We start from the raw sequence: 116,686 nt of genomic DNA, 5'->3' as shown, positions 1-116,686 counted from the left end.
ATCATTCCCAGGTTCGTATTCCGATTTCCGAGGTAAAACGAACGCAACACACGAATAACGACCCTATATCCCAGTAACGATAAACGCGTTATTGATTTTGGCATAATAACTAGTTATCGTGCTCGTTACCACAATAATAACGTAGTTACTGTAGTTACTTAATAACGCGTCTCTACACTGCTGGAGACAAACCTGACAAGCAGAGACGCACAAACAAGCAGCAACCGAAGGTGGCTGCAGTAAAGGCCTGGGAAGGACGGGGAAACAGCTTTCGGTGAGGGTTTTTTTTTTTTATTATTATTATTATTATTATCATTTAAATCATCTCTGTTGTGTACATGCTTAAAGTTGATCACAGAATAAAAATCTTTTTAAAAAGACAAGCAAAAAAAAACCCTACTGGACTGGAGATTGTGACCCTTGGAGTGGTTGTAAAATTGATTCAGTGGGAGTTTTTAAACAGAGCTGATTTTTAGTTCTCTGGGAATGTAGAAGTAATGAGAGTTCAAAAATGCAGAAAAAAACCAAGGCGATTTATAAAGTATTACATTCCATCCATCTATCATATACTTCAAGGGCCTGTAACTTGGAATAGTGTGATAGGACTTCATGAGATATGCCAAAATTATGCAAATAAACCAGATTTTAAGGAGGTTGGGTAGGAAGCACTGTTGAGTCCCCATGGAAAGACCAAGGCAGATAACTTTAACTCTGGTCTGAGCACAAATAAGAATGATGATTTTTCTATTATTTGCTTATTAGTTGATCTGTTTGTTATTGATAAAAAGAAGATGCCACACAACAATATCATTAAGTGCTGACAGTGTAATTTTTTTTATTTCAGGAAGTGAAAAAAGAGGGTAATGCAGAGACAGAGCAGTGTCCAGCATACAGTGCACAAGATGTTTACAAGCATGCCAGGCAGCGCCACACTCGTCTCTCACAGTAACAGGCCCTGTCACAGCATGGAGACACCGAGACTGGATCACCGACTGAATTTCAATCTCTAAATCTTAACTTCCGGTTGGTGTACACGAGAAACAAGCCACAGGACATCTCCCAACAGGATACAGAAATGTGCAAACTAGCAGAGAGATCCCCAGACACTTAACAGATAAAGAGCGGTCTGAGCCAATTAGCTGAACTTCTCAAAAGATTTTAGCTCCGGTATCCATGAAGGAAACCTATGTCAGAGCTACTCGAGCTAAAGGTTGATAGGCCTAAGCTGACACAAGTCTCTACATGGTACATTATCAGAGTAAATCTTAAAAAAAAAAAACAAAAAAAAAAAACCTAAACAAACTCCAGAAGCAAGTCTACCGCATGCATCGGTTTCCATTTAGGCATGGAAAAGCATACATGCATTCACCAACCTCAATGATGATCATCCATCACATGCTTAAAACACTAGAGGAAGCCCACATGGAGCGAACAAACACCCTGTTTGTAAAATGTCACCTATAGACTTTTCATTAACCTAACCCCGACTCATAAGTGCTGCAATTCCCTACTTTATAGTAGCTGGACCGCAGTGAAGCGGTGCCACCTTTTTGTTGTGATAAATAAGTGTGTGATTTTAAAGAAAAAGGGCAAGTAAAAGCATACATTCAAACACCCACCGGCCTTAGTGCTGGAATTGAAGTACAATACACACTGAGAAAAAGATGTAACACAAATAAATAGTTTGATCTTTTGAATATTTTTTTATCTGTAGCTCTTTCGATTGTTTTTCAGCTGCATTTCATGAATATGTTGCACAATTTCAGATCTGTAAAGTAAAACTGATACTCGCTTGATGCGATTCAGCCTTCCAGAAGTGATACAAGATACGATGATTCCTCACTCACTGCTCAGGACACAGTTTAAAGGACCAGACAACCAGATTTAACCCTACATTACCATCTCTCTCACACACACACACACTCACACACAAGACAAAGTTTTTCCATACAGACAACTATTAAACAGTGTAAAGTGAAAAAATGTTTAAAATACAATTTTAACACTGACTTAAGGAAAATACTTTTACCACCCCCTTTTTTATTTTCTTGCTTACCTCTAACATTTCTTCACTACTTCAGAACTGAAAGAAATAGGCCAAACTGTGAAAACATTTGTATTTTCCATTGCAACTAGGATTTCCTCTTAATAGAGAAGCAGATGGCTGTATTTGGTGGGAAAACAAAGTGATCTAAAGCAACAACCACTTAGTGGCAGCTTTTCCCACTAGAAGATACAAGAACAGGCTGTGGGATCTGCAGTCAGACCAAGGCTTCCTCCTCTGTCCTCGCAAAGGCTTTCCTGCAACTCGGAGGTGAAGCAAAAGCTAGTCCCGCTGTAAATGGATGAGGAAGGCTGAAAGAAGGCCTGGCGACTCCTCGGCTATGAGGAAACAGTCACCGGATTGAGCGAACCATTCCGGCTGTAAAACTTAGAGAAGGCCTCTTCGAGAACAGATGCGAGTCGAGGCTGATCGCCCTGAAATGAAAAGGCAGTGAGCTCAAAGTAATCTTTCTAATTGTTCTCTGATAGCAGTATGTGGTAACTTCACGGATAAAACCTCACCTCACTGATAAACCCCAGCTGAACGAGCTCCACAGCTAGCTCCTGCACGTTCTCATCTGAACAAAAACACAATATTTAAATAGTGATAGGGTTACAAAGCATTTAGATGCCTACTTTGTCCTGTCCTATCGTTTGTAACAGTTGCATCACCTGAGAAATGATCAGTGCCAAAGTCACAGGTTACAGCACTCAAATTAGATATTTAGTTACTTTTTCAAATAAGCATTTCATCGCTTAAGAGGTACCTATGTGCAGCTTAAAATAGTCCACCTGCACTACCTACAAAGCCCACAAGGGGGCCACGGCCCACACTAAGAAGTGAATGCAGAGCAGGCCGAACAGACTGGACAACATAACCAACTTGCGCAAGCTAACTGAAAAGGGGTGTTTATTTTTAGTGGGCAACACTGTAACATATCGGATGACTTTTAATAGTGTGACGTATAAAGTTACTTTTAAAAGCAACATTACCCAGCACTGCTTATGAGTGCAATGTAAGGGTAGCAATGCAACAAATATCAGCAGCAGATCGTAGCAATATTCTTTGAGATAGTGTGTATTTAAGTATTTTTTGGGGGGGAGGGGGTTTCTAAATCGTAGTATCATTAGTATATCTTTAAGTTCTCTGCTTTGAGTTAAACCTCTACAGCAAACCTGTGCTCCCTTGAAAAAGCATTTAAAACCATTTTCTCACTTGTGAAAGGCATGCAAAAATGAAAGCATGGTGAAATATTATTCTCAAAACAAGACACTCACTTGGTAACAAATCACAGCTCAAGTGCCTGTTCAGTTTGTCCTCAAGTTTCAACAGCAAGGTCAGCTGAAAGTAGAATGAAAGCAGTCCATTCAGAGTTCTAACAAAGCACGTTCACATGTAGTACAGATGTCGTTACTTCATCACTCAGCAGGTTGGCAGAGCTGTGACTTACGTGATGTTTCGTGCCCTCGTCAACAGGCTCAATATTACACTGCATCTGAAGGACCTTCAAGGACCAAAAGGAAAACTGTTTAATGCATTGACAGGTTGGGATTAAAACGATTTCAAGTTTTTATTATTATTATTTATAAAGGAAAATGCTGATAAAGACAACAGCCGTGCATTATCATTTTATTTTTATGGTATTAAAATCTATGTAGAGTAGTGCTTTCTGCTCTTACCTTCCTTGTCTCAAGCTCTGCGGGTTCAGGGGTCGGGGTTTTGACCGATGGGGGAACTATGGGTGACTTCACAGCCTCCTGCTGGGGTTGCTGAGGACAGGGGACCCCAAATGCAGTCAGAGGGTAGATTCCATTCCTGTTAAATCAACGTCAAATGTAAGCCACCACAGCTTTAGTTAAAATGTGGCAGTTGCACATTGCTCAATGCATCCAAAAAAGATTTTACTGAACACACAACAAACACAACCACAGCTTCCTGTTTTTGATTTCAGTGCAGCGGAAACAACTCTCATTTCACTTTCCTTAGCCGATTTTGCCAACTGATCCAAGCTTTAAAGTGAGAAAATTTATAACCAACTGCAAATGTGTTAAAAACTGCATTTGCATTTCCAGCTGTTCTCTTACCTTACATCTTCCAGAAATTTGTCCAGCTCAAGAGCAGGAAACTGGGAAAGCCTGGAGCAAAAGAAAGACTATTATTTCCACTCCAGTAATTAAACAGTCAGAAAACTTTAGACATAGTAGGACTTAATGAAAGGCAATGATGATAAACTAAAGATGATCAAATCACAGAAATCATCAAATCTCCACAATTTACATTTCCTACATTTACACTCAGACTTACTTCATCTGAATCCCCTCTTTGCCCTCAACGATAACCAGGTTAGGGTCCATGTTCTTTGTCATCTCTTCTAAAGCATTTTCAGGAATCATGTCTGAGGTAAACAGAGAAGATCACTATTAAAGAAAAACACCGATCAATGATAGTTAGTTTTCCAAAATAAGAACAACATTACAGGCAATTTGTGTGACTGTGCTTAAGTCTTCAAGTCTTTGTGCCTGCAGATTGCATAACAAAGTATTTTGGCATACGATGGAAGAGTCATAATGACTGTAACTGCTAACCTGTTCCATCTCACTTATTTATGGTTTTAAAAAATATTGACTATTTGTCCTTTAAAAGCTGCGGACATTATTTCAAACTGCTTATGTTACTGCAATAAAGTCTAAGTATAGATATTTGGTAGGTGTGTTAGTGTTTTATTGGGGCTCTGCTGAGCAGAATGCCCAGTCGATGCTGCCAAAACAGCAAGCTTGAAGAACAGGGAATCAAGTGCATTATTAAAGTGAAAGTATGTGTTTATAAAGGATCAGATTTTCCGTCCGTCCGTCCGTCCGTGTGTGTGTGTGTGTGTGTGCGTGCGTGCGTGCGTGCGTGCGTGTGTGTGCGCGCGCGCGCTTTGACTCACGCTGATGGCTGACAATGCAGTGTGCAGCCAGCAGCTTCAGTAAGGGCACCTCAAACAAGGCCTGGTGAAACAGCAGCTCCTTGGCTGTGGGTCGCTTACTGGGGTCGACCTCCAGACACTTCTGGATAAACTCCTGAAACACACGCAGGTTATAAATCTCTCTTCCAAACAGCCACGAGAACTTTAGATGCTTGCTTGCTCCTCGCTCACCCGTTGCAGCGGGTCCTCTAAGGACTGAATGGCACTGTTTATGGCTTCTTGGGACACATAGGACGAATCTCCGTTACTTTGGATTTCCAACACAGCCATCTGAGCAAGTGAATGGACAAAGGAGAGATTCATGAAATAAACAGGAGCCTTCAGTCAACAACAGTCGCTGTTATGGTACAAAAGAAGGATTTTTAAGACAGAAATAACAGGTTGAGCATTCACTGCTTTTGGTCTTCAGGCAAACTGCGCTCATATTACCACAGTAACAACAGAGCAGGTGACTAACAGCTAGGAGCAGAAAAAGGCATCGCCTCACCTCTAAGGCGCACATTCCAAAGGAATAGATATCCACAGCTGTGGTAACATTGGCAACAGCTGAAAGCAGACGGAAGCCTAATCAGTATCACAGAAACACAACTGCACACCTCAGCAGCATAAAACGATACACCCAGAGGACCTCACCTCCATATTCTGGAGCAAAAAAGTGAAGGCTCTTCTGCTCTTCTCGGCAGGTTTTCACATGGTTATTGATAGTGTCAGGAGCAACTGAAGAAAAAAAGAAAATAACAGTGAACATCTTCAACACAGAAACCAAACCAAACTGCTTTAAACGATCCGTGGAACCCACCTGAGCCAATTTTGATGAGGCCATTGTGCTGGATGAAGATGGTGTCACAGGTGAGGTTGCCATGAATGATGGGAGGTTCACATGAGTGCAGGTAACTGGAGAATAGCAAACAGTGGTCAAAAATAAAAACCAGGACCTTTGTACCATAGCTAACCTAATAAAGCTGTAATAAATGTATCTCATATTAGTGTAGCAGTGAATCATGTCAGTGCCACACCACACAAATACTGTGACAGAGAACACCAACCTGAGAGCAGAGAGGATCTGTGTGCACCAGCGCTTCCAGGCCTGTCAGATAAGAACAACAAACAGAGAAGTTAATATCTTTAAACATGATTTTTAATTAACTGTGTTTGATCTCTCAAATGTATCAACATTTCAAAATCCACCCACCTTTTCATTCATTGTCTTGTGGTTCTTTTTTGTCTTCTTCAAAAACTGTTTGAGGCTTCCTGAGGACATGTATTCAGTGATGAAAATAACCTGCAGACAAAAGACAATGTTGAATTCAAATAAGAATCCAGGCCATTGTGCCTGTGTTTATATCATTTGATGAAATGATCAAAGAATAAAACGATGAAACAAACTCCTACCCTCGCTCTGTTTTCTTTGACATCTGCCCAGTACTTATGGAACTTCACAATGTTCAAATGCTCCAGCTGGATCAAATTGTCAAACACGGCTTTGACTTTTTCCTTTGGTAAAAACAAGAAAAAAAATGAAACACTTTACTCATAAATGAAAAATCCCATATGTTCTTGTTTTACTGCAGACAAGTTAAAGAGTCAAACAGAGTCTAAACAATATTAAGATCCAGATCTTCTTAGCATGTTTGGACAGTATGCCTATTAACCAAAAGGTTAATATGCAAATTCCACAGTGTTAATTATCTTGGACTAAATCCACCCCTGGAGACAAAATTAGAATGAGAGAATCTAAAAATCTTGTTCCTCAAGGTATTTTAAAAAAACATAAACAAACGCTTTGAATCAGATGGATCATTGCGACAAATATTGCAGAGGCGAGATTGTCTGCTAAAATGTGATTTCAAATATGTTGAACTGCATTTTATGAAGGAGTTAGATATAAAATAAAGAAATGACATGTTTGGTGAGTATCCTAACGTGCTGTACCTACATTATAATCAATCTACTCCTTTTTTGGCCCTTAAAATATCTTTATAGAACTTTGATGTTATATTTGTTACAATTTCCACTGCCCTCTCGGCCAAATGTCTCTTGAAAAAGACATTTATATAACAGTCACTTTGCCAAAAAAAACCAAAAACAATTGCAGCATCTACCTTGTAATAGCAATGCTCTTTGTGGCTCAAAATGACTTAATATCACTCATGAGAGGTATGTTTGAGATAGTTTTGCCACAATCCTTTTTTGGGAATTACCATAAATCACTTTTTGGCACAACAGGAAGGAGAATCCAAAGTAGGCTGGAAGAAGACGGCCTGCACTTCTTCACTTTTCCAGAAAGGTAACCAAATCAATCAATCATAGCTCCTCATATCACGATGGACAAAGTCCGAATTCTTTCTGACTTTTTTAGTTAAACAAGAATTTGATTTGCTGCCCATAATTTTGTGACCTGTAGCATAAAACTGTCATTGCTGTTTCCACCACTGACTCCAGGTGTCGCCAAATCAACCAGCACTGAAATCTTTTTAGACAGCAAGTTTGAATCAGATTGTGCTGTTCTGTTCTTGTAGTCCACACACTCCCTCCCTTCCAAATTTCTGATTTGTTTCTGCAACTACACGGGTACAGCGTGAACTCTGCTATGGGTTCTGGTCACAATGAGTCCAACAACTTGCCTAAGGAGCTTAAAACCAAAGAGGAAAAAAAGCAGCAGTATTACAGAAAAGAGAGCAACAAATCCCATTTAAAAAAAGCCTTAAAACCATTGTTAGGCTGTTTTGTTGCTTCCAAGTATGCTGTTAGTTCCAACAATCATATAACTGACCATAACTGTGGTTTTTCCTGCATATACAAAAGAGGTTTTGGCCATCAATCAAGTTTAAATATCAGTTTTGTTTATGAGATTGCCAAAAAGCAGTACAGAAAGCAGAAAAATGCACAGGCTTCTGTCGAGTAAGGTGACAGAGACCTGCACCATCACTACATATAGGTCAATCGTGGTTACATGCACAGTCACCCTGTGCTTTAGCTGTATTTTACCACACCGGCCTCGCTCTGCACCCACCTCTTGCAGTTTGAAATTCTTTCTTTCCGAGAACATGACCTCATTCCACACCACCTCGACTCCTTCTTCTGTGTCCATGGCCAAGTAAGCATTATCAATCCCAGGCACATTGCGCTGATTCACCTTTAGGGGAGTAAAAATAAATACATAAATAATGCACCAGGTGTTTATCCAAGTTAAGTTTGTGGAGAAAAAAAAAACTGCCCCCCCTCCCTACCTCTTCTCTGCGTTTCTGCCAGCGTCCACAGGGGCTCTCCTCCAAAATCTCTGACTCATCCTCACTCTCCTCTTCCTCATCCTCCGTGGCAGCAGTAGCAGGAGGCTGGGTCACCATGGACACCGGCGGAGACACGGATGACACACCTTGACCTGTGGGTGCAGCGGCCGCGGACTCCGGCTTCACTTCCTGGACAGTGTCCGGGGCCTGCTTGCTCTCCCCCTCAGACATCTTCCCGGTTGTGAGGCCCAGCAGCCCGCTGCAGGACACACAAAATGACCCACCGGAATATAAACGCCACACTACATGTCATTTCTCATCTGCTGGGGCTGTACGACTGTTATTAGAAAGCTAGCAAGGCAACAACATGTAACTACGTGGTGGCTGTAGCCGGCTAATCTAGCTGCAGGTGAAGAGTCACCGTGGAGACTTTGCAAAAGGAAGTTAGCTCCAACGGGAAAGGCCACAATAAGTCACAATTATGAGCACAAACACATGGACATACATGTTATAGATGGGAGATGAGACGATGCCAGCTCCAGTTTAACAGACTCCCGTCGCCGAAGAGCAATCCGGGCCGGAGGTTTAGCTCTGTCAGCTGCGAATCTTCAATGTTTCTCGGCGGAGTTGCAGCTAGCTTTGCGGAGCTACGTTGCGAACTTCAACGACAGCAGACACAGCTAACGAAGAGTCTACGAGACACCCAGAACCTTTACTTTACTAACTCTGACATTAAACGTCTGTCGCTGTTTGTACTTGCTAGACCTCGTCAGTCGGAGCAGTCCTCCGCCCCTTACCTCTTCTCAAGACTCTTGCTAATGTGAGCTCTGACAACAGCCGCTGGTAGTGCGAGTAAACGTCACAGCACCACAGTCCTAAGTGTTGATTAAAGCATCACGACCATCACAGGAGCTCAGCACAGGAAGCACGGGCAGGCTAACCGTACCATTATCGTTATATCCTCGAACACAGTGGCTAACTGACTTGAGAGCTAGGTTAACATTTAGCCAGATATGATGGCGACAACTTCCAGATGCACACTGCACTACGAGCTCGGGCACGTCAAAGCCGTTGTGGGTTGCCAGATACAATGCTTTGAATCCCCCTTCTCGGGAGTTCAGATCGTTCCCACGTAACTTACACGGTGTTGCCTTCTTCTTGTACATTTATCCCACTTCACTGTTAAAAAAATCAAGCTGATTTTAATAGCAGACAAAATTACACAAAAAAGGGGAAAACATAGTCTTTTAAGTGATGATTTACTAAAGGAAAAACAAAAACGGGACGTGTGAAAAATGAATTTCCCCCTAAACATAATTTTTTTGTGTCACACTTGGTACAGTACAGCTTTTGGGCTGATTAGCAATAAGTCTTTATCATTATCATCAAGTTAAAATTGAGCATCAGAATGGGGAGAAGGGGATTTAAGAGACTGTTTAAGTGAGTGTTTTCAGGATCTGCTGGGATTTTCCAAATCAGCTACCTCTGGGGTTTACAGAGAATGGTCAGAAAATATCCAGCAAGAAGTTAAGTATTTGTATCCAAAAGTCAAAATGATAAATAAGTCAAATTTGCAATATTTGATTTGGTAGGCCATCATTTTACCTGATAATTTTAAGACAGTTAAACATAATCAGTTTGATTTATTCATGTAAAGGGAGCCACAAATGAAGAAGAAGATTTAGAAGGCATGAATGTCATAATGCTTCGTTATCTTGTGCAATACTTTTTGTAAATAGTACCTTGTGCAATACTTTTTGTAAATAGTCAACAGTGCAATAGACTCAATACTTGAAATGTGCAATTCACTTGTATTTTTATTTTTTATTCCTATTTATTCTATTTATCCCCTTTGTATATTTTATTTATATTTGTCTCTGTATTTATATATGTGTGTGTGTGTGTGTGTGTGTGTGCGTGTGTGTGTGTGTGTGTGTGTGTGTGTGTGTGTGTATATATAACAGTTCTGTAACTGTAACTTTGGTCGTTGCTGTGCTTTTTTTGGAAGTCGAATTTCCCAGAGGAACCCACCCGAGGGATTAATAAAGTTCTATCTTATCTCTTATCTTATCTTATTAAAGGACTGGGGGGGAACGCGTGTTTCTCTCAGACCTGGCAACCAGTGTTTAACGGCCTTCCTTTTTGTATTTGTTATGGGCATTGACTGACAGACATGTAGGCCAACTGAATAGTGAATGCCGGTGAATGGTTGTCTTTGTGAAGTCAGTGTTATTGCGTTTGTTTTACCGCTAGGTGTCTTTTCAGTCTACACGACTAATGTTGAATTAAACTGGGTTTAAATTGAGTCCAAATTCAAGCAGAACACACCACTTAATTTGTTTTTTAATTGAAAATGTTTACCTCCTGACTTTTGACTTTGTGTTGTACATAATTAGGTTTGTGTAAAGGTATTAAATCCAAAATATTGTAGAGTCTGCATTAAATATTTATTTATAGATAGTATAACAGCCTTTTCTGTCGATATGTAGATATTTGTGTAGTATTATGCTGCATTTTTAATATTTTGTGGTTTCAAGGTAAGATAAAGTTACAAAAAATGTGAACTCTAAATTCACAGAAATATTCCAGAATAATTCTTCCTCACTGCCCATTGGCTGGATGTATGTAAATTTAATTACACTCACTGGCCACTTTGTTAGGTACACCTGTGTAACTAACTGATTTACCATGCTGACAATGACCTGCTGAAGTTCAAACTCAGCATCAGAATGGGAAATGATTTAAGTGACTCTGATTGTGGCCTGGTTGTTGGTGTAATCGCTGTCGTTTACAAAGAATGGTCTGGAAAAGAGAAAATATCCAGTGAGCAACGTTTTTTGGGTAAAAATGCCTCATTGATGTCAGAGGTCAGAAAGAGTATTCCCAGAGCGCTTTGAGGTGTCAGATAACCACAAATAACCAGTCACTGCATCCAAGATATAGAGAAGAACATCATTGAAGAACACAAAACATACAACGTTGAAGCAGATCAGATTTGTTCACGTTCACCAAAATTGGACAATAGAAGACTGGAAAAACAATGTAGCACCCACTGAGCATCATTTCAACACCACAGCCTACCTTAGTATTGTTACTGACCACGTCCCCCCCCTTTATGATGACAGTGTTCCCATCTACCTGGCTACTTCCGGGAGGATAACTCATCATGTCACAAAGCTCAAATGATCTCAAACTGTTTTCTTGAACATGACAATAAGTTCACTGCACTATAATAGCCTCCACAGTCACCAGATCTCAATGCAATATAGCACCTTTGGGATGTGGTGGAAGAGGAGATTCACATCTCTCCTCACATTGCAACTGTGTGATGTTATCATGTAAATATGGACTAAAGTCTCTGAGGAATGTTTCCAGCACCATGTCTCATCTATGCCATGAAGAATTAATGCAGCTCTGATGGCAAAAGAGGGTCCAACCAGGTACTTGCAAGGCGTACCTAACAAATTGGCCAGTGAGTGTATCTTTGACTGTTGTATGAAAGTAGTAATTATCAAGCTGTACATTATAAAAAGGACTAACCAACAATTCAATTAATATTTTTTAGGAAGTGGCATGAGGACTATAGTAGCAGCTTATTTTCTAGTCTCATCTTGACCCACATTGCAGATTTTCTTGTCAAAAGTTTAAAAAAAAATTGATTAAGCTCTTTTAGAATATGGACCACCCTTTTTAACCTCTCACTGTGACTTGGAAATGTTAGGACAGGGTCAGAGTTTCCCTCTGAGAAGCCCCCGCCCCTCTTTTAAAAGGTCTATAATTAGGTTCAATGAGCTCCAGGGACACAACAGTGAGTGCTGGTGTGAGAGCAAGACTGGTGGCTGCCCATGACCCATGACAGCACTTTTTATTAAATAAAGGAACTAAAAGTGAGCACTGGAATCAGGGAGGTTACAAGAACATTTTTGGGGCTATTTCGAAGCTTCTTGTGCAACAGAGTTCCCGTTTTGCACTTGAGAGAGCCGAGGAAAGGCCAAGGAGTTCACTAACAAGATGGGAGATGAGAAACAAGACGGCAAAGTGCTTCTCGTTGAAGAAACAAAGGTGAAAGTGCTTTATGAAACTGAGACATCTCTCCAGCTGGATACCAAAGCTGAGTACCCAAATGCAGGGTCAAACTCCATCTACTCAGCAATTCTCAGCAGGAATGAAGCTGTCAAAGATGCCAAGCGTCTTAAGACCTTTCTGGAGCTGCGAGACAAATATGTGGAGAAGAATGTTATGTTTGAAGACCCTCTGTTCCCTGCAGATGACTCCTCACTTTTCTACAGTAGGAAACCTTCAATGAAGATTGAATGGAAACGTCCGTCGGTGAGTGCCAGTCTTCAGGGATCATGTCGTTTGGGCCAAGTTGCACATAATGCGAATGAGTCTCTTACATGTTTACATAGGTGCTTCTCTTAAATCTGTGTACCTTATCACTTCCTCCACACCACATGGCTGGAGTGTCAGGTTCAGACGGTTGCATGGTGGCTCACGCATTGCGCTCGGTTATCACCTTCTACAATCACAGACAGCTGTGACTCTCACGCAGAGGGTCGCACTCAGCTGGTGCTGGGATTCAAACTAGCAACTGAGCATTGACCTCGGGGGTTCATATTTTTATGATGCATACTCCCAAAAGGGTTTGATACTTTTCCAGGGCGTTTGCCTTTGGCGATAAATGAGTCAGATTGGCAGTCGTTAAAGTGGCATTTGGCAAAAGGTATTCAGACATGTTCGCGTTACATGCAAACACACTGAGAAAGACATTAACACCAAGAGGCAGAAGCAGCGATGAGAAAAGTCCTGCCTGTTACACAAAACTTATGAATCAATGCCAGAATGTAAAATGCTCTTTTTGAATTATTCCAAATATTAGCTCACAAATGTAAGCTGACCACCTGGATCTTTACATAGTAAATAAATCAGTGGATTCAACTGGACGCCTTGCTAATCAGCTGTTTTTGCTTTAGCATATTTAATGTTTCCGTCATAATATAAATGCTTTATGAGCTACAGTGTCCATATTTCTTACCCTGCATAGCATGTACAGGCTGGAAATATGCACAAAAAACCACATTGTGGTATGTGTCATGGATTTAAGAGCTTTAAACTGTTACACTTCGTGACACACCTAGTTCTTGTCAATTGTGGGCGGACAGATTTGTGGACAGTTGATGCCTCGCCATGACATCAGCTCATCGATCCTTTGGCTGGATGAGCGAACAAAAAGAAGAAAAAAATTGAAATCTGTAGTGTAATATAGGATATCAGATAAAGGAAGTGGAGTTAAAACCACAACAAAGTGGAAGTATTACATTTTTTTTCCTATTCAACGCTTTTTAGTGTTGTACAAAGGCATTCGATTCCATTACACAAAATTGACAGAAGTATGATAAAAATGAAAAGAAAATCAAAAGTTAGGATAAAAAGTTGTTTAAAAACCCGGGTGCAAGATTATAAAAGGTGTTAAATAGAAATAAATAAATACATATATGTATTGCATCATCACTGACCTGTATGAACAGCATACATATGGCTCTGTCTATTCCTTTCAGCATGATGGTATGATATATTTTTTACATTTTCATTAAATCATAAGAAAATAATTTTCAACCCAACATTATTCGCTAATCTCATTCTTAAATGCCTGCTTTGTAAATTCAGTATAACACTAACACGAAGGCTGATTGCTGCTTCAAGTTTCACCGATGAAGCGTGAGACACTCAGCTGAGATCAGTGATACTTGAATGCCACACAGGGGTCAGCTGTGGAGGGTGCTTTAAATCAGGAACATGAAACTGCATTTTTATATTTTATGATGTAAAATGGGGAAAAATAGTTTGTTTTTCTTCAAAATTACTATGAAATTGCACACTACTAAAAATTGCTTACATTATATTCTGTGTACCAAATCTAAATATTTTGTAATTTCAAATAAAATACATTTTCCATTTTAATTCAGGGGAATTACGGCCTTAGTCACAGGCTGTATTATACAATGGAGATGTATGACCCACAGCATAATTCATACTTAAGTCAAATGCTGAAATCATGTATGTATATGTGTGTGAATATTCATTATAGTAGACAGTCTGGACAACAACGCCTTGTTTTACAAATACATTTGTAATCAGGAGTTATGAGGTGAGGTCTTTTATACCAGAGGGCCTCTAACAGGAGCTTCCATGTAAATATGAAGTGAATGCAGAGGGCGTCTCATGGTTCCAAAACCTGACCTGGCAGAAGGCATTACATCACTTGCTTTCAGTTGTAAATCCAGATTTTAGTTTTCCATCAACAGAAATATAAGCTTTTATATTTTATATATTTTATATTGCAAATAAATTGAGTGTTGGGGAAGCGGTAATCTGAAATCTAACCATGAGAAGTTTGGTAAAAACAGAAAGCAAACCAGGGCAGCATGTCAGGATGGACAAATCCCCTTTATCATTTCACAAGCTTCAAATCTTTGAAACTCCTCAACTAAAGACCTTAATCCGTCCCAAAAGAGGTGAGGAAATGACACGAGGAGAGAAGAGTTGAGGAGACGGATATTTACAAACCCAATTCTGAAAAGGTTCAGCACAGGGACTTTTCTTTTACGAAGCTGTGCTTTTTAATAGACACAATATGTGGTTTACCATTGTGTTTCTGGAATAAGTAAGGCTCTCTCTGAATAGACGTTAGGAGCACATGTCACTCTAAAACCTGTATATACCTTTCAGCACTGATAGTGCCTTTTCAGATGCACAGGCTGAGTTCAGAGACGATCGTAGATTCAGAGATGAACAGTTTTTCAGTTTGTTTCAGTCGTTTTTAAATGAGATTTCTAGATGTGATCATGTTCATACATGGCTTCTTCTTTGCATCACAAAGCATTTGCGGATTGCAGAATGAACTGTGTCCACATTCAAAGATTTTTGGAAGTGATTCCCATGCCAGAATCGTGCAGTGCTGCCTCAGTTCCCAAAGATTATGACCATCCAATACTGATTTTCAGCCTTTCTGATACACAGAGTTCTCCAGAGTTTCTGAACCTTGTGATGATATTATTCACTTTAAATGATGAAATATTCCAAGTTGTCACAATTTTACATTTTGGAGTATTATTCTAAAATTGTGCCACAATTCGTGAATTCAGTTTTCTTTGCAGATTGGTGAAGCTTTGCCCTTTACTCTGGAGAAACTTTGCCTCTAAGAAGTTATTTTTAAACCAGTCATATTACTAACCTGTTGCCAAATAAACTATTTAATTGCAAAATGTTTCCCCAGCTGTTTCTTTTTAGTACCACTTGTTTTTCCAAGCTTTTGCCACCCTCTCCCTAAGCTTTTAAATAACAGGTTTGAAAATCATTACAGATTTATACATGTATAAAATATATCGTATATTTAAACATACATAACAAAACTCTGGGATCAAAATAATTTGATGTCAAAAAATAATTTTGTGATACAAATTACTGAATAAACATAAATCTGATGTTTGAAAGCAGATATTAAAGTTGTATGAACACAAACAGCCGTACAGAACCTTTGTCTGGTATCCGTTACATTATAATCAGGAGCTTAATCTGTACAAATAACTTGGAACCAAAGTTTCTGGTTTTATATACAAAGCCAACTTTTTCCATGCAGTTTGATACCAAAGGAAAAGTGGCGCAAAGAAAGAAAGTCCTGGGTTTTCTCTTGGTGCTCAGGTTTCTCACGGGGTAACTGTCTGTCAGGACGCAGGAAGTGTTGCAAAAGAGATTTTTAATCTCAAGAGTTTCACTTCCTGGATGAAGAAAATATAACAATTGAGATTCTATACCGATTCTCCACGGAAAGAACAATTATTCTGCCTTTTAGTCATTTTCGTCATCTGCTGACACATAACAAATGCATTATGTCATGGAGAACATCCTTTGGTTAAATGAAAAAGTACATCATTACTTTCATAATGTGAAACGACTGAGATTTCATAACATATTTTTTTTAAAAATTCCCTTCCTGACGTTTTTTGTCTTCCAGGAAATTTGTGAAAACCCCCAGTTCATCATAGATGGAGCCAACAGAACAGACATCTGTCAGGGAGAATTAGGTAACATCTGAACTGTCTGCGCTTTCAAAAAAGTGATTTTACCCACATTTCACTCTTTTGAAAAGACATTACAGTGGTTTTTTTAAGCCTGTATGTTAAGTTAGCACTGTCGCCTCATAGCAAGAAGCTCCAGCTGGGGCCTTTCTGTGTGGAGTTTGCATGTTTTCCTCATGTTTGTGCGGATTCTTTCCGGGTACTCAGTCCAAAAACATGCATGGTTTTAATTAATAGGTTAATTAGTGATTCTAAATTGGCAGTGCAAATAGTTTACTATCAAAAGCCCTGCCTCTAACTAATTTTTATAAAAGGGATGACATCAAACAAAACAGCTACCAGAGCCTGAAAGCATTAAGTCGAGCAGTGTAAGTGTCAGTTTCATCTGCATCTGATTTTATATTGGTTATGGGGCAAGTGAGCATGCTGAACAATTACTGACCTCGAGCCTGAGTTCGAGTTCGAATTCTGACACTTGCAGCAATTTGGTGTGTGACAACTCTGTTACCCTGTGAAGTAATTTGTTTGGATGAAATCACAGCTCATCAATCTGTTGTCGACAGGTGACTGCTGGCTGCTGGCTGCCATCGCCTGTCTCACGCTGAACGAGAAGCTGCTGTACAGAGTTATTCCCCCGGACCAGAGCTTCACCGAAAACTACGCCGGCATCTTCCACTTCCAGGTTGAAATGTGACATTTTGGGCATCGTGCTGTTAACAGAAAACCATTTTATGTGTGTCAAATTTATAGTAAAAGGAAAACCAAGTAAAACATATGTCAAAGAGTATTTCAGATTTCGATATATTAGTTTTTTACTATGATCGTTTGGTCAGTGGGAGAGTAGGTTTTTATAAATACATTTTTATGTTCTTGGATAAAGTGTAAAAATGCGCCTTGGTTTGGTTTTGTTGAGTGTATTTAGTGTTAATAACCTGATTGTGAATATGTTCACTCATAGCTCAGTCTTTAAAATGAATACAATGGGGTAAAACGTTTAATGTTTGCCTCAAAAACATATTTGAATAAACACAGTGTTATAAAGTGTTATAAAATTTTAAAGACGTAACTCAAAATCACATTTGAGTAGATGACAATAAAACCTTTTTTAAAAAGTCCAAATATCTCAACATGGAATTATACTATAGTATCTATTAATGTGAAACATGATATGATGAAGGATATACAGATATTTCTGTCAAATGAAAAATGTTGATGCCTTTTTTCAGACAGAATTTTTGCTTCATGTTTATTCAGTTCAATTCAATTTTATCACAACAACAGTCGCCTCAAGGCGCTTTATATCGTAAGGTAGACCCTATAATAACACATACAGAGAAAAACCCAACAATCATATGACCCCCTATGAGCAAGCACTTTGGCGACAGTGGGAAGGAAAAACTCCCTTTTAACAGGAAGAAACCTCGGTCAGAAACAGGCTCAGGGAGGGGCGGGGCCATCTACCGTGACCAGTTGGGGTGAGAGAAGGAAAACAGGATAAAAGACAAGCTGTGGAAGAGAGACAGAGATTAATCACAAGTATGATTTAATGCAGAGAGGTCTGTTAACACATAGTGAGTGAGAAAGGTGACTGAAAAGAAAAAACTTAATGCATCATGGGAATCCCCCAGCAGCCTACACCAATTGCAGCATAACTAAGAGAGGATTCAGGGTCACCTGATCCAGCCCTAACTATATGCAATTGTTGGAAAGTCTTAAGCTTAATCTTAAAATAGAGATAGTGTCTGTCTCCCGAATACAAACTGGAAGCTGACTCCATAGAAGAGGGGCCTGAAAACTCTATGAACAACAAGTGCAAAGTGCTCTAATGGGGTGATATGGTGCTAAAAGGTCATTAAGATAAGCTGGGGCCTGTTAATTTAAGACCTTGTATGTGAGGAGCAGGATTTTGAATTCAATTCTGGATTTAAAAGGGAGCCAATGAAGGGAAGCCAATACAGGAGAAATATGCTCTCTTTATAGTCCCTATATGTCAGTTATATGTCAGTACTCAGTCTGGAGCATTTTGGATTAACTGAAAGCTTTTCAGGGAGATTTTTGGACCTCCTGAAAACAATGAATTGCAGTAGTCCAGGGCATAGAGCACATTTTGAGCTGATGATAAAAGTTTAAAAGATGTTTTTCACATGTCACATGAAAAGTTATCAGTTGTTTCGCCTTACTTAAAATTGATAAATAAATCAATCATGTTGTGGATGGCGAGCTATTTTCCTTGTATGGTAAAAATACTTTGCCATGTCATCAATGATTTTCTCTGTCGTTTCCACACTCAGTTCTGGCGTTATGGCGAGTGGATTGATGTCGTCGTGGACGACCGCATTCCCACCTGCAACAACCAGCTGGTTTTCACAAAGTCTTTCAGAAAGAACGAGTTCTGGAGCGCTCTTTTGGAAAAAGCTTATGCCAAGTAAGCAGAGCCTATTAATGTCCCATGCAGTCAAGCAGTCATGCACACCGTCATCTGACATGCGTTGCTGTTCAGCGTGGTTCAGATTTCCAGTCCATACACCGAACGACAGTTCTTGTTTCTTCTTATTGAAAAAAAGTCTGCCATTGAACTGTTTCAGGTGTTTTTAACGCAAATTGAGGTTTTTCAATAAAAGTTTTAGTCTGAACAACAAATCTCAGTCTTAAACTGCGATTTAGCAACCAATTATGAACTGTGTTACTGAGCCGTATGTACTTTTGCAGTGTACTCTCACACTGATTTGTGACACACCTCGAGCGTCCTCATATTTCCCGAATTGACAGCCAGCTGTGTGAAAAGTATCAGCCCCGGAGAACACACATGTCAGCACACTGACCAGAATGATCGACCTCTCTCTCAGGTTGCACGGGTCTTATGAGGCACTGAAAGGAGGGAACACTTTGGAAGCCATGGAGGATTTCACAGGTGGAGTTACCGAGTACTTTGAATTGTCTGATGATCCCACAGAGCTCTACAAGATCATGAAGAATGCACTGGAGAGAGGCTCACTGATGGGCTGCTCCATAGATGTATGTGTTTGAGGTTAAAGCATCACTCTTTGTCGTGTTTCTTTCATTTCATTTTAAGTGTTAGCAAGTAGAATGCACAGATTTCACACAAAGTTTTCTACATTTTTTTCCCTCCCCTCAGCTCTGTCAAAGAGAGCAGATATCTGTCATATGTAACTCTCAGGCACGCAGCCCCACCCACCTGCTGTTTTGCTGTTATTGGCTTAAAATGGCTTAGAGTTAAAATGACTTATTTCGGACAGGGAATAAACTGAGTGTCCACAACAATACCAAGTATAGGATAACCAAGGATTATTTTGAACTGTGAATCAGTCAAAGCTACTATGGAGTCTAATAATAAAACATATGATGTATGCTTTGTCTGTCAGGTTTCTTCAGAGAGTGAATTGGAGAGTCGGACTGAGCAGGGGCTGGTCAGGGGTCATGCCTATTCCATCATAAGCCTGGAGGAGGTAGAGTGAGACATCCATGTAAATGCACATCGTCTGGTGGACAAGGCATTTTTTTGGTTATTTTTTTTTCCTGCTTCTTTGCAAGTGTGATGAGGTTTCAAAGGACACAAGAATTCGCCTGATTCGTTTGCGCAATCCCTGGGGTTTTGTGCTCTGGAAAGGACCCTGGAGTGCAAAGTTTGTATATTTTTACTCTTAAATAACGCAGCATATCACCCTTAAGTAAGACATGGTGGTAGTGGAGGTCTCACCACTTGCCAGCATAATTAAAAAAATAGTGTCTCCTATTTGCTTAGTTTGTATTTAGGAAATTTGATCTTTCCACAGTTCAAAGGAGTGGTCGACAATTTCCGCTGCAGACAGAGAAAACCTGAAAAAACAGACCATAGAGGCAAGTGAGTTCTGGTGAGTGAAACACCTTCCCACACACCTTTTTGTCTATAATGACTTAACTTTTTTTTTTTTTGAAATCTTTCATCCACAGTTTTGTGAGAAGTTCCTACTACAGTATAATATAGCTACCATCACTGTTAGTGTTCAGCTCAAATCACAGCTTAGCGTCAAACACCTTATGGTGACTTTGAGATATCAGTGTACATAGAATGACTTTTCAACTGCCACCGTGCATGGCCTCTTTGTTGCCCCACTACTGATAAAAACCTATAAATAGCAAAACCCATCCACCAAGCAGTTTTGTTCACTACAAAATGAACCTGCAAAGAGATACAAATTCTAACTTTTTACAGTATAATACTACAGTCAAATTTCAAAAGCCAATAAAACCTAGGTGAATGCTAAATGTATTTAACTGTACTCAAATATCTGTAAAACTCTTTGGAGTTGTTCTGCCACTGTTTACTTAACATTTTCCTACTTGAGAACCATTTGTTTGCATTGCATTGTGAGGGAATGATGAACCTAGTGACTGTATTTACTCAGCAAGCACCTTTTTTATTTTTACTTCTTTTGTGTTTCACTTCAGGATGTCCTTTGCTGATTTCAAGAAGAATTTCAGCAAGCTGGAGATGTGCAACCTGACCCCCGACACGCTGCAGGGGGATGAAAGAAACACCTGGACAGTGTCGGTCCACGAGGGTCGCTGGGTGAGAGGAAGCTCTGCTGGTGGCTGTAGGAACTTCCCAGGTAGGCTTTGTTCTTTTTGGATCAGCTTTCATACTTTTAAAAGACAATATTGTAAAAACTCTCACTTACATAATTCGTGTTTATATGAATCTGTGCTGCATATTTACTTTGTGTATTTTACAGACACGTTTTGGACAAACCCTCAGTATCGTCTGCAGCTGTATGAGGAGGACGATGACCCGGATGACGAGCAGGTGGCCTGCACTGTTGTCGTGGCACTGATGCAGAAAGGTCGAAGGATGCAGCGCCATCAAGGGGCCAAATTTCTCACCATAGGCTTTTCCATCTACGAGGTAGTGATCACACCTCATTTTTTCTTCAGAAAGTACACACGTGTCCAGGATTTGAGAAGTTAACCTGATATTTAACTTCTTTTGTGTCTCTGCAGGTGCCGAAGGAGGTATAATGATCTTGCATCTTTCACTTTATTTGCTTGTATCCCCAAGAGAGGTTTCACTTGTATAAAAAGGGGGGAAAGAAAAGTTACAATACATTATAATATTTCTTATTGCTATCATTAACAAGTCACCATTTCTACAACCCTGTTCACAGATGTGTGGGCAGAATCAACATCTGCAGAAGGACTTCTTCCTCTACACAGCCTCCAAGGCAAAATGCAAGAGTTACATTAACCTGCGGGAGGTAACGGAGCGTTTCTGTCTGCCTCCCGGTGAGTACGTCATCATCCCCACAATCTTTAAACCCCACGAAGAAGGAGAGTTCATCCTCAGGGTCTTCTCTGAGAAGCAGAGCACATCAGAGTAAGGGTTACTATCGTGTTTTTCTTGAGAGCCAAATTGCTTTTAAAATTACAAGATGTAGAAAGGCAGCATTGCTGAGGTATGTTTGCTTTTCTCCACAGGGAGGCAGAGACTACGATTGGATCAGATCAAACGCAGGTTTGCAGCGTAATGTTAGAAGCAGTGGGGTTAAAATATGTTCTTGCTTTTATTGCAGTGGACTGTAAACTGAAAGGCTGGTTTATCTTTCCTGTTTAGAAACCTGTGTTTTAATCACACACACTCACCGGTCATTTCATTAGGTATACCTTCATAGTACTAGGTTGTACCCTTTTTGCTCTGCAGATTTGTCAGCTGCACACGTGATAGGACTCTCCCGTTCCACCACATCCCAAAGGTACTCTATTGGATTGAGATCATGGGACCGTGGAGGCTATTTGAGTGCAGTGAACTTATTGTCATGTTCAAGAAACGAGTTTGAGATTATCTGAGTTTAATAATGTAATAAGTGTGTAGGGACGGTACCTTGCTCAGGGGTACCTCGGGGTAACCGTTCAGTGGAGTCGAACCCCCGACCTTCCGATCATGGGGCCACCACTCTACCTACTGAGCTATAACTGCCCCTGTTTTGTGACATGGCATGTTACTGTGCTGGAAACAGCCATCAGAAGATGGATACACTGTGGTCAGAAAGTAATAGACATGGTCACCAACAATACTCAGGTAGGCTCTGGCAGTTAAATGTTTTTGGTACTAAGGAGACCAAAAGGTGCCCGCACCATTATTCCACCACCAGCAGGCTGAATTGTTGATACAAGGCATGATGGATCTGTGCCTACATGTTGGTTACACCAAATTCTGACCCAACCATCCATAATTGAGACTCAGACCACCCAAAATTTTTTCCAATCTCCTGTTGTCCAATTTTGGTGAGCTTATGCAAACTGTAGCCTCGGTTTCCTGTTCTTCTGCTGCTGTTGAAGAAATGTACACGATGACTGGCTGATTTGTGTTAACAAACAGTTGAATGGGTGTACCTAATAAAGTGGCTGGTGAGTGTATTTCAGAAACATCTATTCAATTTTGTTTATTTATTTATACAGTGCCAAATTTGCTAGTTGGGGTTGCATCACATCCTTACTGTAGCACTCCCTCATCATACTTGCACTCAGTTAATGAAGATACTGGACTTTCTCAGCTGTGACAGTGTATTGACTGTTTGGGGAAGTGTAAACCATACTATATCTTCTTTAATTGTTTCTTTTGTACAAAATGGAAATGGAGATCACCTCTTTTCCTTTTTATGGGAGTTTTAATATAACTGAAGGACTCTGATGAAGGACACAAAGACGGGGTTGTTAATCCATACATACAAATATGCAGGTTCAGTTCCTTACACCAAAGCACTAGAGATGAAAAGTAGAAAAGATAAAGAATATTGGGGGGAAAATCCCGCTTCAAGAAGGATGAAAATACTACATTCATCTTTCCATGGAGTGCAGCAGACAGTCATTAGATGCCACATTTAACTTTAACACTATGCTCACATACAACTCCGTATTCTTGGACTCAACTTAAGTAGCTTTGCATATATTTGGTTCAAAATAACCCTCATGTATCCTAGGTGCACCCCCTTCAGTTAATCCACTGTATGAAACAAGCTCCCTTCCACTTAACCTCACTCGCTCCTAATTGGCTGCTCCAACAAAAAGTGGCAGGGCCCCGCCCACCCTCTTATTCATACATACATGGCTGAATATGACACTAATATGACCTGTTTAAAGTCTGCATTAAAAAAAAATAAATAAATAAAAAAAAATAAAGTCTGCATTAAAATGCCTTTCAGATCAGCATGTCCTACAGATCACTGCAATGTCAGTTAGAATTTGATTTCAAAGCCCAGCTTTGTGTCTTACATATTCATTAACTTTACTCTTGAACTTTCCCTAGCTTGTTCTGATGCATATGTTCTGTACTCAGACCAACTAATAGACTTGAACTTCCAAGTGTTTCCTCCTCCATTTCATCTCATTTCATCTTTTTGTCTCTCCTTGTCTTATTGGTCACCAGCAAGAAAAGAAACAGAAAGAAAAGGTAATGAATGTCTGTAGCAGTTGGATTGTTAGGCTGCTTTTTTGCTGAGCTCTTTCTTCACTGCTCCTTTCCAACACGTGTCAGCTATTAGAAGCGTTTGCCGACACAATATTAAATGTAGAGTTTATGACCAGTGGGATTACTGCAAACTGACTCTTTTTTTAAATTCTTTTTGTCTTTTCTACATGTCAGCCTATTGTATTTGTGTCAGATAGAGCACTGGCCAGCAAAGAAATCGAGCACGACACGATTCGGGGGGAGAAGAAGAAGAAACCAAAGGTAAATGTCCTTGGTGTGGCGAGTCTTCTGTCACATGGCAAACAGCTCATGTCTGTCATATTTTCCTGGTGACTGATGACTCCAAAATGCAATCTTTACTGGATCAGATAACATGACTGGGAATAAAACAATTGAGTCTGAAGCCAGTAGAGCTCAAGTAACTCAGCTGCACCTGTTTTCCTGTAGAGACACTCTAATGTTAGCTGTCCGCAGTCTTGTTTTTCCCATATGCTGCTCTCCTCTGGTATCATAGAGAAACACATCCAATCATTTAATGATTAAATAGACTGATAAAAGCCATGAAAACCCCTTTCTAATGTTACACCTTATATATATATATACACCTGCTTTCCCTTTATAATGCCTATAAAGACCAGTTAGTATGGTAATTAAATAACTTTGTGACTTGCTCACAAGAACAACAAGAACAAAGCAAAACACTCTGTCGATATATTTTAGTGTAACACTACCTTTAAATATGACTTTATTAATTTATATGAAATTTGATTTACACTTTTACAACAATGTCAGCAGCAACTGATTATTATGAGTGCTATACATGCATCCTATGATAGAGAAGATGTATTGGACTACATGATACTGCACAGTAGTACCAAATAGAGACTGACTGAGTGTACAGCGTTCTGTATGAAATTAAAGTGAAATCTTCAAGTGAAAACCTTTTGAAAATGACCCAACTTTGTTGCTTCGAACATCAGGAAAAATCGTTGTCTGGCAGGAAGAAGATTATCCACAATTATTTCCCCACAAAGCCAAACACAGACTCAGTAGTGGAGTCCGGTCTGGGCTCTGGCTGGGCCGTTCCAGTACTTTAATCTTCTGGTGAAACCAGTCTTTGTTGATTTGGACGCATGCATTGGGTCATGAATTGATGAAAGGGGGAATTCCTCAAAGGTGCCACTTTGATCGCTTATATGTCTATATAAACTTAAGTTTTAAAACTTATATCCATAACTCGTGTAAAAAAGTTTTCTTTGCAGTCCTCTCAGAAACGACGTATACTGTTAGTGCTTTTAGGTGCTTGTAATCAAATGCACTTGATTAATTGATCATCAGAAAGTGGGAGCACCTCTTTAAATCAGAGGTTTTGACTGTTTACTGATGAGAAAAATTCTGTTGTGTGTCAATACGATGCAACAATCTTCCCAGGAGTGGATGTATCACCAAGTTCACCCCAAGGTAATGCTCAGAGAAACTGAACTGGAAGAGTTGTCAGGAAGAAGCCTCTATTCTCTAAAACAAACATGGCAGCAGAGCTTTGGCTCAGAAAGTTGAATCTGAATAAACCACAAGACTTCTGGAAGAGTGTCCTTTAGACAGACGAGACCAAAGTGAAGGTGCACGACATCACGTTTAGTGAAAACCAAACACAACATATCAACACAAAAACCTCATACCAACTGCCAAGCATGCTGAGGGAGGGGTGATGATGTGGGCTTGTTTGGCAGCCACAGGACCTGGACACCTTGCTGTCATTGAGTCAACCATAAACTCCTGTGTATACCAAAGTATTCTAGATCCAAATGTGAGGCCATCCGTCAACAGCTGCCGAAAGCTGAAACTGGGTCGTGCAACAACAAATCTACAACAGAATGACTGAAAAAGAAAAGAATCGAGGTCCTGTGCACAAATGTCCCCAATGAACTGACCCAACATTGTAAAGACTCATAAAGTCATACAGAAAATGATTACTTCAGGTTATTGTGCAGTTCTACAAGTGACTGAATCAGCCATGCTTTAGTTTTTCATGGGACTGCACAGATTCCTGTGAAAACTTTCTTCTTCCACAACTACAGGTGTTGGACTCTTTGAGTTAGAAGCATTCGAACTTTGAAACCTTATTTCTAATCTTTAGTTACTGCTGCACAGCAAAGTTCATCAGTGTTTCTTTCCTTCACGTTTCTAAGTCTTCGCAGTTTCTTTTTGTGAACCTGTCTTTGTAAATAATTTCTTTCCTCTCTCCTTCAGCGGAAACTTCTCCAACCTGAGGAAACCGACGAGGAAAAGCAGTTCAGGGCTATTTACCAACAGATTGCTGGTGATGTGAGTATTGCACAGTTAGTTTGAGGACAACACTATAAAGACTCTCATCGGCTAATATGAAACAAATCATCGCTCCTTCAGGACATGCAGATCTGTGCCAATGAACTCAAAACGATCTTAAAAAACGTGCTTTCCAAACGTGAGTACGCAGAAAAGATTGCGATTACAGCTGCCGCCAGCGTGCTCGGCATTCACACTGAGCTGTGCTTTTCCACAGATAATAACATAAAGTCAGAAGGTTTCAGCCTCGAGACGTGTCGGAGTATGATCGCCTTAATGGACGTATCCTTTCAACTGATTTCAATTAGAGGATTGCGTGCACATAACTCTACTGTTTGCCCAGTTTCCCAGTAACAGAACAGAACATTGCACCTTATGTAAATACTTTATTCTGGAAAGTCAAAGTAAAACAGTTGGGTTGAACAGTACGTAGCAGGTGTTTCCATGACTGATGCTTTTGTGCTCAGACTGATGGGACAGGAAAGCTGAATCTGCAGGAGTTCAAACACTTGTGGAAAAAGATCAAGGACTGGCAGGTAGGATAGCTTTAACCACAGCTGATGTCTGCTCATGCTTGATATGTTTTTATCTGATTGTCCGACTTTGGGTCTGCAGCTCATCTTCAAACGTTACGACAAAGATAAAACCTGGTCTATCAGTAGTTTCGAGATGAGGAATGCTGTTAATGATGCAGGTGAGCAGAAAAAACAGATTTTTCATTTGTAGCACAATAATTATTATTTCTTTTTAGAATTAACATATTTTGCCAATGCATTCCTTGCCTGTGCGTTCCAGTTTAATGTGAGAATGATGCAATTTACATATTTAAATATATATTTTTTATCTCCATATCAGGGTTTCAACTCAACAAACAACTGTATGACATCATAGCCATGCGCTATGCAGATGAACGCCTGAACATTGATTTTGATAGTTACATCTGCTGCTTTGTGAGGCTAGAAGGCATGTTCAGTAAGTACAGACCACACACATCTGGTGCCAAAAACACTTGCATAGGACTGATTATTAGCCTATTTGACAGATTTAAGACATTGTTATGATGATATAGTGATATTAAATTTACTTTACTGAATCTAATTATCTTACAGAATGAATTAATGTATTTTTAAAGCTCTGAGTGGTTGAAAAGTTACCCAGCTCCATAATCTGTTGTCTCTTATAGGAGCATTCAGTGCCTTTGACAAAGATGGAGATGGAATAATCAAGCTCAACGTGCTGGAGGTAAGACACTCTTATTTTTGCCGTTCTGTGCCTCGTTCTATAACTTAATCTGGTCCTATTTAGGTCATTTGTGACCTTGTAAAGAATAAAACTTAAAGTAGGAATAAAATGAGGGGGGAAAAGCCTGGAACTACAGAAATCGAGAAGTGTACTATGTACAGAGTGAAAACTACATTTCCCTGAAGGGTGTTTCTAATATCTTTTTTGCTGACTTGAGTCACACAGTAAAAACCAAAACACAGAAATGGTATCATCAATGTGGCTTTTGCTGTGCTACAGTAAATGACAATAATTCTTTTATTCTCTTTACAGTGGCTTCAGCTGACGATGTACTCATAGATCATGTCCATGTCAGTTGGCGACTCATCACGTGAGATTGGAATAAACTTCACCACGACGTAGCTCGTCATTGCTCCAATTTCCTCTAGATTCAGATTTAATGGTCAGGTTTATTCCTGTAATCTTTTAAATATTAAAACAGATAAGAAGTAGGTTTTCTGAGCTCTGATAACCAGGTTACACCAGATGTTAATGTGAAATGTAAACAGACACGCACAGATGCAGAATTTCCCTTTGTTGTTAAGTCGTAAAGAATATGTGGCTATCAATGCTTTTATTTTAAAGTGGAAGCAAACACTGTGATTATTTGTTGTAATTTTATTGATGTACACATACAGTAGGTATTAAACAAAATAAAATACATACTGTACTAAAATTAAGGCGTGACTTTTATTATACAAGATTGCTGGAGAGTCTTTGGACAGCCTGGTTTCAAATATGTGATGTAGAACAAAGTTAAACAGGGAAACAGAACATTTCCAAGAGTTACAGTCAGAAATGTGAAAATGACCAAAAGTCAGCTAACAAAATAAAGGAATAATAAGCAGGAGAATTGAGGCTTTACATGAATAAAATCATGGCGGTTCAGCTATGTGTCAAAGAAATACAGTATCTCTGCTTCTGCTGCATCATCTTTGATCTCTCCCGTCTGTCTGGGGAGTCGAGGAGTCTCCTAGAAAACTCATGGGTATCATACGGAATCTCAATTCTGCCACTGGAAAAATATAAATAAATAAGTTTTTAAAAATCGCCAGACAAAGTTGAAACTTTGAGTTGCGCATCTCAAAATTTTGGCTTACTAAATACCCCAAAATTTTAAGGTGCTTCTGAGTAAGTTGAAATTTCAAGATATACAACTTGAAATGTTGATTTATGGAGAGCAAACTTTTTTTTTTTTCACGAGCTTCCATAACATCATCAGCTGGTGGAGTTCACCGTACAGTCTACTTCACAGTTATTCTGACACGTTTCTCAATTTGCTGCATGTTTATTAGCTTCACATACAAATGAATGATATTCATGACAACTCGACGTCTTCACAGGAAGAAAAAAAAAAAAAAAAAAAAAGCAGGAAACAATTTTCATTAACAAATAAATCCAAATTACAAAGTATGAAATGATCTAATGGATTAGTGGCACTTCAAGAAAATACCAGTTATAAACGTCCAAGGAAAAGAAGTTCAATTTTGTGGGATTAAAGTGGTAAATATAGGAGAAAAATGCAGAATATTTTAAGAGGAAAAAAGCCGAATATTATTATTAACTCACAAAGCGGTGAGAAAATACAAATCGCCTGAGATTAATTGACACATTTATGAGAGGAAGAAACAAAGCAAGTGGCTTAACTCTGCATAGATATGCTGATCAGGTTCATGCATGAGTTATCGCATTATGCTTTATTTTATAACCATCAGTAGCACACTAGTGATTTTTAGCACTGTGTGTTTACAGGAGAAAGCAACAGAGTGATTTAGATGATTTAGAAGCTCATGTTTTCCAGCTCAAGCTATCACCCGCTGCTCATTCTCACTGAAACACAATCTGTGTCGTGTATTTCTCTCAATTTTCTAACTTTAATCTCAGAGAATTTCTGAATTTTACTTGCAGTTTGATGACTTTGAAATCTCAGAATACCACCAAAATGACAAGCTGGAAACAAAAACGTGAGAGCGTGTGAGACTCCACCCTGGCTTGCTGCATCACTTTACCACCATTCCCATCAGGGCTGCACGTTACTGTCGTTCTCCACGTGAGTCTGCATGTGTTCAGAAAGCTCCTGCGGCAAAATGCAAACAAAGCTGACAAACTGGTCTCTCTGAATGAACCACAAGAAGAAAACACATAGCCTAGCTAATGAGGTACGCTAACAAACTGTTCACTACCTGTCTGACTGAATGCTGCGTGGCAAAAAAAGTGTCGCAGCCTCTCCAGCGACACTTGACCGTCTGCAGATTTTGGTTGCTGTGATCTTTAGTAAGGTGCTGTAGCAAGTGATCCTGCATGCCAAAGATCAGAGAGCAATTCTGCCACTGGAAAGAGAGCAAATACAACAAAAAATCTTCAAGAAAAAGGCACTGTGTGAACGTGGAGGAGTCACTGTTCCAGTTTATAACATCAGGTTCTTACCCAGCAGCGGTAGTTTTTCATCAAGTTGAGCTTTACAGCTTGAACGCTGCCATCGTAACAGCCTGTGTAGATCTGCGTGTGGAGCAATCGACCACAGAGAAACAAGTCAGCAGTGTTTATTCATCCCTTTCCTGTATGAACCGCTGCCAAGCAAGTTTATATTTAAAAAGCAAAAAAAAAAAAAAAATACAGCTGGACCAGCTTTAATTGCACTTACCACACTTTTATGTACAGCCATGCACATCACCATGTCACTGTGACCGCCATATACCTGCAGCCGGTCATGAGACTAAACACAAAGTAAAACACACACACACACACACGACAACAGATAACTGTAACTAAAAACAGATTACAAAGGTTTTTATAAAAAATTATTTTTTTTTAAATACCCAAAAAGGTGAAAAAAGAAAAATCAAAGTTCCTCAAATTGTGTAGTTACATGCACAGGGACAAATATGTAGCATCAACCAAAGCCGCACAGCATTTAAAGTCTAAATGGATTTGCAACAGTCATTTACAAAAGAAAAAAAATTGTAACCTAATCATTTGTTGCGTTCTTTTCTGTTCTACTTTGGAAGAAAATAGAGTCATAATACCTGTAGCTCATAAACTCGAACCAGTTTATCCAAACAGGCTGTTACCATCACTTTCCCCAAGATGACAATTGATGTGACAGCATGACCGTGACCCTTGTAGATGCGAACCAACTCGCCCGTCTGCAGACAGGAAAACATGGCAACAAAACTAAACGATAAAAAACACACATCACTTACCAAAAGCACAAGGCTCGCACACATTACTAAAGTTACACTAAAAATACCGGCAGCCAACAGTAATAGCCCTCAGCTTCTTAGTAGAAGCACCTATGTTATAAATCCAAAAATCCTCAGTGATTTTCACAAAAGTTGGCCTCTGACCTTGAGATCAAGGTTATCAGGATTAGAAGTTGTCAGACACTTTTAGTAGTGCCTCTACGGTAGCAGTTCAAAAATCTTCAGTGACATCTTTCTCGATTTATTCTGTTCACGTTTAAAAAAAATATACCTCTGACCTTGATCTTGAGGTCGAGCTCCCTGAGATTCAAATTCTTTTGAGATGTTTAGTAGATGCACCAATTGTGTTAATTTCAAAATCCTTCACCAGCTTGTTCTTGAGTTATTGCATTTTCAAACTTGAGTTTTTACGCGGCTGCCGGACAAAAATGAGCCGTTTATGGTTGACTGCTAACCAGGCTTAAAAAAAAAAACAAAAAAAACAACTCATGCTAGCAGAAATGATTTGGTGTCTGCATCTTTCATGAGATAAAACATCAATATTTTATGACTAAAAACACCCAAACTAAAAAACTAAAACAAAACATTAAAACAGAATTCAACTTTTTTTAAATAACACTAATAACACTGAAAATTCTCGCTAGCATAATTTCATTGATCTTTTTTAAGTAAGTCAAGTCACTTACATGGATGTTGTGGGCATGTACAGATGTGTCACTGGAACCACTGAAAACCAGGTCATTCACTACCTGAAAACAACAACAACCAAAGTCAACAAGATGCAAGAAGTGCTGCCTGCAGGTCATAAACCAAACACCAGCCAACCATTTCCTCCCACACATACAGAAAACAAAACATTTTCACTGCTGTCATTTTATGACTATCAAGTTTTACCACATGCTGAATGTTGACTCTGATGTCAATACAGACTTGATGTTGATTATGAAAACTTTAATAACCGTTTTCAGCAAAACAGACTGTTAAAGGATGTAGAATTTCCCCACCTTCATACAAAGTACAGTCTTGGTGTGACCTTCCAGTGACCGCAGCAGCAAGCCGCTCTTGGCATCGCGCACGCTGATAGTGCTGTCATACGATCCGACCAGAAGCAGCCGGCGAGCGCCCTCCTGAGCTGTGCCCAGGCAGCTCACGCCTCGTGGGCCGTGGCACTCGAACACATCCAGCTGTTTCAGAGTCTAAAAAGATCAAAGTTGTTGGAAAGAAGAGAAGGGATATATATATATATATTTTTTTTTTTTTAAATGAACACTATGGCATGTACAGTAATTATCCAATTTCACTGACCTTTACATCATAGCTAGCAACTGATCCGCTGGCAGTCCCAGCATACAGAATATTCCAGGCTATGTGCAAATACAGCACTCTGTCAGGAAGGGCAAGCTGCTCCAGACACTTCTTAGACTGCAGAAAACAGTCGATTATAAGACAAAATCAATAAATGCTCAACAAAACACACGTTTACTTCAACAAACACATTCTGACTGAGTTTCACACTAAAATCCAGCCAGTGGGCAACTTTGTGACAGCAGCACTTCATTACTTCCAAAAACACGTCCAACACCAACCACATTAAGTCCTATCAAGACATTATATACCTTTATGCTGTAACAGCGGATAGTTTGATCGCTGGATCCTGTGTAGAGGCGTGTCGGCATATTTGGGATGGATGACACCAGTAGACAGTTGATTTTATTTGTGTGACCGTCAAATATTGTTAAGCACTCCTTGGTCTGGATACATAAGACAAAATATAGATGTTAATAATAGAGGAAAGAGACATACATTTCTTTAAAGACAAAACAGTGACATTCAGTCGCTTTTGTCTGATTAAAATCCCTCTCAAAGAGGGTGCTGTACCAAAAACCTCATTGTGATCGATTTGGTCGCTAGCAGATGGCCCTCAGTTTCCATCCATTTGCATGAAAAATGCTTGTCTGCAAACACTGGCTAACTAACCACAGAGTGGCAGTAAAACTTGTAAAAGTGCAATGCAGATCAGAAACAGAGCACATTTACCTTCCAAAGAAAGGTGTGGCTTGGACCTGAAACCACCACATTAAATGGCACAACTGCAAGTTTACGACCAATTTCTCCAATCAACTGCCAGCAACCTCTTATTCCCATTTACAATCTGCTATGCTGTCCATAGTCAGGGCTAAAGTGGACCAGAAAGGTTTGGAAAGACGGCATTCAGCTAATGAGCAACTAAATCTGGCAGTCAGGCTAGTGCATATTGATATGAGTTCACACGCTGCAGCCCGGCGTTGCTTCTGGTGATGGCCTGGAGATACTTCAGTGATAAGAAAATAACGTCCCACGGCTCATTTACACCTTGAACACACCCTGTCTCACCCCTGTGATGCATTCATGGTGCACACGTAAAGCTGAGGTTGCTGTAGTTAAGCTTATAGCTGCCTACTAAAGAGGAGCATGTCTGCAAGGTTTCTGCACAGTTTCACAGGTGGGAACTGCAAGTGAAATTTTAGCAAATAGGAACTGGAAATTAGACAAATATCTTACATAATATCTGCTTACATCTTACTGAATTCAGCTGGTACCGTTAGTAATTCTACACCCAGGGTGTATCAATGCCAAATCCCACTTTAACCCCTGCTCGTGGTTAACTGTCAGCTCATTTCATTAAAAACTGCACCAATGCCACAAAGATACTTGAGAAGTCCAGTTCAGAGACTCAAATTGAAAAAAAATGCACTAGAGATAAAACTGGACAAAATTTTGAAGTGCCAAGAACATACCACTAGACTGTAGGCCCGAGCCGTGTTGTCCCCCGAGCACGTGTACAGGACGCCATTGTGGACTTGAAGGCTGTTCACGGGGCCGCTGTGATTTAGAAACTCTCCCAAGGATGGCTCCTCATCATCAACGGATGCTGAAATAACAGCGACTAGGTTTATTTCTTTCTTTTTTTTAAGAATCTAAAAAAATAATAATACATATTTGAAATTTTCATGGTACATTTTAGCTCAAAAAAGGCAGTATGTTTTATCATTGCTGACAAACAGCAGAGATTACTCACCTGCAGGCGTGTTGGCATCTTTCCCTTCCAAAGCTGATGGCTTAATTTCACTGAAGGGATGAGAGAAATGGATCAGTTTTCCTGTAAAGTTCAGGATTGGAACCCTGAAACGATCCAAAGCGTGAACCTCACCTGTTGTCCTGACTTTGTTGAGACGTTTGTGTGCTTGCAGAGCTGAACTCAGCATTCACAGAGTGAAGCGGCTCCTGTGGCTGCGCCGGAACCTTTAAATCTTTTCCAAATGAGTCCTCACAGTCCGATTCATCGACGGCTATGACCTCCATGTTGGAGCGATCGATCATTTCAACAGAATCGTCGCTCTCGTTCCCCTTGTCATCTGCCACAGGTTGCCGTTTTTCTCTTTCGGGATTACCACTGGCTGGCTCTGGTTCTTTGGCCACCATCTTTGTCATTGCACAGTCCTGTAATCCCACTCTTGTTTCTTGCTGCTGCTGCTGCTGCTGCTGCTGCCTGGCAGATGATTCAAGAGAAAGAAGTATATTTGCAGATGTGGAGCACTCTGCGTTGGACTGATTGGCAGAGATGGCAGCAGCAGCAGTTAAGGGAGCTGCTAAGTGTGTTTGTGGGAGCAGCAGGGAGGGAAACAAAGATACGGGTTGGTTCAGAGGGACCTGAGCAGCATCGGTTTTACTGGGCACTGCTGTGGACAAGTGGCTGGCTTGTCCAACTGTGGACCGATGGCACATTTCTTGCTTCACTGTTAAAACGAGCGGAGCTGGAAGAGGTGGGGTGATGGATAATGCTGGAGCTGTGGAAGCCGATTGCTGAGTTGTTGAGGAGCCAGGTAACAGGCTCGAAGGAGGAATGGAGGGAGATCGAACACTGGCAGCTCCCGCCGATGACGATGTTCCTGAGTACCCTTCTGGAAGAGATTAAGAAAGACGAGAGAAAGGCATTTGTTGCACACGGAACCATTCTGAGTTCAAGTTTTCACTGCCAGTGTACATCTACCGTACCTTGCATTCCCTGCAGGATCTCAATGCGCTTGGCTCTTAGGCTGTTGACCTCAGAAGTGAACTAAAACAGCAGAAAGACCCAAACTTATGAATGGCTCCTTTGAGGTCAAACATTTATTTATTGGACATTTCTTCATTACCTGCTGTCTCAGTAGCAAAAGTCTCTGGACTTCTGCATACGCAGTTTGCAGGGCATTACGGGCCTGGACCAGAGACTTGTCCAAATTCTGCAATGAGTGGCTCAACTCTTCCTCACGCAGTGACACCGCCAACAGCTGGTCCATTTGTTCCTGATCTGCAAGTGGAGGGAAAAAAAAGTGGGAATGACTGACGAATGTTTGACCCCCCCCCCCCTCAAAAAACTGCTACATTATCTTAAGCTGCCTCAGAATTTAAGCATAGTTTTAAGGATAAAAGACAGTTTATGAACGTTTGAAAGCAGATTGAGGTAGAAGGTTAACGTGATATTTAGAATCCCCATATATCATTCCCAATATGATGTCAATACAAACCATGGCAGCAAGAAACATTGTTTTAAATATAGCATGATTGTCACTTTGACCTTAAGCTTAATCAATTGGCCTTGACGGAGAGGTCAGAGGTCAAATGTGACAATGTTTGTTCCAGTTTCTTATATTTCATTGCATATAAAAAGGTTTGTTACCTAAAAAAAATCTTACTAATCATCAGAATCACCTTTGTTTGACTTTGTTTTCTTCTTTTTCCCACTTGGCTCCTTGTCAGAATGACCGTCAACCTGCAAAAACATATCAATTCCACCACTGAAATGCATCTGCAAACTGGATGTTTCGAAAATGCGTCACAGCATGCAGTACTAATCACCGTCACCGTGGTGTGTTTCCTCTTGCTGGCACTAGTGCTGCCCCTTAAATCTGAATTAAAATCCTCAAAGTTTGGCTCCACTTTCATCTGTATTTGTGCAGCTGTCTGGCTGCTGCCAGGATCCTGAGCTGCAGCCGGCTGCCCTGAAGCTTCCTGAACCTGAGAGTCTGACTGTGTCCCTGTGTCACGCTCAGTATCAGCAGTGTCTCGGAATGGAGGGGGTGCAGTCGAGTGTGGCACCGAAACAGAGTCTGGAAACGACTCCCAGTGGAAGCCTTCGGACAGCGGCATGTCAAAGTCCTGCGGACGCACTGAGCTGCCTTGGTGAGTCGGACAATTCGACAACTCAATTCCAAACCTGAAAGTTTAAACAGTGACAACAAATAGCATAAAGAAATATCAACTCCAAACTGGGAAAGCACAAATACAACGAAACACCTTATTGGATGGCGATTTCCTCACCTCTGCGTGCCTTTTGCCTTCCTTTTCACCTCCTCATGCCCTGCTGTCCAGTTCTGATTACTCCTGGCCCCCGAAAAGCTAAGCAACGTGTTTGTAGTTGATTTACATCCAGCCTCCTTCTCCCCATGAGCTTGGCCTGCTTTGTGAGCAATTCGAACCTTAGGTTTGTTTGAGTCCGGCTCAGATGAAGCGGTCTTTTCAGTACATCTTTTAGGTGAAGTCAGGCCGTTGGTGGCCACCTGAGATGCATTATTCCCGTTGTTTGGCAGTCTGTCTGCACCTCCTGAGCTCTTTTCATGGTCCTGAGCTTTTTCAGTCAGAGCGGAGGTGCCTGCTGGCTGCTCTGCCTCAGTTCTGCTTTGTTGTGAGGTCACGGGATCAGCCACCTGGACGCCGGCCTCACTCTTCTGTCTCCGGGCTTCTCGGTCTGCTCTGCATGGCTCCCTCACACCCAGCGCTCTTCTGATTTGCTTCAGCATGGCAGTGACATCAACTTCTCGTATAGGAGCTGCGCTGTTGGCCGGTGCAGGTTGAGCTGAGCGGCGTACACTTTCCTGCCGTGTAGTCGCAGCTTGGCTCCGATCAAAGATGATGGCTCCATTATCAGGGAGCTGGTCGCTGGTGAAGACTGTGTTTGTTGCACCATTATACTTCCTGCTGCGATAGTTGTACTGGCTCACAGAAGGTCCTGCCATCTGGTGCCAGAGGTCGGTGGCACCCCCTTGAGTCTCGACGAATCTTTCCATTTGGGAGGTCACAAGTTTGACTCGGCAGGGCTGATTGTTGACAGAAGCGTTATGCCAGCTTCGACCTTCGGGCTCTCCAGACATAGGAGCCAGTCTCCTGCTTTGACAATGAAGGCTTGATTCTGCATTGTGAGGAGGTCTTTGCTTACTGGATACTTTGTTCTCCTTGTTCTGGACGACACCATTGCTCCTGCCTTTGTGCTCATCATTCTGCCTTTGCTCCAGCTGCACCTGTTTTGACTGTCTATGCTTTTCCACTTTGGATGCACCAGTCTTTGTTTTGGTGGTTCCCTTTGACAAATGAGCACGCCTCTGACCAGCCACCTGCTTCAGTTTCTTTTTCTTTTTTTTTGTTACTTTCTTCCTACGGCGGGAGAAAAAAAAAAAGGCAGTCGTTTCCATCAACAACATATTATAACATGGAGAGATTCCAATCGTTTTATTAAAAACAGGTGAAAAACTTACTTCTCTCTTTTCAGTGCCTTGTTTCTCTCCTTGATCTGGGTTATAGACTCTGTGCTGAGAGTCTTAAACAGAGACAGGGGCTTCACATTTTTGGACATCAAGCTCTTCAACTTGGCTTTGTGCTGAACGGTCGAGATGTGCTGGGCATACTCATTTAAACCCATGGAGGAAGCTTTGCATGCCTGACAGTCATGAAAGGAATCTCTGTTCAAGAAAGGGTACAACATATACTGTCAGAATTAAAAATACGGTTATATGTCAGTGAAACTTTGTCATTTTCAATATTGTTCAAGGCTACTTGAAAAACTGCAAAAGGTTTTGGCTTCTCCGAGGCAGGGTATAAAGAAAAGAGAGGTGGTTCAAGACTCTTGCACTGCACTGTATGTCTGACTGAATGAAAAGTGTTTGTCATCAGCAGTGATAAACACACATTTCTCAAATTAGACACAGTACTCACTTGCCCAACACTGACTCCAGCTCTCTGTGATGCAGCATGCTGTGCATATGCTCGTGTGCTTCCTGTAGTTAGAGACATATTATCAAGATTACAAATTATCTATAAAGAAACTGCAGGTTATTCATCTCTACTGAGAATCCAGATGCTTCGGTGAATTAAGAGCCACTTACATGCCTCAAATACCAGCTGCGACACAAAATGCAGTAGCTGCTTTTAGACGTCTGGGAGGTTTGTGGAGGATTCTGCTCCACATGGGATTTGACCACCTTCTCGTGTGGCGTTTGGACGTTTGCCATTTCTGATGACGTGAGACTAGAACCCCAAACTGTTCAGTGTCTCAACATGTCATTGCTGATGGCAGCATTTATATTGAACCTGAGCAGTAGAAAAGAAGCACAGCCATTGAAACACATTGAAAATTAGCTCAACGTGGTCTTCAACTCAGAACTAGCCACTCGTTTGAAACGGTTTTAACACTTTTTTGAGCATTAACGACATTACGATTCGCCAAAGCCGCTGGGAAAAGTTAATCGCATCAAAGTGACGCCTATTTGGGTTCCACGCAACAAAATCTTAGCTGCAGATAATATTTACCTCGTAAATTTCACAAGGCAACAAGCATTCACTGCTCTAATGCCGCCATGTTTGCCTGCGTAAATCACGTCACGTCAAAGTCCACCAATCGCGTTCCGGAGACCGGAAGCTTGTGAGAGGAAAGGAGATGTCGTAGATCTACAAAAGGTAAGATGGGGCAAGTAGAAGGATTTCGAGCAATGTCCGCCGTTCAGGATGTTTTACAGCTCTGGTTGGGCTACAGAGACCGCCGTCCCGTGCGGAAGAGGCGGTTTTTCTACATATTTGTTAGCTGGGTGTTACTGTATGTGTGGCGTTTTTTCTTCTTTAATAATTATAATTATTTTAATTAGTTAAATTTTTATTTGGTTAAAATGTGCAACGGCTGTGTGCAGAAAGAGTATCCGGACCGGGTAAGTTGATGATACCGAGTGACTAAACTTAAAGTACCCCGTCCAGCTAACGCTACACTTAGCTATGAGTGACGTTTGTCTCACTTCCGTTTGGTAAACAATCCAAAACAAACAGTGATGCTCTGATAAAATACTTAAGAATCACGTTAAGGAGCCAAAATATGTTTGCAATGCTTTATTCCCCGCACAGGGTAACACTTGTCTGGAGAACGGCTCCTACTTGATGAACTACCTGGGCTGTGCCAACTGCCATCACAGGGACTTCGTGATGATCAGCAACAAGGCCACCGAGGACGATGATGGAGAAGAGATCGTCACATATGACCGTTAGTCTCTCCCAACAGTGCTCCAACTAGAAGAGAAAACCTGAAGATAATAGCAGTGCCACCAGATAAAAATGCACTTCAATGGGGCGGTAGTATGTGGCCCACACCCCACCTACTGTTATGTATTCCCAGGCAGTCTGTTAGGTTTGGAGAAGGACCTGTATGGCTGCACTGACATCTTATAGAAAACTGTCCTTGCAATTTTTTATTTCCCTTTCCACGTAGTGGGTTCCATGGAAAATCCCATAACCTCTGGACGATACATAAGTGCTCTTGTAGATGGATAAGAGCCAAATTCCAAAAGCTTGTGGAAAGTCTTTAAAGACGACTCCTTACTCTCATGTACAGCTCTGTAACTGTATGCAATCTACTAGAGTAGCTTTGATTTCATTCACATTCATCTTAAGCTGGGCCTGGGTGCGCCCACATCTACTGCATGAAATGAGTGGATGACACAAAACAGACTCTCCCTTTTTAGGCCAAGCTTCTTCTGATTGGGGATGTCTGAGGTGACCATATTATGGATATCCACTCTCACTGGCAACATACAGATCCAAGATTAGGGAAAGAAAATGCCTGAAATGGAGGGTTTTCAGGCAGTCTGAAGCCTGAATTTTGGGCTAAAAGAGATTACTTGCATTTTTTTCTAAAGAAACATGCAGTCAGGTGAGACTAAAGAAGTCACTTGGATGAGTGATGAAACGTTTCTCCCACCGAAAACATGACGTCCTTAATTTAGTTTTAATCTTAATTTAGAATTCAAAAGTATGTTAAGTATTTTAATTTAGATGTGTAAAATCAATCACGTAGCCTCGCAGTCTGCCTTTACAAACATTTGTGAGCGAATGGGTCGTTCTAAAGAGCTCACCGAATCAGAGCGTGGCACTGTAATAGGATGCAACAAGTTTCTTTCCTCCTTTCTTTTCCTCCTAGATATAGTGTTATTATTATTAAATCAAAATGGTCATACACAGTAGTTTATAGTAAATCTGTCTTTCTTTTTTTTTTGCTGTCGTTTTATTTTCCTTCCAGACTGTGGGAAAACCCATCCAGAAGCAAGTTTAAAAATAATGCCGTCATCTGTTTGTCTTTCCAGATGTTTGTAAAAACTGTGACCACGTCATCGCCAGGCACGAATACACATTCTCTGTTGTCGATGAATATCAGGCAAGTAGCGCTGTCGTCACCAAACCGGTCGAGATTCACACTGTGGATTCTGTTACTTTACGGGTCTTTTTCTGTGTTGTCCAGGAGTACACTATGCTCTGCATGCTGTGTGGAAAGGCGGAGGACTCCATCAGCGTTTTACCAGACGACCCCAGACAGTCTGCGCCGCTCTTCTAGACCTCAAAAGAAACCTGTGGTTTTTAGGTTTCGTGTGGTGCTGGCTTCTCATTTAGGGTTCCAACCATTTTTGTCATCCGCTCAAAGTTTTGTCCTTCTATAATTAAGCATGTCATACATTTGGTGCAGTTCCTGGCTGTTTATGAACTACTGTATGCTAATTGGAGGAGAGCAGAATATATGTATGCATAACTTTTAAAGACCTTTCATTATGACATAAAAACTGTCAGCTTACCTTATATTGTAAATAAACATATTTTATACTATAAAGCTTTTTCTTACACTTTCCTGCATGTTGGATGATGCTATGAATCCAGAACACTTATTTTACTTTAAATCTAAAAAATAAAATAAAAAATTAGCATTTAAATGTTAAGACATTTTCACTAATGGAACTGTTGAAGTTGTACACTGGTGCCAGCAAATTTCCATTTTGGTTCACTTGAATTTATATTGCCACCTTTCATTTACCAAACAAACATGCAATCCACTAAAATATGGAGCCAACAAATACCCTACAATATTTGAGAGAAAATCCCAATAATCACACAATCCCCTAAGAGGAAACACTTGGCAACAGTGGAAAAGAAGAACTCTCTTTTAACAGGAAGAGACCAGAACCAAACTTAGGGAGGGGTGGTTTTCTGCTATAAACAACTGGGGGAGATGAGGGAAAAGGAAAGAAAAGAACATAGAAAGATGACGATAAAACACAAACTGGGGTTGAGTAGACAAACATCACATCATGGCACATCAATGGAATTGTAGTGTTCAGTGCATCACCGGAAGTCCTGTTGCAGCACAACTAAGTAGAGGACTGTGATAGCTGAAGTCTGTCTTCCATTCTACTTTTAGGACAACAAGTAAGCCTCCACTCAAAGAGAAAAGTACTGTCTTAAGCTGATAACGTGATCATCACAGTATCATGAACTACTGTATGCAGGTAATCAGGTCTCATCATATCTTAAAGACCACACAGTGTGATGTATAGTTAATCTACCTTTATCTAAATATTAGATGTTGTCTGACCTCACTTTTTCACTTGAGCGTGCTCAGTCGAGGTTCATCTGTGCATTCTTTCCCCCTTATCTGATAACTGGCTGATTCTAACAGAAACTGCATAAATTCTGTTAATTATCAAGAAGCAGAGACGTAAAGGGGTGGAAAACCTTTTGTGGGGGAGCTGTCATTTGTTTACTTACTTATAGTGTAAACTATATTAAAACTGTCTTTAAGATAAGCATGAAGCACAACAACAAGATACAATTTAAAACTCATGAGAAGGAATAGTCCAAGTCATTGCTGGTCTATGTCATGGATGTATTTTGATCAGAAGCAGCTCAATAAAAATGCAGATGCTTCAGCCGATTGTACAAATAAAAAAAACAAAAAAACAACCCAGAAATCATTTGCAATGACACTCATGCACGATTACAATACTAAAGTATGAGTGCACTTAAACATGTACATTCTAATATGCTGATGCCTTCTGCATGTTAAATACTTTATAGCAAAGTAAGAGCACACTATTACACTCTGATATGCCAAAATGAGCAATTCATTGTTACATACTATAATTAATCTAGCAGTTTTACAGGAGTGAGGTCAATATGGGACTGCATGCCCTGCTTCTATACATGAATGCTGATGTCTGTGTGCTGCTTGTGGTGTTGTTTACTACTGTAGTGTTCTAAATGTGAGTACATGGTCTCTATTAGTGTATACCATTTTCCTAATGGTACATATCTACAATTAGCATTACTTTATTTTAGATTTCTTTACATCCCTCAAGTATTAAACATAACCTTTTTGGTCTCATAGTAGGCCTATATGGAGTGTTAAGAGAGTGTAGTGATATGAGAGGTAAAAGTTGGCAATCTCAAGATTTTCTCACTATTTGTGTTTCTGCTGCAGGTATCAAGCCACCAAAGTCAAGTATTCTGAGAGACACATCCAAGGAATGAATGAATAAATAAATAAATACAATTTATCATACACTTTACATTACATACAGTACATTCCCTTGAGTAAATACCATATTTACACATGCTATCTGGGTGACTGGATGTGAGGCAGCCTCTCGCTACAAGTTGCACGATACGGATCAGTCATTTGTGTGGAAACACGGCCACATCAAGTCACTTTGCCGGAGCCTTTACCCTCGTAGATCGAACCCCTTCCTCTGGAGCCGTGGCTCCACTGACCCAGCCCGCCAGACCTGTCCGGAGGGTGAGCGTGCCGAGGAGGGGAGCCAGATAAGCTAGACGGAGAGCGGCTACGGCCCTGCAGTGCCCCGCCGTCGCGGAGCTCCCGGGACGGGGAGGAGCTGAGCGAACGCTGTAGGGAGGAAGATGAGCTGCGAGGGCAAGGAGGCGGGCTGAAGAGCATCCCGCTGCGGTCCTGCATCAGCTGGGTCAGGCTCGCCAGGAAGTCTGCGTCGCTGGTGCTGCTGGCACGCACCCTTAACCGCCGCCGTCTGCAAAAAAAACAAAAAAACAAAACTAATTCTCAGCAGCTATTTGAATTACTGTGTATTAGTATTAGCTGCTATCATTAGGATTATTACATATTTATTTATCGTTCTAATTTATTATAGCAAAGAACCTACTTTTTATTATTCTGTTATTTTAATAGTATGATTGTTTATGTTTGTCTGTATACACAAAGTTCAGCAGTGCTTCCAGTTTCATTGTATGCTTATCCTATTGGCAGTGTCCATCCTTTTGTTGTTGTTTGTTTTCAAACAGACTTAATATGACGGATGGATGCTTTGATTTTTGTGCAGTCAAAGAAAAAAAAAAGATTATTATTTGCCCTATTTTCACTTTTTTTAAAACTCAATGTTCCCAAACAGAATCATATAGTTGATTTTTTTAATGTAAGGCTGTAGTTTAATTTCTTTTGTCACTTTTGTTGACAACATAAATTTGTTTTGTCTCTGCTGTGTTAGATATACAGTTATGTATTGCCCAGATGTCCCAGTTTTACACTGGGAGTTGACTACTGCGTACATTCATGGATCTGTCCGAAGCCGGCAGCATGAAATTAGTCTCAAATCTCCACGTGCGCATGCATCGTAAAATCGTATGCATTTGTAAATTAATTTTATGTTTGGTCAAATTGCTTCGTACTTGTGTGTGGATTAGAGCGGGCATTCATGAGTCCTCAAAAGTTACACACAAATCACATCAGACATTTGCACATTTTACTGCTTACTGGTTCAGAGTTTAGAGTTAACTGGTTAGCAGCAGCTGAACATTCAGAACAGGAATGAGTGGATTATTATTAGTAGTACATCAATTATAGATCATTTCACTTTCTTGGGCAGGTGAGAAAAAAAAACTACTGGGAAACAATGATTGTATCACATTTCCCCAGTTTGGACCACATACCTGTTGTCTACACATGGGCGGATGGGCGGTTTCCCAGGAGGTGGCCGGGGCAGAAACCTGCTAGTGAGTTGCTCCGGCACAAACGTGGCACTCACAGGACGTGGGATTTTACTTTTACTGCATGATGACAAGGACAGCGAGAGAGGGTCTTCTCCTGCACAGTCGGATCTGGAGCCTCGGTCTGAGGAGAGCCTGTCTCTGGGCAGGGCGGAGGGGAGGTTGTCACAGGACAGAGATGGAGAGGGTGAGTGGGTGGGGGAGCCAGGGATGGGACTGCTCCAGCGGTTACGCTTCTCTATGTTCAAGTCCCTGCTCGGAGAGTCCAGGGGGTTGCTGGGATCTCGGACAGGGATTCGACTCAACCTTGGCGATGAGGGAGAGTCCCTTCGTTTGAGCAGAGCAGGAGGCGGCGAGGAGGACACGGTGACTGTGCTCTCCACAGCACCGCCCACGGTATCGGCTTGAGGCTGCTGATTCGGCTCCGATGAGCGATCGGGCAGACCAGAATCGCTCTCTGGGTCTCTGTCGTTGGCCAGATGAGCTGTGGGGCCTTTGGCAAGGCTTGGGACAGGAGCCAAGTCCAACTTCCCTTCCTCAGATTTAGCACATGGTGCCTCTAGAGGTATTGCATCACTCCTCTCCTGTACAGGTGATTGTGGCGCACAGCTGGAGGACTGAAGGGAATTAGATGATTATTAGATGGGAATAACATTTAAGATTAAAGACAATAGCTAACTGATATAATATTAACCTTGCATGTAATAACTGGATATTTCTTTTCTGTTGTACGCTGTTAAATTTTATTCTTAAAATTATCCATCCAACATTCAAATTGCATCTACATTTGCATAGCAACTGTGGAAACTCTTTGTGAAGTCAGCCTTAAGTTGAACCTGTTTAGTCGAATTCATCTCCCCTGTGTTGATCTCAGTTAATGTACAACAAGATTATTGTTATTCCTACCTGCTCCATCTGGGACCTTCCCATAATGACTGAAGGCATTTGTCCCAGCATGCCCGGCAGCCTTCTGTGTCCCAGTAACCACGTGCCAGGCATGGCCATCTGTGACAGCACAGGGCTGCTGGGCACACCGGTGGACTGGCCATCCTGCCGCTCGGACGAGTGGTTCTCCGTGTCAGCAGCAATGTGAGACCCAGGCTTGCCCTCGTGTGATGCTTCTGCTGCTGGCTTGCTTCCTCCAGATCCTTGCTCTAGCTCCAGCATCACCCACTCCTGAGAGTCTCCCTCTTGAGGCACAGGACTAAAGTTTACAGCAACAAAGCCGCTGCTTGCTGCGGCTTCCTCTGGGTCGGGGGTTGCTGTGCCAGAGCGCTCTTCATTGCAGGAAGACATCTGCTGCTCAGGGCCTTTTTCAGGAATTGACTTTTCTCCAACGTGAGAAAGGACAGGCCGCTGTTTGCCCAGGCTGAAATGACACATTGTAAGCATTAAGGTAAGAATGTGTCTGCTTAAAGGCTGAAGCTTTTGTTTAATTGCAATTTTTAATTACTGACTAGGCCTCAAGGAATCGCTCAATGGTGGGCTTGGGTTCTGGTCCGAGCCTCTTTTCAAAAGCCAAGCTCTGGCTGTGTCTCATCCTCCGGAGCAACGGTGCAGCCCGTTCCAAAAACATTGTCTCTGAACGCACCCGTCTAGGTGAGCTCTGCATGGAGCCGGTGTTTGGACTTTGGTTTCCCTGGTTCTGACTGTGTTCATCCTCACTCACAACCTGGGGAAAAAAAGAAAGAGGAAGAAGGAGTTTCAGAAACTGTAGCAAGACACTTTAAAAAGAGGGGAAGGCAGCCCAAGTTGTTTCTTCTTTACCAATTCGTCAGGAAGACAGTGAGCAATTTCAACCAAAGTTTAGCAGAGGAAGATGTAGGAGCAGAGGTCAGAGAGAGCTTTTCTCATTGAAAAATAAATGTATTCTTAAATCATATTTATGGGAAACACTCTGTGATGATGTGTGATGACTGGGGGGCATGAGCAGCCAGCGTAGTGTTGCAAAATGATCCACCCGACAGCACAAAAGAGCAGCATTACTGTATGAGTATTACATCCCGAGCTAAGAGCATCATACTTTACATTAAAGTACATTCCACTGACCTTCCTGATCATTGGCTGAGCGTGTTTATGGTTTTTGTTACGGTCCATCTCTTCCCATACGTCTGCACCAGGGGTGGTCGGCGTGGGTATCGGGGGGCAGTTGTCAGCGTCACTGAGGCGCTCCCCTTGCAGGACATCCTCAGTGTTCTCCCTCTGCAGCTCGCCTGGCAGCACTGAAGCATTGGCCATGCTGTGGAAGAGACCGGAAGGTCACCTTGCAACTCGTTCCCATAACATAATTTAGAGCAGTGATTTCTCAGGGATATCTGACTGTGCAGATTTCGAGTCTAAAAAAAGCTGCAGCTATATAACTGAGCGCATACCCAACCGAGTGTGAAGGAAGTGTGAGTTAAACGATGGACCTACGGCATTTCAAACACGTACCCTAAGTATGCTGGCGTGAGGCGGGTGAGCTGCTGAGCAGTGGTTGCTGCGGCAGTGATGGTCAGCATATCCTCTGAATCACATTTCTCCCAGTCATAGGGGTCATTCTCCAGCACGTTGTGGCTCTTCATGGCATTCTCGAACACAGACATCAGGAGCTGTCACGGAGAATAAAAAGAAAACACATGCATCAGCATTTTACAGTTGCAGAAGAAAAAACAGCACATGCAAAATAAGCCAAACAAGGGAGTGAATGCCAACCTGATAGTCAGGCTTAGTGTAATAGTCCAAGGTCATGATGTGCTCCAAGAAGGTACTAAACTCTGAGGGAAGGTGCTTCAGCATGAGTCGATGATCGTATGTCTCTTTTAGATTTCCTACTTGCTCCTGGGAAGACAGGAGGGAAAAGAGTGAGAGGATGACCTTACAGTGTATTGCTAAAATGTAGTAATGAACTCACGGAGGCACATACTTTGTCCTTAATTTTTCTCCAGGGAAGCTGACCAACCATAAATTCTACCAGCATGTAGAAGAGCGACCACAGGTCATCGTGACGACCCATTTCCTGCAAATTTGGACACAAGAAAAAGGGGCACGGGGGTTAAAGGGTAAAATTGGACCTAATGCCAGCAGGGATTTTGACTTTCCTGCCATGTCTATGACAAACACATATGCTCCCAAAACTAGACGTATATACTCAGGAATAGTGTTTCCTCACTGCCACTGTGATGTCACCATATGATTAGTGAAGTTCTGTTATGAAGCCCCAATTTGAGCAATTTTCACCATATTCACCTACTGGATTCTTAAAACTGGATCTGAGACATGATTTGAGCATATTCCAGACAACCCTCTTTTCTGACTCTTAGACTGACAAACTTCATGTTTTATTCATTATGATCTGAAACCAGCCACTGGGTCATTAACTCGTTAGGGAAGATAAGACGAGGTCACAGAGCGAAGGAGGCAAGGTCTGTTTTCCCATAGACTTCTATACAACCCAAACTATTTTGTAACAACAGGAGTCGCCCCCTGCTGGCCATTAAAGAGAAGCTAAGTTTAAGGCACTTCACTTTTCAGACTCAGGGGCTACATCCAACTTCCATATAATCGATGTGCTCAATACATCTACAGTGCAAGCTCACCTTATTCTTGTGAGCATTGATTGAAGCGTATCGCACAGTTCCTCTGAAGCCTGCCACGGGACGAGGCTGAAAGAAAAGAGAGATTTGGCAGAGTGATAGTGATAAACGGGTGTAAATGTAAAGCAAGCACAAAGCTAAAACCACATTTAAAACTCATAAGTAACACACTTTAGCTCTGAGTGTGGAGTCCCAGGCTCATGTCACATGATGACATGCTGAGTTAAAGCAGCAGTTGTGTGTGAACTCTAATGTATACCTCTGACTCTGTAATCCCTGGATTACACCTGGATCACGCTCTGGTGCTCTAGAGCAATATTTTTTTGTTTAACATCAAGTTAGGATTTTAAACTGCACAACATTACACAGGGAGTCTACGTGTGTACATACATACTGGCACTTTTATATACAGAACATGGGTGATGCATTTCTAACTTCTTTTTGATTTATTTTGGGCACTATTTAAAATCAATTTCCAAAAAAAAAAAAAATTTAACAGCTGGCAGACTATGCTATAAAACCATTTCTCAGCATATTATTTTATGTATATAAGTACCTTTATGATTAAAAGCCCAACTATGCTCTAGTATAATCGGCACAGAGTACTTACTGGACGGACTTCCTGGCTGGAGTTGGTGAACTGACGGGCCAAACCAAAATCGAGCATGTAGCAGCACCTGCAGGTGCTGGCTAGTCTTCCCATCGCAAAGTTTGACTACAATTTTAACAGAAACAAACAAGTTTAAAAGTTTCTTTTTGTGATATTCAAATAAAACAAGATCTAACCCAACGGTCGACTTACTGGTTTAATGTCACGGTGCAAGAAGCCGACAGAATGGATGCTTTCAATGGCCTCTAAAATCTGCTTGCCAAGTCTTAAAGTTGTGGAGACGGAAAAGGTGCCGCGGGTCATCGTTCTGCGCAAATCTGCAAGGTTCCTTCCCTTCAGAGAGAAAGTCAACACCGTCAAATTCAAGAAGTAGAACAGATTAAATAAACTACTGCTGATTTGCAAGGCTCTTACCTGGAGTTCCATCACCACATAGTTGAAGCGATCATTCCTACCACAGCCCACAAAGCGACACACGTGGTCCTTGCCTGTGAAAGAAAGATTTATACAGTTTGAGCTTTGCCCATCTTCATGTTCAAACCCCTATTTGGTGTTGAAAAACTACCATCAGGATTTACTAATAAGGTTCAGAGTCAGTGCTACTTTTGCTCCAGAAAATTTGGGGGGCAGAGAACAGAGATGGGCAGTAACGCCTTACTGTAATCCGATTACTTTTTTCAAGTAACGAGTAAAGTAAGGGATTACTATTGCAAACACGGTAATTAGATTACCGTTACTTTCCTGTAAGCACGCTGTGTTACTAAAACCGTGATTTTTTTGCGAGAATGTCTCATGACAGTGACGTAGGCGAGTGCGACGTTCGTGACAACAGCTGTGTGCAGATCAACAATGGATAAGAATAAGAATTTGCTCTTCTTCTTTTTGTATAGTTTGCATTTCTGTTACATATTCTATTTTGCACAAGGGGAAAAGAAGAATTATCTCAGCTTTGTATCACACCCTTTATAAAGACTGCAAAAACGACAGGAGACCACAGAAAAAAAGCCAGTGCCATTTCTGAATGTCATGTCATTTACCAATGAACCAACTGCAGTCAACCAGGCAAATATCGATGAAGTGGTACAATCCTAGACATTTCCTTAGAGATAATACACAAGTCATCCATTACTTTCCTGTTTGAACAAGCTACAAAGCATGATTCTGATACACCACATTTTTTGCAGTGTTGTGTGCTCTAGATGACCCACATTTACATGAAATAACAACTTTAATTGAATTAAAGAAATTCTATTTTTAAGAAGAAATGGTAGAAAAGGCATTTTACATACTATTTTTCCCCCAAACAGGGTTTTTCAAACTGAGCCTGTGGGGAGTGACTTTGCACTTAATCTTGAATGGTCTACATTTAGTTAAGACAAAGAGTCTGCGTTACCTGACAACACAAGACTGCATCTCCCTGTCGTTTTTTTGTCATTTCATGAACACAAATGTAGTCTAACCCGGAATAAATTCACCTCCACAAACAAATATGCCTCAAAAATTGCAGTCCTAGTGAATTTCCTTTGTTTCTTTATGTTTTGGTGGAAGCCCAAAAACTCTCTGATGGGTGCCAAATGCATTTAAGTGCAGAAAACACCCTGCCCAAGAATTACTTCAGCTACTCTGCCAGTGATTTGGCACAGTATAACTCACCTTGAAGCTTCTTCAGCACAGCCACTTCCATCTTCAGCACTTGCTTGGGCTGCTGAGCAGACTCAACCTTCAATGCCACTGTGGCCTGGCTCAGCTGATCCAGAACCTCATAGATTTCCCCAAACCCACCTCCACCTATCTTCCTGGCCTGAAAAGGAAGGCAAGTCTCATTGTCGGAACAAGTGTATTATAGTGAAGAAATGAACCAGCGTGATTTTTCTTCCTTCTAAAGTGGGACTTACCACTTTCCATCTGTCTCTGACCACGTCTCCCACCGACAGGATGTCTGTGTGCTCTCCAGCCCCACTCATCCTGAGTGCTCTCAGCTACAGCCTACAGCTAGCATCAGTGTCGCAAGCACTTCACTGCAAAGAGGGGACAGCTTTTAGAGACCAGGTCAGTTTCCTCTTTCAAAACACTGCAAACTTCGTGATGCTGAATCCACAGAACATACAGGTCATCTTACTGTGCTCTGACGGGAGCATGTGGCTCATATGTGAATGTTAGCTCACGTCTCTCAAAGGAGCATTTAAAACCCAAACCTTCTCTAGCTGATTTTTTTTAAAGACAGAACCTACTATAGTGTAGTTAGTTGGAATCACAGCTAAAGCATAACACAGATAGCACAGAATATTCAGTTGACGTTAGATAAGATAAGCCATTTAGAGGGTACCCTCGCCAGCACACAGTGTTCACTGCAGTGGTCCTGTAAACAAGCTAACTAGCACATTTACCAATGGATAACGGTTAGGTAGCAAGCCTCTCTCACCTCGCTCCTGTGCGCTATCGCGATTTCGGCTAGAGTGTAAATTCCAAGCGGTCCCCATGCTCCCGGCGTACTCCGAGCTATGCGAGCGGTTCCAATGAGTTGTTTATTTCAGAAATGAGACAATGGTGGTGGACCATAGCTGACGTTAGCCGCAGTTAGCCAGCTAGCCTGCTGCTGATGCCCCGAACGCTCTCTCTCAGCAGCGGTGACGTCAGAGAACTCGAGTCCACTGATTGCTCCACAAAGTCCCGCATCCGCGAGACGCTGACGGAGACCGCTCCAGAGGAAAGGAGTCTTAGTGCTGAATACAGCGGCTGAGAAACGAAGTGGGAGCCGCAGCTTTGTGCCCTTGAAAAAAAACATACAGATAAGCCTTCACTTCGCGACACACACTGTCTCCAGGGACGATTACGTTTCTTTCTTTACAAAATAAAAATTAAAAGAAATATGGCAACATGAGGGCCCAAAAGCCAATCGGGCCGCGAAAAATGCCAAAGTATTACTTTAAGTGGAATTCAGATATACTTTATCCCAAAGTCCTGACATTCATTTGTTATGAGCAAGATAGTGGTGAGGTATGCGCAGGAGTGGCAGAAGGAAGAGATGGGCGGGCCGATCGAAATATCGATACCATCGATACCATCGATACCAATGCTGATATCACTATCAGATCGATACTAGGTTGATAGGATCGATACTTTGTTTCTAGCCTCAGTTCAGTGTATGTTGCCATGGAAAGTAAAACATCACAGTGTTTTAGTGGTCATTTCATAAGTGATGACACACTGCTCTCCCCTATATTGTCTGCCTTTGGTATATTAAAAGTGTCAGTATCAGTATTGGTATAACCCTGTATTTACTTATTATTGGCTCTATACCAACATTTGCTGTATTGCACAGCACCAGAGGGGTTCAACCTGGGCATGGGATTACATCAGGGATGGTCCTGAGCCTTTCTTCTTTGCTATTGTGATGAAGAGGTTAAAGGACAATGTCAGGCTGGAGTTTCCATGGATTGTGATGATTGCAGACCACATTGTCAACTATGGTGAGATTAGGAAGCAGATGGAGGAGAGTGTAAGGAGGCGGCGGTAGTCTCAACATGCACAGAGCAGGGATGGTGGAATGTTGAAGATGAAGCTAACAGGCAGGAGGAAAAGCGGAAGGCCACTAAGGCGGTTCATGGAAGCAATGAAGGAAGACATGCAGAGATTGCAGCTTAAATCTACTGTTCTGTGCAAATGTTGTGATAATGCATCATTTATTAGCTTATTTATTCTAAGCATTTATGATCTAAATCAACAAAACAATGTCAACCTGAAGTGGAGAACAAAGTCCAGCATTTGTCTCCAAAATACTCCAAAAGGGGTAAAAACACAGACTGTGAGGGACTCAGCTGGTTAGGCATGAGGGTAAAGTAACTACAACACAAAACCAGACTGAAAATATAACTGAGCTATCAGACACAAAAGAAAAGGGAACTTAAATACTGGCTGATCACACCAAAGACGCCCAACGGGGGAACTACAACAAAGAAGTTATCTTATAAGAAGTAAATAAAACAGCAACTAGTTTGTCAGTTAGTTTAACTTATCAATAATCTAATGCAAAAAACAAAAACAACTGAATACCAAACTCAAATGTCACGTAAAATAAACAACCTATTTAAAGTAAACATTTCTTGGCCTCCCCTGCGATGACGTGACACTTGGTACATTCCAGTTCCTGCATTTGAAAGAGGTGCATTTTGAAGGCCCATCTTTTCCTCATTTGGGTAGATCTCAGCAGCCAAGTGACCACATTTGTGTGTCTAATATTAAGCTTGACTATTATTTTATTTTTGTGTTCTCTTCTATGAATTTAGTTGATATTTGTATTATGTTTACGTCTTTGTGATTGCTGACTGTATGTGCATGCGATAATACAGGGCCCCACTAACAATGGGGATACAAAAACAAAGATAAAGAGCTGAACATGCAAAAGTTGACTATACATGTGTGCTACAAACAGAGGCATGTGTGTTTGAAACACATGCAAAATAAACACACATCTGTTTCATGAAATCATGACGTGTTCTCATTTATGTGTTTAAATGCAATGAGTATCAAAAACTAAGATAAATAAAGTGTGTTGCATGAGGTCAACAACTGATTATAAAAGTTGTCATCATTATTTGGAATTTCTAGCAGTGGCAGCCCCTCTAAAAAAAAAAGAACTCTAAGTATACTTGACTTCTCGGATTTCTGACCTTAGCAAACATTTTATTGATGAGTTCTGTTTTACTTGTGAGTCTAAAGTCACGATGATGTCAATATTTAGAATAATGTTGCTATTAAATATAGAGAAGCAAGAAAACATTTACTGCAAGTCGGCTACTATATGAGCATGCAGTGGCTTTAGATTTTCAATCAGAGCCACCTGTCGCTCCTCAAGTTTGTTTTAACAAAAACAAGCAGGTGAAGAACAAAATGTTTGAGTCAAAGCCCCAGAGCCCCGTTCCACATAAACTATATGGGCAAAAGCACTGGGCCGCTTACACATTGCACCTCCAGAAGCTGCTCAGTTGTGGAAACCCCTGCCACAAAGCTCCTAGTGCACAGCTTTTGTCTTGATGCTAATGCCAGAGGAGGTTTGGGGCTCTGTATTTATATTTAATTTATTTTATTTAACCAACAGAGACACACTCTCAGTTCAGCCCCTGGCTTACCCAGTCTGTATGTCTAAGTATCCTTGGGCAAGAGACTGAACTCTCCCGATGCATCCCTTGTAATATGAGTGAGTCTGTGGGAATGTGAGGAAGAACTTAAGGCTTAAAGGGAAAAAAAAGACCCTGCATAAATGTGCACGCGACTGGGTGAACAATAATATTAAGTACAGTCCATTAAACAACCCATTTAAATAGAGAAGATGAAAACTATCTGTCATTGACTTTTCTTCCACCATTCTGATGCGCTGTTTATTCAGTAGGTCATGTTGACAATGTTTGCATGCCAAAATGTAGCTGAGCAGGTGTACCACCAAAGTGGCTGGTGGGTGTAGGTGGGTCTTCTGCATGTGAAAAATGAGGCACAAAATGGTTTGTGCATGCACCCCAGATAATCAGTGTGGTGCCTGCTCGTAAATAACACTGTGGACAGATGCAGATGACGGGAAATGTATTCGTCTCTGGCAGGAAACAGAGAAGCTGCTTAAAATAGGTTTCTTGTTAAAAACATAAACATGGATGAAATGATAAAAGTGAGTAGCTGGGCTTTAAATAACGCGTAATAAGCCCGCTTTAATGAATAAAACGAGGAATAAATTCTAATAGAAGAGCTGGGGTTTGTTGAACCAGATGAATTATCCAAACGTAAACCCGGTTGGAGGCCTGATTTTAACCAACAACAAACTGCGTCCGTGTGACGAGCCTCCGATTTCCGGGGAAGGCGCCACTGAGAAACAAACGCACACGGATGCGGCGATGGGAGTGGCCAAACAATCGGATTGGATAACAGGATGTGACTTGAGCTGTTTTGGGGTGAGGCGGTGCGTTTGGAGGTGCACAACTTTCTGCGTGTTTTGCGCAGTTTCGCAGCCTTTTTTTCTTTTTCCGCGCACCTCGGACAAACCGAAACGGCGGCTTTAAACACTCGGAGCTTTCCTCTCAGCGAAAGCGCACTGATCTGAGGAAGTGCCCGAGCGGGCCGCTGCACGTTCAGCGTCTCGCGTGTGGGTTTACTTACGTTGCGTGCAGGAGAGGAGGAGGTGGAGGGGGGGAAAGTTGTGGACATGTTTTCCTGGAAGTGTACGGTTTTGCGGATACAGTGTGCAACATTGTAACTACGGCGTTACTGAGCCTGCCCCGGGCCCTGGCCGGACTTTGGAGCGTATTTCCGCGGGGCTGCTCGCTCGCCTGCTCGCCATATTGCGCGCTGTGAAACTCGAGGGAAAGTTGTCAAGAGTTATGACATTTGCTGCGCACGATCCCTTCATGGAGCTGCGCGCAGTTGATCGAAACCAAAGTGACTCCGTGGAGTTGGACACGGGCGACTCTTTGCACCATTGATAAGGTGATCACACGGTGTGTAAGTAATGCTTTTTAATCTGCTGGATTGCCTAAGAGCTCTTCGCTCCTCAGACGCTTCCTTATTGCTCTTTTTTTCTCCTCTCACACAAACATCACTGGCTATCGCTCGGGTGATTGCACGAGCCCCTTCGTTTCCTGTATTTCTTGTTGTGCCAAATGGCAGCTACACTGTAAGCGCCGCCGTGTTGAGGTCTGTCTGTCCCTTCGAAACTTGCAATGCCCTATCTGCGCGCACTCTTTCTCTCTGCTCAATCTGCGTGCAATCCTGTATATTTTCACTTTACTCTAACGGGGCTATCTGCTGGCGTAGGCCTCAATTTCCTCATTGCCAAAGACGACTGAGAGTCGAGTGAAAACTCTGTGTCTTCTAAGAAAACAAAAGTGTCTGACTTCTTCTTTCTATCGTAAGGTCTTGCACCCCCTAAAGAGGATGGACAGCGAGCCTCAGATTTGATTCTTGAAGGAGGACTGCGTGTTCTCCACCCTGTGCTTTCCTTTGGGATTTATATTTCCTCCCAGATACCTCTGTATACACAGTTAAAGAATTTCTTCACCACAAGCAGTGAAAGCGCACTACAGAGGCACCAACTTGCTTTTGCACGCTCACAGATCGGGACTGAAAGCTCTATTACTATGAGTCTTCCTGCTCAAGTAAATACTGACAAGAGTGGTAAGCACCGTGCTGCAGCCATGAAAGAGGCTGTGCAGCACCCAGGGGAGGTTTATTATGGTATGGGACCGCCAGCTTTAGAGTCAAGCCACAGTGACTCTGCCAGCAGCTCTGGTGTTTATAATCAAGAGAAAGGGCCCCAGAGTTTACCGCACTATCAACAGGGTGCTCCAGTAAAATGGATGCACCAGGACTCCTTACAGGCCCCTGGCTGGTCCCAGGAAGTTCCTGTGTCGACCTGGGGACAGAATTTTGGCCCCTACATGAGCGGAGTGAATGTCAGGAATCAGATGACGTTCCACAAGGGAGTCCACGAAGGTGTAGCTCTGCCGATGGGAGGGGAAAATCAGCTGTCCGGACCTGTGGAGGTTTATAGAGATGCCACACAGGCTCCGGCTCAAGGCAGGGGGATTGAGTGGGAACAGCATGCTGCAGCGGCGGCAATGCACCAGGCTCAGCTGCAAGCCTATCAACATGGCCACAAAGGCGTGGAGCTCCAAGGCCAGTCACATGTGCCACCTCATGGTTTGCAGGGGTCCATGCTGCAGCCCTTCCAGGCAACATTTAGACCCAGCAAGCAACAGTTCTCATCTGGCTATTACTCGGTTTTTCCAGCAAACAAGGCAATTCCGAACCTGCCCTACAGTGAGCAGCCCAAAACTCAGCAGCAGCTTCTACACCAGATGCAGCAGCAGCAGCAGCAACAACAACAACAGCAACAAATTCATCATCACCATCATCACCAACAACAACAGCAGCAGCAGCAACAACAGTTGCATCAACAGCATCAGATTCAGTTGCAGCAGCAGCAGCAACAACAGCAACATTTGCAGCAACAGCAGCACCAAATCCAGCAACATCAAATCCAACAGCTGCAGCAACAAATGCAGCAACAGTATCAGCAGCAGCAGCAGCTCCAGGAGAGACAGCAACAAATCCAGCAAATGCAACAACAGCAGCAGCTACAGCAGCAAAATGTGTCACAGCAAGACACGACACAGCCACAGGTGCAACCAAAACAGCAGCAGACCCAAAACTTCGTCGCTTATCAGCCTGCCGAGCCGCCTCCATCTGAAACTGGGTCCAAAGAAGATGTTCAGTCGACGGAGCCGCAGCTGGAAGCAGAGGCTCAAAGCTGTGACGCGTCAGCCGTTCCTGATCAATGCCCCGAAAAGGCCGGCGCAAATCCCACAGAGCCCGCAAACGCGGCTGCTCCTCGGCGCTCGCGTCGCCTTTCCAGGGAGGGGCAGTCGCCACTGGATCCCCCTTCCACAAACATCTGGTCTCAAGCCAAAGAGCCTCCACCGCCCCAAAACGGAGTAGCGGGTGCGCAGGTTGCGAAAGCAGGGGAAAGCCAAGTGACAACAGGAGGGGTCATCCGTAGGAGAAGGAGAGCATCCAAGGAGATCAACTTGGAAACCCTGGCACAGAAGGCGTCAGAGATGGAGTCCCTGCCTGCAAAAATTGTAAAGGTAAAAGAGAAATGGCTCATTACACTGCTGCTGTAGGGAATATATCAATCATTTATGAGAGTAATATGATTTAAAAAAAAAAAAAGAAATAAAATACTCTTAGGCTCAGGTTGCTTGAGAGGGAACGGGGCAGGCAGCTCATTTGTGCAAGTGAGAGCAGATTTTCTCATCTGGCAAAGTTGGCAAGCAGCTGTACAAAGAGGAAGGACTCTGTTTCTATGCAGAACTTCCCTATGGTTTACAAAATCCTTTTCTTGGGCTTGTTTACTCGACTCGTGCAGCTGTTGAGCCTCAGCCATTGCGGGCTGTTTTAACAAGTTGCACATCGATACTGCAGACAACGTATCTGGTGAAACCTGAATGTCTGCCGTTCACTGAAGATTCGCCTTTTTGATCTGCTCTCCTCATTTTACTGCTGTATGAAAGATGATACGCTCTGTCGTTTTATTCAGGATATATAATATTTACTTTAATCGTGGCACACCCACTGGGGCCTGCTTCTTTAAGGTTTCTTTAGCAGTTTTTATTTTGTTGTTGTTTTTTTTACATAAACACAAGTCGCAGAAATGAGTAAAACTCAGTCTGAGTCCATTTTAACGCAAGCAAACGGACAGGTAGTCCTCTTCCCTCAGGGGGTTACGAAGCTTATCGAAGGCTTTCTTGCACCGCGCGCACGTTGGAGCAGCTGCATGTCTGCACACCTCCACATTCCTCAGGCCTTTTCCCAGTCATTCAGCAGAGCTAGGGAGGGGCAGCACTGTCAACCTGTATAGCTACACTCCTTTTCTCCCCACTACACGCCAAACAGGTTTAAGGTGGCGATTCACAACCCAGAGCTGTTTCGTTGTGGTTAGTTAAACTGCACTTTGTTTTCTAGGTCAGGAGACGAGACGAGTGTCTTTACTTTTGTTCTTAACTTTTACTAATTATAAATCACAAAACTGATTCATGCTTTAACCCCCACCACTAGAAGCCAGGATTACTCATTTTGCTAGTTTTTCTTTGAGTTAGAATGAGCAGAAATACCAGGCAGGCATGTGGACGTCTCCGAAAGCCTGCCAAAGTATGTGCTTGTAAAGCCCTATGATGAAATTTTATATATTTCTATTTTTATTTTACAGGTGGAATGCACATGTTTTGAAAGAGACTTTAATTTTTCTGCTCTGTGGTGTTTATTTTAAATTTTCATTTTTAATTGATCTCTTAATTATGGCGTTTCAAGCTGATATGTGGTTTATTGGTTGAGGAATTAATTTTGAGGAAAATAATAAGTTACTACTTTATCATTTAGGTGCTTTTAAATCTTAAAAGTAAACTCATCTGCCACTTTATTGGGTACATGTTCCCCTCTATTCTTTAATCCTCTGTGGCATTGATTAAATGAGTTGTCTCAGAGAAATTTGTCCAGATTGACGTGATAGTATCATGTTTTTGTTGTCATTGCTACTTTTTATTCGAATAATATATTTTTGAACTTTATTTGCATTTTTTTTGTGCTTTCTATGTTCACTGGACACTTTATTAGGTACAACTAGATCTGCTAGTGTATGCATAACTAAAGCAAGGTGCTGGAAACATTCCTCAGAGATTTTGATGCATATTGATGTCATGACATAACACTGCAGATTTATCAGCTGCACGTCCATTGCATGAATCTCCAGTTCTGCCACATCCCAAAAGTGCTCAGCCAGATTGAGATCTGGTGGCTGCGAAGGCCACTGAGCTCACTGGGATGTTCAAGAACAGTTTGAGAGGATGGTGCGCTATCCTGTTGTTTACACTAAATTCTGACCTACCACCTGGATGTCGGTGCAGAAACTGAGACTCAACAGACCGGGTAACATTTTTCATCTGTTGTGCAACTGTTGAGCCTGTTTGAGTTGTTGCCTCCGTTTCCTGTCTTAGCTGCCAGGAGTGGCACCCAGTGTGGTCTTCTGCTGCTGTAGCTCATGTTGTGAGTTAAGAGATGCTCTTCTGCGTACCTTGATTGTTATTATTGAAGATACTGTTGCCTATTTAACAGCTCAAAGTAGTCTGGGCATTCTCCCCTGATCTTTGGCATCAACGAGGCAATTTTCCCAGAGAACTGCTGCTCGCAGGATATTTTCTCTTTTTCTGATCATTCTCTGTAAACCCTAGAGATGCTTGTGTGGGAAAATCCCAGTAGATCAGCAGTTTCTGAAATACTCAGACAAGCTCATCTGGCACCAACAATGCCACATTTAAAGTCACTTAAATCGCATTTCTTCCAAGTGGTTGATTTGCACTTCAGCGGATCATCTTAACCGTGTCTATTTGCACCGGGTTGCTGCCATGTGATTAACTGATTGGATATTTGTACTGATGAGCAGTTAAAGCAGCTGTACCTAATAAAGTGGCTGGTGAATGTAAGAAATGTATGTCTGTTGTATCTTGGGGACTTTTTAGTGATTCAAATGTTACAAAAAACAACGAAAGAATAGATATTTCTGTTCAGAAACAGTAATTCTGATTCTTTCTTTCTTTTTTTTTTCTTTTCTTTTTTTTTTTTTAAATTGGAGCCGAATGCAAAAAAAGCTCATGTGACCACTTGGACTTCTTCCTCTTTTTATATCTCAATCCCTTTTCCTTTATTTTCCTGCTACTTCCTCAACTCTCTTCTGCCTTTTCTAATCTTCCTGCCTCTTTCCTTATTGTGCCTCAACAGGAAGACGGTGCTTCAAGCAGGCAAGCCACAATGGTGCCCCTGGTCATCCCAGTATCTGTGCCAGTCCACAGAGGTCAAACAGATCCTCAGGGTGGCTGGGCTCAGGGGCGGCCCGGTCAGGGCGAGCGGCCTGCTGCACCATCCGATCGCAAACCTTCTGTCATTGTGGCTCGCCGGCGATCGCTGAGAAGCACCATGACTGAGAGTTTTGCTCAGGTTAGTTCCCTAAGGACGAGAGATTTGAATTGTTTTCCTTTCAGTCACTTTAAAGGGACTTTTTTCTTTTTTTGCATACCACGATGAAACATTTACAGCCGTCGTGTTTGTAGATGTTTATTCAGGCTTAGACCACATTGCATAACTACCTTGATACCCCCCTTTAAAATGCAAGTTTGAGCAGTATTGTTAGCAAAGACAATGTCATCCCACCCAGTTACACAAACAACCTCAAAGTTCAACTTCTCATGGGTCGGCTCAGACCTCGCAGTGGTTAAACATTGAGACTTTGAGTCTTTCAGACATCTGCTGAGGAGTAACAGAGATGTGCAACTGAAACTTGGACCAACCCACAATTTATGGACTGAATTAGATGATGTGACTCATTAATTCCAAAATCCTGAACCACATGAACATCATTACAGACTGTAGGTTCACAGTGAAGTCAGATTCAGGAAGTACACTCATCACTGGGCCAGATGATTAAATCTATTTTATGTGTGTAATGCAAAAAAATCAATGTAGGGAGAAGACAAACTCCGAATTGAGCTTAGATATTTTTATCTGGTCGAGTAGGTTTGGTGAAGAGAGGTCTGCTTATTCTTACTGTAAAGCGACACCATGACCCGTTTAGGGCTAAACGTGCCAAAAATACATTTGCAAAATTCAGCTTCAGTGTCTTTTTCAGAATGACTTTATTCATACATTTTCATAACCACATAACCCAGACAGGTCATGAATCTGTCACAGGGCTTGTACAAAAAAAAATGGGTGATCATTCACACACTCAGTTTAGAATCGCAAATTAAGCTAGCATGCATGTCGTTGCATGTGGTTGTGACAGTGGGGTGAGAAGTAAACATTAATGATAGTATTAGGTAGGAGTATTAGTGCAACAACATAAATGTCATTGTTCATTTTGAGAAAACAGTCAAAATACAGAGATTAAAGTTGGCGTTTCAATTACTCATCTATACCCGGCATTTTGTAGAGAGTATAGCAGCCGTGGGAGTTGTTTGACTTCAAACTACAACTTTAATCTCCAAATTTAAAATGAAATGAACAACAATGTACTTTTCCTTAATGTGGTCCTAGTACTTCTTCAGAGGGGATTTTAGCTTGTGCCAGCTCTGATTCTGTTTCTCCGTTTACTGGAGAAACTGGGCGCTGGGATTTCTGGAGTTGCAGCTGAGTTTTATTTATTTTTTGCAAAGTCATAAAATTAAGGCAAGTCCCAGCTGAATGCACAGGCAATTCCTCCAAAGCTGGGCGTTTGACACCAACAGAGAAATGGCACTACAGGCCTGAGAAAATGTTCAGTTGTTCTGTGTGGGACTGTTCCTTTAATTTCCAACAAGGTCCTCAAATGTTGGACATAGAGGTACAAAACTTTATCACATAAGTCTCAAAACACTAGCATAATTTGAATATCAGAAACGGTTTAGTCCAAAAGGATGTTTTAATACAGTTAACGATCTGGACCTGAGATTTAATAATAAATCGGTGAACTTTAAAAACGCCTTTCTAACCTGACTTGTTGTGTAAAATCCATTTACACCCCAGCTGATGAGGCGTTGTCGTCTGTGTGTGGCTTTTCCCTTCTCACAGAGAAACTTAGATTGCGTCACGATAAACCACGTGAGAATGTTCAGTCAGCTTTATGGCCGGTTGTGTCTGATCCAGGAGCAATAAAGGTTAATACAGGAGGAAGGTGGAGGATAGCAGGGAGAATTTATTCCTTGAATTTGATCAGTCAGGTGTGAAACCTGCTCATGATTGTTATAAAAAATATAGGTTTGTGTTAACTCTGCTTCTTCCATCCAGGATGAGGAAAGCGATACAGGACTTGATGAGGACGGAAAAGCTAAACTGAAGCGCAGGCCACGTCCCGAACCTCTCATCATCCCTCCCCCCAAACCATCCACCTTCATCGCACCATCCGTCTACTCCAGCATCACTTCCTTTCAGAGCAACCTCCGTTCTCCGGTGCGCCTGATGGACAACCCTCTTACCTTTCCCCCATACACGCCACCACCCATCCTGTCTCCTGTGCGGGAGGGCTCCGGACTCTACTTCTCCACCTTCCTCACTAACATAGCTGTAACCAACCAAATCCTGCCGCCCCCGCCTACGCCCAAGTCTGCAGCTCGGAGCCTTCTGCGTTCCAGTGAGTCTCGTTTGCTTCAGTTCTTTTGCAGTGATATATGTGAGTTACTTGTTTGAATAAATTACTTAACAAGCAAGAGCTTTTTCATTCGCCTCTTCCAGCGAGTTCAGACGTTACGCCGCCTAGCTTCACCTTGAACGCCGAGGCTACACCTGTGAGCCTCGAACCGTGAGTAGCACTTAAACATCCAAACAACCTACTATTGTTTCTAACTGACGGCTTCATAACTCAGCCCTCTGTGTTGGCATTCAGACGGATCAACATTGGGCAAAAGTACCAGGCAGAAATTCCTGATTTGCAAGATGAAGCTTCTTCCCAGTCCGCCCAGCACAAAGCGGACTTGGTTTGGGTTCCTATTGATGACGCCGCCTTCAAACATGGTGACAAAGAGACCAGTAAGTGTCCATCATAACATGTGACCTACCGACCTCGCTTTTTATTCATACTTTGAGCTTTTTGTCACCATCGACACTCCTCACGTTCTCTTTGTAGTGGAGGATTTGATGAACATGGCATGTTCGAGCGTTTTGAGAGGAGGAGGAACCAATCAGGAGCTGGCTTTGCACTGTTTTCATGAATGTGGAGGAGATTTCCTTGTGAGTAAAGTGACGTACAGATATTACATTATTTACACTACTACTTATAAGTGTTTCATAGCTTTCAAATGAGGGACATGCCTTTGCTCACGGTGATGCCAACTTTTAAGGAAACACTGGGACGTTTGATGCATCAGGATCCAATTTTCCCCAAAGGCCATCAATTGATAGGTTATCACTACTCAGGTAACAACAACAAAAAGAAGCTTTTTATGCTAATTGCTTCAATCAGCTGTCACGAGCTTTCTCTTTGCCTTTCTCTGCAATTTATGCTCTTGCTCACTCGCCTATTTTTACTGCATTTGTTTTCCCCTCAGGCTCTGACAGCTGGACAGCAGAGGAGAAGCGGTTTTTCAATAAGGGGATCTCTGCCTACAGGAAGGACTTCTTTCTGGTGCAGAAACTGGTATGTTCGTTAATTTGACCCTGCAGCAAGAACAACTGTGAATCAGTGGGGGGGAAGAAAGCAACCAAACAAACAGTTGCATACGATTAAATGCACTCTGTGTAGCGTCAATAAATCCTTTGTGCACTCCTCGAGGCATTCACGTAATTGCTTTAATCAAACAAGACAATAATAGTTAAGACGTTCGGTCTTTGCTGCATGATGCCAGATTTAGATGTAATGGAAAATGAGTAAACAGGAAGAGGACGCTCACCTCTCAACACAAAGACGAGCTGCATCTTTAAAAAGGTTCAAAAAGTCATTCAGACTGAAAAATTCACATCCTCTTTGCGACAGGAAATGACTATTTTTATAGGAAATGTGGGCTTTAAAAAAAAAAAGCGGTAAAATAAGCTGAGACAGAGTGACTTCTCAAGGATTATCTTACGTATTCTTATTATTCAATAAAGCTTTACATGTGCACGCTTCTCTGACTGTTTTAAAGGTGCGGACTAAGACCGTGGCTCAGTGTGTGGAGTTCTACTACACATACAAGAAGCAGGTGAAAGTTGGTCGCAATGGGATTTTAATGTTCGGCCCTCCTGATTCACCTGTGGAAAAACACGCAGAGGCAGTCGTGGACGTCAAGGTAAGCGCGGTTAAATCTGACCTTTATTTTAAAGAGTCAATATGCAGTCATGGTAATAAAAAGCACATCCTGAATTCTAAGGTGAAGTAATCTGGTCCTTTAATTTGTTGTTTATCAAACAAAAGTTAAACCAAAATGCAGAAGCACTGTGTGAAAAATTACAGCCTCAAGAGGCTACGTGGCAGCCAGGTGCTGCTAATCAAATGCATTTGATTGATTTTGTTAACCTTTATTGAGATAGGGCAGTGGAGAGGAATCGGGAAAGCTGGGTAAGAGAGCAGGAGGAAGACGTGCAATAAATGACTTCAGTGTGGCTTGAAACCAAGGCCTCTTCAACAGCCTCATGGCCATAATTAATAGCGCCACATCTGCTGAAACTCCTCTCATACAAACACACATTAGAGCATAAGTGCCTGATACCAACTGTCAGGCACGTTGGTGGAGGAGTGAGGATTTGGGCTTGGTTTTGCAGTCAAAGTCAACCATGTGAGGCCACTTGTCCAACAGCTTAAGCTTAGAGTTATAAAACAGGAGAACGACCCCAAACCCAGCAGTAAATCTGCAACATCATTTCTGGGTGTTATAATTGTCCAATTAAAAACCCGACGTCAACCTGACTGAAATGTTTTGGCAGGAGCTTGGAGAGCTGTGCATAAACAAATGCCTGCAAACTTTAGTGAACTGAAGCAACACTGTAAAGAAGGGTGGGACAAAATTCCTCCACAATGATGTGAGAGACTGATTAAGTCACAGAAAACAGTTACTTCACATTAGTGCTTCTAAAGGTGGTTAAATAAGCTCTTGAATTATGGGATGCACTCAGCTTTTCAAACACTGCTTCTTAATTTTTGGCAAAATTGTTGTTAAATAAATAATAACACTTTGTAATATGTTGTATTGTTGCTCACCTGAGGTTGTATTTACCTAGCATTAAGTACACCAGGTGTGCTTTAGATTATGTGCTTGTACATAAAACCTTTGAATTGATTGGTGTACTGTTTACCATGACCGTATATGTAGTATTTGCAATGTCTCATGTGCGTTTCATTGTGCATGGTTGAATGTGTCTTCCATGTTATATTTATCTGTTTGAATATATTTAGGATTAATTAAAAGTCGTCAACATTTTTCAACTAATCAAATGGAGTTTTTAAGAAGGGGTTTCATTGTGTGTGAATACAGATGTCTGCACATGGAGAAATATGCTTTGTGCCACGTCTTTTTGCTGCTATGTTATTTTAAATACACGGCAGCAAAAAGAAACAGACACCCTTCAGCCAGTGGCTTTCTTCAGCATTTCTGATACATGTATTTGTGTGACCCTAAATAAAGCAACCCCTGGACCTATTCTCTGGTTGACAGCAGTTATTTACAAAAGTACCAAAATAAGGATGTGCTCTGGCCACGCAAAATGTTAAGACCACTGGAATCAAGAACGATGAGTTGGTGGTTGTGAGAAAAGAAGGGTTGCACATTAGCTGGTCTAAAAATGTAGAGTAATAATCATATTTGTATATGATTATTACTCTATATAAAGATGTCTAGATCCAATTTTTAATCTAATCCTATCCTTCCCCGTATATAGAGCCTGTTAGTTTGAAACAAGATACCCACTTTACTTCTGATTGGCTGCCCCTCATCTGGGTTCCTTGAATAGAGTAATACATTTTGTGTATCCACTGTTAATGTGCTTTCTTTTTTTTTTTAGGAAGGGGGGGGGGGGGGTCTGGCAACTAAGAAAGCATTTTGAGGAAATCTTGAGAAAGCTGAGTCAAGTGTACCAGGGAGTGGAGGCTGCAAAACTCTCAACAGCTGCGACTTTATTAAGGAAAACCTCTGTTTTTGTTTGTTTGGGTTTTTTTTGGGGGGGGGGGACAATTAAGAAGAAAGACTAGGGTAAAAAAATAAACAACGGGTCCCCTTTAATGAAGAAACAAGGATCTTATTGTCTTGAAGTAATGTTTAAGATTCTGGGTCATAGTCTGCCTAATTTCCCTGGTGGGATTCCTTACAGAGTTCACAGCAGCCGAAGATGACTCAAGGTGAAGCGGATGAGGATGACAAGAAGAATATGTCTTTAGAGCAAATCAATGAGAGAAAACAGCAGGCGAGGGTCGCTCAGTCACTACAGGTTCATGACTATGTAAGTTTCATTTCATAGTTCTTTGATACACATCCTTATCAGTTAATATATTTAAAATAAGGAAAAAACAATATATTTATTTATTTGAAAAAATCTAAATTTTATGAACCATTGGTCTCAACTGTGCTAAAACGCAACCTTCTGTTTCTGCCTCTTCAGGCAGGAACAGTGCTGGTGCTCAAAGAGCCAGATACTGTTCATAAAGAGGCTCATCAGTCTCCAGCACTTCCCAGATCTCGGGCCGAGCCTGCTGCAAAGAAGCCCCGGGTGCCACTGAAGCCCTCGCAGGAACCTGAGCAGATTTTTCCTTGCAAGAAATGCAACAGGTACGACAAAAGCCATCACAGAGATTGGCGTTAATTCCTGACCTGTTAGCATTGTGTTATGAAGGTTTGCTCATTCATTATAAGAGTCCAAATAATGCTGGTGATTTTTGGTTCATCTCAGTGTGCTGATCTCTGTGGGGCACAGTGTGTTTAGAAGTTTCCGTGAATTCCGTGATATATTTATTTATTTATTTATTTTTTCAATAGCGCCGCTTTATTCCAAACAGTTGCTATCAAGCATAACGCTGCACCCTTTTCCTCCCTTACAGAGTGTTTTATAAAGTGAAGAGTCGAAGCGCTCACATGAAGAGTCATGCCGAGCAGGAGAAGAAGGCTGCAGCGCTGCGTCAGAAGGAGGAAGAGGAGCAGGCAGCAGCTCAAGCTCGAGCCAGGAAGGCTGCGGCAGCAGCAGCAGCGGCGGCAGCTGTGTCTGCTGCAGAGACCCAGCGGGGAGGTAATGGGAATGGAGCGTCAGAGCAGGCTGAGGCCAGCAGCCAAGAGGACTCATCAGAGGGGGAGGATGACGACGATGAAGACTGGCAGTGAGACCGATATAAAGACGAACATTAATGGGATGGATTGACGTGTAAATAGAGGGGAGATGGTGAACAAATCAGGGAGGGAGGTGTTTAAAAACATGTGCTCCCCTATGAGGAGCAGAATAAGCACAAGATGCTTTTAAAGTCTTCCTGTTGATCTTTTCACTTGTTTCCTGACCTGAACTGTTTGTCTTTGACTGTAATTCAGATTCACACCGTCAGCGTGTAAGCCACACTCCACATTTTCACATTTGTACCTTTGAAATAATCAGTTTGTTTTTTTTTGTTGGTATTTTTTTTTTTGTGTGTGTGTGTAAAATGTCCGTGTGCTATGCTTCTGCTTTTGCTAATAGGGCCTTTTTAAATCTTATTTAATTGAACATATGTTAAGATCTTCAATGGTTGTTTGATGAATCAGGATATCTTTCTAGCAATAAAATGAGATCAAGGCAATCATTACTTTATAGTTGCTTCCCTTTAAAGACAGAAGCCATTCTGTTTCAAATACTTCTTACAGGAAAAAAAACAGCGCTGAATTTAGCAGATTTCTATCAGATTTTTAGGTGGGTTGTACACTTATTTTTAAACTAAGGGACCTTTGAAATGAATATGTACAAAAAATATATATATGAGACTGTCATATATTTATGATACTGCATTTTTTTTTTTTTCTTCAGTGATTTTGATAATATAAAAAGTAATCATGTCGGCTGTAATGTGACTGGTGAATTGAGAAATGTATTAAAGAAATATATTCTTCTGAGGAGTGGATGGGGTTTTTTGTTTAACCAGCAGATGGCGGCAGAGGTTCAGTGTGATCTGAGAATTTCCCTTCATGGCTGCCTGTAGGTGAATGGAAATATTGCTGTTGTCTGATTGGCCTAAGATAAACGTGGCTTAAATTCTATGTAGACCAAGTCAAGATTTATGTCATTTTATATTCCTAAATCATAACATCCTTATACATCTAGTGGGCAAAGAGAGATTTACTTCTAATGCTGTGCTCATAGGTCTTATATGCCAGACAGGCTCCAAAGGCCTATAATTTTAAGATTAAGGGCTGGAAAGCCAACTTGTCTTGAGACGCTAGGGAGTGGTGAAATTTTGCATTGATCTTTGGTGGCATAATTCAGCCATTTAGGAGTGTGAGCCATAAAGGGAAATGATGCTCTCGGGAGATGAGATGCGAGGGATATTGCGCTGAGATTATTGAAGACAAAGTGGCTCTGTTTCTGTCTCCAGCCCATCAGTGACTGAGTGGCCTTCATTTACTTTCCTCCTGCTGCAAAAATCTAGCAGCAGACATTGCTTTAAACACATAATCTGACTTTGGATGAGTGTAAGAAAAAAAAAATCCACATTTGTTTCATGTGATCCTTTGATTTAAAGTGGACCTACTATGATTTTCTTTACATGCCAAAAGCTCAGGCTACAGACTGCCTGAAACACTTGGTTTTACACATTTTTTGCACGCTCTAGAAGTTTTAAATGAGAAGAGCTTTTTTATTTATTTATTTTTGTTTCTTTAACGGGAAAAATATATACTCATAACTATGTCCTGTCTTCTTCCCCTCACCTGGTCGCAACAGACGGCAGCCCTCCCTGAGCCTGGTTCTGCTAAAGGTTTCTTCCTGCTAAAAGGCAGTTTTTTCTTTCCCACTGTCTCCAAAATGCTTGCTCATAGGGATTATCTGATTGTTGTTGTTTGGTTTTGGGTTTTTTTCTGTTTTCCTTCTATGGGTCTTTACATTACAGTACAAAGACAATTAAAGCAACTAACTGTTGGTGTGATTTGGAACTATATAAATAAAACTGAATTTAATTTAAAAAATTGAATTGAATTGAATAAATAGAAATTGAGTAGTGTGTCTGGTCAGATAAAAACTAGCCAGCTAAATAATAACAGGAGCTAGTTTTAAGCTAACATTATACCTAATATAAAATGTCCTAAAAAAAAAATAAAATCAGTTTTCCTCTGATTTAATTTTGATCATTTGATTACATGCTCACATCATAAGAGAGTTTATTCGGCAAGTGTCCAAGTTCAACAATGTTGTTCTATTTAAAGAAAGATTCACTAATGCAAGCTAAAAACAGCTAAGCGAAGCTAATCTGGTAGCTGAGGCTAATAGCGGCTAACCCAAATTAATGCTTTGCTGAGCTTTAATGTATTTGTGTTTTATTTTACTGTTTCCATCTTATACTACCTTTTCCTTTTACTCCACTGTATGCTGGATAATCAAGTTTAACATTAGTTATTAGTTAAATAACAAATTGAATTCATGTTTTTTATACCTGAATTTAAACCATCACATTAGACTTCTCTGAGAAATCAGAAATTAATCAAATATTTAACCACTAAAAGCTTCTCTCTGTAAAAAAACAAAACAAAAAAACAAAAAACACTAAAACTAATTTCTCTGTTCAGAAATGGAAGTAAATAGCTGTAATATGGCATCTTAATTGAAAAATAATCAAATGCTTTAAGATCATGTTTTTGCTTTTTTGTAAAACAATAAATATAATTCCAGCTAAAGCGCTTCCACATACCGGTGGATTAAATATTACAGAAACATTTCAGGCAGCTGTGACATAAACCTTACATTTCTGGTCTCATTCATGTGTTGTAGCCCCCCTCACTGTGTTCCCATGCTGTGTTCTTGCCACTCCTGGTCCACCCCATTTAAAAAAAATCCTGCTAATGCCTCTACTGCAGAAGGTGTAGAAATCAAAATGCTGACTTGCAGTTTGCACTATATAATTTTTCATTACTGATGGCCCTCTCAACACCACCCTGCCACAAAACCAGGCCAAATGTAATGACTTTACAACGAAAATGAAAAAGATGAGGGTTGCACATGACCAACTCATTGGGCACTTCAAGAAGATGAATAAGAACACCTCTACACATGCTTAATCATGTGATTACTGCACGATGCAGTTGTAAAGCAGCATAGGGCATGGGGCAAGGCAGTATGTAAGATAAAATACTGGAGATGGAGGCCAGGAACTATGACACATCAGTAAGGGCAGGATTTCTGAAACGGACCTTCTGAGATATTCACCACAAAACAAAACAAAAAAAACATTGTTGATGATAAAGCTGAACAGCCAACCTGATTTGGAGCTAAAGAAAATGGGTATGGTAACTAAAGATCACCAGTCTCATAACTGAAATTAGCCAAAAAGCACAATGAAGAATATATCCAACACATAGGCTGATGAGTTACAACAGCATAAGACCACAAACAAATCTGCCCTGTCCTTTCTCAAAAGTCCAGGCTGTTTCTTTTGCATTTGTTTGAGGAATATTAATGGCAATCAATAAAATTTCAAACGCCACAGCCTTTGAAGAATGTCGGCAACTGTCACAAGTTGTTGTTACATCATCAGTGAAATTCAAGCCTCATTCACACTTCTCTGTTTTATCTCACAGTGTGACAGAAGTTGAATAAACCAGTCTGCTTGCCATGCAGGCCCACATGGCATTAGACATTTGCACATGATGGCTCCTCTGTGGGTTTCTGCTATATTTGGTTACCCATAACTTCTTCCTAGGTGTTGCTGAAAAGTCTCTGTATATTTGGAGAAGGATAATCCTTGTGTTATAATATATCATCTAAAAGGTTTTTTTAAAAGCTCTGCTTAGATCCAATAAACAAAAAGAGAAGGTTCAAAAGAATTTGAGATACAACACACATTCCCTCTTTGTAATATAAAGTTAATCCTGATATATTCATCTTGCAGATTACTAGCTGATGTGAGAAAGTGAGTCAAAAAATGATAAACCACCACATGACATTAAAGCTATCTGTAACTACCCGGCCCTTTTCTAACAGTTGAACAAAGCAAGAGGCACTTTCATTGCTTTATTGTCTTAGCTGATTACTGGGAGCTAAACATGCTTGGTAAAGCATGTTTACGATTGTGCAAATCCACACGGGCAGATTTGAAATCAGGATCTGTGTAAAGATGGTGCCGAAAACTACCTTGGGAATTCGGATTTAGGTTACACAAAAGTAAAGAAATAGCTCACTGGAGAATGTCAACTGTATCCCAGATGGAATTGCTTTATTGGATGAAAACAGACTGCGTGACCAGTGCAGTGACAGATTACCGGTGTATCCTCGCAGGAGAGATTTCTCATTACAAATTGGGAGAATTTTTTAATAAATCAGTTTTATCTCATGCAGATTTATGCAGAAAGATGCTCTAAAATCTAATCACATCATCTGCTCCATGTGGATCACCTGTGGCATAAGCATAAATTTTGCACTGTGATGATGGGACATAAAAAGTAAGCAGTTAATTTCTTGTAGATGAATAATTTCTGAGACCACTTTGGATTCTGAAAGACAGACAAAATATGAAACATGAAGGATACACTAAGTAACATATTTCCTTATAAAACACTAAAATGTTTCTTCTTAAGATCATTAAGCTTTTTAAAGTGTGCAACTTAGGAAACATTAACAGTTTAAAAAGTGTGGCTATGTGTGTGTGTGTGTATATGCAATGAAATGCAGCTGACAGTGTGGTGTACTCACTGTCCTGAGGACTTGTTTTGCCGTGCAAGTGACAGAGTATTACTGGGTTTACAGTGAGGATCAAATGTCTTCCCTGAGCACAGGGCCTGCTAATAAAGCCCCATTAGAAACCCAGTTATATGGATGCAATAAAATAGATTGGGGCGTAGAAGATGAAGATATTACAATTCAGACTGGAGTGGCACAGTGGAGACAAAGGCTAAATGCTAAATCAATGTCATTAAATGTCTGGAAGACGAATGCGGGGATCTGTGGCTCTCAACCAGCAGGGCCAAGGTTAAATCTGATGCAAAGCAGAGAGATTATTAATGTTCAGCCAGTGAGCAAGAAAATATTTTCACGGTTTGACCTGTGCGGCTGCAGGTCAGTTTCATTCTTGTGGTAGCTATATGGAAGGAAACCAAGGCCAAAGTGTATAGCATGCTCAAAAAGAAACTCCTTATAGATGACGCACCATGCAGCAGGCAGTATTTCAAATTGTGGTTCCTTAACAGGCAAAAGCATTCAATATTCATGATATGATTTTTCATCATTAAAAGACATCAAATCTTGTTTGCTGTCTGTGATAACAGTGCTCATTATGACAAATATTTAATCAGCCACTTAAAAAGCACTGAACTATGAAACAAATGGACTACAGCAGCAGAAGACCACACCTGCAGCCTCAACTAAGAACAGGAAGCTGAGGTGATAATTCACACAAGTTCACCAAAATTTGACGTTTTTCTAAAAGATTATTGGAAAAATGTTACCTCGTCTGACGAGTCAGAGTTTCTGCTCTCACATTTAGAGGGTAAGGTCAAAATCTGGCTTAAAAAAATGAAAGTATGGATCCATCCTGTCTTGTATCAAAGGTGTATCAAAGTTTAGGCACCTTACTATCAACCGAGCTTTATTTAAAGTGAAACTGGTTTCTCAGATGTGACACTGAGTTCACTGTACTCAAATGACCTCCACAGTCACCAGATCTGAGTCCAGTAGACAGACCCGTTTGGGATGTGGTGGAATAGGAGATTTGCATCATGGATGTGCGGCTAACAAATCTGCAGCAACTGTGTGATGCTGTCATGGCGATATGGACCGAAGTCTCTGAGGAATGCTTGCAGCACTTTATTGAATCTATGCCATGAAGATTCGTGTCAGCTCTGACTGCAAAAGTGGGCCCAATTTAATAGTGACCAGCGAATATATAAAGTGAAAATAATGCAAATAAAGTTATGAAAGTAAATATATTAGTTGACAAAGATGGGTAACAATGAGGAGGGTAAGATAGGTATGAAAAATAAAAGTACAGGCTCCACTTCCCTCACTGTCACTCTGATCAATCAATGAAAGGACAGATGAATGACTGACAGCTTTTGTGTTCCTGTCTGTCTGTTTCTGAGTTTCGTTATTGTGAAACTCAGAATCTCTGGCTGTCTGAGAATTTTATGTCCATAAAAATGGAGGAGAATCACATGTTCCAAGGTGACAGTCCATGCAAATGGTTTTAAATATATATGCACAGCAAAAGCGAACTGAAGCATCCTCCCTTTGAGGGGTTAAGGTACCTGACACGAACCTCACTCTCCCTGGATTGTGTCTTCCTCGGCACATTTGTAGAACAGGGGACACGGTGTCTACTGTTTCTCTGTTCTCTACTGCTCCTTTTAAATGAAGGCAAAAAGGTAAAAAGAAAAGATAATCTGTACGTGCAAAATTTTGGCTACACATTTAAAACCTGTTCCCTCAAAAAAATCAGCATTCAGTTTCAATGCATTGTTGAAGAGAAGTTATTCGGATTATCGTGATTATGTTTTACCTAAAAAGCCAAGCCGTTGGTTAGTGTTAACAGACTTTATAAAATTACAGTTTGCTTCAAAACTTTCCAAACCAGAATCCAATTTATCTCTTGCGCGTTTCAATAGCACATGCATGCGTCAGTTTTCTTCTGCTTATTCGATTCAGGGTTGTCTGGGGCTGGAGCCTATCGCACAGATAGGGTCACAGAGATTTTAGGACTTAATGTTGTTGTTGTGTAGATTGTAGTTATTTCAGTTGGATAGAAATAATTGCAAATGATCAGTGGTTTCCTTGCAGCAGCCCCTGCCCATTACCAACCTAAGTTCAAGTAATTTTGTAGTTATTTTTGCAGCGCATGGTCAGAAAGGACGGTGGTTCTTTGGTGGGGAACTCCAGGTCTCAAGGGCCGGTGTCCTGCAGGGTTTAGATATCACCCTGGGTCAACACACCTGAATCAAATGTTCATTACCATTAGTTCATTACTAGGACTCTGGAGAACTTCAAGACAAGTTGAGGATGAAATTCAGCCATTTAAATCAGCTGTGTTGGATTAATGATGCATCTAAAACCTAAAGGTTTGCTCTACTAAAGATTCATAAGCATACTAATGTCAGCTAATCACCATTAATTAGTGTATTTTGCAGGTGTGTGGTCACACTGATGGATATTATTCAGAGCCTACTAATGGAAAAGTTCAAGTTGCTTAAATGATTTATGACTCAATTCATTAGTTACAACTTACACATTTGGTAAACAGAGCATCTCATCAGAAAATGGACCAAAAAAAGTTAAGTTGGAAGTGCATGTTATTAAGCAGAAAGCTGTAGACTACATTGATTTATTGTATTTTGCTTGAAAACACCCCGGAAAATTCCATTAAATAATTTGAAGCATTTATAAATCAGCTTGTTCATGATGATGGAGCGTGTGCCTCCAGCTTCCTCTGAAGCTATGATCTATGTACTACACATAATCTCTGCAGCATTGCTTACATCCAGCTGCCCTTGATGCTGAAACGAAATCGCTTCATTTAATGACCGTATTGACCATATAACTGACAAACCACTCGGCTGAAATTTGGTCAGTGGCCTTGAGAGATGTAATCTGCTTAGCTGACCTCCTGCCACGTGTCATCTCTTACTTTGATTGCCTGCACCCGTGTCATCTCCACCTAAAGCTCGGCTTCGTTTTACAGTCTAGAGCCTAGATCAGCTGCTACTCTACTCTCACACAGTAGCTCACTTAATGGAATTAAACCCATCTGTCTGTATTTTAGCAAGAGTCAGCAGCATTACTCACTCGGTTATGTAAATGGTCTTTGACTGGACTCCATTCGTCTCCAGTGCAACTGAGATCTGGTGCATTAAAGCTATGAGGTGTCTGTGACTGATTAATAGAAAAGATAGACTGTACCTTCAAACAGCATCGTGTGTTGTTGCTTCTGTTGCTCGAGGCCTTTCTTATTTTCATATTTTTACATTTTAATCCTTACATTTCATGCTTATATCTATAACAAAAAGCTCTGTATTTGTAAATATGTGAATTTACTTTCTTGTGAGAAGTTAGATGGAAAGATTGGAAACACCAGCCATAAATAAAGAGAAGGAAATGGTAAGGCTTGGTGTTCTGAGAGTATACTAACCACATTAAACCTTCTAGACTTTCACAAGCGTACTAATACACTCTATAAATATCTATAAATAGTGAGTTCTCAAGGTTCTGATGGAGTAATTCTTAACCTTGTGGCAGAGCCAGGCTAGCTATTTATACTATGATTTCACTCATTATGCTAAGCAAAATAAATAAATTAAAAAAAATTGATTCCCAGTCAGAAAGCTCCACCTTCTCTCTAGAGAATAGCCACAGTGCTGATTGTCAGCTGGCTGCTCTCCCCTGAACTCCCTCTGTCTAAGACTTTGGCAGCTTGTGTTCATGTTAAATACACACAAAGACCCAACAGGACGCTGTCATGCAATATTTGACAAGTTAGTATTTAATGACGATATGTGCTCTATCCCCCCAGTCAAGCCAAAGCAGCTTACTTTACCCCAAGTGCAGGCGGGCTTTAAACCGCCAGTATAAACTAGTGCAAACCATAGACTGTATATGAAAGATGGGCAAAGCTATTATAATGCCACAAACAAACTAACTAACATAAAGTTACACCATAAGTAAGAAAGTAATTTTTACTTCTTATTATAGTTGGATTTTATCTATGATGAAGAGATTCAAGTAAAGTATTACAAATTCAAATCAAATCTTTTAAAAATCTTAAAAAAAATCAGGGGGTCAGCAACCTTTAACACCCAAAGAGCCATTTGGACCCGGTTTTCACGCAAAAGAAAACACTGGGAGCCGCAAATACTTTTTGACATCTAAAATGAAGATAACACTGTTCATATTGTTTTTTACCTTTATGCTTTGTGTGAACAACTAAGGTGTGTTGCTTGTGAAATCCATGAAGTGCTACAGAGAAAATTACATTTATGTAATGAACACATTTTAAACTCTTAAAGAAATATAACCAAAGGTACGGAGCCCCGCAGGGGACATGGGAGAAAAAAAATTAAGACGGACTTTTGCGAGATCTCGCAAAACTTTTAGCCACATTCTTCGGACGCCGGCTCGAAGCCGACCGGGAGGTCGAGGCACGATGTGCCGGGAAAGCGGTGTTCCTCCCGGCTGTAGTAGGTCTCGACCTCCCGTTAGCTTCGAGCTAATGGGAAGAATGCGGCTAAAACTTTTGTGAGATCTTTTGCGAGCAAAACTTTTGCGAGATCTCGCAAAAGTTTTGGTCGAGACCTCCCGTTAGCAAAACTTTTGCGAGATCTCGCAAAAGTTTTGCGAGATCCCGAGTTTGTTTTGCGAGATCTCGCAAAAGTTTTGCGAGATCCCGAGATAGTTTTGCGAGATCTCGCAAAAGTCCTTCTTAATTTTTTTTCTCCCATGTCCCCTGCGGGGCTCCATACAAAGGAACGATACCCAGCTGGACTAAAATGATCAATGTAGCAAACAAAAACTATTGTGAGCCGCCACCCTTATATCGGCTTTGGGCTTTTGGAGCCTTGACCTGACTTTTAAAAGATAATTGGAAAAAAAAGCACTATGCTGCTGAAAAATTAAAAAGACATATTTGCAAAATTCTGCCTAAATATGTATTTTACCTGGTTAATGTGTGTGGCGGGGCGTGGTCTGCAGGGGAGGCGGACGCACCTGAGCGGCACCCACAATCACACCTCGCCACCCTAACGTCTGTGCTATATATGCTATTGTGTTGTTGTTGGTATGTGTCGGGCTGTGAGCTGCAAAGCTACAGCCAGCTTTATGCGTCAGCAACCGTGTGTGAAAAGTGGTCAATAAAGAGATGCTGAAAAGCATGTTCATGTGAACATCGTGGGGTCTGCAGTGGTATGTTTACAATGGGACTTCTGCTCCTGAACCTCTGCGCATAGCGTCTGCAAATCGGGGCTGTATGAAGTCACTGTCATCTTTATGCAGCACTGTAAGCTGTCATCTGTGAGGCGTGAGCGGTGTTTGTTTTTAACATAGTTCACGGTGGAGAACAGCTGCTGACATAATGTGGATCCGAAGATCCATAATTGACCTACCTGGGGTTGAAAGTCTCGATAAATGCACGGCGTTTCGGCGGGTACACCGGCTTCCGCGAGTATGACGCTTATTTTGAGCGATGAAAAAATAATAAAATATAATTTTTTTTAAAATATTTCAATATCACAATAATCTTCCAATTTAGAACTACAAGTTAAAAAAGAACTAACATAAATTACACTTCAGCTAAATACTTCTAATTTATTTTCCCAAACCACGCAGAGCCGCACTATAAGGACTAAAGAGCCGCATGCGGCTCCAAAGCGCAGGTTGCCGACCCCTGGGTTAAACAAATGGAGTAAACAGATGTAGATGTAGAGGAGCACATGTACTTACTGTAAGTGTAGCATGACAGTCTCTCTGGAGATTTTCTTTTCCCCAGACTTTAAACACGTTTAATAGTTCATAAATACACTAAGACATATTTACAAAGTAGTTCCTTGTCTTTCTAAGAGCCTTGATGCTTTCTGAAACCCTGTGCAGTAACCTACTGTATGCAGTCATTGCAGCCTGCAGGTATAGATGCTGGCAACAGTTCAGGCTGCATCATAAGCTCTACAAACATTGACTGTAGAAATAAATGAACCATAAATCATCATAGGTGCCAATCGTAACCTTACTCCTGCCCCGACCCTCTATTCTGGAGAAGGCCAAATCAGAATTTTTTGCACATCAAATATTCTTTGATGTGTGTGAGTGAAAATGATGATTTTCTTTGTTCCCTAATTGCCGAGACTTGATAGAACAGTTTAATGAAAGCAAAAATTACACCCTCGCTTAGGGTTAATAATAATGCAAGTGATGACTGAGGATTAAAACAGGATTTTAAAAGCAATTTTAGGGCACTGTAGACTTACTCCTTTATTCTTGTTCTAAAAGGGACCATAAGGTTTTAGCCCAGCAACTAGAACATAAACTACTTATGACAACAGTTACTAAGGTCATAGATTAGGTGAACAGCCTTTTAAATTCTTGTACATCACCTTCACTTTTAAGGTCTAGAAGCTAAATGCATCTTTTATACTGTCTCTATAAACCAGTCAGTGACATCACACCTTGTTATGTCCATCTTTATCTATGTGCTAAGCTTAACTACCCCATCGCTATTAAAGTGGCATCAATTTCCTGACCTACCTCTTTGGGATAAAAAAGGAAATAGGGCTGTTTTATAAAAATGTCAGAATAATCCATTAAATATGACATCGCTGAGGTAGACAGTGGCAATAAAAGGTGAAGATATGCAGATCTTACAGGGAAATGGAAATTTAATCTAGCCTGAATAGTGGGGCACATTTAAAAAGGAGTGATTTGCTATAAATTGCTGCTGTAATAATACGAAGAAGGGGCTGCCTTTTTGCGCTGTACTCTTCAATAAAGCCATTTCTTGTTTATTACTGAGTCTTCCATCAGCCTGACTCTGCAAAAAGGATCAGCTTGGGAGGCCACCTTGCTGAAATTTGAAATGATCTGTGAGTAAAGTGGCAGCTGTAGTCCTGCCAAATTCACTCGCTCAGTGTAAGTGCTCTTGATTCAGTCCTCATTTCCCGACTCCTGCCAGTCTCCCCATGAGAGAACAAGAGGTTTTGGCCCATCCTCAGAAAGTCCAGGCTTTAACAATGACAGCCTTTTAGGGCGCTATTTATCGCTCATGCTGCAATAAAACACCATTACTTCTCTTGAAATGAGTAAAAAAATACCAATAATCCCATAAAGTATAGTGACCTTGCAGTATATTTTGTTATAGTGCTTTGAGCTGCTTAAGGTAGAGAATCTTTCTAATAAGGAAATCCCAAAAACTCAGATGTGACTTTATATGTGACACAAAAAAGGAACTGTATTTCCTTAAGAAATTGTAACTGGAGGGGTGATTTAGATTTGTTTATGAAATACATTGAAAGAAATAGGCTTTCTTGTCATCTTAACCTTCCTCCCACTGATGATTACTGATGGATCACCACTGTGATGCCATAAAAACATTCTCCTTGAAGCTACTGTTAAATTGCTAATAAAACTCTGGAAGCCTGAAAATTGAAATGCTGGTTGGGCAGAATTCAGGTGGTTTATGTGTTGTCAAAATTTAATGTATGGCGAATGAACCTCTGCTTCCAGGGGCGTTTACGTCCTATTCTATTTTAAAGATGTTTGTCAAATGAGAAATATGAAAAAAAAAAAAAATCCTCCAAGAAAGCCCGATGCTCCACTGAACTCACAGTTAATATGCGCAAACCGCATCAGCATGTTTTCCTTCTGCATGGCGACGTTTCCCTCAAACCCCTGAGCTGACAGTTTTAGTGTGGCCAACGACCTGTTCAGTCTGGCTGTGATCCATCATCGGATCCGATGGCTCCTGAATCAGTCATCCATCAGAAAGTCATCAACATTCAGCCTTCTCCTCTCACAGCGGAGGTGATGTAGTAGCCAAGATGTTCAGATTTATGTCAGTGACGCATGCATTGCGTGATTCCCTGTCCTGTCCATCTCGCCTGCACCTGTCCTGCACCACCCCCACCCCACAGCAACCATGATTAAGCAGTCCTTCTGCATCCTGAGTGCTGGAGTGTCAGCAGGACATAAACTGGAGGATGGGTCCCGATTTGTCGAAATCAGGACATCTTCAGCATTGCGGTCTTGTGATCGATCAAGGCATCCAGCCAAAGCTCCATTAGTGGGCATGCTGTACTAAGAGCTACATGATGGGATTTAAATCAGGCACCACTGCTGTTTCAGAGGGACTTTCCTCAATTTGACAATAACGTCTGCATCATTGTTTATATAAGTATAAGCACAGTACAGTATTCTACTGTAGCATTATGCCTTTATTAAATTATATATGGGCTTTTCCTGTTTTATTAAAAGGTAAAAATTCCAATAGGATAGTACATGCATTTATAAAATCTAGCCACAGCATTAAGTAGCTGCATTAATATTGCATAGATCTGCCTTGTTTCACTGAAACTGCTCTGACCTTTTGAAGGATGAACTCAAAGGGGTGGTGCAGGATACCTGCAGACTGGTATACCTGCAGGCCCTCCATGAATCAAACTTGTTTTTCAGTGACAGCCCACAAATGCTTGACAGACAATTTTAAGGGCAATGTACCCTTTGTTGTGTTTTCTGAAACTGTTGCTGGAAACTTAGGCTGAACTAATTTCTCATGACAGGGCTGGAAAGGTTTACAACACTGCAGCACAGAGTTGTCAGTTTGTAGCTTCACTAAGGTAAAAAGAAGAGCTGCACTGGATGAAAAATCAATAAACACCCCAAGTAACGGATAACATTTTGACAGGAGTTTACTGATTGCCCACCATTCCACTCATAAGCACTGTTGATCTCTTTATTTTTGCCACATTTGCATGCAGAAATGAAGAAAACATCACATAAATCTTCTTTTGGTTGCACTTTATTGTGCAATCGATCAATAGGAACATTCTCTCTGGTGTCTGGGAACGATCTAAATCAGACTTATCGTCTCTTAATGACTCTGCATAAGGCTGTTATTTCACTCTCTGGGTGGTGGCTACATTTTGCACCCTGTGTGTTATTAAACAAGACAATTGCTTCGGCCAAGACTGCTTTCTCTGTTTACATATTCAGGTAAATACACTGTCGCTGTCCATTACACACAGAGATTGTTCTTCAGCTCCTTGGGCACTTATTTAAATTGAACTGACAACTCCGGTAACGTCCACATCTGCTCGCCAACATAAACAATGATGCTCCTTCTCCGCAGCTATCACAGATTTGTGCTTGTATCTTTGTATAGATTTCTGCAAACATGTTATGTAACACGTTATTAATGCTGTGAGGATGACATGAAGCGATCTGCACAATTCCAGCAACATCTTTAACTGTCTTCATGATTAAATGCCTGACACATTTCATTATAATAAACAACAGTAAGAGGCTGTCTACTATAGGAAGTTCTTGAAGATATGGTAAACTCAAATTTTATGGGGTAAAAAGTTCATTCTTGTTCATTTCAGTTACACTTTCCTCAAATCTGGCTGTAAGTTTTTTATTGGAAACTTTTATAAATTGATCAGATTACCCAAGAAGATGCGGGCTAGATGCTTTAAATTTCAGGCTCTATCTTTAAAAAAAATGCAGGACCTCTCTGATTAATCACTCGGGCAAGATCTCCCATAATAATTTAATGGATCATCAGGCCAGAAAAGGAGTCTACGAAGCCCATGCTTTGGTTTAAATGACATTGCTGTTTTCATTACCTTAGGCTAAAAGATTAAATCTACTAAAAAAAAAAAAAAAATTACAAATATCTTTAAAGTGCACAAAAGTAAAGAGAGCTACATTTAAAAGAGACAATTTCTCACCAGCATTAAGATGAACTTTCTACTTTGTAAGACAATTAATATTTGCATTAATCTTTCTACAATAAGTAAATCAATTATCCACAGGGTCATCTTCGGCTAATCAGAGCAATCACTTGGGCACAATTCTGCTTGGCAATGCAGCAGCCAATTATTCGCTGAATAATGTCTTCCGTGTTTGCTAAGTGCTTTGGGTCTCACAGCACGGCACAATCGATTTCCATTTTAATGCAAAATTGACAACGCAAAGATACTGATACTACTGACACACCGAAACCTGAAACGAGCAAAGGGCTGTGTGGTAACAATCAGCACAAAAGGAAGCGAGAGGAAAGGAGATTGTAATTCAGAGGCTAATCTGATTCTAAACTTTTTGGAAATGATGGGACATTTCACCCCCATTCACCCTTTTTTTTAATGTGGTAAGTGCATGGGGCAATGCAGCAGATGTATCATATAGTTTGTCACCATTAAAATGGTCAGGTAAATGAACTTTTGCATTGGTGCTGTGTAATTTGTAGGGTGTTTTTTTCATTGTGCAACATTTATCATTCAGTAACAGTAGAGCTGTGTTTTTCCATGGAATAAACTTACCGTACACTTGTCAGCCACTTTTTTCTTTTTTAGCTATGCCTTGCTATTACTGCCTTAATTCTTCATGGACTGACTAAAAAGGCTTCTGGAAACATTCGTCAGGGTGTTGGTCCATATTCACATGATAGCATCACAGAGTTCCTGCACATTTGATGGATGCAAATCTCCTGTTACACCAACTCCCAAAGGTATTTATTGGATTGAGATCTAGTGACTGTAGGGCCATTTAGGCACAGTAAACTCATTGTCACATTCAAGAAACTTGAGCTTTGTGATATGATGTTTTTCAGAAGATGAATACACTGTGGTTATAAAGGGATGGACATGGTCAGCAACAATACTCGTGTAGGCTCAGGCAATTGAATAATGCTCAGCTGGTACTTAAAGGCCCTCAGTGTGCCAAGAAAATATCCCCCACACCATTACACCACCACCGGCAACCTGAGTCATTGATACAAGGCAGGATGGATCCATGTTTTTATGTTCTTCACATCAAATTACTCTACCATCCAAATGTGGCAGCAAGAATGAAGCCCCATCAGACGAGGCAACATTTTCACAGCGTTCTGTTGTCTAATTTGGTGAGTTTGTGTGACTTATAGCCTCAGTTTCCTGTTCTTAGCTAACAGGAGTCGCAACCTGTGTGGTCTTCTGCTCCTGCAGCCCATCTGCTTCAAGGCTGGAAGTAATTTGTGTGTTCAGAGATGCTCCTCCGCATGTCTTGGTTGTAACAAGAGGTTATTTGAGTTTCTGTTAAAGGTATTTAAGGCCAGAGAAAGGTGAGCTCTAGTGCCAGAGAGCCATGTTGGTAACATGTTACTTTCCCTCATCTCCTGGACCCTTTCAGGGGAACGTAACCAGTGGGGGCTTGTCCGGGATGATTGAGAAGGGAGTTTGGAATTAGTGGCGTTTGTTTTTTGTTTTTTTTGCTTTTCTGTAGCGGTCATGTTCCCTTTTGAGAAGAAAGGAAATACACCTTCCCAGCTAAGTTAGGTGAGTGTCCATCTGAGCTTTTTAAGTTCTTCCTTCAGGCACCCGTTTATTATTTTGCCTTTCTTGTTTTTGGAGTAATCCTGGATGGGGATTAGTGAAGAATATAGACAATATTTTGTCTTCTTCATTCTCTGTAAATGCTAAATATAAGAAAATCAGAGTACATGAGCAGTTTCTGAAATACTCAGACCAACCCATTGGCACCAACTGCCATATCTTAAACTTCACCAGGTCATCTCGGCCACTTCAACATGCCTAAATGCACAGACATCCTGCTATGTGATTGGCTGATCAGATACTTGCATTAACAAGAAACTGAACAGATATGTATAATTTAACTTTGCCTCCATTCAAAACTAATCTTTTAGATTTTCTTTTCAGTGAGGGCAGTTGCTAAGTACTAAAAGTTAATAGGCTAAATGTTAAAATCCATCAGGTTAACTGCCTTTATTAAAAAGTTAAAGAATTGTTAAGACTTTGTTTGGAAGCTGTAACAGCTGTACAACTGCCAAAAAGGTTCCAAAGACATTTGCCAAGGATGCTGCTGCAATACAGACAAATACAAATGCAAATATAGAGCTCAATAAATAACACAGGTGATTAGAAAGAGATTAAACTTAACTCTAAACTCAGCAAAAGCTACAATAGAATTCTATTAAGGTATAGGTTTCCATTGATTTTTAATTTTCAGACATTTATTGATGTGCTGAAAGGCTGAGTAGACATAATTATATAGCACTTGCATTGTATAAGTCCAGGCAGCTGGCTTCAACAGTCATGGGAAAGAATATCACACTGCAGTAACTTTCAGCCTCAGTCCTGAGAGATTTTAGTAGTGCATCGTTGCGTTTTATGATTATGGGCTACAAGTAATAAAATTATAAATTCATGTGTGGGCAGATTCCTCAGTACTTTAGCTGGATTTATTTTTATATCATGTGAAATTGGTACTGTGGATTTTCTGTGTTTTAAATGCTGTTTATATGTATTTGTTCAGAAAATCTGAGCAAAGTTTCACAGCTGGAACTTAAATTTATCAAGTTGGGTGAATATGCATAAAACTAAAACAAAGCACTAAACTGTAAACGCATTGCCGTACCGGTTGCATACAATTAATACTGAGGAAGAAATTGTAGTGTAGACTTTAATGAATCGGGTGTCCTTGCAGAAATAGTCACTGTGATATGCAATGGGATACAAGAATGGGAATGCAAGGGACACAGACTTGGAGCATTTCAGCCTCCACATCTAGCTGTACATGTTTCTACAGTAGTAGTATATTTCTTTCATTGAGTAATGAGTCAAACACTGGGAACCAAAGATCAGCAACAAAATGAAAGAACAAATCATTTCCTGTGTGGACACACAGCTGGAAAACAGTTTAAACAGGTAAGTTTTGTACAAATATACAAACTCTGGCTTTTTGTACCAGATTGTAGTAGACTGAGGATCAGTTCATCTCTGCAGAACTTGCTTTCATGTCTTTCATCACATGAAACTAAAAGTTCTGGGTATTTCGGGTGAAAATGCTGCTCTTCTCTCCCTCTCTCTTCCACTGATTCATTACCACAACTCTCACCTGCTTTCTTTTACTGCCTCCATTAAATCCTCACTCTCCTCATTGCAGCTCTCCACCGATCGCGAGTGGATCACTTCATCATCCAGGCAAAGCGCTGCAGCCACGTTGTTGACATTTTCATCCTCACTTTATCTTTGCTGGGGCCTGGCCCAGCTCGTCCCGGCTCGGCTCTCTGTCGCGCTGGAGCGCATAAATGGAATGTAAATTTAATTCTTATAATGCTCGTGAGCCCGTGATTAACAGCACAAGAAATACACTATGTCCTAAACTCATAAGTACGCCCGTTTTTCCTGCAGTAGAAGAAAATCAGAGAAAGAAATATTTGTTTAAAAGGGCACTTTTTTTTTTTTTTTACTAGAGTAATTAATGAAGTTAGACCACTGGTAATAGTGCCCCATAAAAACAAATTCAGGAGTAATTGTGCATTGTTGCAGAGCTAGTTTCAACTGCTGTGAGTGATTAGCGGTGGGACATTCATGAGCACACCGACCAGTCGTTTAAACCCTAAGCAGAAGCAAGGCAGAGTAGCTGATTGGGAGGATGACAAAATGCAAAGCACAGTGAGAGTAAAACTGCATTTTAGATGAGTAACAATTTTCTCAACTCGATTTTGGCTAAAGAAAAACTTAGTATAATAATCAGCATTACAACCTTATGCTGTGCGGACAAACCTTTATCAGTCACATGAGGTCAAGTGTTGGTCTAAAATATTGTGCTCTGTTATAATTATATTCTCTTATCAATTCAATTCAATTCAATTCAATTTTATTTATATAGCGCCAAATCACAACAAAAGTCGCCTCAAGGCGCTTCATAGATACAGAGAAAAACCCAACAATCATATGACCCCCTATGAGCAAGCACTTTGGCGACAGTGGGAAGGAAAAACTCCCTTTTAACAGGAAGAAACCTCCGGCAGAACCAGGCTCAGGGAGGGGCGGCCATCTGCTGCGACCGGTTGGGGTGAGAGAAGGAAGACAGGATAAAGACATGCTGTGGAAGAGAGACAGAGGTTAATAACAGATATGATTCAATGCAGAGAGGTCTATTAATACATAGTGAGTGAGAAAGGTGACTGGAAAGGAAAAACTCAATGCATCATGGGAATCCCCCGGCAGCCTACATCTATTGCAGCATAACAAAGGGAGGATTCAGGGTCACCTGGTCCAGCCCTAACTATATGCTTTAGAAAAAAGGAAAGTTTTAAGCCTAATCTTAAAAGTAGAGATAGTGTCTGTCTCCCGAATCCAAACTGGAAGCTGGTTCCACAGAAGAGGGGCCTGAAAACTGAAGGCTCTCCCTCCAATTTTACTTTTAAATACTCTAGGAACAACAAGTAGGCCTGCAGAGCGAGAGCGGAGCGCTCTAATAGGGTGATATGGTACTACAAGGTCATTAAGATAAGATGGGGCCTGATTATTTAAGACCTTGTATGTGAGGAGCAGGATTTTGAATTCAATTCTGGATTTAACAGGAAGCCAATGAAGGGAAGCCAAAACAGGGGAAATATGCTCTCTCTTTCTAGTCCCTGTCAGGACTCTTGCTGCAGCATTTTGGATTAGCTGAAGGCTTTTCAGTGAGTTTTTTGGACATCCTGATAATAATGAATTACAGTAGATCAAAGGACCTAAACAAGCCAAATGCAGAATAAATGTATTACATTGGCAGACAATGTGGAACAAGATTACTTGAACAGTCTTGAAATCTCAAAAGTTGAAATAAAAAAGGGAAATCTGCAACCTATGGTTAGATTGAAATTGCAATCTGTTCTGTGCATCTGAGCATCACGGTGATTCAAGCTATGGAGCAACCCTGCAGCGTTTAGGTTTTGACCTCAGGTAACTCGTCTAAACAAACAGAAATTGTATCTGCGTGCAAAGGCAAATACCACAGGTCCTGGAGGAGCAAATACTGTCACTGCGAGGGCTAAACTGGAGCTGAGGACTGAGGTCAGGCCCCTCTGAGACGAACAGCAGGCTGCACATGGGACTCTGGATTATCTGCTTATCTCTGCATTCGTAATTACTGAGGGTTTCCTGGGTATGAGTGAAAGGGTAGAGAAGTCGAGGCATGACCAAAAAGGCTTACTGAAATGCTTCAGTCTCCTCGACCTCTAAATAGGATAAGTCACACTGCAGTGACTGAGATGAGGTGAAGGGGAGTTTGGCTGTGGCTAAGAATCCATATATTTTTTTAATGATTAAATTCAGTTCAGTCATGACACAGGAAGATAATATCTTAGTCACTTGTTTTATATTTAACTCAATATTCTTCTTATTGATATTAGGTCATGCTGAGTGCAATAATAAAAGTTCTGTTTTGTGATACAAAATGCTACAGATGCTTCTGTTTGCATACAAGTTACAAGTCTGCTGGTGTGTAAAAGCTCTATATTGAGTGATTTTCCTCCAAAGCTCAGCCAATATCAAAGTATTGTAAGTTTAAAAAATCTATATTAGAAAATGAGGAAACAACACATTAGGTTTTGGATAGATTTGCCATCCACAATGTAAAAAAGAAACAGGAAAAAGTAGTGAACAGAGTGGGAAAAGCATCCTAATGATAGTGTAGAACCCAAATGTAGAACACAGGAAACAAGTATAACAGACAAAGCAAGCCTACATTGGATATACTATATTTTAATAAGGATAAATTACTTGGAAGAATTGAAAATTACTTATTGAGATACAGAAATCCATGTATTTGGCAATTAGACTCCAGGCATTTTTAAGATTTAGGACAGGACACCCCGGAGTCTAAAAGCTGGTGGTGGTGAAGGTAAAGATTGAAGCTTGGATGGAGCTCTAACTGAGGTGTCTGCGAGGTTGAGTTTCACGAATGAGTATTTGAAATGGAGAATGTCAGCAAGCACAGATTTAAACCACACAAAGTGGAGGCTTTTTGGCTCAAAGAAGGGGTGCAGGAAGATTATTGGACTAGAGTAACGATGACAGCATTGAGATTGACAGCGTGGGAAAGTGGTAGTGATGTAAAGAACAGAATAGCAACCTAACACCCAGGAAAGCAGGCAGATGGCTGATTGCAGATTTTCCTTATTGAACGTTCGTATATAAAACATAAATCAATAAAATGGGACAGGAGCCCAAAATAAGCATGAATTGATCTGAAGTGGTATATTACATCAAGAGCAGGTTATGTTCCAAATTTTGCTTTAAAATAATCAACCATAAAAAACATCAAATGAATGCTGTAAAGTTACAGCAGCACAAACTATGCGCACATTGTCACAGGAATGTACTCAAATGGTCTGGAAAATAAAAGTTTTTGTTCGGCTCCCTTCTTCTGCCAAACACCCTGTTTTTATATGACTGCAATTGCAGCTACTGTATTGGATTAAACACTTAATCAGTTAATCATTATGATTAATTCCACTTTGATCTGGTGACAAACTTAAGTGATGTCCACATCTCCTTTATTAGGCTATGTGAGTGTCACACCTTAACACACTGAGTAATTTTTAATGTTTAAATGTATCAAAATGTTTCAGATCTCTAATGTGAAGCCGCACAGAGTGCCCAAAGCCCTAAAAAAATGTAACGTGAGATAATATCTTTCTTTTTTTTTTCTTGCTGTGCTTGTGATGATCATGAATTCACAAGATTAATGATTTTCTACAGAACTGCTCTTGTCTTCTTGGCAGCAAAAGTAATACATTATACTGCAATATTTTTCTTTATGCTCTCTAAAGATCTTTCTCACCTGGTCATCTAATAATGTTTCGGACTTAAGTAAGGATTGCTCAATTGATCCATTTCCTGTTTAAGAAGAGTCAAATGGCATGTTCAGCACCCCCTTTCATGAGAGCACAGAGTCTGAAGCAGAACGCCTGAGTTAACAAAGACAGGTGAGAACCACTATCATGATACCCATTATCTCTGACTGGGGTTTTAAGCATTGATAGACTTATGCAGAACTTATTTCATCATACCTCTCAGGAGAGTACAAACAGTAGATGTGACAAAGAGCTGGGGAGAGGACACAGATGGAAACTATTAATAGCAGATGAGAAGACAGTGGATGTGACAGACAAAGACAAAGAAAAGGGTTAAACAAAAACAACACATCAGAAAACCAACAATCAATTAGCTATTAGTCATTATTAATCTCTGGCTCTATTCCATAGCGTGTCTTTGTCCTGTCTGCTTCCCTCTCTCCAACTGGTCACAGCAGATGGCCGCCCATCCCTGAACCTGGTTCTTCTGGAGGTTCTTCGTGTTAAAAGAGAGTTTTTCCTTCCCAGTGTTGCCAAAGTGCTTACTCATAGGGGATCATATGATTGTCAGGTTTTTCTCTGTTTTCCTTGTATTATTGGAGGGTCTTTACCTTAAAATATAAAGCATCTTGAGGTAACTGTTGTTCTGATTTGGAGCTATATAAATAAATTTTAATTGAATTGAATTGAAACAGAAACAGAAGTTAGCCAGGACACAAAATAGTAACACTGGGACATGCAGACATAAACAAGACAGGAATACCAGGAACAAGAAAACGTTAAAAACATTAAAGAAAATATCAATAAAATTTAAAGAGAAACTAAACAAGAACCCAGAACCATGTGAAATACAATTTTACATGCCTGATGATTAAAAAATAAGTTTTGTTCACATTTGCTTACAAGTTTAATATAGCTGTTAAGGTAGCTTGTTGAGTCATGAAGATCTTCTACTTCACCATTTGCAGCTTCCTTAGCATTATTATTATTGTTAGTAGTAGCAGTAGTATTTCTTGTCAGAAGCTGTCTAGTCCTGTGGAGTTCCACAGGGAACAATTTTGGGACCCATAAACTTTAACCTAGATATCGTATATCTTTAACTTTCAATTGCTTTTTTTTCCCTTTTTGTAAAAAAACATGTTTTACTATTTTTATGCAGATGACGTTCAGCTTTCTGTTTGACTGGCATCTAGTCTTGGTTGAATGCAAATGTTCTACACTCTGACAAAACAGAAACTCTTATCATTTTCAAAGCACTGGAAGAAGATTTTCATGGATGGAACCCACATACTCAATTCTGCTGCTCAACCCACAAATGCATTTCCTTACAAATGTGGTACTATTTGAGGGGAAATAAATAGGCTTTTTTAACAAAATAAGATTTATTGCCAGGAAGCATTGTAACAACAAAGAAAAAATCGACCAAACACTAATTTCTTTACATTTTATGCTAGGTTTATGTAAACAGTACTCACTTACTTACTTATAAAACCTTCCAGTGAAATAATAAAAAAGCACTCATTCTATATTTAGACAGGAAACTATTTGAACCCAGTGTAAGAGGTGCCACTTGTGCAAAAGAGAATTTTAACAAACAATAGTGCAAATGGCATCGATAAATAACACGTACCCTATACATGTGAGAAACAGCAACAAGAAGGTATGATAGAGAAATGTCTAAGTCTATGTGGAAACTTATGACGTGACAGGTGAGTTTACTTGTCACCAAAAGAAGAGCTGACTGAGGAAAATGTCAGCTTTGCAGAGAGCCCAGTATATACTTTCAGCTGCCCATAACATTACTCCACATTGGTCTCAAACCGAGTCTAGTATTCAGACAGAGCTCAAAGTATTTATAATGCTCAACAATTTCAAATTCATGTAGGGTTTGAATATGGACATTAGGCTGAATTATTAATGGCGACTAAATTAATAATGACTGACCTCAAAGTCATCATCTTCATGTCAGCTTAGCAAACTGCATCCGCCAATGGTATTAACATAACAGCACTGATTGCTTCGAGGAACTGCAGCACTAAGTGAATAAAGCATGAATCTAACTATTGGCTGAGGGAATGTGTCGAAGAATTCATTTTTTAAAACTAATCAGGAGATCAGCAGAAAGAATCTGTAACCCAAATCGCTTGGATTATTTTACACTTTATTTAAAAGAGATTTGTCAGGTGGTGACTAATAAATTTATAATAAAAGATGGAAAAGAGACATGCTATGGAAACTCTTTAAATAATAATCAAGTAAAAATGTTTGTTTTTGTGGTTTACAATAAAGGTTTTCTAACTCTGGAATTAAGTGGTTTTAGGAAACTATGGTTATTTATGTAACTGAAGATAAAAAATTTTTTTAAAAAACCCAAAAAACCCTCAGTTGTTTTTTGAATAAACTGCTGAAGATTTATGGGTCTTGGTGTTAAAAACTAAACCTCTGTCAGTGTAATAAATGATTATAGACTTACATAATAACAACTTTCACTCAGTCTCAGTATCTCTGCACAAGAGGGGAAAAGCAGGAGAGAAATATAAACAAAATTGTTTCTGTGACCTTAGCAGAAACCACTGCTGCCGCAGAGTGAATGTGATGTGGCTGTACTCTGTGGCTGGCTGTACTATGTAATGATTGATCAAAACATTATATATACATTTAAGTGCAAGGGCTAATGGAAGTATTAAAACAGTTTCTCCAAGCTGTCGTCTCTGCAGTTTCTGATTCACACGAGGAACTGAAAAAGAAAAAAGACTCTTCTACTTCTCTCTTCATTTCTCACTTGACAAAATCATGTTCCGGCTCATTAACATTTCACAAATGTGGAAACATTAAAGTTATATATTTATTTTAGAGTTGGCTCATTATGGTGTTGTTGCCCAAGTTACTGCATTAAACTATACCGCCGAATTCTTCTTCTCTCGGCTTCTCTCGCCACGGTGGATCACCTGCCTCCATTTCATCCTATCGCTGGCTTTCACTCCATCCCTCTCTGCATGTCCACTTGTGGTCTTTCTCTTTTACTCCTGCCTTACAGCTCCATCGTCAACACTCTTTCTCCAATGTATTCACCATCTCTCCTCTGCACATGTCCCAACCACCTCAGCTTTGCCTCTCTAATATCTCTTTCCCAATATAGATTTTTATAATTGGCCATCGACCTGCAGGGTAAACAGCATTCAAGCTGATTTTTTGTTAGTAAACACTACCAATTACAAATGTTCTTAAACAGATTTAAACGTAATGTTTTCGTCAGTAAATGCAGAAATGTATCAGTGAATCCAGTTTGTGAAGAGCTGTTCCTCGGTTTTAGAAGGCCAGTAACAACCTAAGTGGATAATTCGTTGTAACTTTGGGACATGGTTTATTACTGCAATTGTTTTTCTTAAATTTTAATTTCTTTTAGTACACTCCCATTCAAATTAAAAAAATTCATGTATGAGAGTGTAATCAAATGTATTACAGATCACTTTTGGCTAAATCAGCCAACATAAACCTGCAATTTGAAATTTAAGCTGTTTGATAGAACATTGAATGAATATGGAGGACCAGAAATAAAACCCCTTTCCCCCTATGTAGCCCATCTTTTGGCACAATTTATAAAGCTTTGGAAACTAAAGCTTGGCTTGAATTTTTATATAAGGTACAACAGGTGTAAGACCTTTATATGAGAGACACAAAATTAATGTAAGATCAATATAAAAACTATTTTTGTTGACTATTTTAACACTTTAGATGGGTCAGATAAGATAATGCATGGATGAATGTGTCACAGTCTGGAGGAGGTAGACTGTATAGAGTGACGAAGAGGACCCAAAATGCAGACACCAAGGAACGTGGAACAAAACTTGAATGTTAACAGAAAGCGAGCCGTTTATTAAGGCTGGTAAAAACATTACAAAACAAAAGGCAGAGGTGAAGCTTAAAAAATAACCTAAACTGGGGAAACTGAAGGTAAACATAAAAAAGACCCAAAACATGAAACCTGATGTGGGACCATGGAACCGTGGCACAAAGGACAACAGACGACATGACACTAAGCAAAGGAGGACAGAGGACTTAAGTACACCGAGAGATAATGAGGGGATTGGGAACAGGTGGGAACACAGCTGGGACAAATCAGACCTAATGAGACAAGGGGAAGCAAAACTAGACACACTGCACATAGGACAGGGAATTTCACAATAAAACAGGAAACAGAATGGAATGCAGACATGACAACACAAACTTGACAGCATAAGACACGCAGCATGAAACACATAAAAGGTGAGGGAAACTTAAATACAGGGGTAGAAAAGACAAATGGGAATCTAATAAACAAATAAGATTAGCTAACCTAAAGAAGTTAAACATAAACATAAACATCCAAATAAACTAAAACTTAAAACGCTGGGTCAACAGACCCAGGAACGTGACATAATGGATGTTCTGTCACATTGTCAGAGCATTTTGTCACTATATAAGGTTTATTAATGTGCTTATAACTAAACTGACTCGATATGAATAAATAATTTACTGATATTAGCTGCACAACAGTTAACATTCCTACCACAGGACTCCTAACCTCTACAAAAGACCCCATTTGTGTGCATTAATATAATATATATATATAATGTCATAATGTCAGGGAGGGTAAGAAGATCTTGGATTCAAATCCACCAACTGGCCTGGTTGATACTAAGGTTTCCAAAGACAGCGGAGTTAGGTTAACTGGTGATTCTTAATTATGAGTATGACTGGTTGTCTGTCTCTCTATGTTAGCCCTAAGACAAACTGGCGACCTGTTGCCTTATGGCAGTTGGGATAGGAAGAAAATAATAAAATCAAGAAACAATTATATCATAGAAAAACAAGCTCAGAACTAGAATAACTACAACAAAACAATCAATAATATTAAAAAAGTTTCTGGAAGACAAGAACAAGCCCTGGGACCATGAAATATAATAGCAACTTGATGAATTTATCTAATAGCTACAACCATAATGATTACAGTTTGTGCACTACTTTTATTTTCCTGTGAATTGTAGTGTAAAGTCATTGTTAACCTTGCTACGAGCAGCACTTTGGTAAAGTGACAAAATAAAGAAGGGATGACAAATGGGAAAGCAAGAACCCTCGACGCCTACACTGAGGAAATTCAGTGGCTCTTTTATGCTTTGAGGGACATTTTGCTGCCGTGATTAGAATCCAGTTAGATCCCTACAGGAACAGGTCACTGAAAAGTTTCTTTAGAATTTTCTAGTTTTTTACTTTCAGGCTTTTCTTTAATTTAATAATTTCTCCATATTTAGTCTTCTTAAGATACGATAAGATAGATAAGATAAGATAACCTTTTTTAGTCCCACACGTGGGAAATTTGTTTTGTCACAGCAGAAAGTGGACAGTGCAAAGTTATGTAGCAAAAATTAGAGAACACTGGAATACAATAATAATAATATACTGTACACAACTGTACATCATATAATATAATAAAATAAAATAATATATACATCAAAATAAAATAAAATATATACAATAGGATATAAATAGAATACAAATGCTATATACAACTGAGTAAAAATACAACTTTGCACGTATTGCACTTAGTCTTATTGCACATGTGTGAGTTTGTGTGTGTTTGATCAGCTGCAAAAGTCTTTGTTGAAGAGTCTGACAGCAGTGGGAAGGAAAGTCCTGTGAAATCTCTCTGTCCCACAGCGTGGGTGCTGCAGCCTGCTACTGAAGGAGCTGCTCAGTGCTGTCAGAGTCTCCTGCATGGGGTGGGAGATGTTGTCCAACAGGGATGACAGCTTAGCCACCATTCTCCTGTCACTCACCACCTCCACTGGGTCCAGAGGGCATCCTAGAACAGAGTGGATCAGCCTGTTCTGTCTCTTCCTGTCCCCGGCAGAGATGTTGCCGCTCCAGCAGACCACATCATAAAAGATGGCTGAGGCCACCACAGAGTCATAGGCTGTATCCCAATTCAGGGTCTGCAGCCTTAAAGGCCGCATTTTAAGGCCGATTACGTCACAGCGACACGACGAAGGCTGTCCCAATTCGAAGGCTGCTCGAAATGCGGCCCTCAAATGCGTCCTTCATTTCCCTGAATTTTAAGGACGTGGCGGTGTAGACTTCGTGGCCCAACATATCCCAGAATGCATAGCGCAGCGGTGGGTGTGGATAATTTTGCCGCCCGAAGAGTAAACTTTAAGTAAGTACTGAATATTACGTCACTTATTTATGTGCAAATGTTTAATAACGAAGAACATTAGTGACATTAGAGACATTAGTGACGTTTGTACTAACTTGGTTTTAAAGCCTTTACTTTAAAATATACGCCGTTCAATAGCTGACCTTAATCTTACAGAGAATGATCAAAGCTCATGTAGAAACAAACAAACAAATGAACAAAAGATTTCCTCCTTCATTTCTGTCAAGCAATGCTGTATGAAACGTTTCCAGCTGTTAGTATCATGGTTGCTAGGCAACCTGGGCAGCGCAACAGAGGCTAGACCGTCCCATTTCACAAGCCTCGCACTTCCGGCCCTAGCGGTCTTTAAGTACGCGGCCCTTGAGGATCGTTGAGGCTGCGCACTTTAGGGCTGCAGACCCTGAATTGGGATACAGCCATAGAAGGTCTTCAGGAGTGGGCCCTTCACTCCAAAAGACCTGAGTCTCCGCAGCAGGTACAGTCTCCTCTGCCCTTTCCTGTAGAGGGCGTCTGAATTATGAGTCCAATCCAGTTTGTTGTTCAGATGAACACCAAGGTACCTGTAGCTGTCCACAGCATCAATGTCCATACCTTGGATGTTCAGTGGTTGCAGTGGAGGATGTTTGTGCCTGTGGAAGTCTACCACCAGCTCCTTGGTTTTATTAGTGTTGATCTGGAGGTAGTTCAGCTGGCACCTATTACTATGGTTTGTTTTGTTTTTTTACCTGGTTTCCGTTAGTGTTTGATATTGTTTATATTTTTGATCCCTTGTACTTTAATAGTCGTCCCAGTGTCTTCCACAAAATTTTAAGTATTCGTCTCTTCCCGTTTTATTTTGACAGTCACTGTGTCATGTAGTTTTACTTCTCCTAGCTCACTGTTTTCGATTAGTTTTAGCTGTTTTCTGTTATCTAGGTGTTTCCACTCCTCTCTGATTGCCCTCTGTGTTTCTATGTGTATTTAAAACTTCAGTTTTTATTTGTTTTCTTTATTGCATTGTACTGTTTCCTCGTGTGTTTCATGAGCCACCTGGATTTTGTTACTCTGTATTTCGGGGATCTCTTTGTCTCTGTTTTGTATTTGTATTTTGGGACTTATATCAGCCAAATAAGCAGCTCGTGTTTTGTTATTATCATACAGAAAATGATTACTTAAAGTTATTCCTGTTAAAGGTGGTTCTATGAACTACTGAATTACAGGATGTACTTAATTTTTTAAGGACATCACCTGTGAACATGTTAGGATCTACAAATCTGGACTTTCTTTTTCATTTGGAGCCCACATGCACGTCTACCATCTTTCATTAAGTCTTAACTCACTGTTATTTATATTATAACACTGTTATATATATTATAACACTTCTATACTAGGCTAACTTTAATGCATGGTGGGCTGGTGCAGCATGCCTCAGCAGAATTTCACACCACATAAAAAGTCCCCTTTGCCTCTTGCACATTCATCACTGCATGCAGTGACCTTTTCCTCATGTGAGAGGTTCACTGACAGATGCTGTTATAGACCCAGAGGGTTTTTAAATATACAGATTTAAACTCATACCTAAAAACAAATGTCAGATATTTCAAGTGTAGATTTCTGTTTTTCTCTTTGAAATATCAAAACACACTGAAGCCACACAGATGGATAAGTGTGAAAGCCTGCAATGCTTCTTTCCGCCCTCCATCATTCTTTTCGGTGACTTTTGTTTAACATTAATGTCCACCAGACGCTGCTGAAGTATCCCCTCCTGACAGCACTGCCAGCTGAAAGACATCACTGTCTCTACTGCGCACAAACAACTCACTTCAAATTAACATCAAAGTGCTGACTGGCGATTATGGACATAAATCCAGAGGAGGGGGGGAAGCTCCTTAAATACATTTTATTGATTTGCTTTTATTTTTCAGCTAATGAAAGTAGTCACAGAGTTTCTGACAGGAGTTCAATTGTCCAGTGACACCTTTTATCCCAGTACTTTAATACTCTACATTAACTCGGATTAAGATTTTCTTTGGCCCAACAGAAGTATTGTAGTAAGCAGTTTCACTTCAGCCTTAATGTAATGAAGGTGGTTGTTTCATTTAAAATTAAAAAAAGAAAAGCCTAACGGGAAAGTCTGGAACTCCCTGAAACTCACTGTGACATTTCTGCTGACACATTTGATGTGACCTTAACAGGTAAGTGCATTTATTATTTACACCAGCAACACCCTGCCCAACGTCACCCTGTCCTGCAAAATGACATGTTCCTGTAGTAAATGCATTTACATGCAGTGGAGAATTTCAGTACCTGTTAGAGAGTTCTGCTGGAGTGAAAGTAACACAGTTACATCTATTCAAGGTTTACTTAATGGCTGGATGCAGTGCCAGTTATAAAAAAAACTGCCGAGGCGGTTTAAAATAAATGAGCTGTAGGCATATTTAAATACCAAAATAAAGTTGTATTGATTTATTTGATTCCATGAGAAAAACAGATCACCATAGATTGTTCCTGTAAATGGTAAATGGACTGCTTCTTCTGTAGTTTTTTGTACCCTGCTTGATCACTTAAAGGACTCTATGCAACATGTCTTATTCACCCACTTACACACACATATTCATACAAGCACTTTCCCCCTATGCCTAAGTGCTTTCTATCTAACATTCACACGCATTCACGCAATGTAATGAAAGCATTGGGTTCAGTATCTTGCCCAAGAATACTTTGGCACACCGACTAGAGCACGCAGGGATCGAATCACAGCCGAAGATTAACTAACAAAACAGACAGAGTGAGAGCCGCAAGTTTCAGAAATGAGGGCTCATATTCTAACCAAACCCCCCCCCCCCCCCCCAACAAACCTTTTAACAGGCTAAAAAATATGTTTTGCGTTGTCAGCCTATAGCTCTGTCCATTTTTAAAGTGCTCATCATCATATATCATAAAGCCACTAATGAACATCAACTTCAACTCTAATGTTCAGCACGCCATCATATGTCAATCAATGGTTCTCCTTACTCCCAGTGCTAGTAGTTTCACCAGCTCACCTCACAGTATAGGCAGCATAAACGACCACCAACCAACAGGCTAAAATGACCCATTTGTAGCTTCTAAGCATGTACTATAGTCATAACACTAACATCTAATTTATATCCACAAAATTTGAAATATGCACGACGTATTATCATCACGTTGCTGAGCAACCACCTAACAATGGCCAGAAGAGTTCAACTGCTCTGATTGCAGAAAGACTTCCACTTGTATAGACGTCTGCAGCTCTCTTGCTCTGTGATATAACTTTACAGGCTCAGTCGCTACCTTCAGGTCATACTGAATAAACCATGATGTTTATTTTGTAAATCATGACGAGTCAGAAAGGAGGAATAGCCAGGGTTAGCGCTCATTAATCCATCCTTTGGTTTCAAAACATCTAAAGCACTCAGGTCAGGGCTTCATGACAGGTCTGCACTAACCGATGGCTGATATATCCACCTTATACTAAGTCTGTCGGTCAGTTGTTTTATCTGTCATTGCTATAAGTTGCTGAATTTCATTGAAATTTCTCATCACCACATTGCTGCCACTCTGTTTACACCCTTCATATATAGTTAGCTGACATCCAACTATATATATGAAACCTATTATTACTACTGTAGTTAACTAAGGCACTTTTAACAAATTTTCATTTTTGGCTTATTGAGGATAAAATGCTTTCTGCTACACAATCAGTAGCAATCCAGTAGATCAGAATCCCTCTGAATCCCACCTGAAAATCACCCGATGTCACCTCATGAAAGGCTTCATTTTTCAGCTTATAAACAATTAATTCCAGTTGATCTCACCACACAGAAGTTTTGAGGTATCCATCATTTTTACCAGCACATGCAATTTTCTCCTCCAGTAGAAGCCATGACTCCACTGCACTCTGTCTCTATAACTGTTCATCTTTACTGTGTTGACCTTTGAGGGAAGGAGTCCAAATAGTAATACAGAAGTATAAAGGTCTGCATAAAAAAATGGAAGCATCTGCAAACAGTTATGAGACAGGTGCTGAATAATAAACTGTTTGGCTTCTGGCAGCCGGTTCTTTCTTGTGAAACTTTCTGGCATCCAGGCATTTACACTAAAATAAAAAACTGTAATATTTGAATTATTTGAGGACTGGAAATGGAAATGCTTGCAGAAATATGTGCAACCTAAGAGCAACATCAACTAAACATTTGAACCTAGGTGCAACTGTTGTCATGCTACAGTGCAAACTTAATAAATAGATAAGAGACACCACCTGCTATGGGAAATGGGCTATATAGGAAGCCTATACAAGATATTGAAATCCACTTCCCTCTTCAAAACCAAAGCCCAAGAAGCCACAGGGCTGTGAGTAATGGTGAGGAACAGATATCTGTGCAGTTATCTGTTGCCAACTGTGTTGCATTGTCAGCTGAATGTCCTGGGGCAGATTTCTTAACACATACAGAGATATACATGCTCACACATACATTGAATAAAGATTACAGATTTGGTTTTCAGTTAAATATTGTCCTCACCGACTAAGTGTAAAGACATATATGAGTGTGTACAGGTTTTTCAGTCGTATAAAAAGTCTTTTTTACAAAAACTTTTAGTGTTCTTTTGATGTTTATTTTTGTCTGCATCAAGAAGTCATAAGAAATTGTATCGTGGCCGAATAACGGAACCTCGACTTTAGTATTTTACTCTGTTGAGAGGTGTTGTGCCTTATTATTATCACTGCGCAATATTCACAGCAATCTACATTTCAGAAAAGCAGCACTACCATTTTATTGTAACCATTATTCTAACAGTGCCTCAAATGTATGAGATCGTTACTTCCTTTCATTTTGTTGCAGCGGATGCTTCGGGGCTTTAACGTGAATGATGTTTAACTGTGACCTCTCAGTGAAGGGCATGAGGTGTGAGCAGTTCAAACAAGAATTGAACGGAGAGCAGAAATCGTCCAATATTTCCCTTTATTCATGTGGTGACTCCTCACATGGTTTTTTTTGTTTGTTTTTTAGAAAGATATCCTGACAAATACGGACAGTCGTGCCTATGGAAGGATGCACACTGCATGCATGCCTGCAAAATCACTGTCACGTACTGTATGCCATCAACTGTGCTCTTCACTTGTGCATGTAAATTTATTGATAATCAGTAGGTGTCTGCGCCAGTTCTGTCATTACAATAAAATGCAACTGACAAAGGCAATAAACCCAAAGTGTGGAATAAGCAATATGCTAATCTGGTTACTGAGCACACCTGATACACGAAACCAAGTGATCGAAACTCATTTGTTACTTCTAAGGAATAATCAGACGGTAATGGCGTTTATCTGTTCAGGTTAAGCCTCAGTTAGTCTGTGTGTTTGAACAGAAACCGGCTTCTCGTGCAGCCTTTTAAGGTGCTTTTAAATGTTTTTTCCTCAACCGCCATCAAATTCATGTTTGAATTGTTTCCGTTCAGCTGCATGAGCACCTTTAGACGCCTGCAGAGAAAAGTTTGGTAGGGCAGCGTCCATCCAAGCAGAAATTATAACAGGGGACAGGAGATCAATACATTCAGGGAGAGATAAGGCTGAAGAATACCACAAAAAAGAAGGTTTCTTTGCATTTTCAAAGTGTTGCACTCCTCAAAAATTAAATTTGACACATTGATTACCTGATGTGAGTTTAAACTCGCGAGAAGAAATAAATGCAAACGCCTGAATCTTAAGCTTATCTGAACAGGCACAAATGAGCAGCACCTGTCTTGTGAATTTTATTTCATGTCCACATGAGTTCCCCTTTCACCGAGATGCCAGAACTGTCCAAAACGAACAAAAACGAAATAAAAACCCGGCACATCAGCGACTTCCACGGTGCTCTGAGAGGAATGTGACACCTCTCTTCATCAATTTTTGTGCCTAATTCTACTATTTTTATTACTCTCTTTCAAAATGCACTTATTTTTGGTCATGCAGCCAACGTTGAGATCTATAACGCCATTTTTAAACATCAAACTGTGCTGTTGTCATCCTAGACTTTTGCATTTGGAAAACTCTCTGTCTGAACTTTTCAGCAAGCAGGAAATCAATAAAGGACATTACTTTGAAAAACATTAACATTATGGCCTCCTACATGCATCATTGCAGTTTTCTCAAGCAGAAAATGGGCTTTCAAACCTCTGAGCAAGGTTCAGATAATTCCCTTTAGATTTCCCGGTTTTAGCGACGCTGTATATTTCAGCCACAGCTATTCCCCTGTAGACAGAGAGCGGGAGAGAGAGAGAGAGAAAGAGAGAGAGATAGAGGAGGGAAAAAACTTCATGGCCACAATATTTCTCTGTCAAATTGCAGGGGGAAGACAGTGCAGGAAGGCAGGGTCAGTGATGGAGCACTCTGCCCCGAGAGGCAGAGACTGACTCGCAGTCATAAAGGGAGTGATGCTCGGTGAAATGGCAGGAATCTCATTTGGCTGCTCCATTTTCACAAGCGTCATTATCGTACACCTCGATGTCCTGGAGACTGGAGGCGTCCGTATCGTCCCCTCCGCTGCTCCCACTGTTCCTAAAGGCGATGCTTCCTATAAAGGGGTACACGCTTCCCGTTAACAGTTCCCTGATGTTGTAATGAGGGAGTTCTGGGTCTTGTCTTTCGGGCTTGGTGATGCACTGTCCCTCCATGGCTTTGTTTCTTTGATAGTACTTTGAAAACTTGTTAAAGATGATGGTGATGGGAAGAGCCACCACTAGCAGGCCACAGATGATACACACGGTGGCCACAATCTTCCCCGCCACCGTCACGGGGCAGGTGTCCCCGTAGCCGACTGTGGTCATGGTGATTGTGGCCCACCACCAACCTGAAGGTATTGTCCCCAAATCGGTGTCCTCTTCCTTCTCTGCGAAGTAGATGAGAGCAGAAAAGATGGAGATTCCCACTGAGAGGAAGAGAAGGAGCAGGCCCACCTCCTGGTAGCTGTGGCGGACGGTGGCCCCCAGCGCTCGCAGTCCGATGGAGTGGCGAGCCAGTTTGAGGATTCTGAGAATCCGCATGAGGCGCAGAACCTGCACCACTTTCCCCACGTTTTCTATGTCCTCGTTCTCCTCTGCGCTATCCTCGTCGGCGGTCTCCAGAGCTAAAGTGGCATAAAACGGCAAAATCGAAGCGGCGTCGATTATGTTCAAGGGGTTTCCGAGAAACTTCCGTCGGGAGGGCGCGACAATTAACCTGATTATGAACTCTGCGGAGAAGCAGACGATGCAAACCGCCTCCAGTCTAGTGAGCACGGGGTCCTCGATGGGCCTGTCACTGTCATCCACACGCTGAAACTCTGGCATGCTGTGAACACACATGGCAACGATGGAGGTCAACACCACGCTGAGGGAAGCCACAGCAATGATCTTCGAGGCTCTCGAGTGACCCGGATCCTCCAGTCTGAGCCACATGTAGCTGCGAATTTCTGCACACCAGGCCCCTTTGAACTTGGCGAGGTCTTTATCGAGAGCAGAGAGCTCCTCAAACGAGGAGTCGAAGCTCGGCTCCTGCTGGTCTTCGCTCCTGATGTCCCAGTCTCTGTCCTCGATGTACTCCTTCCTCTCGTGGTACCAGTTGCTGCAGCAGGGGCTGAGGTGGAGCTCCTTGATACCCCAGTACTCAATCTCTTGACAGAAAGAAAAAACGCACAACTCCTCCATCATGTGGATTTGTCCCGTGTGGTAAAAGTTAAGCACGCACAGGAAAACCCGAGGATTCCTGTCAAAGTAGTACTCCTTCTCAGCCGGGCTGTAGTCGTCACACAGCTCCAGGATTGCCGCCTCGCTCTGGCAGCACAGCAGACGAGCCAAACGCGTGTGAGGAAAGCGGAGCACCATATCAGGATCCAGTTCATGCCGTACCCCTCCCACATTGAGGTGGACCTGGTCCTCCTCATCCCCTCGCCGGTGGAGGATTTGCCCATACCCCATGATCCTGAAAAGACATTTACAGTGAAGTCAGTTCATTCTAGCAGACTTTTTGTGTCTTTTTTTTATGACAACTAAAATGCCCACAAGGATTCCCCAGTGAAGACTAACTGTAACGTTTAAATGGATGGTTTCTATCAAGACACATTTGACTGCACTGTTTGTAGAATACATTAGTCTTCGGAAGGAGGGAGGGGGATCAATACAGCACACACAGGAAATGGCTTATACTGAGAGAGCAGAGAGGCATGAGGTGCTGTCACATGTACAGGATTACCACTAGAAAAATATCATTTTACAAACTGATTTCCAGCCCTCGTCTACATTTTTGTGTAGATATTTTTAAACAGTTGAATTCTAGACACTTAAGTGAAGCTGAGTTTTTCAAATTAAAGTTTTTTGTTTTTTTAAATTGGTTAATAAGGACCTGATAAGTCTGTTAATTATAGGGTCTTAATGCAAAGGTAGAAAAACATACCTGTATTCGGAGCGTTTCTTTCCATGAAAAAGAACTTTTATCCTGCCGTTTTGCTTTTCATCTTCTCCTGAAATGCCGCACAGAGCAGGTCAGCGAGGGAGTGAGGCGCCGCTGCTCCCCGGACGGGACAAGAAGAGCTGGAGGCGGGACAGAAGCACGGAGGCAGTTTGTTCCCTTTTCTAGGGAACAGGGAGGGGCGAGGGAGGAGAGGAGAGGGCAGCGAGAGACTGGGAACACCTCTTGAGAAATTTATAACGTATGTAACCTAGTCGCTTTATTTTAAAAGAGCCTCCAAAATTATTATGTTTCTGTCCTGGGCTATCACTTACTCACTCTTTAAATGTCACTTCAGATGTGCTCAATGTCCCTTACAAACCCCACTTGTTCTGTATTTGAGTGAAACAGCTGCAGTTGAACCAACGCGGAGACAGCGCACTGGCTGCAGAGAGCGAAGTAACTAATAAATGACATTTGAATCCACTTTGAGAAAGCGCTGCCGGGAGGCGAACTGCCAAACCAGACTCTAAAACGCTACTCATCAAACAGCTGCTGTTCAACGTTTATAAATCAGGTTTTATAACTTACCAAACTCCGTGTTTTTTATCCCCTCAAAGAAAGAAACCTCAGCATCTCCCACAACTTCTGTGTGCGATACGGAAGACCAAAACGGCCAAGGTTAAGAAGCACAAAAAATTTGACACAATAAATGCATATGCTATAAAAAAATAAAATTTAAATAAATTAATGCAGGCATTAAAAAAAACTGATATAATTTATTTTGTTTGCTTTTATTGCTGGATTGTATAAGTATTTACTTAAGGTATTTTTTTTAAAATTTAATTAATAATGTTTTAGTGGAGGAAAATAAATAATAAAATAAAATGAACTAAACAATAAATAGGGGGATTGATGAAAACCTAAATAATACAGAAATATGAAATTACTTCATGCTTTCTAAATTAACTATAATAATATTTTATGGTGCATTTGATGATAATTTGTCTGAAGTATCTTTGTTTGTTTTAATTTTTGATTTTTAGCAGTGAAATCATAACCATAAAATCAATTTCTTCACTTCCTAAAAGCACAGGGGATTTCCTGAGTGCTTCCTGCTCTTTAGGACTTAAAAACTCAATTTGCCATTTTAATATCCATGCTTTCTGAATAAATTTGTTTACAACAGTTCAGGGCTACAGAAGTTTATAGTTATTCTGCTCTTCTGTGGCGCAACCATCATGAACTCACAACCTGCACAAGGACAATCTTCTGACCTCAGTGGCACCTCTCAAGACCCCAACTTCATTTAGACTTTTTCTAATTGGTTTTAGAAAAAGTCAAAATGAATTTGTGACATTTTTGAATTTGCACCACTCATTTCAACTTCGGCAGGTTATTGGAAGATTGTATGAAAAATCTCACACCTTCATTTTTATTTTACTTTATTCACATAGACTTGCTCCCTCAACTGAAGAACGTAAAACCAGCAATTATTAGCAATAGTACAAAACACTGCTGCCTTTTTAAAATTCATTTCTGCTTTGGTTTTGTACTATAACTTTTAATTTTTAAATGCTGTTCAGAGTTTGGATGAATTCTCAGTATATAAGAAAACAAAACAAACACACATGCTTCATTTTATTAATTATTTACTTTACAACAGTTCATTTGGTTGGACAAGCATATTTGAATTTAATTCCAGTACAAGTGCCGTCAGCATTTTTGCAGCTCTGCTTAAAACTCACTTCCACCCAATCAACCTCATCAGGCTCCAACGAGATCCACCTGTGTGTGGCTGCAACCTCCCTCATCTTACCCAAAGAGGTGCCTTTAGGTCCCCTACAAACTTCTTTAAAAACGGCAAAAACAGAGACGCTAAGATTACCACTTCCCCACCTCTTGTGCCATGGGTCACTCATTAGGATTGGGGTTTGTAGCTTTATTTTTCTAAGAACCTTTTTAGTCAAACTTTCAGATTTTTGTCTTTAACTGACTAAGTTTTTTTCAGGTGGTTCATTCTTTTGGTAGTTGTTATGAACACACAGGCTCAAAAGAGGCCCCCTTTAAGTAAGTTTTATTTATTTTTTTAATTTTTCCTAAAAATGTCACTTAATCAAACTACTGCCTACTTACTCACGTCAATGTTTATTTCCAGATATCACCGCTCAGTGTCTGGGGAATGTGATGCGTGTGGATGTTGGTCCACTTGGAGGAAATCTTATGAAAATTACTGCCGTCATGAGTAAGCTTTAAAAAAAAAAAAAAAAAAAAAAAAAATTCTTTGGCTTCTTGCCTCTTAAAGCTTAATTTTTCCCACTTTTTTTTTTTTTTTTTTTTTTTATTTTATGTGTTCCTTATCCTCTCCTCAGATAACACTGCAATTCCTCTTACGCCAAGTTTAGCCTCGCAGTGTGGCATCAGTGTGAAGATTGATCTGCTGGGAAACGCCTTGATTTATGCCTCTCTTCAAAACTGTTTTGCTCACAATGTGGTAACGTAACAAAGATAAAGACAGAATTATTAGAGGTTGTTTGTTTGTTTATTTGGTTTTTTTTGTTCTTTTTTTCAAAGCACCCAATGTGTCCTATGCTTCTAGTATTAACTTTCTTTTTTTTAAAAAAATATTTATTTTTTTGTAGGACGATAAAGAATTCACCACTGCTTTGCATGTTCGACTGCATGGAAACCAGTTGTTTGAAGACGAGGTGTACCAGGTGGTTAAAACTTGCCGCTACACTCCCTGGGCCTTCAGGGAAATCGTCTGTGACCACAGCTATATGGAGGCAAGTGACTGCAGCAAAACCTTCTGTGGTCATGTTCCCATCTATATGACAGTGGTGCTATAGCCCATAAGAGCATCAAGGCTAAAACAGTTCCTAGAGAGGTGAGAGATGGTTTATCATTGACTCGAAGGGTCTTGTTTCTAGGTGTCCGTGAAGAGGGCAGCTGCAGATGATTATGGCCTTCCTGCATATTCAGAGCAACAGGGCAGTCCAGAGTTTGCTTCTACTCGACAAGCCGCAAAGGTTGGAGGAGCTCGTTTGGCCTCTAGTCTATTCTCAGACCCCATCTCTGCATGTAAAGTCACGATTTGGTGTTTGCCTTACAGAAACGCCCCATAGACGCAGGATACATAATCACAACAGTTGTGTTCTTCACACCTGAGGAGAGGATCATGAAGGCGACTGAGGCTCACCAAAGGGGGTACGGGGTAGGAAACACTCCCACCAGGGTGATTCTCCGGAGTTCAAAGTCTGCACTGGCAACGTACACCCAGACTGTGAGTAAACTGCAGATCGCATGCTTTTCACACATGCCTGACATGACCTGGCATCTTGTTCTACAGACAGACTCTGGTTAAAGTACTTGTAGCCCATTAGATGGCTCACACTTGCAGTCAGTAACCAATTGGATTTAGATTCATTATATGATCAGACTACCTTTTTAAACTTGTTACGGTCTGACATTTGACAAGATAAAGTACATATGGCCCATTAGCCTACATTTCCATGTTCTAACGAACTGCTCTTTTGCACACATGCTTTATCTTCAATGTATTAAATGTTATCTCACCCTGCAGGTAGCAGGGGTGCCCATGAAGGTGTTCAAAACCTCGACTATCTTTGAGAAGCAGTGGCTGACTGCTCGAGTTGATGCTGTAGCTGCTTGTCCAGTGCTGGACGGTAATTAAACTCTAACCATGTGAAAGCTGCAGGGAGCCTGTGTCATCTTGTGTTTAAAACCTGAAGGCTTTAGCAGTTAAATCTGCAAATTTGTTTTTTCTAGTCTTCATTATTCCTAGGGTGGTGATGCATTTGGACGTTTAGAAATATTAACTTGCTGTCTGTCCCAGGTTTAATATGAAGACTTGTATGCATGTGTGGTTTAGAAATGCTAAGCTGTTAGCAAAGTTGTCTGCCAGCAGACCTTGTAGCCTCTAAATCCTCTATAGTAGTGTCTGTTTTGGCCTCATATTATGCCTTATGTGCAGGTCATAGTGTTTCCTTCACGCCCACCATGATCACTTGGCGCCTGCCCCAACGCATTGACCCCTTAATGTCCTCTGGGCGGGTTCAGCTCTTGGAGGTGTACTTAGGAATCAACGGTCAGACGCTTGATCCTACTCAGATGCCGGCCAAGCTGTCTACCGACGACTCGTACATCATTGTTCAGCTTCCTGTTGGGGCCGACGGTGGATACTTTAAGGTGAAAGGCAGTTGTTTTTATAAGAAATCAAGATTTGCATCAAGTATATACTGATAAATGGCTTCCTTGGCCTTTTAAGATGGCAAAGTAGTAAAAGCCACTTCTCACTGTGAAATGAGGGCCCATTTCCAAAGCTGAGCCTCCAAAAGAGTTGCTCTACAAGCATTAAAGCAGGAATCTTATAAAGAATTATTACAGCTTTTGTTCTGCTTTTAAATATGTTCCATTAGGAGTAGTTGTAATGACAAATTCTTGGTTTTAAAATGATAAACAGAGCCATATCCAGGGAAATCGGTATCTCCTCTCCTATACAATCGAACCCATGCTGGAGTTGCTCTGGACTGAAGATGGAGAAGACACAAGATACAAAGTCTTGTTTCCCATCACGACGCCTTTGTTGTCACTGAATCTTCAAGTTTTTGACGGCGAGTCTCTCCATTCCACTTATCATATATTATGATTATTTGTGTAAAGTGCAAGCTCACTGAATTCCTCTTCTCTCGTCCCTACAGAGACTGTTCCGAAACAGCAAGTGTTTAAGCTGGTGCTTGGGCATTTTGCTCCTGATGTGGCGCTGATGAACATCACCTTCCCCTCTGAGGTTTTGACTATAGCACAGTGCCATACCAGAGGCTTTAACATCAGAGAGCATGTGTCCCCTAACAGCAGCTTGAAAGTCTTTACACTTGAAGTGCCCTTCACAGACCCTGCCGTGCTACAATCGGTAAGATGTAATTTCAGCTTGGGGGGCAGAATATTAATGCATATTTAATTTGACTGCTAATCTTTCCATTTCCCTACAGAGAGGAATGGGATTTATAGTCTACTCTCTTCACCTGACCTTTGGTTTGCTGGTGCTGAATGAGTTTGCTCCATTTTCTCACACGGTTTACCTGGAAGCCACACTGGAAGAAAAGGGTCTGTATGGCTGTTTATATACAAATGTAAACACACAAGCCTGAAATGTTTGTCATGACCTTGCACCAGCTGCAGGCCAGGGTTCTTGATGCCTTTTTTAATCTACCTGCAGTTCCTCCTTCCGTCTCTGGAAGCTGTGATTACCAGAACTTTTATGTCCTTGTGGAACATGGAACCTCAGACTTCAACTTTCATACCATGGTGGGAAAGCGACTGCTGACACCAGGTTTGGCTCAGCAGTATGGCTACATGGAGAATGGAACTCACTTCAATCTTGTTGTGCCGTTTGCAGCCCCTGATGTTGAGTTTGAGGTATTTTGTGCTTTGCTGTAGATGAGAATCTTCTGTTTAATGTCCTGCTTGCTCTAACTTGAACAATGTTTCAGGCTATTACACCAACTTCCATTAGGACCAGAATTGACGTGATCCTGAAGGATCCAGAATCTAACGTGCCCATCAGTGACTTCTCGATGGCTTGCAATTTCTTCTCACTGCTTACTGGTTGGTTTGGGTTTCTTGTTGTTTAAATTTCATTGGAGAGTTCGAGTCGAGTTTTTAAACTTTTCTTTTCAGAGTGTTTCCCTAATGGTACCATAACCACTCTGGCTGTGAAACTGGAGTCTGTTCCCAGCCTGAACCCCAGTGAGCTCACGCTGCTCGACCCCACCTGCGGTCCAGTCTACAGTGATGACCGCTACGCTTACTTTGTCTTCACTGCTAACTCCTGTGGGACTACCAGAAAGGTACTGTCACTGCACAACTTCATGACTAATACAGACTATTAATGGTGAGGCTGATCTGATGTATTGTCTTTAACTTTGTTCCCTTAGTTTTTGCCCAATGCGATGCTTTATGAAAATGACATCTCTGTGCCACATGACCTCGAAACAAAAAGTACATCAGACTCTGAGGAAGCAGAATTTGCGTGAGTGGCTGATCGTTATTAGGAAAATTAGGAGACTAAAGTTTTTAAAAGTAACTTGAATCTCTGGATTAAATGGACTCCTTCAGCTTTGCGTTATCCCTTATTCAATCTTTGATCCTGAGACAAAGATGAGTGTCTGTAGGAATTTTTCTCTCTGGTCTTTGCACTTCTGACTGCATTCAAATCTCATGGCTTGTCTTCTAGGCTAAAGGTTTCATGTTACTACGACCTCAACACAACCCACGCTGTGTCCTTCCACACCAGACCTCGCAGGAGTGAACCATATGCTGAAAATGCAAAAGGCCAGCTGCAAGTGGCAATGAGACTTTCTTTGGGTATGAAGTTGGCATAATTTCATTTTTCCACAACACAAATACAACTCCAGCACTGGAGAGATTTAAGATTCTTCTCCCTTAAACTGGAAGTCATCCTCAAATCATTAAGCAATTTTAAATTAATCTTTAACTGCCTTTACTAACTAAACCTTACTGCTTTATCTCTAGAAGATCTAATAGTTTTTGAAAACATTTTAAAATTTCTGGCAACTAGATGGTTCAGACTTTAAAGGTTGCTGTCATCAGCATGTGGCTAATTTTTCCTGCTTAATGTTGACAATCAGCTTCAATGGTTTTTACTCCAGGAGCTCCTATAATCTAAAATGCCTTGTCTATTGCGTGTAAGGAGTTGGTATTAGTTTTCGTCATTCTACTTTGAATTTATCCCTAGGCGCAGCTCTCATTAAAGTAGCTAAGCCTTAACTAATCTTAGTTTTTATTCTAACATCCCAGAAAATTTGGATATTGAGCTTTATGCAAGAAGCAAATCAGGAATTTGTTCTGGGAGCTGGCAGCTCCCAAGTAAGTAGGTCCGTGCATGGCCATAATTGGCGGGTGTATATGCAGCATTTGTGAGAGGAAAAACCTCAATGTCCTGAGCTGATTATATTGTTCAAAGCCTCCTGTCATTATGTCATTTCATGCTGTCTCTCTGCACTTAGACGACTCCTTCAGAGAGTTTTACAGACTCGAGGACTCTCCCATCATGAAACATCTCCAGCAGCCGCTGTATTTTGAGGTGGAGCTCATGAGTGCAATAAATCCTCAAGTATCACTGGAGCTGGAGAACTGCTGGGCGACATTGGATGAGGACAAGATGTCCCAACCCAGATGGGATCTGATCATAAACGGGTAACGCTCAGGCTGGTGTTTGCGTATTAGCATAAGCTCTTCCTTCATACTGATGCAAGGATGGGGTAGGGGGACAAAATTTAACTTTTTAATGTATCTTTGAAATTGTCCAGCTGTCCACACACAGACCCACACCATGTGGTCTTCCATCCAGTGTGGACTGATGCTAGGGTTCAGTATCCCTCTCACTTAAAGCGCTTTGAGGTCCAGATGTTTGCCTTTACTGAAAATGAAGAGGATCTAAGTCCTCAGGTAACTCAGCCTGTTAAAAAAATATATATATATAAAAAAAATCCATGGTTCAGAAAACTGCACATGCAAATCTGTACTCATAAAAACACTTGCATCTTCTAGGTCTTTGTCCACTGTGACGTTGTGATCTGTGATACCAGAAATCCATTAGGTGGCATTTGTAATGGGCAATGTTCAGACCCAGAGTACAGAAGAGGTATAGTATGAGGTCTTTTATAATGGAACCTTTTGTTTCAAGGGTTTGACCCAGAAAAAGAAAACATGGTGTGCCATAGTACTTCTGTCTCAGACTAATTTTCTTCTCAGCCTGCTGAAATTGGTTACTGTTAACTTTCCTCATTCTCTTCTCTCCACAGGTAAAAGACATATCTCAGAGGAACAAAGTTCAAAATCATTTGTGACATTTGGACCAGTAATTATGAGTTGATACAATAAAGATTTTTTTTTTTAAATTCACCTTTATTGTCTGTTCTTTCCTATGCTTTGCTACATGTGGAAATTTGATTTTCCACCTGTAATTCTGAGTATGTAGTCAGTTGTGTTGCCTCACCTATCAAATTATGTGAGAAGTCATAATTCAATGTACCTCTTTGGGTTAAGGACTCTTGCAGAGGTGAGTGTGCATTCACAAGAGGAATACTAGTGACCATGTGTCTTAAAAGACAAATGAAAGGTTTATGATATGGAGAGACGTGTGGTTTTGAGATGGTGGCACTCACGAAAACTCCAGTCAAAGCTGGAGAAATGAAGGTGCCAATATTTTCATTGGGGGGTGCCAGACGAGACATGATTGGAGGACAGCTTAGCTTGGAGACAAATTGCTCTGTCAGGCAGGAGGAAGACCAGAATGTTAGTGTATGACAGAGGATGCAAATGAAAGATCTAACGTGGTGCCTAAAGTAGCCAAAAGACTGATTAGAATCTTAATAATTTAAAGTTGCTTTTGTACTTTAGAAAGCCCAATAAATATTTGTAGTTGTCTTTGAAATGCATCAGTAAAGTGACTCATTTTACAGCCCACAGGAACAATTTCCACACTCATATTTTCAGAGGCATTAACTAGGATTTCTGTAGTGTGGTGGGTGCATTTTTCCACTTCAAAATATTTCTTCATAAATAGATACTCTGGAATTTATTTTTTAAATGACATTCAGCAGCTCCTGAATGGTAAATGAAGCTAATTAAATCAAACGGAGTACTCTGCTTTCTTGAGCAGTTGACCAGTGCATCTTTCCATAGTAGTGTAGTTCCAATGAGGCCACTTTCGCCATCCTCTGCACATCTTTCTGATCTTGTGCTATCAGGAGGCTCTCAATGGTGGAACAACAGGATTGGAGTTAATTCAGTGTTATTGATACAGTGCCAAATCACAACAGTAGCCTTAAGGTGCTGTATATTGTAAGGTAAAGACCTACAACAATACAGAGAAAACCCAACAGTCAAACAATCCCCTTTTAACTGGAAGAAACCCCTGGCAGAACCAGCCTTAGGGGAGTGGCAGCCATCTGTCGTTACCAGGGGGGTCAGAGGGGAGGGAGATGGGATGAAAGACGCACTGTGGAAGAGGGCCAGAGATTAATAACTAATGATTAAATGCAAAGTGTCGTATAGATGTTGTATAGATCTTCAACACTTCACTGTCCCAGTCCTGCATCCCGCCATGCCTAAAGTCAGCCACAATTGTCCCACTGCCAAAACGTACTAACATTAGCAGCCTGAACTACCGACCAGTTGCTCTAACACCTGTTATAATGAAGTGCTTCGAGAAACTGGTCCGACGTCACATCATGTCCTGCTTGCCACCCAACCTCGACCCGCTCCAGTTCGCATACAGAGCTAACACATCAACTGAAGATGCCATTGCTACAACACTCCACACCACCATCTCTCACCTGGAAGTGCAGGGCCGTTACGCCAGGCTGCGCTTTGTTGACTTTAGCTCTGCTTTCAATACAATACTCTCGGACAGACTAATAGTTAAACTGCTGGAAATTGGACTTCCTTCTACCACCTGCCGCTGGATCAGAGACTTCCTCTCAGACCGTGTACAGAGAGTTAGAGTGGGGCATCATCTTTCCTCAGCCCTCAGCCTCAACACCGGCTCTCCACAAGGCTGTGTACTGAGTCCCCTACTGTACACTCTGTACACACATGACTGTGTTAGTTCCCACCCAGACAACACAGTCATCAAGTTTGCAGATGATACCACTGTGGTGGGGCTCATCTCAGGGGGAGATGAGACGGCGTACAGAGCTGAAGTTCAGAGGCTGTCAGATTGGTGTGTCGATAACAACCTAGACCTCAATACCAACAAGACAAAAGAACTGGTAGTTGATTTCAGAAGGAGGAAGTCTGAGCTGCAGCCTGTCAGCATCAACGGGGAGTGCATGGAAAGGGTCTCCAGTTTCAAGTTTCTGGGTGTGCACATAGACACAGACCTCCAATGGAGCTCTAACACCTCTGCGGTTTTAAAGAAAGCCCAACAGCGTCTCCACTTTCTGAGAATCCTCAGAAAAATGGACCTGAAGAAGGAGCTGCTGACCGTCTTCTACCACTGCTCCATTGAAAGTGTACTGACATATTGCATCGGTGTGTGGTTCTCCAGCTGCACCACAGCACACAGAAAGGCACTCCAGAGGGTCATCAATATGGCCCAAAAAATCATTGGACATCCTCTTCCCTCCCTGAAGGACCTGTACAGCACTCGCTGTCTCAAGAGGGCACGCAGCATTCTACGGGACTGCACACACCCAGGACACGGGGTGTTTAAGCTGCTGCCGTCTGGCAGGAGGTTCAGGCTGCTGAGGTCCCAAACAAATAGACTCAAGGACAGCTTTTAGAACAGGGCAATAGCCCTGATCAATGCAAATAGCTGACCTGACTGGCTACCTACCTGGACTTTTTTTTTTTGGGGGGGGGGGGGGGGGGGGTTAGGGTTAATAATAATAATAATAATATTTATATTTATAACAAGGTGCAATAATAATTAATGTGCAATAATAACAGTGTGCAATACACATACACTTCTTCTTTTTTATTGCTAAGTTATTATACTGTGTTGTGTTGTTTGTGTTGCGTTGTGATGTGTCGTATCGTGTCGTGTTGTACATGTAGTGCCGACAAAGGACAGTTTTCCAATTTCATTGTACTATTGTACTATGTATGACTGTGCAATGACAATAAAGAGTTATCTTATCTTATCTTAAACACACAGAGCGAAGAACAAATACTCAGAGCATCATGGGATGCCCCCAGAAGCCCAGGTCATTAGCAGTGTAACTAATGGAGGATTCGGGGTCACCTGAACCCATCCTAACTATATGCTTTAAAAGAAAGTTTTAAACCCAATCTTAAAAGTAGAGAGAGCATTCCACAGAAGAGAAAAGCTGGAAAGCTGAAGGATCAATTAATAAGAGCTAATATGAGAGAAATATGCTCTCACAGAAGCATTTGGAATCAACCAAAGGCTTTTCTGTTAGTTTTTAGCCTTATAATATCAATTACAGTAGTCCCGCCTACTGTCATAAATGTTTCTAATTTTAGAGATATTGCACAAATGCAAGAAAGCAGTCCTACATATTTGTTTGATATGCATGTTGAAGGACATATCTGGTTAAAGAAGATGCTTTCCGTCAGCACTCATTCATTATTATTTGTATTTGTATTCTATTTTTATCTTATTGTATATTTATTTTATTTTATTCTACTGTATATAGTATTTTATTTTATTCTATTCTGTACAGTTGTGTACTGTATTTATTCTTATTGTATTCTAATTTTTGCCTCATAACTTTTGCACTGTCCACTTCCTGCTGTGACAAAACAAATTTCCCACGTGTGGGACTAATAAAGGTTATCTTATCTTATCTCCATCTGCTCAAGCCACTTCTGTGCGGGGGCGTCTGAGCCGGTGTTGCTGTAAATGTGTCGTCTCCTTCTTCCCTGGAAGCACAAGATGGATGCTGACTCCACTTTCTGGCAGTCAGAGCAAGCAAAGTACTTTAGTTTGTCCATAAAAGTTTTGTCAAAGCAATTTATGGCTTTCCCTGTAGCCAGTGATTGTCCTTATTCCACATGCATTTTGAGTTGTGCTCTATACACTTACATTTCAATTAGAAGTTTATGGGTGAGGGTGTGATTTTATGGCGCATCTATACAAGACTACATAAATTAAAGGACTATGACAACATCTGATCTGTGGCAACCATAAGCTGCCTTTTGTGAAAACTGGATTATAAAAATGAAACTAATTTGATTTGCGGTGCAATTTTAACCCTTGACGAGTTGATTCTCAAATTAGTGAATATCAAGAGCAATTTTATTTCATTAAGATCTGATTAAAGACTTTTTACCCCTCCAAGCCACTTAAACTATAGGATTAAACAGAATTATCAAACCACAAAATTGTAGCTTAATTGCCATCATAATTTACAGGTGATTAGTTTAAAGTATAGAAGTTTGCACAGACAAATTAAAAGCTATGAAGGTGCACAAATGCATTGTCACTAAAATATGATTATGATGAGAAGCAATTCTGTTAGATGAACTTGCTCAACTACAGAAGTTCTGTAATATGCCATAGTAGCACAATTGAATACTTTGTTCTGCATTAACCACAGTCTGTACCATTTTCACAGTCACTAAGAATCACTCAGCATTTACGAGCCATGGGAAACAGCAAGATGTCAGCTAGAAAGACGAAGTTGACTCAGCCACACTGGGTTGTGAATTGAGCACCCCATCCACAGAGTATTGCATTTATGAACAGTTACTACACCCTTTGGAAAGTTTTAGCAATGCTGTACAAGTAATTTAAGCCAAATGCTTCATGTGAAGCTCAGCCCATGACACTACACCATGCAGTTTACTTCACATTTCAATGCCCTTTTGTCTGAACACTGAGTTCAGACAAGTGCAATATGCAAATTCAAGCGGCATCGTTTTAATTAAACTGATATGTTTACATTTGAGGCCTTGTTATAGCCAGTTAAAGATGTCAGACCAGTTTAGAACTTGAGGCCTGCATCTACAACAGTCATGACCCAGCTTACAAATTGAAAAGCTTAGACACCATATAGCTTAAGATTTATTTTTATTGAAATATCAATTTGAAAGTAGGATGGGTCCAGAGGAGAGCTGCCATTGGTGGGTTGACTCTGTACTTCTTTGCTCTGCAAATGGGAAAGAAAAAAGTCACCAACTGCACTTCAAACTTCAAGTTTGTCCCAGTCTTACTTACACCATTAACACTTACCCCTTTTAGCACCTTTGAGTCCTTGAAATTTAGTGCCCTTTGTGCCTGTGGGATGCACACACTGGCCTCTGCAGATGCCATCTGGTGGGCCATTTGTATTACAAATCACTGCATCACAGTGCACATAGATCTGTGGGGAGACTGGAAGGTTAAGCACACATTGATACAGTATTGCATTAGACAGCCCTATGACTAGATTGCCTGAATCACCTGATCTCTCAGAACTTCGTTGTTATTGGTGAAGGTGAACATCCTCATAGAGAAGCGTTTGACGTGGGATGGCATGGCAATATTATCCTTAACTGGATGGAAGACTGTCACATGGGTGTCATCGCGATTCTCACAACTAGTGAGAAGAATATATAATTTAAATGTACCATGAAGACTCATTTTCCAAGTGAATTAACCACCCACTCTAGACTATGGCAAAGTTAGCTGGACTACATAGTTGAAGTAGTGGAGATTTTCCACTTTGGCATTTACTTATGCCATCACCTGTTCACAATGATGTCCCATTGGGGTACAGATGTCCTGTCTTCTTGAAGAGTAGCCCAGCAGTTTTCCACGATGAGCTCCAACTGGGGGTCTGTTGACTGCATCAGCACCACCTCAAAAAACAGGGGGTCTCTCAGGTATTTCTTCAGTGGATAATCTTCAGCTTTGTAAAAGTGCTGATAAGCAGCATCTGGAAGAGAAGCTCAATTAGAACGCTAAGGCAGTGTATACACCTAAAGAGAACAGATGTCAAATTCTCCACCTTGTAGCAAACCGACTGTCAGACTTACCCTGGGCTTGCCTCATTTGCACCATTAGCAGCCCTGTCCCAATTTCTGCTCTAGGATCATCACTCCTTGGTTTGTGACTGAATGCAACAGTTTGTGTTTTGTTGACCATGTAGTAGCAGTAGATGGTTTGCCTAAACAGGATGGGGGGAAAAAAAAAAAAAAAAAAAAAAAAAAAAAAAAAACCCACCACATTTTAAACTTTGAATCAGCAGTTCATCAGGATAACTCACTGGTCAGGTCTACCTACCTGTACCCAGGTTCAGCAGGTGAGGTTTTTGCTGTCACCTTATGATACAGGCTGATCTCATTTTGATAAACCATGTAGTTGTCAAAGAACTTAAAACAAAAAACACAAGTTGATTAACACATTTCCCAAAAGGCACTTTCAACTGATAAAGGTCTGTAAACGTACTGTTCTACTTGTTCCACATGAATCTGCAGAGAAAGAAAAGTGGGCAAAGCGATCGTTGCTGAAAACTGGTCTACAAGACCGGTCCTTCAATGTTAGCTGACTCGGGACGAGACTGGGCACAGATTCCAGCTTCACAGCCACTGCTGTTATTGTTCCATTAGGATAGCATTCTGAAGAAAGTAGACATTATTATGATTGTGTTTGTTATTTTAATGAGTAGTTTAAGTGATCAAATCTTACTAGTTGTCATCAAGGGAAAGCTGCAGGCCAGGGAGAGGTCACCAAGCACCCACTGATTGTTTGGTTCCCAGAGGACGATGTCAAGTCTGGCTTGGATGGAAACTGAGGAAACCAGCTGCAAGAAAATGTTCAGAGCACATTTAATTCGGATCCTAAGGAGACTGGCATTTACAGGGCTTTTCTGGTCTGTGCTTTGAAGGTTTTCAAAGAGTCATGTTATATACACCTCAAAGTTTGAGTCTTGGGCATTGTAGGGCACTCTGAGGATCAAGTGTGTGCGGTTTTCCTGCAGCTTGTAGGCTTTAGCCAGGTCGGGGGTTAGCTGTCGCATTCCAACCGCGGTCTCAAAATTACGGTCTTGACTGCCATATTTCACCCTGACGTAAAAGTGCTTCTGATCACAGGTGCCAGTAAGTGCAGGCAGCACTGCAAGGGAAAGAAAAGTCAATCTGGAGTTCAAAGCTCAATGTGCAATTCTAGAAAAGAGTCTCACCAACATCCTGCAGAGACGCCTGC

At 40.9% G+C, this 116,686-nt stretch overlaps 9 protein-coding genes across 14 annotated transcripts in view; 4 read left to right on the top strand and 5 right to left on the bottom strand.

The window, feature by feature from the left end:
- Nucleotides 1–810: 810 nt before the first annotated feature.
- On the bottom strand, nucleotides 811–9,343 carry nrbp1 (nuclear receptor binding protein 1). 2 transcript variants are annotated; one of them, XM_026142584.1, is made up of 19 exons: nucleotides 9,040–9,343; nucleotides 8,748–8,934; nucleotides 8,243–8,501; nucleotides 8,026–8,148; nucleotides 6,405–6,506; nucleotides 6,205–6,294; nucleotides 6,059–6,099; nucleotides 5,812–5,906; nucleotides 5,646–5,729; nucleotides 5,500–5,558; nucleotides 5,184–5,282; nucleotides 4,974–5,106; nucleotides 4,349–4,439; nucleotides 4,129–4,179; nucleotides 3,724–3,859; nucleotides 3,495–3,548; nucleotides 3,322–3,385; nucleotides 2,566–2,621; nucleotides 811–2,478 (listed from the first exon to the last, which is right to left on the bottom strand). In XM_026142584.1, the coding sequence occupies exons 3-19, from the start codon at nucleotides 8,471–8,473 to the stop codon at nucleotides 2,383–2,385; spliced, it is 1,605 nt and encodes a 534-aa protein (XP_025998369.1). In that variant the 5' UTR covers nucleotides 8,474–8,501; nucleotides 8,748–8,934; nucleotides 9,040–9,343; the 3' UTR covers nucleotides 811–2,382. The 2 variants fall into 2 exon arrangements, with proteins under 2 accessions (XP_025998369.1, XP_025998368.1); XM_026142583.1 differs by having other exon boundaries at nucleotides 8,748–9,343.
- Nucleotides 9,344–12,051: 2,708 nt separating this feature from the next.
- Nucleotides 12,052–28,064, top strand: capn3b (calpain 3b). 2 transcript variants are annotated; one of them, XM_026194001.1, is made up of 23 exons: nucleotides 12,052–12,571; nucleotides 16,257–16,326; nucleotides 16,884–17,002; nucleotides 18,612–18,745; nucleotides 19,167–19,335; nucleotides 19,704–19,787; nucleotides 19,873–19,964; nucleotides 20,115–20,192; nucleotides 20,770–20,930; nucleotides 21,054–21,223; nucleotides 21,319–21,330; nucleotides 21,483–21,691; nucleotides 21,793–21,829; nucleotides 23,741–23,764; nucleotides 23,957–24,043; nucleotides 26,033–26,107; nucleotides 26,189–26,246; nucleotides 26,325–26,389; nucleotides 26,575–26,643; nucleotides 26,723–26,801; nucleotides 26,963–27,079; nucleotides 27,291–27,349; nucleotides 27,662–28,064. In XM_026194001.1, exons 1-23 carry the CDS (start codon nucleotides 12,254–12,256, stop codon nucleotides 27,686–27,688), a joined length of 2,313 nt encoding a protein of 770 aa, XP_026049786.1. In that variant the 5' UTR covers nucleotides 12,052–12,253; the 3' UTR covers nucleotides 27,689–28,064. The 2 variants fall into 2 exon arrangements, with proteins under 2 accessions (XP_026049786.1, XP_026049787.1); XM_026194002.1 differs by lacking the exon at nucleotides 23,741–23,764.
- On the bottom strand, nucleotides 27,992–38,324 carry znf106b (zinc finger protein 106b). The gene is made up of 21 exons (XM_026193998.1): nucleotides 38,194–38,324; nucleotides 37,770–37,974; nucleotides 37,600–37,661; nucleotides 37,143–37,346; nucleotides 35,932–37,041; nucleotides 35,470–35,827; nucleotides 35,323–35,383; nucleotides 34,767–34,921; nucleotides 34,627–34,687; nucleotides 33,782–34,532; nucleotides 33,650–33,699; nucleotides 33,369–33,502; nucleotides 32,208–32,342; nucleotides 31,897–32,013; nucleotides 31,596–31,787; nucleotides 31,278–31,340; nucleotides 30,415–30,534; nucleotides 30,033–30,104; nucleotides 29,816–29,887; nucleotides 29,572–29,718; nucleotides 27,992–29,465 (listed from the first exon to the last, which is right to left on the bottom strand). Exons 2-21 carry the CDS (start codon nucleotides 37,893–37,895, stop codon nucleotides 29,409–29,411), a joined length of 4,047 nt encoding a protein of 1,348 aa, XP_026049783.1. The 5' UTR covers nucleotides 37,896–37,974; nucleotides 38,194–38,324; the 3' UTR covers nucleotides 27,992–29,408.
- A 34-nt stretch (nucleotides 38,325–38,358) lies between these two features.
- Nucleotides 38,359–40,538, top strand: churc1 (churchill domain containing 1). Its single transcript, XM_026194003.1, has 4 exons — nucleotides 38,359–38,585; nucleotides 38,776–38,911; nucleotides 40,008–40,078; nucleotides 40,163–40,538. Exons 1-4 carry the CDS (start codon nucleotides 38,547–38,549, stop codon nucleotides 40,253–40,255), a joined length of 339 nt encoding a protein of 112 aa, XP_026049788.1. The 5' UTR covers nucleotides 38,359–38,546; the 3' UTR covers nucleotides 40,256–40,538.
- A 1,016-nt stretch (nucleotides 40,539–41,554) lies between these two features.
- Nucleotides 41,555–50,913, bottom strand: ttbk2b (tau tubulin kinase 2b). Its single transcript, XM_026194000.1, has 15 exons — nucleotides 50,312–50,913; nucleotides 49,785–49,907; nucleotides 49,543–49,690; nucleotides 48,304–48,377; nucleotides 48,082–48,222; nucleotides 47,890–47,994; nucleotides 47,283–47,348; nucleotides 46,610–46,702; nucleotides 46,399–46,524; nucleotides 46,138–46,295; nucleotides 45,754–45,943; nucleotides 45,162–45,376; nucleotides 44,611–45,073; nucleotides 43,648–44,321; nucleotides 41,555–42,731 (listed from the first exon to the last, which is right to left on the bottom strand). Exons 2-15 carry the CDS (start codon nucleotides 49,851–49,853, stop codon nucleotides 42,389–42,391), a joined length of 2,865 nt encoding a protein of 954 aa, XP_026049785.1. The 5' UTR covers nucleotides 49,854–49,907; nucleotides 50,312–50,913; the 3' UTR covers nucleotides 41,555–42,388.
- A 2,885-nt stretch (nucleotides 50,914–53,798) lies between these two features.
- On the top strand, nucleotides 53,799–66,851 carry mideasa (mitotic deacetylase associated SANT domain protein a). 3 transcript variants are annotated; one of them, XM_026142562.1, is made up of 13 exons: nucleotides 53,799–54,360; nucleotides 54,787–56,519; nucleotides 59,206–59,421; nucleotides 61,246–61,588; nucleotides 61,690–61,756; nucleotides 61,841–61,983; nucleotides 62,081–62,184; nucleotides 62,295–62,370; nucleotides 62,502–62,590; nucleotides 63,075–63,218; nucleotides 65,233–65,361; nucleotides 65,521–65,687; nucleotides 65,957–66,851. In XM_026142562.1, the coding sequence occupies exons 2-13, from the start codon at nucleotides 55,011–55,013 to the stop codon at nucleotides 66,231–66,233; spliced, it is 3,264 nt and encodes a 1,087-aa protein (XP_025998347.1). In that variant the 5' UTR covers nucleotides 53,799–54,360; nucleotides 54,787–55,010; the 3' UTR covers nucleotides 66,234–66,851. The 3 variants fall into 3 exon arrangements, with proteins under 3 accessions (XP_025998347.1, XP_025998346.1, XP_025998345.1); XM_026142561.1 differs by having other exon boundaries at nucleotides 53,799–54,371; XM_026142560.1 differs by having other exon boundaries at nucleotides 53,799–54,375.
- A 31,852-nt stretch (nucleotides 66,852–98,703) lies between these two features.
- Nucleotides 98,704–102,660, bottom strand: kcns3b (potassium voltage-gated channel, delayed-rectifier, subfamily S, member 3b). 2 transcript variants are annotated; one of them, XM_026142355.1, is made up of 3 exons: nucleotides 102,580–102,660; nucleotides 101,995–102,173; nucleotides 98,704–101,523 (listed from the first exon to the last, which is right to left on the bottom strand). In XM_026142355.1, exon 3 carries the CDS (start codon nucleotides 101,517–101,519, stop codon nucleotides 100,023–100,025), a length of 1,497 nt encoding a protein of 498 aa, XP_025998140.1. In that variant the 5' UTR covers nucleotides 101,520–101,523; nucleotides 101,995–102,173; nucleotides 102,580–102,660; the 3' UTR covers nucleotides 98,704–100,022. The 2 variants fall into 2 exon arrangements, with proteins under 2 accessions (XP_025998140.1, XP_025998141.1); XM_026142356.1 differs by having other exon boundaries at nucleotides 101,995–102,131.
- A 1,085-nt stretch (nucleotides 102,661–103,745) lies between these two features.
- On the top strand, nucleotides 103,746–109,935 carry LOC113007014 (uncharacterized). The gene is made up of 21 exons (XM_026143316.1): nucleotides 103,746–103,920; nucleotides 104,000–104,058; nucleotides 104,147–104,233; nucleotides 104,361–104,482; nucleotides 104,631–104,774; nucleotides 104,919–105,017; nucleotides 105,101–105,271; nucleotides 105,572–105,674; nucleotides 105,983–106,197; nucleotides 106,472–106,622; nucleotides 106,710–106,921; nucleotides 107,001–107,115; nucleotides 107,228–107,427; nucleotides 107,502–107,616; nucleotides 107,689–107,858; nucleotides 107,946–108,040; nucleotides 108,245–108,375; nucleotides 109,038–109,227; nucleotides 109,341–109,479; nucleotides 109,582–109,675; nucleotides 109,836–109,935. The coding sequence occupies exons 1-21, from the start codon at nucleotides 103,898–103,900 to the stop codon at nucleotides 109,904–109,906; spliced, it is 2,706 nt and encodes a 901-aa protein (XP_025999101.1). The 5' UTR covers nucleotides 103,746–103,897; the 3' UTR covers nucleotides 109,907–109,935.
- A 4,617-nt stretch (nucleotides 109,936–114,552) lies between these two features.
- The window catches only part of zpax1 (zona pellucida protein AX 1), a 4,737-nt gene continuing 2,603 nt past the window's right edge, over nucleotides 114,553–116,686 (bottom strand). The window contains exons 12-21 of the mRNA XM_026143206.1: nucleotides 116,664–116,686; nucleotides 116,397–116,596; nucleotides 116,171–116,285; nucleotides 115,931–116,100; nucleotides 115,766–115,854; nucleotides 115,519–115,649; nucleotides 115,229–115,418; nucleotides 114,944–115,079; nucleotides 114,734–114,863; nucleotides 114,553–114,650 (exon numbers count right to left, since the gene is read on the bottom strand). The exon at nucleotides 116,664–116,686 is cut by the window's right edge and continues 95 nt beyond it. Coding sequence (XP_025998991.1) covers nucleotides 114,583–114,650; nucleotides 114,734–114,863; nucleotides 114,944–115,079; nucleotides 115,229–115,418; nucleotides 115,519–115,649; nucleotides 115,766–115,854; nucleotides 115,931–116,100; nucleotides 116,171–116,285; nucleotides 116,397–116,596; nucleotides 116,664–116,686 — 1,252 coding nt within the window. The 3' untranslated portion in view covers nucleotides 114,553–114,582. The remainder of the gene's footprint in view (nucleotides 114,651–114,733; nucleotides 114,864–114,943; nucleotides 115,080–115,228; nucleotides 115,419–115,518; nucleotides 115,650–115,765; nucleotides 115,855–115,930; nucleotides 116,101–116,170; nucleotides 116,286–116,396; nucleotides 116,597–116,663) is intronic.

This window comes from Astatotilapia calliptera, chromosome 15 (assembly GCF_900246225.1).
Source record: "Astatotilapia calliptera chromosome 15, fAstCal1.2, whole genome shotgun sequence".
In the NCBI taxonomy this organism is placed as follows: Eukaryota; Metazoa; Chordata; class Actinopteri; order Cichliformes; family Cichlidae; genus Astatotilapia; species Astatotilapia calliptera.
Note: the sequence above shows the minus strand (reverse complement) of the source record. Positions and strands in the feature narration are given on the sequence as shown.

Excerpts from the sequence above, each read along its gene's own strand:
- nrbp1 (XM_026142583.1), bottom strand. The coding sequence starts at position 8,473 with ATGTCTGAGGGGGAGAGCAAGCAGGCCCCGGACACTGTCCAGGAAGTG. Across the intron at positions 5,907-6,058 it reads CAGATCCTCTCTGCTCTCAG|TTACCTGCACTCATGTGAAC; the intron begins GTTGGTGTTCTC and ends GCTATTCTCCAG. Across the intron at positions 5,730-5,811 it reads CCTCATCAAAATTGGCTCAG|TTGCTCCTGACACTATCAAT; the intron begins GTGGGTTCCACG and ends TTTTTTCTTCAG.
- capn3b (XM_026194001.1), top strand. The coding sequence starts at position 12,254 with ATGGGAGATGAGAAACAAGACGGCAAAGTGCTTCTCGTTGAAGAAACA. Across the intron at positions 18,746-19,166 it reads TTGGAAAAAGCTTATGCCAA|GTTGCACGGGTCTTATGAGG; the intron begins GTAAGCAGAGCC and ends CCTCTCTCTCAG. Across the intron at positions 26,802-26,962 it reads GAATGCTGTTAATGATGCAG|GGTTTCAACTCAACAAACAA; the intron begins GTGAGCAGAAAA and ends TCTCCATATCAG.
- znf106b (XM_026193998.1), bottom strand. The coding sequence starts at position 37,895 with ATGGCAAACGTCCAAACGCCACACGAGAAGGTGGTCAAATCCCATGTG. Across the intron at positions 37,042-37,142 it reads AAGGCACTGAAAAGAGAGAA|GAAGAAAGTAACAAAAAAAA; the intron begins GTAAGTTTTTCA and ends CTCCCGCCGTAG. Across the intron at positions 34,922-35,322 it reads GAAAACAAAGTCAAACAAAG|ATCAGGAACAAATGGACCAG; the intron begins GTGATTCTGATG and ends CTCCACTTGCAG.
- churc1 (XM_026194003.1), top strand. The coding sequence starts at position 38,547 with ATGTGCAACGGCTGTGTGCAGAAAGAGTATCCGGACCGG. Across the intron at positions 38,586-38,775 it reads AGAAAGAGTATCCGGACCGG|GGTAACACTTGTCTGGAGAA; the intron begins GTAAGTTGATGA and ends TTCCCCGCACAG. Across the intron at positions 38,912-40,007 it reads AGAGATCGTCACATATGACC|ATGTTTGTAAAAACTGTGAC; the intron begins GTTAGTCTCTCC and ends TTGTCTTTCCAG.
- ttbk2b (XM_026194000.1), bottom strand. The coding sequence starts at position 49,853 with ATGAGTGGGGCTGGAGAGCACACAGACATCCTGTCGGTGGGAGACGTG. Across the intron at positions 47,349-47,889 it reads CCAGCCAGGAAGTCCGTCCA|CCTCGTCCCGTGGCAGGCTT; the intron begins GTAAGTACTCTG and ends CTTTTCTTTCAG. Across the intron at positions 45,377-45,753 it reads CTCAGCCAATGATCAGGAAG|GTTGTGAGTGAGGATGAACA; the intron begins GTCAGTGGAATG and ends TTTTTTCCCCAG.
- mideasa (XM_026142562.1), top strand. The coding sequence starts at position 55,011 with ATGAGTCTTCCTGCTCAAGTAAATACTGACAAGAGTGGTAAGCACCGT. Across the intron at positions 61,984-62,080 it reads ACATGGTGACAAAGAGACCA|TGGAGGATTTGATGAACATG; the intron begins GTAAGTGTCCAT and ends TTCTCTTTGTAG. Across the intron at positions 65,362-65,520 it reads CACTACAGGTTCATGACTAT|GCAGGAACAGTGCTGGTGCT; the intron begins GTAAGTTTCATT and ends CTGCCTCTTCAG.
- kcns3b (XM_026142355.1), bottom strand. The coding sequence starts at position 101,519 with ATGGGGTATGGGCAAATCCTCCACCGGCGAGGGGATGAGGAGGACCAG.
- LOC113007014 (XM_026143316.1), top strand. The coding sequence starts at position 103,898 with ATGGGTCACTCATTAGGATTGGG. Across the intron at positions 104,775-104,918 it reads GTGACCACAGCTATATGGAG|GTGTCCGTGAAGAGGGCAGC; the intron begins GCAAGTGACTGC and ends TCTTGTTTCTAG. Across the intron at positions 107,428-107,501 it reads CCCCTGATGTTGAGTTTGAG|GCTATTACACCAACTTCCAT; the intron begins GTATTTTGTGCT and ends ACAATGTTTCAG.